Consider the following 114153-nt stretch of genomic DNA (forward strand, 5'->3'; position numbering starts at 1 on the left):
ACTTAAATGTGCTGCATATTTATTGACATATTTCCCAAAGACACTAAGAATAGAGAAAATCAATGCATCTGGTCAATAGGAGGAGAAACCAGTCAGCCAGCTATAACCCTGATAAGGTGGTGTAGCACTTATATACTTGCCTGCCAATTATGCAGCATTAGTGTTTCTCTTCTTTTTCTCTTCCTCTTTCTTACTGGGTGTGACACTCAGTTAATGATCATTATGCTTTGCCTAATTTGATTTCATTCTAACACTCCTTACAACAAAAAGAGGATTCTTACTTTTGCATTTAAAAACAAAACCCTTATGCAGGTGTTTCTAAGAATAAAGAGGTTTGAGCTCTGGGCTAAAAGGAAGCCAGGAAAAGTAGTCATGGTGCAGACATGACATACAGTAGCTCTTTGGGGAGCTATATTCAGAATCAGAATCAGAATTAGAAATGCTTTATTGATCCCAGAGGGGAAATTGCCTTCAGTTACAGATGTTCCCATTCAAAAGTCTTAAAGAAGTATTCAGGCAATTAATTTAGTTGCTTTGCTGCTGGGAAGTCCTGAAAGCACACAGGGAGAACATAACTGTTACCAGAGTACTGAAGCTCATGCTTTGGCTTCACTTTATCTTTGGGTATCCAAAAAACACTCTGATACCCTTCATTAATGTTATCAGACTCTTTTTTTACCATAACGATTGGGCAGAGAGAAAATTGTCCCACATGGTGTGTTTTTTTTTTTGTTTTTTTTTAATGTGGGAATGGTTTTTGCTAAAGTTAAGTTGGCTGGAAAGAAATGTAATATTTTCTAGATAATCCTTGTATTGTGTAAGTTTTTTTTTTTTTTTTTTTTTTTTTTTTTTTTTTGGCAGAAGAGAAATGTGCTGCTCGGAAAAGAGAACTCCTTATGTATAACCACATCTACAGCCGGAGCTTTAGACTGTATAAAATGCAGAAAAATATCAGTTCCATTTTTTTAACATTCATTTCCCAGTACTGAATGACAGTGTGGTGACAAAGTTCATGTGTGGTTATCGAACATTTGCACCAGCTGACTATTATGACATCCAGGTCCATTTATCACAGTGATGAGATAACAGATTCACTTATCACTGGTTATGATAAAGGGAAAGCATGTTCTGGCAGTGTGATGATGGCATTTAAAATGCAATTTATTAAAACAATGCATGTAACTGAGAAAAGCCTCAGAGTAATAAACCTTTATGCTTTATGGAGTAAAAGCAATTTTTCTTCACAGCCAAGCCAAAAAGAGAAATAATTGCAAGGAAATAAACCTGAAAGTATAGTTTTAAGGTGTTTTGAAATTTATTATGAGCCCACTTTTCACTTATTTTTCTTGGAGAAATATTTGGAGAGATATTTATTCAGTTCTGTGTTCAATGGGAAGATCGATACTAGTGTCAGGTCTGTACATGAAGTACAAAGGAGGTGATTAGTTTAGTGTTAAAGCTCATAAAGCTTGGAGATAAAGATAAAACATTATTACTGTTTTGTTTAATTCATCCAAAATCCACTACATTGTAGTTTTAACGGGGCATTTGTGGTGGGAATGATAAATGCTAATTGTTATCTCTTGCTTCCAGTTTGTGCTAAAGTCATATCCTACTGGTTCTAAATTCATGTTTACCATGCACACGAGTCATACTAAACTTCAAATTTCCCTTTCAGCGGAAAAATAGGGTTTGTTTCCTATACAGTAAAACAATTTTTTAACATTTCTGCATCATTCCACTTTGTCCACCTTTCAGCATTATGGTTAATCTGAGCTTAATCCAGTCATTTTAGTCCTGTTTCTGCCGTGTAAACTTGCATGAACACTCTGCTTCAAGTCCTCTTTCTAACACTTTTCTGAATAATTTTCTTCAAGCATACATCACCACATTTGTGATCAGGTTACCTAGGCAATCCTCACATTACCGGCTGAAAAGATTCAGTATGAAGTCTCAGTATGAAGCTGAGCTTTCTGCCAAGCAGAATCGTCTGATCGTCTCACACGAGCAGAGCAGTAATATCAGCTAGATCCACATCTGCATGTAGCAGGATGTCAGCCCTCATTACATTGCATTTGTGAAATTCTATTTGAAGCTGAAACAAAAAGAGGACCTAGAAAATCTGGCAGAACAGCTATTCCTAATACTAAAGCAATTCAGCTTGGTTTTTCTCCAAATATCTGGCTCTTCTCAGTGATCAGTTTTATAGTTATATATCCATAACGAGCTGCAGGCTCTTAAATTGAAGTCTTCATTTTTCTGCTGCACATTTTCTTTATAGCCATTATTTCTACTTTGATTGATACCTTCCCCCGCCTCTCTATACCACTGGAGGTCTACTTCATCACCGGAGGAAAACAATTTCATCTACTGGCTCCACCTCATTCTCCATTCGACTGTAGAGAGAGTGTGTAGGGGGGCAACAAGCTTTATATTCCTTTCTGCAGGCTGCAAGACAACAGTCTAAAAAGCATCTCTTCAATCTGTGGATAAAGGGAGGAGTTGGATTCTGGGCAGCTACTGCACAGAGAAAGAAACCACCGAAATCTGCAAGTATTGTCTGGCACTGGAGAGGGAGATGGAGTGAAAGATCTGAGCAACAGGGGTAAGCTTCAGCGGATTTTCAAAGTGATTGCCTCTGGGAATGAAGCCGTCGCTTACATCTGCAATTATCACGTCCATTTACTTATTGAAGAGGACTGATGGTTACGCTCGATGGTTTTGTTAATGGAGTGATTCGGCTGTTTGTTTGCGTTTGTTTTGTTTTTGTTTTTGTTTTTTTGTTTTGTTTTTTAGAAAGGAATCATTATGTAAATCAATTTTACCTCCTCCCTCTTCCTTTGTTTATATCTTGTGAAGCCTGAACAGTGGGACAGCTGTACATTAGGACTCCAATCGCTGCTATTTGGAATTTTCAATAAATAAATCTAGTGTTGGTCGTGGAGAAAGCCACTGAGTATTAATTGGGGAAGTCTAGACCGGGTTATTAAAGAAAAAGGAAAAAAAGCTGTATTTCTAACGTAGCACTTGTCTTTAGTCAAGTAATTATGGTTCAAGCATCCACCTCCGAATCAATTGCCCTGGGGCAACACAAACTGAATGATTCCCTTGAGACAACTCTCAAAAACACTGAATGCAGCTCACTAAGACCAACATGGAAAAAGATCACAGTGGATTTCATAATGAAGACCAAAATCCACGGTTTGAAGTTTGTCTTCTCTCCGGACAAGTCGAAACCACAACAAGTCATCTGGATCATGGCCTTCTTTATCTGCGTCAGTCTCCTCATCACCTGGTCCTTGAATCGAATTCTCTATCTGATGTCCTACCCTGCTGTGACAAAGATCTACATGGTGTGGGCTCACAACATGTCCTTCCCAGCTGTCACGATCTGCAATAAAAATGTTTTCCGCGTATCCACCCTGACCAAGGATGACCTGTATCACAGTGGCTACTGGATGGACCTCATGTATCCGAATCACACAGTGATGGAGAGGAGCCTGTCCATCCTCAAAGACAACCACAAGCAGGGTCTCCTGAGGCTGCTGGACTTCAACAACTACACCCCGCCCCCTGATTATCGCATCAACACCACTGAAATGATGGGCCGGCTCGGTCATCAGCTGGAGGACATGCTGTTGGAGTGCAGGTTTCGTGGGGAAATCTGCACCTACAAAAACTTCAGCACTGTATGTACAGAAAAAAAAAAAAAGTGTTTGTCAGGTACTGATATGAAATGCTGTTTACAAGATGTATTAATAATTCATGTGAGCATATGACAATGCTCTATCCAGCAGGCATTCTCTGAGGGTGTTTTAAGATGATGTTTTCACAGCTGTCCTGTTTTTGCCTCTCAAACATGACAGTTATCAACCTGCTTAACTCCATTTCTTCAAAATCAGGGAAACAAATGCAATATCAAGTTATACTGTAATCAATGATTTCACTGCCTGCTTTGGAGCTGAAGCTTCTTCTTCACCTGCTCTCATCCTGGCAAGTTGTTGAATTTGTCAGGTGTTTGAGCACTTTATGCCTTTATCATCTATGACAATAATATTAGGGAAGAAAAATTTGAGCATTAATAATTCAGACATCATAAATCAGTCAACGTTAAAATTTTAATTAAACATCTGGAGGGCATTTAGAGTAAATGTTCTTGCTTCAAAAATACATTAGTTTTCCATTTAAAACATCAGACAGGAGTCTATTATACTCTGACTCACTGGCGCTGATATAACTATAATCCTAATATTTCTTCCAAACATCACCGCAAACTGGCAGCTTTTAACACCATCAGATAATAGTCACAAGGCTAAATGGGTAAAACTTCTGCAGTGAGAGGTAACAAATTTATTCTCTAACTTTGAAAATAATAAATCTTGGAACACAATGGCACACTGACCCAGGGCAGGCATTTATCCGCCCTGCCTTTCCAGATACAAATCCAGTATCCAGTGCAGATCCTAATTCCAGTCATAAAATTCAAACAGGTAACTGTGACAGCTTCAGATGGACTGAGACCTTTGAAATGTAAAATCCTGCATATAACGGGAAGTCAGCTGTCTTTAGGGGGCCACTTGCAGATGCAGAGCCTCCATGCTCTTTAAAACCAGCTACCATCGGGAGATTTGCCAGGATTGGATGATATTTGCAGTTTTAGCCTTGTTTTTTAATTCTAACCTCACATCTGAATCTTAAAATGGTCACTAGTTAGCTTCTTTCTACTGACTTTGCAAACCTCATCATGTAGCCAGCAGGGGGAAGGGACCAAAGCCCTCTGTTATCTGTTTGAGCCAATGTAAATCTTTCTAATTCTGGACATGGTACACTGAATGTGATCTCCTGAGATCAGCTTTGTCCTTGGCATGTCGATTGAGTTTTTTTTTGTTTTTTTTCTCACCATTCTGGATACTGAAAGCTTACTTGAGATGGATGGATTCCTTTTACTTGTGGGCTGAAATGTTGTGGAAATGCAGTGAAAGCTCAAGAGGAGCACCAATTTTTATGGCAACACATCATCTCCGCAGCCACATTTTTATTTCTGGCTGCTATTTATGCGTTGTCACTATTTGACAAATTAATACTGTATATACGGATGACCTGAATCATTAATGTAGCAAGTGGCACAGTGAGGCAAATTAATCTTTTTTTATTTTTTATTTTTTTATCTTTTTGATATCTATGCAAGTATGGCCAAGTATGGCCACAGTAATATGAATTTTATGAGGAACTGACTCGGTCGTTCTGGAATTTATCCAATAATAAATAGGGGAATAGTAAATGGGTGCAATATCAAATGAATTAATTATTAAATTTATATTTTGATGTCTAAAGTTCAGCAATTGAAATAGATCTCAGTTTAACTGTTCTTTGATTATGAAGCTTGTAAATGTAATTTAAAAAAAGATACAGACTGGAAGTGTCATACTAACCCTAATTATTCCAATGCTTTGAACTCAGTTGTCTGGTATTAACGATGTTAACATTTCTGACTGTATCTCAGTTTGATTCAGTTGCTCCAAGATTCACATCCTTCCTTTGCTTCTGCAGTGTGGAAACCATCAATAGGTTATGTTACAATTACAAATGGTATAAAACTAATGTGCTAAATACTGCAGATTTCTGCGATGTCCTGAAATACACGAGGAATAGATATTGTAGTCGCTGCCAGCGTTGCATAGCCGATCAGTTTTACAGTCTGATAGTGTCTCATGCTGATAGACTTATCTTGAATTTACTCGACCCCTCAAGCTGTATTCACATTCTTTTTTCTTTCTTGGTCCAAACAGTTGCTCAATTTTAAATCAACAGTTTTCCAATCAAGGGGAATATACACAACTGGGAAAAAAAAAATAAAAATAAAAAAATCTGTGTCTGTGTTAACTGTAAGTGCAAAAAAGTGACTTGTATCCATTACATCAGAGATATTTGGTGTTAGGAAGCCCACTGTTGCGATTGCACATCAATTGTGAAGTGAGTTGAGCTTTGCTGGCACAGGTTTTATCTCTTAAGAAGTTTAGAATTCAAGACACATGTTTGCGACAAACCCAAATTATAGTTTGTTAGAGTGTCCAGAGAGCTGGCAACATAGATGAGTCTTATTTAATGATGGAAAAATAGTACAGTCACTCTAAATTACTCAGGGGAAATTTGGAAATAAATTGGTAAAGATTGGTAGCTGCTGCTGCTGCTGCTGCTGAGGAACGAGTCCTTCATTCCTCAAATCCGAGCAAGGTGCCAGTTTGAAGCTGGTACATCTTATGCAAATAATCACAGCTCCACTGCAATAATTACCTATCCTGCTCAATTTCATGCTGCCATGTAATACATCTTGTCTTGGTACAAGTTTGACTATATCACGATCCTTGTTGTTTTGGTTTTGTTCTGTTTTTTTTTTTTACAGATTTACACACGCTATGGAAAGTGCTACACTTTCAACTCGGGATTGGACGGCAACCCTTTGTTGACCACGTTAAAAGGTGGCACTGGGAATGGTTTGGAGATCATGTTGGACATTCAGCAGGATGAATACCTGCCTGTTTGGGGAGAAACAGGTTAGTGCACTATTTTGGCATTTCTGGTACCATTTTATCTTTTAACGGTGATGTAGAGATTTCTCTATTTTGTCAATAAGAATGATTTCTGACTTCACATACAGAGTTTTCTTGGGTCTTATCATTCTCTTATGGCTAAATCTTCTCTACTACACAGGGTTTGTGTTTATGCTGGTCTAAAATCTGACATCAAGCGTAATAAAATCACTCTGGTACCACTTAAAAGTGGACGACATCATCACTGAAAAACTAAATGGCATGCAGTGAATTGGTTAAATATCGGCAGAGCACACACATTTGTATCTCGTAAACTTCTGTCATGTGGTAAAGAAAATCTGTGTCCATGTACATCTCAGCATCACTGCTAGTGGAAGGATAAAGAGCTGTAAAGCGGGTTTCCATTTGGAAACCGTGCTGGGTTTTTTTTTTTTTTTCTTGTTACATTCTGGCGTGCTGTATTCACAGATGAGACCTCCTATGAAGCAGGCATCAAGGTTCAGATCCACAGCCAGGATGAGCCGCCCTTCATTGACCAACTGGGATTTGGTGTGGCCCCTGGTTTTCAAACTTTTGTGTCATGTCAGCAGCAACTGGTACCTAATGTTCAGCCTCCACCCCTCCAACCTCAATGTTTTTTGCTGCTTTATTTTGTCTTTGTCCCCAAATCCTCACCAGCCAATGCCCATTACATCTATGTCACCAGGCCTGGAGCAAAATCAGATCTCTGATTAACTTTGTGTGGAAAATGTGCAGTTAAAGTGTCAAATAAACAGCCAGTGAGTCTCGGTACAATTCATTAAACTGCAGAGTTGTTGCAGCCAAGAAACACTGATAGAGCAGGCCAAGTAACGATTGGATGCAATCAGATGAGCATACTGTGCTTATCAGAGCCAAAAGAACCTACACAGTACAAAAATTATCTGGCAGCTCAGAGTGTTTGTTTTACTTTTCATATTATTCATATATATGAAAATATGAATGCTGCTTCTTGAATACAGCAGCTCGTGGCACATTCAAAGAGAAGACAGAGAGAGGCTGCGAATTATGGGTCAGCAGACTAGGGATCACAATATTGCTCTGAACAAAAAATCTACCTTATTCAAAGCTCTTGAGAATTAAATATTTCTATAAAATGCATCAATTCTGAAAAAAACTGTATGAATTAACTATTAGGATACATTTACATACTGAAATGAAGGCTGAAATGAACTATATTCAGCCTGCTTTTAGCTCTTACTAAATAATTGGCCTCTGAAGAATCTCAAGACTTAATGTTCATGGAAAGATATATATATATATATAAACCTGGTGCATCTGTCATCATTAGTTTATTTTTCTAACTTGAGTCCATACTAAAATTGCTATTTTCATAGCTACGACATATTTAAAAAATACGTCATCATCCGTAGCAGCATGGTAAAATGAGGATTTTGGCACACAATATCAAGAGAAGCAGAAAGGGGTCTGTGGCAAATCAGCTCCTCGTCTGCAGCCATCTACTCACAGCTACAATGAAGGATGACAAGTAATAATGCTGTTTTATTGAGCCCAAATCGATCAGAAAACCCACGTGTGAGGTCATAGTAGTGAGCTCTTATGGATTTCCTATCCAAATCTAATGAAACTATACAGCAGCTATGCGATGTTGCCAAGGCAACAAATTCAAATTCTCTCCTCTTTGTCTTTGCTCGAATAGCACTCAAACCAAACACCAGACGCTAATTTTCAAAGGAAACAGATTAGGAAAACGTTCTCTGACAAACGAACGACAAGCCAAGGAAATGTTGGCTTTGCTTCAAAGGTTTTTAGGTGTTTGCAGTGACTACCTCTGAGATCAACTGTATTTTTTTACTGTGCTGCAGGCTCATTAATATTTCTATGACATAATCTACCATTTGTGCATTAAACCAAATTCATTATTTTAACAATTAATCAGCCCCAATTTAAATGATTTTGCTCCTTAAGTTAGTGGTTGTTGCCGGCTCATGAGCATGAGATGATAATCAGATAAAACCTCCACCCTCCTTTTTGCAGAATAACATGGGATGCTTGAGGCAGATTTCTGGTCTCCTGAAACAGACACTTGGACACCACAAATATGACAAATTTTTTATTTATTCATTTTTTTGTTTGGGGGAACAAGTTTTGAATGTATGTGTCTCTTTCTCTCTTTGCCTTTCTAAAAATATTGCACAATGTTTGAGGTGTATCATCATTCAGCCATCTCCAAGGAGCAAATTTGGACTGTTAATCACCATCGCAAAGTTCCTGCCAGAAAGAAAACGAATATGGGATGTCATTTGTAATCGTGACAGGAGCGCCCACACCAGTGACAGCTAAAAGGCATGTTTACAACCTAAAAGATGTGCTGAATTAATTAGGCTGTCATTAAAGCAGCATTAATTTCAGTCTCCTACAACTACACTGACTGCTCTCTGAGTAATAATAGACAGCTGGATGAAGCATTTATGATCGCCTTTGACTTTTTTATTTTTTTTATCTTTTGAGGCTTTAAATTTTAAATAGTAGGCTGGGACTACTACCACAAATTTGGACTAGAACTATGTACTATATTGTAACTGAACTGTGTCTTCACTCAAGGTTTTGAAATGAGACGAATGAATGACAGCCAACCTGTGCAGACAGTACCAGGGCCTGTCGTGTTGTGTTGTTATACTGACACCAGACTGACTCTGCAGAGGGGTGTACTACTTTCTGTCCCTTACCTTGCTGTTGCTCCTCCTTTATTTTAATAATGATGTGGGCTGTGTTCCCTCACCCCTCGCCCTAGATGAGACGTCCTATGAGGCCGGCATAAAGGTACAGCTTCACACTCAATCAGAGCCTCCTTTCCTCCATGAGCTCGGCTTCGGGGTCGCCCCCGGCTTCCAAACGTTCATTTCCACCCAAGAGCAGAGGGTAGCGTATCACTGTCTGGGCTTGCTGCATGCCAAATTATTCCCTTACTCCTTTAAACAATAGAACAGCTACACACCCATTGACACTTTCATCTGTTGGCCCATTCCTCTAAAGAATGGATTCATCTGTCTTCCTCCATGTGACTGAAACAAAAACATTTTATCTATCCTTGTCGTCGTCGTCTCTGTTTAATAGGTGACGGTAAAGATCAGTTAACATGTTTAATTCTACCTTTAAACCATTCATGCAAGTCTGTTGCTTTCACTGCCATGATGTGACTGTTATTTGACTGTTTTGTTTTTTTTTTTCCCTGTCTTCCTTTAATGTATTGTCGGGAAATTCCTCTGGGCTGATCTTTAATGTCATCTGGAGGGACCAGGCAGTGTGAATAATATATTTTATTACCCATGAGGACTCAGGCATCAGTTTGAAATTGAGCATTTATTACGCTAGGGTTTTATCCGCAGTGGTAACTCCAGTTATGAGAATCTGTGGGGTAGAAATGGAGGTGGCTTAATCATGTTTGCAATTTAAGTGCAGTCCAGCAGTGTCGTTTCTCTGTAAAGTTTGTCAGGAAGATGCCTTCAGCATTGATTGCTGGCTAACTTCCACAGCAATTAGCAGCTATGTGCTCAAAGGCCCAAGAAAAGCATTGCTGTGCTCTATAAATAATTGGTTCATTCATCAGGGATTCATTTCCATACACGAGCTGTAAACAAGACTTTCTAAGGGGATTTCTGGACTGTATACACTGCGGTCAGTTTCTTTAAATTGTTTCAGGGAGCTCAACACAGATTGTGCACATACATACATACATACATACTGCAGTTAGAAGAGCGCCTTGAGCCTACTTTTAACTGTGAACAGAAAGCTTAAAAGTCATTAAATATTCCTCATTAGAAGATTCATTTAGGATTCCCAGAGTTACTCATAAATGTAGTGACCTGGCTCTTTACCTTTTAATGAGAGTTTTACCTCTAATGAGACTGCAGACAGAATATACACTGTGATGAATATGAAGTGAACTGTACAGTCACAGTGAGCCCACAGTCCTATGCAGAATGGGCACTCCATGGGCAAAGAAAAGTCTAAACAGAAAATAAGCAATCGAAGCACTTTAATTTTGACTGTCCAAGTTTATTATTTTTGGCCTGTTCTCATTAAATATATCATCGTTACTATGTTACGTTCTGTATAATGTCTGTTAACCTCATTTAATTGTTCATTTAAAACTGCAAAGTGTTTATTGTTCCGAGTTTCATTCTCAGGGTTGTAAAAATTTGTCCATTGATTGTGGTGTCCTGTCTGAAACAACATATTTTACAGATTTCTCTTAAGCCTGTCTCTATTCCCATGGTACTCTGCTTCCTACCGGGGACTAGACCTGTATTAGTAATGTTCTGCATGATGTCTGCTTGCTGCTAAAAATGAGCAATAATGTTGTTTTGACAAAACATTTTGTGCAACTATTGTCTCAGTGTTTTCATTTAAATGCTCCAGTATTGTTTTTTTTTTTAAACATACATATATTTATACATATATATTTATTTTTTCAGTTTGAAATGTGTGTTGGGTTTTGTCAGCTTGTTGTCCTCTTTGTACTTCTGCTGTACTGGGCTTGCATTATGTTAATTGTTGTAATCCTGTGTGTTTATATACTGAGAGAAAACATGTGCTGTGTGCTCTTTCAGCTTCAGTACCTCCCTCCGCCTTGGGGGGATTGCAAATCTACTCCCATAGACTCTGAATACTTTTCCAAGTACAGCATCACCGCCTGCCGCATTGACTGTGAAACCCGATACCTGCTGGAAAACTGCAACTGCAGGATGGTTCACATGCCCGGTAGGAATTCAGGCTGATTGTGAACGGTGTTGCAAAGGGCAGTGTCTTTGTGTAGCATTTTTTATATTTGATATGTATTTTTGTTCACTTTTGTGTTGTTTCAAACAGGAACCTCAACTGTTTGCACACCTGAGCAGTACAAAGACTGTGCTGATCCAGCTTTAGGTGAGACCACACACTGTACAGTATAAATGTGAAATACGAGAATCATATCTTGGCATTACTATCTGAATTGACCTGAGTGCTCAGTAAAGCAGCCATGAGACTGTTCCAGTCTTTAGATAATACCACTGCAGCTTTATCTTGGAATAACTTTCATCTCAGACAGTACTGAAGCAAAATAATAAAGAAAAATGATTGTTCCATTTAGAATATTTGTGACGTGTCTACGCTTCGCTCGTATCAAATAAATCCCACAGCACTTTGCTTTTCCCTTCTGCTGTATTATAGCTTCAGTCATTATTTGCTTTCATGGAAAGTGAACGATGGCAGCGAATGTAGTATTTTTCGTTTGTGGGAAGAGATATTTTTAGCAGAAACTGAGGTTTGTTTGATTCTTCGCAGTGATCACGATATTTTGAATGACTTTGATCATCCACAGACTTTTTGGTAGAGAAAGACAACGATTACTGTGTCTGTCAGACCCCCTGCAACATGACTCGCTATGGCAAGGAGCTGTCCATGGTTAAGATCCCCAGTAAGGCATCTGCTAAATATCTGGCTAAGAAATTCAACAAAACTGAGCAATATATTGGGTAAGTATTGTCTGATAGCAGTGAGTTATTCAGATCATGGTGTCTTTTCTTCTTTCTGTTGATGTATGGATGTAGTGGAAAGCAGCATAACCTAAGTCTCCATCGTTCACCTTCAATGTAACAATAATGAAAGGTAGTAGCATAGGAAATGAGGCATATCAGTTGGTAGTGTATTATGGCTGCAAATACATTTCTGGTGTGCTCTTCTGTCATGTCTCCAGAGAAAATATATTGGTCTTGGACATCTTCTTTGAAGCTCTGAATTATGAGAAGATTGAGCAGAAGAAGGCCTATGAAATTGCAGGGCTTCTTGGTAAGATTCCCGCAGTTTCTGGCTCATCATGACAGAAAAATGTGGCTGACCTCAGTATCAGCACTCTCAGCAGGTCCCTGCTGCATATTTCAAATTTTTTTTGTCTTCACGCCTGGAGCTTTGAGGTTTCCTCTTTGAACTCATTTAAACGGGCTGAACGCATTTTTATAATCTGATGCTCTTGCAAGGGTAACAGGGTTTGGTCCGAGTCGAAGCTCAGGGTAGATGGACACTTTTGACAAGCCTGTTCTGATTATTCAGTGAGATACTGAATTAAAGGTGACAGCATGGGGGATGGTTTCACACACCGTCGTTCTGTTACAGCACTGCCATCATTTGTTCTTCTCTCGACTTCTAGGTGACATCGGAGGTCAGATGGGGTTGTTCATTGGAGCCAGTGTCTTAACAATACTGGAAATATTTGACTACCTATATGAGGTAACACTTATTATAGCCATTACAGTAATTACTGCAATAGTTTAGAAATATACATGTTATATTTCGTGCTCAGAAGTACACAAATGGTTCTATGCTGCTTGTTGAGCAGTTAATATGTAGGTAGAGCCAGCTCTCCTAGCTGAGCAGTCCATTGCATTATCAAACACATTAAATCTCACTTATTTAGTTCAAACAAAAATTATAACTAAAACTAGGTACCCTTGTCATGCAGATAGCAGTGTGTGCAATGACTCATAACCTCCTGAAATGCATTTTTTTTAGTTTTACACTTTCATTCCTATATGTAGTAAACCAGTGAAATACTGTGCTGACTTGCAGATTTAATTACCCCGACCCAGAGGCACACTAGCTGCCTTTGCTTACAGGCTTAAATCAAAGACCTGCTAACAGCTGCTGGTTTCAGCTTCATTTTAAATGCACAGACACGGAAGTAATATTATAGTAGTCTGGAAATATTCCCCAAAATATGGGAATCCTGCTCTAACAATTAATTTTACATGAACTGATATTATTCACACACAGGAATTCAAAATTAAATGCATTGCTGATATTTAATTTTAATGTCATGCATCTCATGTTTGTAATGTGTATCTGATGTTTTTGTATTTAGGTGTTTAAGGATAAGGTTTTGGGTTACTTCATACGCAAGAAACGGCCGCAACGTTGCCAGAGCGACAATCTGGTAATTTCCAGTCTCTCAGAATGGATATGACTGAATGAAATTAATGTGATATGTCTAAGATAAGCTCAGGAGCAATGGCAAAATGTCTGTTCACACTGGAAATGCTTTTAATGAACAGCACCGACACCAGAGAGAAATAAAAGCCAAACAACATTATGTCGTCATTAGCATTAATTTATCTTGCAGAAATGATGCATTGCATTGGCGAAAACAGCAATACATAAACATGGCTTTAATTACACAGAGTGAATGCATGATCAGTATAATGTACAAACCATTGCTTTGGCTCTGCAACAGTTTAGTAGCTGGAATGCAAATGAGGACCGTAAAACCAAAATCACTTTTTAAGCCTCTCTTCCTGAGCCTTTTTCTGCTTTATTAAATGTTTTGCGACTTGACTGCCCTTAAACTTTTGTGCATAGACAAGTAGAAATGTAGCACCTGACCCGCTTTCAGTTAACTTTTCTTTTTTATTATTATTATTTTTCAACTCGGAAAATGCTCTCATGGTCACAGGTTATGGCCCTAATCGTAGTTAATCCCACACACCAGCCCACTTCTCATGAATTTACATAATTTACAGTGTCTTTTGTGCGTCATCCTCAGTGATAATGAAAGCTCACTTGGAACAGGAAAATCTGTTATCGGACTTTGGTTTGCGGAGTTCATGTCTGACAGTATGATTATAGCAAACACAGAATAGATTGAGGAGAGATTGGAAATCAGATTAGGAGGTTTTAAGATTGATGTGTGAGGAGAAATCAGATTAAGAGGTTTTCCGGATATTATAAACAAGTGACGATCAACTAATTTTCAAAGCCCTCAAGGCAACGAAACCCAATTTATGTCAAAATGAAAACTGGAGTGAGACATTTCTCTCTCCCCCTAAATCACAACATTTTGTTGAACCCAGTGGTTTAACACACAGTATCTAGGGGCACATTCATATCCCTGGCAGACTTTTACATTTACGAGGATTATACAGAGTAATTAAGAGATTATTTATAAAAGCAATTTGCCCTCTTAATATCAGTAATCATTAAATGTTCTCCACAAACTGCTGAATCAAATATTCTTAGTGGGTTGCTCGGTTGATTAAAATTTTTGATTCTGATAAATGGTGTGCACTGTGTCCATAAAATTAAATAACTATCAACTATTCTTGTAACTATCTCTATGTCATTCATCTTAATTTTCTGTATGTCAAGAATGGAAAAAACTCTGTATAAATATGTTTTATGTCATTTCTCTGCCAGGAGAACTTCATTTAAATATATTAATTGCAATAACTTATACATGCATTTTTAAAACACAAGAAAAACTTTATTTTTTGCCTTGAGCCAAATAAAAGCCAAAGGCTTCTTCCCCTTCCAACACAGAAAAAGAAGGAAGGCAACCTAAAATATTTCTTTTTTTTTTCCTGGTGCTGTTTCAGTCCAAAGCATTGAAGAAGATCAGCGTTAGATGCAGACATTTGTTGTTGTTCCTGAGCATGCTGTTTGCATCCAGCTTTTCCTGTCAGAATTGCAGAAATGCAAACACTTTTTCTTTGTTATGTGACACATAATTCCAAGACTTTTTCATTAGGTGTAAAATAAAAAAAAAAATAAAATACAGCATGTAAAATAAGTTGTGCCATAAATTGGTGAAAAGGTTTTGGGTTTGTGTCACCACATTACGTTCATGCATGCTTGGTTGCTTCAGGTTCAGCAGTCGGTCGGACAACTTAGACTGTGCCTTTCTCTTTTGTAGAAGTGGATTAAGGTTTGCTTGTTTTTTCCCGTTTCTGGAGGATCAGTTATCATAAATGAAAATCTGGTCGCACACAAAGCTGATATTGTTAGGATGCTGACATAGTGTGATATTTGCTGTATTCTGCTCCATTCATGCCATATGTTCACCTGCTTACTATAAGCCATCCTCTTTACTTTATCCCATATTCAAGAAATCCATTTTCACATCTCCACTCAAACAACATGGCAAAGAAGTCATACATTTGGTTGTTTAGATGCTGTTTTAACTTCCTTAATCTCAGTGGTCATCAGCATGTCTGAATGAGAGTAGCTGCCCCTGTGCTTTCCCTGCCAAAACCCCCAAATCTTGTTTTGACCCTTCTGTGCTTTTATGATGTCACTGAGGGGAAAACTCACACCGCATCCTCTCACACTTCTGAGTAAGAGCATTTACATTGTGTTTTATTTTCATTTCAGTCACCCTCACCCATCTTTCTTTTCATCATGTCTATTCCAGGAGTTTCCAGAGAACCCAACCAGCCCTGGTGTCACGCCTAATCATGCCCCCAGGTAGCACACCCCATTGATAATAGATGCTCCCTCCCATGCTGTCCCTCTCTTTCATACATACTTGAAATCATCTCATACATCATTTCCTTAGTAGCTACACATGATTTGGTTGGCTTCAGCAGGCATACAACAACAACAACAAAATAAAAAAAAACCAACAGGGTGATTATCAAATTGCGGTGAGCATTTTAATAACTGATGTTGTGACGAACAGGTTAGTTATGGTGTGTGCGTATTCATTGGCTCAACAGAAGACATGAGTTGGTTGGATTCTCCAAGTGTAGAGAGATTTGACTTTCTGCGCCAAGCAAAAGGTGCTCCTTCTTCTGAATAATAATGCTTTCTCTCCCGAAGGATAAAGCGCACTACTTGTGTGAAAAGAGATTACATATTTATTGAATCATTGTACAAAAAGCTGCACCACATGGGATCTGTTTGTTTCCCTGCAGCACAAAGGTCCATTTCAGGCTCGTGCCAGATAACATCGCTAGATGCATTACTTTGTGATGTTATCACAGGCCTGCATGCAGTGAGTTTGTACAAAATATAAATGGCTCTTTGTCTGCTGGAATAACCATTTTGCCAGTGGGGAGTTTTGTTATCCACATATCAGCAGTTTTTTACTCAGTGAGCACACATACCGGAAAATGCAGACATCTGTGGATATTTCGGCTTCCGTAACTTAAAGAGTTGAATATAATAGTGTAAAATCAGGACTAAAAATATGCTGTTTTCTTTCTCCTCTCCCTCCTTTCACTCATCTCTCCCCACCTCCCCCTGATTTTCTTTAACGCTCTTCTCACTACCTGTGAAACATATGCAATGTGGCTGATCTTGGAACCTCCAAATCTGTTGTATTCATTTCTTCATCATTGTCCACATATGTTTCTGTCATTCATTGTCCTCCATTTTTTTTTTACTATCCTTGTGTCTGATGCCTTAATGATCAATATCATTTCAACCTTTGTTTTTGCGATTTTTTTTTTTTTTTTTTTTTTTTTCTCTCCAATATTTTCTGCATTGACCCGGTGCCTCTCATTTTACCTGTGGCTCATTTCATTTGTCCATCACCGTTGCCTCTCCCTTCATCATCCCTCCCTTAACCTCTTTGAACTCGTCTTCCGTCCCTCCCTCCCCTCTGATTTTTCCAGAGCACCTGTGACACCCTCCGGAGTCACTCGGACAGTCTCGGATTCACGCCGAACATGTTACCTCGTCACCCGACTCTAGGCAACTTCGAGGAGTTTGCTTGTTGACAACATAATGTAGGGGTTTTGGGGTGGGGTGGCACATCTGGAGACTTGACAGCAAACTGTGAAATAATTTATTTATTTAACAGAAAAAGGGTTGAGTGTATAAACTAGATAACTAGATAGACTCCAGATAAACTAAGGTTTATCATTGTCTGAATAGAAATAGAATACTATCATCAGTAAAAAAGAGACCACTTCCAAAACAGAACTCAGGTTTAACTGCCAGGTCGAGGCATCAGTGTTCATTTATTCATGTTTCATTTTGTGGATTTGTTTTTTTTTTTTTGTTTTGTTTTTTTTCTTAACTAGTCACTTCAGAGTGTACAATCACTGAAGATAAATGTGTCCAGAGAAAGGGTTCTGACCTTTGCTGAGATGCGTTGCATAGTACTGTTGTGCCACTTTTGCTGTAGATCAATCAAATTTGGAAAAAAAAAAAAAAAAGGGGGAAAGTAGATACATGTGGATTGGTGTGTGTAGCATTGCAGTTTCTTATCAGTGTTGCATCTCCAGCATGTGGCCAGTGCTGTAGTGAGTGACCTTATACCTGTCACCAGTTAGAAGAGAAGAGCCTTTTTAGAAATCTGCTCAACTTTGAAGAGCTGATTGTTGTTTAAAAGAGCTGCTCATACGTGAATCAAAACACTGAATGAGTGTTTAATGTTGCCTTTTGCTACTATGAGGCTTTGAATCGCTTCATCAATTAGACAACTGTGCTTATTCCACTTTAAAACAGAAGATGAACTTGATTATTTGTATATATACAGTATGCAAGCATTTCATTGTGATCCACGTGGAGCAGGGGACAACAGAGGCTGCTGAGTTGGATGTTTTTGTTAATTTTAATCATTTTTTACATGCATTAAGGATAAAAAAAAAAGAGAGTCAGGAGGCCAGAAAAGGCTGTTGATTGTATCTTTATATCTTTATATCGCATTGTAGTTTTCATTTCCCATTTTAATGGGGGATAGTGGTTCTGTGCAGTCTGCCACACAATCTTGCTAGCATTCAGCTTGCTGCAAAAGTTGGCCCTTGTTGCCATGGGAATTCATCAGAACAAAAAATAAATAACTATATATATATCGGGCTTTCTTCCAGCATTTTTAATGAATCATTTTTTCCCTTCTTGTGTCTTAAAGGGGTTCACCAGCACAATCCCTTCTGATTAGTATCTATTCTGTATTGAAAAAAGTAAAGTTTAAAAGGCTTGTTGGCGACATTCCTAAACTTGACTGAAATTTGTAAATAATCGTAATGAAATAATGCCATGAAGAAATTCTGTACTGCGAGACTAAATATGTTACGTTTCTGGTGATTACAACATGAGTGACACATGGATAGACTTTATTAAGATACAAGACAATTGCCTCAAAACATCAGAACCACCATGCACCTCAGTTCCATCAGTTTAGTTAATTTAGAACAGAAATGCATTGTACAATTTTGCCATTGTACCCTATTATTATTATTATTATTATTATTATTATTATTATTATTATTATTATTATTATTATTCAAGAACATGTAATAAGTCACAAATAAAAGTTTGTGATGTATTAATGATCAAGTATAATAAACTCTATATTTACCCATCTTACTCATGTACACAACTTTTCTTCTAATCCTCGTGTCTATTCCTCTCCTCTCTACCTTCACTGTGTTATTTATATATAAATCCTTGACACCACAGTTATGCACTTGTAGGTACACTTGCACATCCATCATTATAAATACTTCATTGAAATTTTTTTTTTTTATGTGAAACTTTCAAATATAATGCCAATCCAGTGAGTGGTGTTCATAATACTGTAGCTTTATTACTCTATTGTGTGTGAATTAGATGACTGTTGATGTGAAGCACAAACCCTTGGAGATCAGCCATCACTCGAAAGCCTATGACTGGACGTCTATGGTTGTGACTACCTTTTTGTGGCTCAAGTTTTAACTTCTCACACTGTTACACATGGTGTGTTCACTGCTCCAGCGTTATCAGGAATAAGAGGGCACTCCAAGAGGAGCCAGAGGCCACATTTATAAAGAGACTTTATCCAAATGGAAATTTTACCTTTCAGGAAAAAGCTAAAAGTGAATCAGTGGTGTCCTGAGCAATAAATGCACTGAATTCGATACTGTTGTTATCAAATTGACATTGAGGGAAATAAATTATTTGGGTTTTCCATTTTTGATAGCTGGAATGGTTGTAGACTAAACAGCTGTCAACTGTATATGATATAACTGTGTAATAACCATCTTCATCCAAATAAAGAGACACGAATACCAGTCCATGTTACACAATGATGCTCTTCTGAAGATGCTGCATTGCCATGATGATTTTTAATCGTTTGTGTGTGTGTGTGTGTGTGTGTTTCCTGTTGTCAGGTTGAGCAAATGAATAAAAATGACCCAGCAACTAACACGAACTGTTGGGAATACGCAAGAATTGTGAAATGTCCCAGATCTTTACCTCTCTCCCCGCCCCCTGCCTTACTACCAATCAAAGAAAAGCAGAGTGTATCTGAACTGGCAGAAACTATGACTTGTCTATGCTCATTAAATAGTCCTGAATTGACATTTACTCCGTAGTTACTGTAAGGGCAGGTAGAAGATAGTATTCTGTGCTGTTGCTGTTGTGTACAATACAGAGATTTTAAACTATTTTCTTCTTTCAGTTAATAATTTATGGCATATCAACCATTTTCTTCCTTGCATGACCATTGTGTATCCCTATTATCTTTGGTCTCTTAATGTAATATTAGCCATGCTATTCACTTTGTACTGTCCAAAGTGTATTTTTGGAGCCAGATGAATCAAACTAGTGCGCTCCACTTCCTGTGGTACAATGTGTTGGATCTTAATAAACAAAATTGTCATCAAACCAGGCTTGGGATTGTGCAATACAAAATAAGATGTTATACAAATATGGAAAACTGCTATCGCACATTTTGCACATTCAAACGTGGCTTTCAGTGAAAGAGAAATGTGCCTTTAAGACTGGTTCTTACAGGTGACATCAAGATTTTCATGTACACACACATCTGGGGAACTGGACTTGCTTCATCTGGCTCGATATACTCTGTGTGCATTTTATTGTATATATGTGATTTTAACTCTTAACTGTACATTAAATAGTCGATACACACTTAACTATGTGTAATGCACTCGTCTTAAACTCAGACCTCAGACAGGTCTCAGGGAGCATACGTTAGTGTCACACACATCCAGGTAATTAAGTGGTATTTAAATCTAAGTGTGATGAGGGTCTTTTGCTTTTTTGTCAACCAGCTGAGATCAAATCAGAGCTGCACAGCTTAGATTAAGGAGAAATTACCAAATACAGAAAATCTTCATCGAAACTTTAACTGATGCTGAATTTGGGCTTGAATTTTACCATTATAGAAAACCAACGCTGAGCTTTCAGGGTCGTTAAGCAATGTGTTCAGAGTGAAACCTGGTGTACAGGTCAAACCTTTTATCCACCATGTAAAACATAATTCCCAAAACTCAGCATTTATTTAGGTGACTATCGATATGTGAGCTGTGCAAATTATTGTGATCATGATTGTATCTTCCCATCTTCTCCAGCAGATACCACCTATAAGGGATTTGTTTGAAAGTTCCCGAGCAGCTACTAAATGGACCATGTAACGAGAGAACTACTGTTTCCAAGGTCAGGAATGAACTTCAAATACCAAAAGCAAATATATGTTTTTAGTTGACTTTACTGAGTCTTACTGGCTGAAATATACACAATAAACCAACAATATTCATCCCAAGTTCTACTAACAAAACAAATATACTAGCAAAGTGCAAAATCCAAATTAAAATTCAGGCTATACAAAGTAACTACATTTGAAATGTCCTGTCATCGTGAGATAATGAAATGAAAGCAAATGTTTTTTGTTTGTTCTTTTTCATAACTTAATCCACACAAAACCTCCAACATTTTAAATCCCTAAAAAGAGCCCACTAATTACTATAGAGCGGAGGGTTTTTTTATAATTTAAAAGGAATTTCTTTACCAAAAGCAAAAAAAAACAAAAAAAACAAAAAAACAAAAAAACTTACAAGCAAACATTCCATCAGTAATAAATACATGCATCCATTGTATCAGCTTACATCAGTAAAATAAGCACTGTCCTCTTTAGGACAGCTACTTAAAACAATTAGACAAATGTTGGTTTTCAGGGGAAGTGTAGCACTGCTGTAATCTGAAGTAAAACAACATCGCAAGCTGTTAACCATGTTAATTTTTTAAGTAACCAAGAATGGAAACAGCTAATGGTGCAAAACAATCACCAAAACGCAGACAGTCTGCATTTTTTATCTCTAACTATTAAACGTATTTCAGAAAGATGATGATAAAGGTGATGTAAAAAAAAAAAAAAGCAATGTGGAAATGGTCAACTAGGCATTAGTATTGGCCCATTTACTGATAACCAGCTAAGATCCTGGTTGTCAGTGTTCAATATATTTCATTGTATTGATAACTTAATGACTTTAAATAAAATTGTCAGTTACAAAGTGCACAAAAGACAAATGCAAAACAGTAAATAAAAAGCCTGAGTAAAGAAAGTTACTCGCTTCACATGCTATTATACAATCTTGTAATAGTTAGTGGGACAATTACACTGTTGGTGTGTGAAGCATAACTAATAGAAGTTTTTAATCTATTCTGGTCTAAAGTGGGAAAAAAATTTCAATAACACATTTCTAATTTCCTAGAATGTTTACAGGAAAGAGGAACATAATTTGGTCCTAAGTACAGGGAAATACTCCATTAACAATAATTAACAGTTTATGTAACCTTTAAAAGGATTCTTGCAAATTCTCAATGCAGATCAAAACACAGTTAAGGAAAAAATGTTTCCAGTAATAGATTAAAAAATTGTAAATATTAATTCTGTATTTATGTTGGGTGATCATTTAAACAGTATTTCCCAGTTGTTAGTACCAAATGACATAGATCTAACCAGAAAACTTCTCAGGAAATAAAACAAACCTGTACCTGCATCATACAAATAACACACAAGCCTAAAAGGGGGTAACATTGACTTTAGCTTTTATAGTAATAAAAAGAAGTCACCTCCAGAACTTGTAAATTTAATCTATATAACTTTTTCATTTCTTACATTTTTTCACATTCTGCCCCACGAATCTGTGGTCTCTTGTATAGCAGTTAGTTATGTAAACACATTAACCTAAAGATAATTCGGTACCAGTGCAAATTGCTGGGAATACGACCTTAAAAACTTCAGTCCTGAAATGAAACTCATTGGTCCAACTGTGCACACTTGAAAGCTACTTTTCAATTGTAAAATATCCCACTCAGTACACATGTAGCTTGGTCAAAATTCTTTAATAACCAAATTTTAAAAGTTCTCATAAAAATGTTCACTGCTTATGTTAGAAAAAAAAAAAGAAAAAAAGAAAAAAAAGTGATTTTTTTTTTTTTTTTTACGATTTCAATTTTAAAATTGTGATATTGTAATTAGTCTGGAAAATCCATCATCCATCAAGCTACAGTCTCTACCAATGATGTCTATTCCATTAATGGAGGCACATTTTTTAACTGCTTTATAGAACACATAACAGAAACCATCATGTTAGAAGGGCAGATTAGGTAACTGGTTTAGCACTGAATTTAACCTTCTGATCACCACAGATTCATAGGGCCTTGGTTCATCAGGGTCAACTGTTTAGAAGTCCGAAATAACCAGCACATGTTAATTTAGTTCTCTTGAACAAGAAAAGCTTTATGTTGGGAACCATTTCAACACATAGCGTACCCTCCCACATCGGTGCTAATTAACTGGGAGATGTGCATGTACCAAATTAAATTGCCTTGCAACTTACAATAAACTAAAACCTTGCACATCCACTAGGACTTTGTTCCACACCGAGGCACAGCAGAGTAAATTGCAGGGGAGTGTTTGAAAACTGGTGAGGGATTTGCCTTGTTGTAGCTTAATGAAACCACCAGAGAGACGGGTGATTGATTCTGGCGGTGAAGTTTCACTTAGAGGCTTTTAGTTTTTAGGGTGGGCAGAAATCAGCAAAGTAAGGGTGCTGCAAGGCTTCCTCTGCAGAGATCCTCTGGACAGGATTACACTTCAACAGGTTCTGGGTGAAATTAAAGGAAACATTAGTAAGTGTGCAGCAACATCAAATTTCCTGCAAGAAAAACTGCATACTGATAGCAAATAGTTTAACATACCAGCTACTACTCCTATAAAAAACACTGTATTGAAGTGTAAAAAATTTTAAATGTACACAATACCCACACAGATGCTTATCATAGTGAGCCTAACTACACCGTACACCACCATAAACACCATACATAAAAGAGAGGCAAGTTGACAGTGAATGCACCTGGAGGAGATCCCGTCCCGTATTACTTAGTTTGGGGACCACGTTCACCAGTGAGGTGGTGGCTGGATACATGGGATATGGCTACAGATAGAAAAAGACACGGTTAATGTTAATTGCCCAAAAAAAAAAAAAAAAAAAGCACAATAAGTTAATGTCAAATGAATGACACCAATCATTTACCTTGTAATCAGGGAGTTTAGTCATAGTCTGCCACTGTTCTTCAGTGGGCGTACCCAACAATGTACCAAGTGGTTAAAGAAACACTTTTTCCAGCAGAGAGGTGCAACCAGACTGGTTAGACTTAAGTGTTCATAAATCCATGAAGACACAGATCAATAGTTCTGCCTCAGCTAACCTCTGCAGTCTCACGTACTAACAGTATCAGCAGCAGTTTCAAAAAGATATCTGAAGATTCTTTTCAACTGGTCATCCACATCGTTTCCAGGGAATAAAGGCCTTCCAGCATTAGCCAGCTCTGAATGGAGCAAAATATAATACAGTAAAATTGGGATATTTTGATCATAAAACAACCACCCCAGAACACATAAAACCCCCAAATACACAAAGACAATGAAAGACACATTAAAAAAACACAAATAGTAAGCATAAAACTGAACCATGACACAAGTTGAAAAAGCTTATTTCCATGTTGGTCCTGCCCAATCTGATTAAACTGACATTTTATAATTGTACATTTTTACTTAGATTAAATACGCTCACCAATCTCTTTACCAATTTTTACAGTTTTAACTCTATCCCATTACCACAAGACAACAAAACTGCAAATATAATTGTGTCAACAACAACAAACAAACCTGCAAATATGCATCCAGCAGACCACATATCAATTGAGGTAGAATAAAGTTTAGCACCAAACAGCACATCTGGAGGCCGGTACCACAGGGTCACCACCTACGTACAAATCACCAAGCTCAGTGTAATAATCAGACCAATCAGAACCATTATCTCATACAAACCAATGTTAATACAACTGTTCAGGTATTCTTTTGTAATAACTAATATTATTTTAAACTGACACAGATTTCACAAAAAAAAAAACAAAAACAAAAACTGAGTGCTGTCACTTATACTAACTAATGGTGAACCTACATCTGTGTCTGCTTTACATTATAACTTCTTGGCATTTGTAGTATTTCAGTTATATTTCCTAGCGTTTATGAAAAAGTTAGAATTCCCTAAGAGTGTGGGTGGTTGGAAGTGCTAATATTTCAGGCTGCAAAACTCTAGTACAAATGTTAACTGTGTTACCACCTGTTACAGAACTTTTTTTTTTTACAGTCATTTAAAATCATTTTTCCAGAGTCAATTTTACAGAGAAAAGTGAATAGATGCATTTTACACTTCAAAGTAATTTGAAAATGGCCCATTGTTTTGTTAAAGAACAGAGAGAAGCCAAAATATAATTTAAAATAATATGTAGTACTGAAGCTCCTTCTTCTGACTGACTTCACATATTTTTGGACAAAAGTATCTTCCAAAGCAATTATGTTACTCTCTTGGTTTAATGCCCAATTTGTTATAGAAGAGTTTGGATTCATCTGGATTAATTGTTTTAAGGTGTAGACTTTCAAAAATAAAATGTGGCCATGGAAACCTATTTTTAAAATGCAAATGATAACATGAGTAATGCAGTTCTTACAAATTCACACCAGTGATACTGATGAAGTAAAATAATTCATATAATACATTTTCTGAACTCAAATGACCTCCCTCCAACTCTTGACGCTTCCAACTCTGTTCCCCTCTCGGTTTTTCTGCTTATTACATTTTCAAATCTGCCCTGCTTCTCTGGGGGGGGGGGGCTGCTCTGGGGGGGGGGCTGCTCTGCCCTGCTCTGCCCTGCCCCCCCCATGAGATTGGCTTCTTGCCGTAGCCCCGGGGTCAGCCAACCAAAACCACTAAACCTTTCAGAGGCTTGCCTGTCATTTTTCTGATAGCATTGACAACAACAAAAACAATCGACCAGCACCACTTAACCACAACATTCCACTCTATTCATCAAGTTAATAGCTCAACCTCAAGACCTGAAATTGAAGCATCAACTGTGCACACAAATAAGACCACAATGAGACAAGGGTATTTTAACAGCCTCAAAAAAGCATTTAGAGTCGAGAGACATCTCTAATTTCAGTCAATGTTGTTGCAGTTTGCTAAGCAGATGAAACTACTGTGTCATATTTTAAAATTACCTTTAATACTCATATAGATTTTTGTGGCAGTCAAAATGTACACAACTCAATCTCTGGCATACCTCATCTTTAGATGTTGCATGTGCCAATGCAAAAACCTATGCATGTTCCCACAGGTTACAGACTTTAGCTTAGAGCACTCAGATGTTAGCACCTGCTGTGTTAATCATGTACAGTACAACCTACCTCTGCTGAGTAACACCTCACAGGAATGCCAAAGGCCCGAGCCAACCCGAAGTCAGCCAGTTTCAGCTCCCCGTTCTGTGGACACAGACACAAGCTAGGAAAATTATAACGCGCACTGATAAAATAAAGCTTCTGCAGTGCAGCAGCTCATGTTCAGAAATTTTGACAAAATATTAGTAATGAGCTAAATTTCCAGAATGAATAATCTCTTTGCTTTCATTTAATAAAATGGAAATGGTATTCTGACAAAGCTGAATGATTTGCTCAGACAAATTTTTAACAAAACTTCAGGGCAGAGTCCAAAGACACCGAAACACTCACTCTGTTGATGAGAAGATTCTGTGGCTTCAGATCTCTATGGAGAACATTTCGACTATGACAGAAAGCAAGGCCTTTCAACAGCTGATACATGAATGACTGCAGAGGAAAAACCAAGAAATACTTCAGTCAGTATTCAGAGATTAATAAACTCTAACCAACTACACAGTCGACAGTCAGAAGTCACGGATGTTGCTATCTAACACTATCCTCTGTACTATATGCCTTTACGCTGGCATACTGATTTTGGTCAAACTCTCTTCATAAATGATCGAGGATGTTTAATAACCCACCTTGACAGTTTCTGGGTCTAGATCACCATTGCAGCTGTCAAAATATTTCTTCAAATCCTGCAATTAATAAGATACATTGATGAGACTCAGAAGAGAGTCCAGTCCCGCTGTATGTTGCAGATCATGCTGCTCACCTGATCACAATATTCAAAAACCAAAGTTAACTTCTTGTCACTGTGCAAAACATCATGTAGCCTGGAGGAGAGAGAACAACTTTTACTTGATGTTTGTTGACATTTGGGTTAAATTTGGGTTAATTGGCACCAGCCAATCCAACAATCAGTGAGCCATGATCTCCATAAAAGCAGGCGCATGAAGTTCAGGCAAACTTCTGACCTGACAATGTTTTTATGCTTGAGTTCCTTCAGAAGACAGATTTCTCTCAGAGCAGAGCTGGGCACCCCCTGGAAAATAGCATTAGCATTAGCATTAGCCTTCTGACCACTTGCTAGCATGGATATACACTGATGTGGAAAGGATTTTATTCATGGACACATACCTCATCGTCATCGTCCAGTCTCACTCTTTTTAAAGCCACAATTTCGTGGGTTTCTCTGTTTTTAGCCTTGAATACTGTCCCGTAGGTTCCTACAGAGCATAAGAAGTTGAGCTAAACCAGTCAGGCTCTTGATGAATGGCAGAGCAAGAAGTCCCATCATTAGCAAACTAAACCACTTAGCTAGCGTTTATAATAGGAAAGCTGGCAGGCAGATAACGATGGCAGAGCTGGTCACTAATGCCCCGATGGCAGTAAAAATTGCCCCGCTGTTTGTGGTTAGCTGGGTAATCAGTTATAACCGGTACAAACCTTAGGTTAGCTAGCCCTGCAACTACAGGGCTGCTATGTTAGCGAAACCTAGCTAGCTACAAAAGAAACTTAAATATCATACGAAACTTACCCTCCCCGATTTTTTCAAGCTTTTCATATTTCTGCATGTTTGAGCAGTGAAGCCAGCCTCAAACCAACTACCAAACAGCTGCCGGCGTAAAGCTCCAGACTGGGGATAAAGATGTTATGATAGCTAAGCTAGCGTTAGCTTAGGGCTCTCTGCTTGCTGCCTCTCCTCGGTCTGCAGCTGCAGCCTGACTTGTTGTTGTTGTTGGCCATCTAGAGGCCAAAAGAAGAAGTGCAGCACTGCTGAAGCCCCAAAACACCGACCATTATTCATAGGTGATCTGCTCACATCATCTCCAAACTGAGGACATGTGCGAGACTCTGGTGGTAAATATCAAAATCTGCAGCTTTGACTGACTGACTGTAGTTCAAGATACCAGCTGCGGGGGATGTGGATACTGAAAATGTACCATCTTATAAGTTTCCATTATTCACTTCAATTGATCGCTTGTAATCTAATCTCAAAATGCTGTCAGACTACATGGCGACTTCTCTCTATGTCTGTCCAGTGATGTGGACACTGTTTTAAAGAAGTGCACATCTTTACTGTTTACTTGGTCTATTTGCCCAAATGACCTCAAACACTTCTGAGGAGAAGAGATGACTTTTATTCACCTTTGTGCACATACTTTACAGATGTCCGAAGGATGGAGATAATACTAGCACATAAAAAAGGCACTAAAGTCAGGCTAAAATCATTCAGCAAGCATTCAGCTTCGGGGCTGCGAGGAGGCTGTAAAAATGTTTGTTGATTCCAGTAGCTGAGCCGCAATAAAATCAAATATACACAGCTTTAAACAACAATTCAGAGCAGCTGCATCAGGGCCTTAACATTGGGCAGCTCCTCAACAGATCTAGACAGAGTGAATGATGGTGACACTCTCCTCAAATCCTATAGTTCCTATTACTGTATATGTTCAGCTGAACATTAGTGCCCTCAACCCTGTACAACCCTGTACTTAAGTGTCCAAAAGAGGATCCAGAAAAGGAAAAAATACAACTTCTAATTATTTTCCATAATATAGTTTATCAATCTATAAAGAAGGAGACAAAAACAGAAATTAAATGTCGATTCACGGTAAAGACTGTACAGTAGTGTGATTTGTTAATCTTCACAGGCTGATCAAGTTGGTCCACTTAAACAGTGCATTTACATTCAGAAATTTGGGAGTTTGAGATAGAAGCACACAAGGTTAATTTGAATTGACAATATAGTTTATAGTATTCACCATGTTCACACAAGCCTCTCTCTGTTTATTTAAAAATAAACTATTATTTATTGTAGATTTGGGGTAAACAGTGTTCATTTCTGTCCCGCAGCTCTTTGTCTGCGAATCAGATCAGAATACAGTCCTCCTTTGCTCAACAGTTCCAAATGAGTCCCAGCCTTGGAAGAAAAGAGAAGAAGCTGTTAGATATAATGAAGCCCATATTATACAGCAAATTGAGATGAATATATATCCATATGAACTGCTGGCAAGTGAATGAAGTCAATCCTCCTAACTGCTTCTGTGAACTTACAAGGTTGTCAGACAAATTAGAGACATTTAAAATGAGATAACAACACCTCTATTTATCTGAGTACCCTACTTACTAACTCACCTCCACAATGTGGCCATTACTTATGACACAGATGAGGTCAGCTCCTTGGATGGTGCTCAGTCGGTGGGCAATGATGAGCACAGTGCGACCCCTTGTGGCCTTGTCTAGAGCCTCCTGCACCACTCGCTCTGATTCTGCATCCAGAGCGCTGGTGGCTTCATCCAGCACCAGGATGGAAGGATTCTTGATCAGGGCACGGGCGATGGCAATGCGTTGTTTCTGCCCACCAGACAATGTGACACCTCGCTCACCTGGGTTCAGAACCTAGGGCTTAGTATTTCGATGTCCCATTATTTCTTTTACAGTAGTTAAAGCGAAATGAAAGCACTTACCAACCACAGTGTTATAGCCATCTGGGAAACCTGTAATGAATCGGTGAGCATTGGATTGCTTGGCTGCATTAATGACTTCAGCATCTGTGGCCTCAGGCTTCCCAAAGCGGATGTTCTCCATGATAGATGATCCAAATAAAACTGGCTCCTGTGCAGAATATTGAGCAATACAATGAAAACCAGACAGCTACTGATGTGACTCATCTTTTTATTGGAAAGATTATTTATTTTCCAATTTAAAAAAAACAAACTAATGATAAGTGATCTTTACCTGATTGATGAAACCAATAACTTGTCCCCTGAGCCAGGATAGGTCAAGTGTTTTAATGTCAAGTCCATCCAACATGATTACTCCGCTGTTTGGGTCATAGAAACGCTCCAGCAATGATGCCACTGTGGACTTTCCTAAAATGTACCGGATTAATAATTTGTAGGCTCACTATCAGATCTGTTTGCGTATCACGCAGTGACAATATAATAAATTACCTCCTCCAGATTCTCCAACAATGGCAACAGTTTTACCCGGAGGCAATGTTAAGTTGAACTTGTTCAAAATCTCATGGCCAGGTCTTGTTGGATAACTGTGAATACAAAAAATTAATAAATAAATAAGTAAAAATGAAATCAGGACATTGTATCTTTGGATGTTTTTCTGTTTAGTTAATCTGAAATTTCAAACCTGAATGAAATATTCATGAAGTCCACTCTTCCTATCAAAGAATGGTATGGGATGCGTCCTCCCCCAGTGAGTGGGATGGTTGGCTCCAAAGTAAGGTATTCAAAAACCCTGGCCCCAGAGCTTATTCCCCTCACCACCTGTACAGAGGTTAAGACAGGGTCAGTGTTAGTAAGTAAATATTTCAGATTTCAAATAGAATTGTATGTTTTAAATGCCTTTATAAATGCTCTATATAAAAGTGAAGAATTTTTGCTCACCTGTCCAAAAAGGATGGAGATACTAGCCAATGACCTGAAAGATAATAAACAAGTTATACATACATTTTAAGTGATATATTTAACAGCAAACTTAAATAAAGAGAAATAATTGTGAAGTAAGTTTTCTGTGTTACTTCTGAACAGTCTGAGATGCAACCAGGAAAGACATCAGGTCTCCAGGGGACATTTCGCTGTTTGAAATTAAAGTCCCTCCAGCAAAAATAGTCCCCAGAACAATGCCTGTATGAACAGCACAAATTTCGAAAAACATTTTCATCACAGACACTCAGACAAAGAGCCTCGTTTTGTATTTATCTGTTACCATTTGCAACACACACTCACAATTCAGGGCGATATTGGACAGTCCTTGGAAAACCGCTATTCCAGCACCAAGATTTTCATTAACTTCACACGACTTGTCAACTTCACATGAGTATAACCTGGGGAAAGGTTATGTAAACGAAAATATTTTGCCCCAGAAATATGAGTGCATGGTAGTGTGAATACTCCCTCACTTACTGGAGTTCCTGTTCCTCCATGGCAAAAGCTTTGACTGTTCGCACATTGCCAAGTGCCTCATCTGCCACTCCTGTTGCTTTTGCCACCTTAAATTTGACAAAATGTTAAGTAAAGACACAATGAAAAATCAAAACTTCACAACATGAAGATAAGTGTGTTGAGAATGCAGGCTAAATAAAGATACAGATAGTGAAATAGAATAGATCATGTTTTTGCCCCTTGTCATAGTGTAGTAATGAAAATCAAACTGTACACAAGATACTACCCAGGCCTCATGTCAAACTATATTTGTCCTTACCTGTTCTTGTGCCCTCCGAGATAGTTTGCGGAGGAATGAACCAATGAGAGCCCCCGCTCCCACTAGACAGGGAAGGACAACCACAGTCAACCCAGTTAGTTTAGGGGAGATGATGTAGAGGGAGATGAAACACCCAACTGTCTGTGTAATACTGCGTAGACCCTACAAATATGCAGGAAGAGCAAGAAACAAGAATTAGAAGGATAAACTATTAAGTGATTTGCATTTTACTGATGCAAGATAAATTTGTACCTGAGAGATAACCAACTTAAAAGATGACTTGAACTCCTGAATGTCAGCAGTCAAACGATTCACCAGCTGCCCAGTTTTATTGGCATCAAAGAAAGCCACATCTTGTCTAAGACAAAAAGTAATGATGTTATAACAGTGCTGCAGGTGTGGTCGACCTATTATCTCAGCAGCACGACTGATGCAATACTAACTGCATGTGTCTGTGATAAGTACCTCAGTAGGGATCCAAAAAGGGTCTTTCTCATATCTGCTGCCACTCTCTCTCCCACCTTTGAAAGCAGGATAATGTAGCCAGATGTCAGCAGGCCCTGCACAAGGAAGTGATTAATGACCGGTGAAACAGCCCATTTTTCCAAAAACAACTGTGACTTTTTTTTTGTTTGTTTTTTACTTTAGGGACCAGAACATGCGTTTTATGACATGCGTCTGTAATGACAAGGAAAATTAGAACTTTGTCAGACAATAAGATCTGCAAGTGGAATATGACAGTCCATGACAGTGTGATTTTACTCAACTACTGTTGGAATACTAAGTTGTGCAACACTGACACATTTCTTGTGTACTGACCTGGATACCATACAATCCGAGCAGTTTCAGGGCAGGACCACTTATCTCGTGCACATAATTCCCAGTTTGTTCTCTCAGGTAACATGCCACAACATTCACCAGATCCCCAAGCATCAAAGGAATTTGAATATTCAAGATAGCTGCACCAAAGGCAAGCTGAAAAGAAAATGACTCAATTTAATGCATTAACATATATGTCACTACCTTCAGCATGTATCACATTATATTCCAAAATGCTGATATTACTTTTGTATGAACTGGCTTACCACAACAGCCCCAATGAGAGCAAAGAGTTGGGGTTTGACAAATTCCCACAATATATGCCATTTGAACTCAGGCTCAGGACTTTTGGCTGCAACCTCAATCTGGGTATTATTGTTCACATCTGCCTCACAGTAAGCTACATGGCAAAAAAGTTGTGCAGAGACAGTGAGTAATGCTGGGCCCAGGATGAACTTCAGAGAAACCGCTGGGAGTTTGAACGTCTCAGAGGCTGACCGGTGGACAGTTCTCTTAGTGAGGCTACAAATACGACTGACAGTATTTCCAGGCTGTTGTGTGGAGCTGTATCCATTAGATCTTGGAGAGATATACCACCTAGATATGACAAGGAATATTAATACAGTTAGACATTCAATAACCAGATCATGAAAGTTTACAAAGCCAATACCACAAAAGCAGTGCCTCTAAGCACTTTTCAGGCATTATGGCAGCTAGGTTTTTTACCTCTATCGGGGTAATTATCATTATCAGTTAACCAGAAAATATGGCTGGAACATATGAATGTCCATGATTGGGTGTTTATAAAATTTCATATATGATGCATTTTCTTTTGAAACTAACGTTTTAGAGCTAAAACAGGTTGGTGTTCTCTGAAGGTGGTGCAGTTTCAGGACCCGAAAAACTTTCCTGAACACGACTTAATCGATCAATCAGCTCGATTCTCACCTAAAGGGACGCGAATTCATTTTATAGCTCAATTCAATGGTAAAAATGTTGATCCCCTAATGGATTCATTTTGTCGTAGTCTGGAAATCAAAAACACATTATTTATATCTCACCTAGAAAATCGATATTGTACTGTCTCGTAAAGTAAGTCAATATTGTCAGCAGAGATTAATTTAATTTAAATTTGGGATACAGATCAGCTGTCACCAGCTGAACGAACAACCGATCACATTGCCCTACCGTGACAGTGTCCATATGTCTGAGGTTTTATTACATCGCGGGTGCAACAACAATGATCGCACAGGAGCCGCGATGATTGTTTTATTCCACAGTATTTGAAACATGTTTTGTCTTATTTCAAAGACACCAAACACATTAGGTCAAAGCAGTAGTTAAGCACTGCAGTAATCCAGTGACAACTCGGAGGCTGCCATGTTGATTCTGACCCAGAATGCATTTCGGTGCCTCTTACGATGGCTATGCTATAATACATACACGCTTTTTACTGCGAGTGTTGGTTTACTACAAGAGCGTTGTATTTATTTTACACCATGCACTATTTTGAGGACTTTTAAGGGATTTGTATAACATGTTTTCATAGAGCTACTTTTTGCAGGAAAACCACAGAAAACTACAACCGTTTAAAGGAAATGACAGACCAATGGCGCATTAGAAGAACTCACGTAAATTGTAACAACAAAACAACCGAGAGGCAAAAACGTTCACATGAAACTAACAAATCTGAGTTGGATATATGTGATTTTTCCGACTATAGCTCACTTTTGGTGAAATTAATTTTGGGTCTGGTATTTAAATGGATAAATACAACAGATTCAGCAAACTCTGAGTACCGTCACAAAAACAATGCAGCAATAGTAACATATGCGAAGTGTTGTTCTGAAGTATTTAAAAGCTTAACGCCTATTTTGAATACTGCGTTAAACCCTCAAAATCGGAATAATGTGTGAGTTTTCGTCTTATTATTATTATTATTATTATTATTATTATTATTATTATTATTATTCCGATTTTACCGACGTTTCATGAATGCATCCTTAACCCCGAAGTGACGTCAATGACGTTTTGTTGACATTTGTTTATCGAAGACAAAAACAGTGGACCCAACACAGGATTGTGTATTTTTGGACGCAGTGTGGCGGACGTCGGAGCTGACTGAAGTCCGTTGTGTCGCTATTGGGACCCGGCTGTGTGGACTAAACGAGCGGCGGGTCGGACTTGGCTCCGACCAAAGGACGGAGGAAGATCCCCAGCGGCAGATGGACGGACCAGGACGGGAACAAAACAAACCGTTGTCACCCTGACTACACGAGTGGCTGAATCATCCAGAGGCTAGCCAGCTATCATTTGGCTTATGTGCTTAGCTTGCACGTAGCACTTAGCGGTTACCTAACTTATATTTGTCCACCTAAACGGAACCTCTTCTCAGCATTTACGATGTCACTGCCGTAGTGTTGGGTTTCACGGCTGCCTTCTGTAAGTCTAGCAAGTTAGCGAGCTAACATTAGCCGTGCCTAACGATCCCTTTTATTGAGCTGCTCTGGCTGCCCAGTAGCTAGTTACAGATATGTAGGTGACGCTGTGACACTGCATCAGTTTCAGAAAGTGTTTACTACCAGTAGCTCGCCATTTGGGAAGTGACTCTGAGAATGTGAAGCACAATGGCCAACCTTGAAGCTTACCAGGAGTATCAGAGAATTGAGGACTTTGAGGAGGACTCGCCACCAGGAGAGGAGGACCTACTGGTGCATGTGCCCGAAGGCCTGAAAGGTAATCATGCCAGTAAGACAGAAGTACAGATGATCTTTAATGTAAGTGGCATTAAACATGTCATCGCTGACAAATAGGCAGGTTGTCTGAGTTCAATGCTCTTATCTCTATTGCAGATTCATGGCACCACATCAAGAACCTGGATAATTTCTTCACAAGAATATCCTTCAAATCACAGAAGCTTAGTAGTTGGTTTACAAAAGTGGGCTGTCATCGTGTGTGTTGGTGGCATCATGTCATGGTGACTCACTAACTTATGGAGATGATGTGAGCCGTCAGATTTAAAATATGCTGAATGTCCTGTTTACTTTTACAGTGCTGCTGTAGGAATCAGTGTGACAGATTTTTTTCCTGAAAACCTTACATTGTACGTAAACATTTGCATTAGTGTCCTCAGTGTCAAATATGAGGTGTTTTCCGTTTGTTATTTCAGACTTTCCTTAACCAGCCTTTCCACATCTATCATTTTCACCAAAAGAATGGCTTTGCCTGCATGATGTTATCAGAGTTCTTTGAACTTGTGTAAGTAAAAGGAAAGAAGAAATAATTTGTCAGATATGAGAATATGCTTTTAATTGAAATATTAGGACATTGACTTCATTCCAACCCTTAGAAAAGTAATGTTTTCAGTTCCAACTAGATGTTTGTTTTCAGTAAGGTAGAGGCGTTACTTACACCGGTAATTTTTCATGTTGTTGTGACAGCTAAATGGGCCTCAGGCATCACCATGAAAAAGTTCAAATAGATAATGTCAACAGCACCTACATACTAATCCAATCTTAGCTTTTCACTTAGCAAAATTTGCTTTGTTCTACTTATTCATTCCATCAAACCATCAGTCTCGGATAGTGTTTAATTTATGATCTTCCAGACTGAAATATCCTGCCAGTAGTCCATTGCTGTAATTTGGTCCTGGTCTGGTGTATGTCTGAGTCTGGCTACAGTGGGCTAATTTACATTCCTATTAAAACATTAGCTGTAGAAAATCTGTCCTCATAATGACAGCTCAAAACAAACCTCAGCCAGTCAATGTTTATCTATTTAGTAAGGGAGCTGAAATTGATATGTTGTAACCACACTGTTTGTATTAATCAGTTGTCATTTTGAGTGCACTGTTATTATTATTATTATTATTATTATTATTATTATTATTATTATTAATCATTAGAAATTGAATATTTGTATTAATCTCACCATACTGTATGTCCGTATTAATCCTTTGTCAAATATATGATTTTTGGATTGTCTGCCATTTTCAATGTCAAAAATGAAAGTTTAATTTCTCTTTTGTTTATTTTTCTCACCTTACAGTCAGTTTTTGTTTGTTGTCACATTCACAACGTTCCTCGTGAACTGTGTGGAATATGATGTCCTATTTGCCAATCGAGCAGTCAACCACACTGGACCAGGCCAGAACCCCTTGGACAGGAACAAAGTCACCCTCCCAGATGCCATCCTTCCTAGCCAGCAGTGCACTCAAAGGTAATGATGTTAAATAGTCTTATGGTGAACTTCAGTGAGATTTTTTTCCCATATTAAAATTAATGGACAAGCCAAGGTAAATTAATTAAAAAGGCAATGCAGCCACATAAAATGATCTCTGATGTAATTGTCTTTTCATTTCAGCTAGTTTAATGAGATACTTTGTTCTCAAACAGACATGGTCTTGGATATTATTAGAATTCATTGAGAGACAGGCCTTGAGAAGGATTTAAGTTGTCTGGCTTAATACAGTTGTAATCAGACTTTCAGACTTAATTTCCTATTCGATTGTGTTGGATGTGACTTCAGACTTCAGACTACAGTCACATTCACAGGGTAGAAAGATACAACAATAGCCTATTTAGCTATTCCCTGAAGTTTTCTAGATTTAACCTAAAAATTTATGAGAACTCTCTTTATTTGTCAAACAGTGACTGTTTTTTCTACTGCCCGCTATAGCAAGAAAAAGATCTGTAATCGAGCCGTAAGAGGTAAGCATAGTGTGCTGACCTATTTTATTTTAATAAAGTAAAATGAATAAAGATGAAATAAAATATAAAATGTATTATTTGGACTTCATCTTTGAAAAAGGGACTTATTGGTGGTAATAAAAATGCTGGGGCAACAAGCATTAATGTTCGTGACTAGAATGCTATTTTTCTGTCACCGCGTTTTTTTTTTTTTTTATCTCATGTGATGTCAACAATATGATATTTCTTTCTCAGTTTTGTTGTTTATTTTGCCCTGAGATTGATAGCTTGGAATTGCAACATGAGTTGCTTTTAGAAACAGGGCAGTGTAACGGATAGCGTCACTACAGCAAAGACACTGCCAACTTGGCTGAGGCAACAGGCTGACAACCACATGACTTCCCCCTCCATCATGTTTACATATTTTTTTCAAGCCGTAGCATTGCTGATGCTTGTTTTCCCCAGCTCTTTAATAGGCATTTCACCATCAGTGTCTCCCTCATTCTGACTGTCTCAAAAGTCAAATATCAAAGCCAATGACGTAAAACCACTTGGAATTCTAATTTGGGAACAGCGTGTCCAGCAGCTTGGAACCTCTATGTCCTTCTCACAACCCATCTCGAATTTCCCTTTTCAAGCTATTGACCAAGAACATTTTAATGTTTTGTTTATTTTGTCTGAAAATAACCCCTATATAAGATAATAGAGAAATGACTCAAAAGAATATAATTATATCAGGTGTTGGTTAATGTGTGTTTGTGAGTGCAAATTACTGATGCTCAGCATGTCAGTCATGATTTGAGCAAGTGTCATATTTTGTTCTGGAATATCTACTATACATATTTCTCCTCCAGATTTCAGAGAGGCTTCATGAATATTTTTTTCTTTATGCACATTTCTTTATTTGCTATGGTTCTTTCTCATCTGTCTCCATTAGGATTCAAGAGAACAGTTGGATTATATTCCTTCTCATCATGGCAGCCATCTTCTGGATCTATCGACTTGTTAAGGTGTTTTGCAATGTTCTGAGCTACTGGGAGATCAGGCAATTCTATATCAAAGCACTGAAAATCCAGATGGTAAGTGCTGCTTTCACTTGTATCAAAAGTGGTATAGAAAATGATCTGCTACCTTGTGATGGGTGTATTTTACTTACTGGAAGAACGGATATGATTAATATCCATGATTTGAGCTGTGATGTCATGCATGGTGAAGTTACTGTGAGCTCTGTGCGTTTTTGTCCCAGGATGAACTATGCAACTTCACATGGCAGGAAGTCCAGGACCGGCTCATCAGCTTGCAACGAGAACAGCAAATGTGCATACACAAGAAAGAGCTGACAGAACTTGATATCTATCACCGCATCTTGCGGTTCAAAAACTACATGGTGGCCATGATAAACAAATCACTGTTACCAGTGCAACTGCAGCTCCCCCTGTTGGGCAATGTGGTGTTTCTCACCCAAGGCCTCAAATACAACTTTGAGCTCATCCTTTTCTGGGGTCCTGGCTCTCTGTTTCAGAATAAGTGGAACCTGCACCCCAAGTACAAGCGAAATGGGAACCGCCTAGAACTTGCCCAGCAGCTCAGCAGAGTCATCCTGCTGATGGGTTTGGCCAATTTACTGCTATGTCCCTTCATCCTGGTGTGGCAGGTGCTGTATGCTTTCTTTAGCTATACAGAAGTGATCCGCAGAGAGCCTGGAAGTCTGGGTGCTCGGCGCTGGTCCCTGTACGGTCATCTATATCTGCGTCACTTCAATGAGCTTGACCATGAGCTACATGGACGTCTGGGTCGTGGTTACAAGCCCACTTCCAAATACATGAACTCTTTTACATCACCACTGTTGACTGTGCTTGCAAAGAACGTAGCCTTCTTCTCAGGCTCAGTTTTGGCTGTCCTCATTGCACTGACTGTCTATGATGAGGACGTTCTGACAGTGCAGCACATTCTGACTGCTATCACAGTGCTGGGGGTGGTTATTACAATCACCAGGTTTGTTTCTTTTCTTCTGACCATTTCTGGATCACTCACTGTTATTTATAGAATTTTGGTTATTGTTGCGTTTTTACTGTTATTAATCTTATAACATACAAACATGATGTGACATACTGTTTATTGAAGACAATTGATTAGTTTATTGCATCCATGTCAGAATCCTGCCATTAACACCTTGAAGCCGTTTTTACTTATGATTGCATTCATTTTGTGTATCATTCTTTCAATTCCAAATATGGAAGAGGCTTATCCTGTCAAGCAAACAGAAAGAGATTTTCAGCCAAAAGTCAAACTGTTGAGAAAATGTTCACATTTTGTACATGTCCAACAACAGGTCTTTCATCCCTGATGAGCATATGGTGTGGTGTCCAGAGCAGCTGCTGCAGTGCATGCTGGCACATATTCACTACATGCCAGACCACTGGAGGGGCAGTGCTAACAAGAGCGAGACCCGTGACGAGGTTGCACAGCTGTTTCAGTACAAAGCGGTGAGGCTGGAAGAAACTCATTTATCAACATTCTGAAATTATGGATGTATTTTACTTGTGATGATGGAAGTTTTTTTTTGCCTGGCTGTCTACAGTCAGATTGATAAATCACTTTTTTAACTATTTCCGATTGCATGATGTCTTTGTCCAAATAAGGTGTTCATCTTGGAGGAGTTGCTCAGTCCTATTGTCACACCCTTCATTCTCATCTTCCTTTTGAGGAACAAGTCTCTAGAGATCATTGACTTCTTTAGGAACTTTACGGTGGAGGTGGTTGGAGTCGGAGACATCTGTTCCTTTGCCCAGATGGACATCAGACGCCATGGAAACCCAACAGTAAGGGTTTTTCCTTATCTGATTTGGGACTGTACTTTTGTATGGGTAACCCATAGTCAGCTGATGTCAGTAAATGTTGAAATGTCTGAAAATGTTTATCGAATTCATATATATCTTTGGATGTTTCTGCAGTGGATGTCAGCTGGACAAACAGAAGCATCAGTTTACCAACAGGCTGAGAATGGCAAGACAGAATTGTCCCTGATGCATTTCACCATTAAGAATCCACGCTGGCAGCCACCACAGGAGAGCTCAGTGTTTATCAGCCAATTGAAGGAGAAGGTTCAGCATGATGCACAGAGTGGCCCATCAACCCAGCTGCTGCTTTCTGAGGCTCCTCTCTGCACCTCACTGCAATCTAATGAGTCTGCCACTGGGGTAAGAAACCCTACAGGCCATGTAGATGGCCATGTATTACAGACATTAAAGGCATAAGTCATCTTAATGAAGTAAATATCGAAAAACAAGAGACTCTGATGTTTTGTGCTAAAGAGTAATTCCCTAAATGTTCATTAACATAGGATATTTAAATACTATTTTGGATAGCCTCTTATTCATAAGCCATTCAATAATAAACTACATATTTTATCACAAAAAAGTTATCATATTCTTTCTATTCCAGTGTTGTTTACGTATAGTATTCTGTGTTGTTGTTTCCAGCCTGATAATCTGTTGGCCAGTGTCCTTGCTCATCCCATTTTAACTGCTTCTGGACTACAAGGACGAGACCACCACTTCATCCCACCAAGCACTGCTGCCTCCGCTGCTGCTAGTGTCCTTGCCTCTCTGTCTGCCTCTCAGCTTCCACATACAAGCCGCAGCCGCTTACCTTCCTCCATCCACCCTGAGAGCACCATGTATCGCAGTGATCGCACCATCATTGACAGGTTGGTACTGCATTATTTACATATGCAGCTTTATGTATGCATGTTAAAGCTGATAAGACGTCAGCACTGAACAACACGTTTCTTTAAAAGTATGTCTAACAGTGAGTCACGCAGCAGGAGCCATGCACTGTACTCAGAGTTTGCCTCCGCAGAGATGAGCCTCCATGCCATCTACATGCATGAGGTAATTTCTCAACCATCCCCAACCCCCTTTTTTCGATTGAGCGTTGGAAGTTTTGAAATAAAGTTCCGTAAAATGTCAAATTAGTGAGTCTTTTTTTAAATGAAAAATAAATGATCAAAAAGATCTTTTTTGGGTGGTAAGTGGCATTTCTGATTCTCTGTCTCTCCAGCTCCACCAGCAGAACTTCCACCCACAGAGAAGTTCAGGGCAATGGCAGAGTGCAGTGCAAATGAGAGATCTACATACAAACACTGGTAAATGGAAATATGGTATTTTCTTCAGCTACATTTAAAACTAGATGTCAGGAAATCATTTACAAGGACTATTCATTTGGGATTAAATGAGATTTTAAGTATGAGGCTTAGTCGACCCTTTCAAATCTCTAACACAGAGGCTGTCAAAATGTGGGAAAGAAAGAGTTTTTTTTTTTTTTTTTTAAAGTATGATATTGAATCAAGATTATTCCAATGTTCTTTTTAAGGCTTACAGGCACATCGTGGTCTTGGTTCCAGCATGTCCATGCCCACTGTTGTCCACCTTGGTGGCTGGGAGGAGGAGGAGGAGGAGGAGGATGAAGATGATCAGGAGATCAACAGTGGATCTACTCCAAAGCAGGGCACCAGGAGTAGTTGTTGAAGTGCCTTATGTCATAAGGTATATGCTCTATTTATGTATTTATTTCTTTAAGTCTAAAAAATTGCATCCACAATGTCTGCTCTGTGGTTCTGTATTCTGTGAAATGCTAGTTTGATTAAACAAAGATCAGCCTTCTTTCCCACCAAGGATAATTTGCCATGATAATTTCTCTTCTCTTTTTTTATAGTGTTTACATTTTACTTTTCTTCGATGAACATTGTGGCCTTAGATGATCTTCATGGAGAATTTAGCATGGACCTTTTAAAACATCGTTCATTTACTAATGGGAGGGGCTTACTGAATAACCACTTTCCCTGCACATCCACGCCTCATCCTGTCACATCAGGCAGACTATGGCATCAGGGAAACCATATGTCTTCCGTCCATTTCATCAAGATCTTGTAGCTTGTATAGACAACTGAAAAGTACACAGAGTCAATATAGTGTAATCATAGGAATAAATGTTGATGGATGTGAGCAAATGCAAAAGACTTGTAACAAATTCTCCTGACCCTCTGTGTGCACAATTTAACTCTTTTGTGCATCGCAAAGGTTTTACAGTGTGAATCTAAGATTTCATTGAATGGTGTCTTGGTCTGTGCTACAAAGACTGCAAGCTGTATCTTAGCTGCCTGAACAATTTGATCATTCAGGAAAAAAAGATTCAGTATTTGAAGTTGTGCTGTTTAACCCTGGTGATTTGTAAATATACTTTTTCATCTTACTATTTCTTTAAAAGTCCACAATTTTACTAGCAGATCTAATACTAATAAAAGATCTGAAGTATTGATATGATAAAGAGCTGACTGTACAGTACCCATACTACTGGAAAAACCACGTATGCCCAGCAAAATCCTATGGAGTTTTCTAAAACAGGTCTTCATACTAGGTATACACTTGATTTGATGCTCCTGTCTGTGTTCAGATTCTAAATGCAAATTGTATTCAGTATTATTGTTCAGTTGATCTGTCAAGACATCACTTCTCTCTTTCAATAGGAATGAAATTAGAGTACAGTACAGATGGCATCAAAATCACAATGCAAGAAGATTCCATTTTAATAATCTTAAAACTGGCCAAAAAGTCAGCTTTCTGCCTTAATACCCATATAAACATGCATTTAAATCCTCGTTTTCCATATTACCTCAGTGGTGGTGAAGAAAATCTGTTACTCCAATCAGTACCTCTTCAGTGTACTTCTGTAAATATGTTTTTTGCAGTGTTCAGATCCTTGTTTTAACTGCATTTTGATTTTATAGGCAGAAGTAAATAGACCTATTTCTTTCTTTTTCTCATCCTTTTTTTGTCCAGAATATGATATGTTTTGAGCGATCCAAGAAACAATGTGGAGATTTAAAAAAAAAACAAGACAAAAAACAACAAACAGGGTGATATTACTTTTACTTTTTTTGTATGCAAATTAAGTACACCTAACATTGTCCGTCTCCCAAAAAGCTTACATATAAATAGAAGTTCATCATACGGGTGGTTATCAGAACCTGTGTTGTTGCTTCTGTAGCTTTAGGTTTTTAAGAATTTAAGATGAGACTGTTTCTCTCAGGCTTTACACTTTCAAAGTAAGGGCATGAAGAAAGTCAGCATTCTTTGTTAGCTTTAAGAGTATTTATTACCTGCGATTCCCCAGATATTTAATTGATATATCTATATATAAGTATTATTTATTTCAACAGTAAAATTTTGATTGTTTTGCCAAATAATTAATTTTTAAAAATCGTTTCATCAATATGAGAAATGGCATATGTCACCCTAAAAGTAGGTTCAAGACAGATTTTGGATTTAAGTTCCGACTTAAAGGTTTTATTGATGTGAAATTTGAATGCCCAACTGCCTGTTGATTGTAATTTACACTTAAAATAAACTGTGACTAAATCTGCTTGTTGCCGTAGTGCATAAAATGTCACTACCAATGTCATACAAAAGTCACAATGTAAATTTCATCCTCCACTACTTCAAGACTTTAGAGTAGTTTGCATCTATGTCTTTGCCGTCTCATGCGCTAAGAAAATATTCCAGTTTTTTAGTAAGTGCTTGTGTATCTGTAGAATGAAAACATTTTGATTGCTGCTTGATTTTGCTAACACAAACTCAAAATGTTGCACTGAAAATAACAAACCATTTCCATTTTCAGAATGTTTGAGTCATATTATAGGTTACTCTTCAGGTTGGGCAGGTCTCAAAAGGGACACTGAGTCAATCTTTATTCTACAGAACCTCTCTTCATAGTTTAGATTTTATGCATATAAGCTCAGCATCCGCACATTTTAATGTAACTGTCCACAGCCTCGCATTTGGAAACACTGTGGCCAATCACATAAAGTCATTTTTACCTCTGGTTAGTAAAAGGTTTGCCCTGTATGGGATGATCTGTGTTTTTGTCACCTTTACTTATTGTAGTCACTGTTTATTTGTGATTGCATCTTACAAATGCAGCAAGTTGATCTTGCAGAGTACAGGAGCTCAGCTTTGCACACAGAGTTGACTTCTTTTGGCAGTCTCCATATTTACACCTCGCTGTAGTGTTTGTCTTTTTATTTTCAGGAGTGCCTTAGTGTTTGCTCGTTTTAGAAGCCATTCCAAGTAAACCACCAGAATTGCTTTCACAGATTTAGCAGCACATAGTATGTACAGTATTTTTGTTCAGCAAGTCATTGTGTATAGCATCAAGTATTAAGTTAAACTGTGGATGTGGCTTGAAAGGGGAGCTGCAAACTGACTTTGAGATCCTGTGTCAATCTGTTACATCTGACAGTGCACTTCATCTCAACATGGTGTCTAAACTTGTACTGTCTTGAAAATTGTAAAGAAGCAACTATGCCATGTAACTGGCATTATCATCATGGCCAACTTTATCATTACACTATGGTCTCTTGTAAACTATACACCAGTCGTATCACAGTGGCTGGAACAAGGTGCTACGTTTTCATCCTGAAATGTTAAATATGTTTTAAGACATGTCTCGATCCTTCTGGTAAATTGGTTTGTCTGTTTGTTTTGTTGTGTAAAAGAAGAAACATTAGCTGAAAATGGAAACATGCCAAAAGGACTTGTTTTCAGCACAGCTTTACACAAAATGTTTTGTTCTTTTTTGTTTTTGTTTTTTTGTGAGTGAGTAGAGAGGCAAATAAATCTTATTTTGAGTGTATTCAATCAGTTTATGTGTGGCTCGTTATTATGAAGTTTATTTGAAATGACGATGATGAATGTAAATGTTATCTTTATTCTCCTTTGTCGTTGCTAGTTTGCACAGTTAACATGTGATAGGCTGATGTCCTGTGTCCAGCAGGTGGCAGCCTGAGTCGTATTCACACAGACATGGAGTCTAATCAAAATTGCAAAAGTGGCAGGTTCGGGGCAGATTAGACAACACGTAATGAAGTCTTAACTTAAGTCACTACAAACGCTTTTCAGAATGTTTTATCTGAAAGGTTTGAGATGACACTGAGTAAATAGGAAGTCACTGTAAGAGGAGCTAATTTAAGTATGACCTGTGGAAATGGAGAGAGTATCAAAATGCCCAACTTCCTGTTTGAGTTCAGGCCCTAATGAATGTTCCCAAAGAAGTCATTTGGACTTTCTGTATCGTCTTGTTTCTGACCTTTTTGTGGTGTGTGTGCGTGTGTGTCTGTCTCTCTCTCTCAGCATGGTGAATAGTTTCCTCCCACCGTCCAAAGACATCATGTTTGGGTTAACTGGTGACTCTAAATTGTCTGTAGGTGTGAGTGGTTGTTGGTCTCTGTCTGTCTCTGTGTGTTGGTCCTGTGATGGACTGGTGACCTGTCCAGGGTGTACCTCGCCCTCGCCCAGAGTGAACTGGGATTGGAACTAGCACCCTGCTCATGTTCCAATATTTTTGTTTTTTAACAAAAAACTTTGTGCAACATTGTTGTTTTTTTGAAAGTGGTACATAAATAAAGTTTCATCGATTGAATAATTGCTACCAGAGTTGTGCAGCAGACGATAATTCACACATTTCAAATGGTCTTCACATATTTTTGATAATATTGATATTGATATTTGATTCATCAAGATGTTTACTTACTGGTACAAAAGAATTGATTGAGTGTAGGCTTGGAACTGTCCTACACCATTTAAGAGACGTCTGCATTTTTCATGCCAAGTCTCTTCCCCTGTGTAAATCTGATTTAAAGCTTTCTATTTTCCAACAATTGGCATGAAGAGAAAACATTGGTGCATTTGCTTTGACTCGCTTTTTGCTTAGACTTTTAATAAGAACCGATTGGTTGTCAAATTCATTAGCTTTAATGTCTTTGTTATGATTTGGCACTATGTAAATAAATCTGATTTGATTAATGCTTACTTTCCTAATTTTTGTCTTTTCTGCAGAGAAGGTGACTTTTGTTTACCTTTTCCTGCGGCAGCACAGCACGTTAACCCAAGGCACCGGTGTGGAAGGTATCTGCATTGTAAATAAACACCACACGTGTCTATTTTCTACACAGTATTCAGTCTCATCTATTTTTTCCTCCTGGTTGCACATCATTGTTCAAGTTGTCTTGGGCCTTTTACGGTGCACACATGTCATCTGCTGTTCACTCTTGGCTATCGGTCCTTAGTACTACGGACATTCGTCTCACTTGTCATCTGCTGTGTTAAATGTTCTTTTGAAGTAACCCATGTGTTCCAGCCGTGAATATGATATAGCCACGACCTTATTCTCGAAATGGCTCAGATGTCACTTGGAAGGCCGTGAGGTCAGACATTCAGTCCATCTATTTTATGAAAATTGGCTCATTGCTCTATTTATTTCATTGTTTTATTTAACTGGTTGCTAAAAGCACAGCCAGGTGCTGTGAGTTCTGTCTACTGCCCTCTGCTGTATTGTACTCCAGGTGCCATTATTGAGTGCTTACTGGCTGAGAGGGACTTTTGGACAATTACCAAAGACTGTGGGAACGCAGTCCCTGATCTGTGAGGCAAAGTTATTAAGTGACAGGGCATCAAGAAGCCTAGTCAAGCCTAAAGAAAGAGCAAAGGAAGCAGAGAAAACCTATTGGAGATAAGTTTAGGTTGATGCCAAATCATTATTTCATTTTCCCCAAATATTTCACAGAGGGACAAAAGGTCCATGTATTGGCTGTAACTCTGAGTGTTCCTTTAGAAGTATGGAAACCTAACACAGCAGCCAGAGAAGGATGAGGCAGTGGTGAGCAGCAACAGTGGATTACTGTCTGCTAGAGTTTCTCAGAGTTTAATTCAGGGTCCAGGCGACCTGCCGCTGTCACTCACTGCCTCTGACTGAAAGCCCATACGGCAAGGTGAAGAAAATTCCACAGTAGCAAAAGAACGGGCAAGGAAAGTGTACAACTCTCTACCCCCTTTTTATTTTTGGATGCTGCAAGCATCATTTTCTAGAAATGTTAACTGTGTCTCTAAGCTTATCATAAAGAGGATAATAATAGAACATGACACATCCTCTCCAGAAGATTTGCAATGTCATGCTGATTGCAAAGCGTTTTCGCCACTGTGATCACATCATGGCAGATAGATTAAACACATTTTTGTACATTAGGCTCGTTTGACAGTATGAAGTCATAACTGCATTATGGGCAGCTGTAAAGCAGCTGTCTCTGCGGTGGCTGCGGAGTGCAATGTGCCACAGACTGTGTGCCAGCTAATCTCAGTTGCCCCTCAGTAGCATCTACATTCAGTCACAATGCAGGATCAACACTTACTGCATGCATTCACATGATGATAATCCATAGATAGAACAAACACAAAGCAAAAGTGAAAATTGGAATTCAGAAAATGTGGTTATTTGATTTAGTGTGCACATGACATCTGTTATTTATGGCTGGTTGCTACTGAAAGCTTCCACTCATTTAGGTAGTAATATTCATCGTTAAGGGTTGTTTACGACCTCAGTGGGCCGCTGGAGGGCCGGGCAGCCTGCTGTCCCCCTCTGTCTCTTCTTATCTCCTCCTGTCTCCTGCTGTCCCCTACTGTCGCCTCCTGTCCCTTTCTGCCTCCTCCTGTCTCACCCTGTCCCCTTTTCTCCCCTTCTGTCTCCCCCTGTCTCCTCATGTCCCCTGCTGTCCCCTCCCGTCTCCTCCCGTCCCCTCCTGTCTCCCTCCTGTCCCCAGTATCTCCTCCTATCTCCACTGTAAATGACAAGTCTATTTTGGACAGGAGGCTGCGCTAAAACAAGAACGTCAGCTATTTGGCATCATGAGGTCCTGGAGAAGAAAGAAATAACAAGTCTAGTCAACCGCCCACTGCAGGAGACCAGGGGGAGGATGTTACACCATCCTGGATTTACAACCGTTACAAGGAATTTTTAAGCACAAAGAAGACATTTTCTGGAAGGAATTCCAGCACCAACAACAGGAGAAGCTTGTTGTCCGGAAATCTTGACCAACCTGGAATTTAAATCCACACGATTCAACGCCAGTGTTACCTGACTGGCTGAAGACTCAAGGTGAAAAAGTAATGCCAGGCCAAAAATAATAAATGAAGACATGAGCTTCATTTAACATCAATGCTAAACCTGAATTACAGTAGAGGAGTGTTTTAATTGGAGGCATTTCTACTGAAGTGAGGATGATCTCTCTCTGGTTAACTGTTAACTCGTAACCCCCATAACTTTGGCTGCAGCCTCCTCTGTTGTTGAAGTTCATTTAATGCTTTGTCTTTTCTAACTTCACCAATTAAAACAGCAAATATGTATTAAGTAGCTGATTCCAGTGTGATATTTTTTTTTAAAGAGATTTTAGGTGCCTTGTTTCTGATTCAGAAGTTTGAGAGCTTTATTAAACTGCTCGTGTCCCTTTTGCTTCTACAAATGGCCATGGACAGAGATGGGGCCCGACAGCTGAGGTTATTTTTGGGACAGGCAGTTCAGGCCACAGAGGTGACAAAGCTGGCATATGTCAGTCACCAAGAGGACCATATCGACTCCATTTGACCTTGTTACATGGGGATTCATTTGTCATTGTGTTATTAAACAAAATGCCTATTGAATAGTAGGGAAGGCATGAAATTGTGTCTTTGAGCTAGTTAATGTCTGCCGAGTTAAGACAATTACTGTAACTGTCAGCTGCAAGTGTGCCATTCTGAGCAGAAGGTTCATAGGCCTTTTCCTTACTGTACAAATAGCAAACTCACATTTAACTGTTTTTATTTATTTGATTTAAGAATTATATAAAAATTTTTTATTTCTGTAATGCTGCGATGAAGTCACAGGAAATCTCATCAATTGTCATTTTTTTGATTTATTATACGCCAACTAAAAATATAACTATATAAAGAATTTGATTCATGAAAAATCTGGCAGTGCTTTTAAATCCTTCCCTGGGTTTGTGTTGTCTTGTAATTTGCACCTCTTCTCTGTTTACAGGAACAAATAATGGATCCAAACCTGTTCGGAGGAGCCCCCAGGTTTCTGACTCGCCCAAAGGCGTTCGCAGTGTGTGCGGGCAAAGATGCCACACTCAGCTGCACCATTGTGGGTAGTCCAACTCCACTGATCACTTGGGAGAAGGAAAAGCTGAAGCTGAAATCTGGGGGTCGCTTCAAGACGGTGGAGGATGGAGATGTATACCGCTTGACCATCTATGACTTAACACTGGAAGACAGTGGACAGTATATGTGCAGGGCCAAAAACAATGTTGGGGAAGCTTATGCTGCTGTAACCCTTAAAGTGGCCCTGCCAACAGAGATGGCTCAGAGGGCCCCTGTTTTCATGACAAAGCCTAACTCTGCCCGAGTAGGTTTGGGAGGTGACGTTGTTTTCCACTGTAAGGTTGCAGCCTACCCTGAGGCCAACTTTGACTGGGAGAAGGATGGGCGCTACCTGGGGGAGACAAATCGCATCAAGATCATTTCTGACAGCGACAGCAGCACCTTAAAGATCCAAAGCGTACGCAACCTAGACAGTGGCACCTACACCTGCAGGGCCCAGAACACTCTGGGCCGTGCACATAGTGCAGCAGCTCTTGTTATAGACGCTCAGGACGCCCGTCATCTGGCTGCAGATAAGAACACCTCCCTCCTCTCTCACTTACAAAAACGTAAAGAGGAAATGAAGAAGGACATCTCCATCTATCGCGCTGAAGAAAGCTCCTCAATCTCATCTTCAACCAAAGCAAGCATCACAGACAGTCTCGCTTCTCTGAGTCTGGAACATGAGCTGAGAGCATCTGTGCTCGCAAAGTTGCCCAAAGGTGTGTTCACCCGTACCTGCACAGTGACTGAGGGCAAGCATGCTAAACTCAGCTGCTTTGTGACGGGTCACCCAAAACCCCACATCATTTGGAGAAAGGATGGATCGAACATCAGCGAGGGTCGTAGACATGTCATTTATGAGGACCAGGCTGAGAACTTCATCCTCAAGATTCTGTTCTGCAAGCAGGGCGATAATGGACTCTACACCTGCAATGCAACTAATATGGCTGGCCAGACCTATAGTGCTGTGTTGGTGACAGTCAAAGGTAAGCCTTCTCAGTGGTGAAGAGGTTGACGCTGCTTATTTTCGAGTCATCGATTCCCACCAAAAGCCTGAAATCAACATACTCTCAGTCTGTGGCTCTGAGGCCAAAGACTTAAAGCTCATTCACTCTCACTTAAGTCTTAGTGCTATACATACAGGTCACAAATGTGTACCAACGGGATTGTAGTTTTTACCAATGTTACTCAAACAGGGGATAATGGTCATATGTGGCCGGCTATTGTGAGACACAGATTAACACAAATTTTGTGTTTGTTTCCTCAGGATATAAATTCATTGTTCATCCCAAGAAACATGCCGCCTAGTGTAATGGTATAGCCCATTTGTGTCTTTTTAATAGCAATATGATTTGAGGTATATTGCAGAGAGGAGCAGTCTAAACTATTAAACCACCGTCCTAAAGCCTCATTAGAACTTCTCAAAATGTATTTAGCTCATCACAACAAGTTTGAATTCCGGCTGATCCTCTGAGGGAAGGTGTTGTGTTGCATCTATTTTCTGCTGGTGATGAGTAGTTCACAGTTACTAAGATGGTCTCTAACTCAATCGGGTACACTGATACTGCTGCTACTGTGACCTCCGATGGGAAAGTATAGTCCCAGGGGATGTTGTGCTGTTGATGTACCAGAATTATGCCTTGTAGATTGTTAGTTTGCTGGAAAGAAATGTTGTTTGTGGTTTGTGAAAGGCATGAGTATTTTGATCTGTTGGTGTTTGGGTGGCCATTTCTCATCTAGTAATGAATACACAAAATATAGAATGGAATAAAAAGAAATATATCATAAAAAGTAACCAGCTACACCAGTTAAACCACAATCAATGTAGGTGGAAATGAGGATTAACCATTTTCAACAAAGTACACAAAGACCTATTCTTTAACAGCTTTACATAATTATATTATTATTATATGCAGGAGAATAGGAATACCAATGATGATGATTGTAAATGCCCAGTCTACTTTGACAGTATAAGGTCATTTTCTTTTTTTGTGCAAACTGATATTCTCAAAGGAAAAATGATAAACTCGATGTTGAAAACAGAATACTTAACCTCTGAAGGTCAACTACTGGAAGGGTTAAGGGTGGTTAACATCCTAATGTAAATATCATATTTGGTTTATGTAGATGCTTTGAGTGTTTTACTGAACACACAGGACCTCTCCCATAACTCAAAGGGGAGTTCCACATGTTTGAACCGCACACTGTTCAGATTGTTGGCTTAGATCCAAAGTATGAACAGGAATGGAGTTTCAGACTTCATTTGTGGTGCAGAGCGCGGGAGGGAAAACTGAGAGGCCAAAGTTTCTTTAAACACGGTAAAATATTACACGATCATAAAGTGTATACTTCATAAATGGACTGTTAAGACACTATCAAAATGGTTGTATAATCTGAAATTTTTGTGACATTCATTGTGTTCAGAGCCGAAGGTGCCGTTTAGGAGAAAGCTTCAGGACGTGGAGGTGCAAGAGAAAACTTCGGCCACACTGATGTGTGAGGTGCCGCTCAGCGCCACCCAGGCCAACTGGTTCATGGAGGAAACAAGGCTGGAGCAAAATACCAAATATCGCATGGAGGAGCAGGGCACCCTGCGTCGTCTCACCATTCACAACGTAACCACCAACGATGATGGTGTTTATATCTGTGAGATGAAGGAGGGCAGTCGCACCGTGGCTGAGCTCACTGTCCTGGGTATAACTGAGAATGTCTTCTAATTCTTGTTGATTAAATATTTAGGATCAATATCATACATTTGGTATGAAGTGCCATTCATGTCATTTTGGTGCTAAGGGACAATCTAATCCATAGCATACCTGTTTCCTTTCGCATTTGCAAGTCTACTTTGCTTCAAAGAAATGTTTGGATTATTTAAATCTACCAATTCTCAATTTCCAGGCAATATTACTAAGAAGCTTCCACGGAGGACTGTAGTTCCCGTCAGTGACACTGTCATCTTCTGTGTGGAGCTGGAGCACCCATGCCCAGATGCCTATTGGACCCGAAATGGGGAGAAGCTGAAAGAAGATTCCCGTATTTCCATTGCCTTTGCGCTTACACAGTACACACTCACCATTAGAGATTGCCAGGCAGATGACTCGGGGGAAGTGGCCTTTGTGGCTGGAGACTGCAAGACCTCCACTCGTTTCTCTGTCACTGGTGAGTCTGTGTTAAAACCTTCTTACAAAATTCAATGTTTTAAATTGTAGTATAGAAAATTACATTAAATGTACAAAAATCAGCACTTGGATAGATGAAATTTCAACGTGGATATTGTGAAGTTATGAAAACATATTTTTCCAAAAAAACCAGTGAATTAGTCAAAAAAAAAAAAAAAAGCTTTGGTCTCTCCAGGATGAGCCCGGAAAATATTCATGTTTTGAAATTGATGTATGTTCCAATACCAGCTTTTTAACTTTTACTGTATGATTTGGTGGTGCATTAATTCATAGGCCTTAAATTATTGAAAAGCAAATGTGCCTGCAGGTGTTTGAAAATGATCATTAAACTTAGCTTTAATTAAAAAAAATATAAATATAAATGTCATTATTCTTTTGATCCATTGCTGTCACTCAAAACTCATTAGATAAAGATCGTGACCCTCCCTCTTTCTACTCCAGCTGCAAGAAAGCATCCTCCCGATCCCCCAGCTGATGCTGTGGTGCAGAGTAAGACTGACTCATCCATCACCATCCAGTGGTCTCCTCCTGATAGCGATCGCCCTGTGCCCATCAAGGGTTACCTTGTGGAGAGGAGGAAGGTTGGCACTCAGACGTGGCAGAGGTGCAATGCTGGAGAAATCATTGTTAGAACTGAGCTCACCATCTGCAACTTCACTGAAGAAGCCAGCTACCAATTCCGCATCTCTGCTATAAATGACTTTGGCCAGAGTCCCTATCTGGAGGTGCCTGGAACCTTCTACCTTGGTAAAGTTGATGTCTCTGACATCTCTTTTGTCTCTTTTGCTGTATACATTCAGGTGTTCTTTCCTAATGTGCGATTCATGTTTTGCATCTAGAACCCACAGCAGAAATCAGGAAAGGCCTGGTGAACAGCAGCGCAATCTGTGGCGAGGAGTTCTCCATCTCCGTGGAGCTGTCTGCTGTTTGTTCTGGCTTCTGGTCTTTGAATGGACGCCTGCTTCGCAGTGGAGGTGACTACCTCATCACCAGGTCCAAGAACGTGCACACTCTACTTGTCCGTGTTGTGACCCTCGAAATGAACGGAGCTGAAGTCAAGTTTGTGGGTGGGGGCTCACAAAGCAGTTGCATCCTATCTGTGAAGGGTATGTACCAAGGAATCTGTAGATACTGACTCTTCAACTGTTTTTTTTTTTTTTTTTGTTTTTTGAGAAGCAACTCAGTGATGCCTTCTTACTTAACAACTGTATTTTTAGCTCCTGTTGTTAGGTTCACTAACAAGTCAAATCAAATGGAGGTGGTGGCCTGTAGTGCCCAAGAGACTGCCCGGCTGACCGCTGAGGTGTCGGATTATGATGCAAAGGTTTGTAATGGACTGACATATCATTTTCATGTTTTACTTTTTTGCTTCTATAACATCATATTATTGTATTCCAAATCCTAGAATTTATGTCACTTACTCCCACACTTAAATGCCTTTTTAGTTTCCTTTAAAAGTGCCTGGAGGATATCAGAATGCTGTTCTATTAAACCTGTGTTGCTCTTGCTAAAGCTCACTGACTACAGGTTACTGCTGCTCAGAATAGTCTGCAAAAGAATGAATTTTGTATTGAGTACTTAAATAGAGAATGTATAAATGAATTTTAACCCTCTTTTTCATTTGATTACGTCTGTAGTGCCAATTTGTTCTGTATTTGGTCTTCAGGTGGTTTGGATGAAGAACGGACGGGAGGTAAAAACAGGCAAGAAGTATGAATATGTCACCACTGACCGCAAGAGGATCTTGGTTGTAAACAATGTCACAGAGGAAGATGTGGGCATCTATGAGTGCGTTTTAGCTGATGACAGGATGTCTATGCAACTCGCTCTTAAAGGTACACATCCAGTTTTTCCACTTTCCAGTTTTACTCTTTCCCAGAGAAACTATCTGTCCTGCATGGTGCAAAGCTGATTACACAAAAGGAACAAGGCTGAGTGTGTGTAACAAAGCACTGCATCTAGCCTCCAAGCAGACCATATGATACACTACAGTGTGATCTACTCTGATGGCTACTAGAATCCAGATAACAGCAATCAGCTGGCATGGAGTCCACTCTGGAGGGGCTGTGCCATACAAGTTCATGTTCTAAACGTATATGTGTTCAAAGAGAGTTCAATAAATGCCACAAAATTTTAGCGTGTGCTACTCTATTAGCCAACAAAAATATTTGTTTGTATAACTTAACTTCCATCTTTTTCTTCTAAGATGAACCTGCCAAGTTCCTGAACAAGGCCAGAGGTACCATGGGACTCTCATCATCTCTTAAAGGAGATCTTGAACTAAGCTGTGAGGTATCTCTAGCTAGTGCAGCTGTTGTGTGGAGGAAAGATCAGATGGAGATCGTTGAGGACCAAAGAACTAGCATCATCTCCAAAGGAACTCAAAGGAAACTCATCATCAAGGCTGCCAAGAAAAGCGACGAAGGACACTACTCTTGTGAGATGGCAGCAGATAAAGTCACATTCCACGTCAAGATTAAAGGCAAGATGTGATGCTTCTTTAGTACTATTGAAAGCATTAGAGCTGACCACACATATTAATGCACCTACTTTATTTTTCATCTCAGAAACTCAAGCTGTAGCTGCCTTCTCCAACAAGGAGTCAGTCCAGCGGGAGGTAAAAGCCTTTCTCTCTGAGAAAGCAATGCTTAGTTGCAATGTGTCGGATAGCAAGACAGAGGTGAAATGGTATAAAGATGGCAAGCTGCTGACATCCAGCAGGACCATATACTCAGAAGCCAAAGGCAGTTCTCGCCAGTTGGTGATTGAAAAGGTAGAGAAGAGTGATGCTGGAGAATATACCTGTGAAGCTGGAGGAGACAAGCTGATATTCAAAATATCTGTGTCAGGTAGGACAACTAATTGATTAATTGAAAAATTACAATTCAACACCTTCTGTTAATTTTTGTCATTTAGAATCACCATCTGTTTACAGACTAGACTAACAGTATTCTTAGTCACTGGCAGTCAAACATCACAAGTCTGGCATAATAACATTGCATATTATCACTGATGTTACCCTTAGAGGCCCAGTCAGCCCTTGTCAGCAAGGAGCCAGTCCAGAAAAGGGTGACAGCCGTTCTCGCCAAGAAAGCCATTTTAAGCTGTGAGGTAGCTGATACAAAGACAGAGGTGAAATGGTTCAAGGATGGCAAGCTGCTGACTTCCACAAAGACAATTCATGCAGAGTCCAAGGGTAAGAGTCGCCAGCTGGTGATAGAAAGTGTGGAGAAGAAGGATGCTGGAGAGTACGTATGTGAGGCTGGGGCTGAGAGGTTCGGCTTTAAGATGCAGGTGGAAGGTAAGGGAACGGTATCAGAATAACTGCGTAACTGAGTGGATTCTTATTTGCGAGGTCTGAATGAATAGACTGATATTTTCTTTATGTGATCCCATCAGAGCCCCAGTCAGCCTTCTTAAACAAAGAATCAATTCAAAAGGAGGTGAAAGCAGTTCTCTCTCAGAAGGCCACGCTCACTTGTGAGGTTTCCGATTCGAAGACGGAGGTGAAATGGTACAAGGATGGAAAGCTGCTGACTGGCAGGAAGACGATTCGTATGGAGACAAAGGGCAAAAGCCGTCACCTGGTGATAGACAGTGTTGAGAAGAAGGATGCTGGAGAGTACATCTGTGAGGCTGGGACTGAGAAGTTGGTCTTCAAAATCAAGTTGGCAGGTAGGGCCAGGGAGAGAACTGGATTATAGTTTTTCTCATGATTGATGTGCTCAACGGGAATTGCAGATGTTAACGTAGCTGTACAGGGAAAAAGCTTTTGTCACCGATATTCATGGTCTCCTCCACAGACACACAGGTGCAGTCTGCATTCTTCAACAAGGAGTCTGTCCAGAAGGATGTGAAAGCCACTTTCTCCCAGAAAGCTACTCTGAGCTGTGAGGTAGCTGATACAAAGACGGAGGTGAAATGGTTCAAGGATGGCAAGCTGTTGACTTCCAGTAAGACAATTCATGCAGAGTCTAAGGGCAAGAGTCGCCAGCTGGTGATAGACAGTGTCGAGAAGAAGGATGCTGGAGAGTACGTATGTGAGGCTGGGGCAGAGAAGTTGGCCTTTAAAGTACATGTGGAAGGTAAGAGGAAACATTATATTTCCTACCAAATATAGATTAAGATTAAGATTAAATATATTATTAATTACATTTTGGCACATATACAAGCCATGCAAAATAGTTAAAAAATAAAATTGTGACAGTATTTCATCACCACGAGAACCACCAAAAACGACACAGAAAGGTTCAAGCTGCTCATGCTGATGCATAACACAGAGCAGCATTTTGCTTTTAAATGGTGACCAAGTTATGTGCTGTCTTGTTTTCTAGAGAAATAAGAGAACCACATAGATTCTGGTCTATTTTTAACTGTTTTTAATGTGTTAAGAATTTGAGCTTTTTTGGCTGCCTTGTTGGTTTGTTGTTTTGGCTAATTATTCAACATGCCTCAAATATCCATCATTAGTGAGCGATTCTTGAAATGGTCATAATATCTTGGATTTCGTTGCTGTGTTTTGTGTGATCATGGGATTTATTTGCTGGCCATGCTCTGCTCTTTGTCCGGTCCTGTGTAGTATTTTGTGCGTCAGAATGAATTATTTTTGGCGTTCAATTGTTCCCCTTTGCGGCCCTGGGTTTTTTCATCAGTGATGTTTGCTTACATTTGCTAAATCCATCCAGAGCAACATTTGTGTTTATACTCAAGTCTGTTTTCATACTGGCAATAATTTGCAGTCACTTCTACAGTAATCCTGGCTAAATTCCCTTTCATCAATAAAGACTGTCCAGAAGGACATAAATGATAACGAGACAGAGGTGAGACAGAGGTGAAATGGTGCAAAGACGGCAAGCTTGTCTTAGAAACAACTGGCAAGACTTGTCAACTTGTGATGGAGTGTTGAGAAGAAAGATGCAGGGGAGTACGCCTGTGAAGTAGGGGCACAGAAATTGGCATTTAAAGTGAAAATAACAGGTATGAGAAAATCTCAGAGAAATGTGACTTGTAACGGTGAAACTGGGATGCCTGTCCGAATAATTCCGTTAAATCAGAACAAAATTGAAAAAAGTTTTGAAGGATTAGAATTTTTAGTGAGGTATAGCTGTTGTTTTTGATTAAATATATAAGAATTACTGTTATTGCACATATTTTTTGGAGGACGGTTTTATTAGGATGATGCAACAATATTGTCTATAATCAACTTTTCAGAGATTCAAGCCAAGTCTGCCTTCTGTAACAAGGAGTCTATTCAAAAGGAAGTCAAAGCCATCGTTTCCCAGAAAGCCATTTTAAGCTGTGAGGTAGCCGATACCAAGACAGAGGTGAAATGGTACAAAGATGGCAAATTGTTAACCTCCAGTAAGACAGTCCATACAGACTGCAAAGGCAAGAGTCGCCAGCTGGTGATCGACAGTGTGGAGAAAAGGGATGCTGGAGAGTACATCTGTGAGGCGGGGACAGAGAAGTTGGCCTTCAGGATACAGGTGACAGGTAGGAGGAATAAAATCTTTCTAGAATTTCTGTGGATTTAATTCTATTGAGTTATTTCTGTTGGATTTTTACAATTAATCATTAAGTCTTGAGTCTTTTTTTTTTTTTTTTAACTGCAGAGGCTGCAGCTGGTTTCTCGAACAGGGAATCAGTGCAGAAGGAGGTCAAAGCCACTCTCTCCCAGAAAGCCACTTTGAGTTGCGAGGTTTCCGATTCTAAGACAGAGGTGAAGTGGTACAAGGATGGCCAGCTGCTGACTTCCAGCAAAGCAGTTCACATGGAATCAAAGGGCAAGAGTCGTGAGCTGGTGATTGAGAAAATGGAGAAAAAAGATGCTGGAGAATACACCTGTGAGGCTGGATCAGAGAAGTTGGTGTTTAAGCTGCAGATGAAAGGTAAAAATATGTTTTAAATACAAATTTCCCACAAGATTAACAAGAAAACAACAGAATTTATTTCTCTCTATTTCTCTGTAGAAGCAGCTGTCAAGTTCCAGAAGTCCGTTAAGGACACGTTTACTGTTCAAACAAGTGAAAACATTATTCTGACCACTGAGTTGACCGCAGAGAGTGGAAGTGTGAAGTGGTTTAGAGACGGTGTGGAGATCAAGGAGGGCCGGAAGTATGAAATGAAAACAGATGGCCATTCACGTACTCTGATAGTTAAATCCACTGAAGCCAAAGACAGCGGCACATACTCCTGTCAAACTGCAAATGATAAACTGGAGTTCAAAGTTCAGGTTAAAGGTAGGTCTCAGAAAAGTTTTTAACGAGAACTGCTACATACCCTTTTGCAAATGCCAGATTTTGCTTTAATATCTCACTCACCTGTTTTCATTTCAAAATTAGCTTTGAAGTTTGCTGTTCCCCTGAAATCTGTTGATGTGGAGTTGGGAGGCACAATTAGCCTGATGTGTGAACTAAATCAAGCCTCAGGAGATGTTATCTGGTACCATAAGGGCCGTGAAATTAAACCTGGAGGAAGGTACTCTGTCAGGACAGATGGTGCTAAGCGGGTTCTCACTGTGACAAGCATGTCTAAGGAAGATGAAGGAGAATACAGCTGTGAGTGCAAAGATGACAAGACTTCTGCTAAAGTCTCCTCCAAAGGTAATTCATCAATCAGGTAAAATTTCAATTCATGGCTAAATAAAAACTTCACAGTTTGATGAAACTTTTTACTTCCTTTCAAGAACCCAGACTTGTGAGGCTGACCACCAAACTCAACAATGTAGTTGCAATGGAGGGAAAAGAAGCCATTTTCAAGTGTGTCACTACCCCAGCAGATGTCAACATAAAGTGGTTCCACAAAGACATACCCATCACTGCTGGACCTAAGTATAAGATTGAGCATGGGGGCAACACTCACTTACTCACCATCACCTCTGTCACCCAAAAAGATGCTGGAGAGATTAGTGTTGATGCAGAAGGCAAAAGCTGCAAAGCTACCTTACAAGTGCAACGTGAGATGTGCATGTATTGTTGAAGAATCTATTGACATATACACACACACACACACAAACATCCTCAATAATCTCAACATTTTTGTTCCAATCAGATGAGCCTGTGACATTTAAGAAAAAGCTAGAGAACCTGACAGTGGAGGAGCAGAGTCAAGTGAAGCTGGAGGTGGAGCTCAGTAAGGCGTCAGATGAAGTCAGGTGGATGAAGAACAGTGTAGTGCTGCAGCCTGCAGGAAACCTGGAGGTGCGAGTAGATGGCACCAAGCAGACGCTGGTCCTAAAGAGTGTCACTTATGCTGATCGTGGAATCTACTCTTGCGAAACTCTGGATGACAAGACCCAGGCCAAACTAAGTGTTGAGAGTAAGATTTATCCACATTCATGTCTTTCCTTCTAGTGATGCTTTAATATAAATTCTAAATACTTTTCTCTGCACGTTTACACCCCATCATTTCCTCTTTCCTCCTTCAGTGAAGAAGATTCAGGTGATAAAGGGCCTGACAGAAACAAAGGCACATGAGACAGAGACAGCAACATTTGAGGTGGAGCTCAGCCAGGCTGATGTTGATGGCTACTGGACCAGGGATGGGGCCAAATTATTGCCAGGGGCGAGCTGTCGTATCACAGTTCTGGGAAAAAAACATGCCCTTACATTGTCCAATCTTAAAAGGGAAGATGCAGGAACTATTGCATTCAAGGCAGATGGTATCCATACTTCTGGCAAATTGATTGTCACAGGTGAGAGCTACTTCTTGTTAGCCTTTCTGGTCCTCTGTTGGTATGGTCTCGACTGACTACTCTTATTTTCTTGTATAGTAACAATTCCAACTCACGAAACATTTCATGCCGAAGTCCATTTAGTATACATAGTCATTTTTGTGCAATTGTTGTAATTTTACAGAACCGCCTGCTATGATCTCTAAGCCCATTATGGATATCAGTGTCCCTGAGAAGGAGAAGGTTACTTTTGAATGTGAAGTGTCCAGAACAAATGCAGATGTTAAATGGCTCAAGGTGAGAAATTACTGTTTGAATTGTTCTGTGCAGTGAAAAATAGTAAAACGGAAAAGGTTCAGGCCATGTGTAACCTTTTGAAAAATGAATAACCTTCAGGATGACACGGAATTGAAACCAGGGAAAAACTTTGGCATCCATTCCTTGGGCCGAAAGCGCACTTTGGTCATTAGCAAATGTACCCCTGAAGATGCAGGCACTTATATCTGTCGCACTACTGATGATAACACCTCTGCCAAGCTCACTGTTCGTGGTAAATATTACTCCTGCCATGAAGCCCACAAATCAGTCAAATCAGGCACCATTATTCCAAGTGCAGAATAACCATTTCCTGTATATATAACATAACATTTTCCTGCAGCCAGAGATATCAAGATAGTTAAGAAACTGCAGGATGTGGAGGTGATGGAGAAAGAGAGTGCTTCATTTGTATGTGAAATTTCACATGATGAAGTGGAGTGTCAGTGGTACAAAGGAAGTACTAAACTCAAAGCTGGTGACAACATCAAGATGAGACAAGAGGGTAAGTTTGCAAACGATTGGAAGTAGCACAACGCTGAATTTATCTGACTAATAATTGTAACTGATAAAGCCAGTTTATAACACTATGCTGCCATGTTTCTAATTCCAGGCCAAAGGTATGTACTGCTGTTTAAGTCTGTTTCCCCAGAAGATATGGGTGAGATTAAATTTACAGCTGAGAAGGCCTCTTCAACTGCAAAACTGAAAGTGAAAGGTAAAGAAATGAATGTGTTATGCCCTGAAATAACACAACAGCTTATACTTGTATATATGGTATTCTGCATTGCTGCATGGAGTAGTTAAACATTCTGCTACAATGTTCAGATGTGGCTGCAAATGGATTCCTTATTCATGTCTTTTATGAAATACTCCGGCTATAAATTGATTATCACTGATATTAAGGCAAGATTACGTCTCAGTGAAAAGTGAAAAATATCCTGGCAGATTTTGGAAACTGATCTCAGCATTTCAGTTGTGAACCAGAGATTACGCTAAAGTTTCATGAAATGTTGTCTTGCTAAAAGAGTTAATGCAATGCATCATTCTGACAGTATTTTGTCCGCTGACAATTCAAACAATTCATTTGCAACATGCATTTACATTGTTATGCCTCAGTGAGGCCTGATGGCAAGCAGAGCACGGCTTTAATGTCTTTGGTGTGTGTGTGTCAATCTTGAGTTTAGGATTGTTTCTCAGGGGTTTCGTCATCACTGGTACTCTTCAGTGGATGTAGCTTAGCATATCTCTGATGATTTATACAGGCGATGTCAATGGTCCAGTGATTGTGGGCATTCTTTCATTCAATGACTGGACATTTCTAGCTATATCTAATCAGCAACCAATATAAAAACAAGAATGACTGGCACACAGTGATTTTTATTAAAGTGGTGTGTCACTATCTGCTTTATCTTTTGCAAAATCATGTTGGAACTGATAACGAATTAAAAGCATTAATGAACTGATACGTTTTTAGCTCAGTATAGTCCAGACTATTCCATAGAGTGCTTAGGCAAGGGCTTTTGCAAGGCTTTACCATTCAGGGCATTCAATGTTCCCTTTGAAGGATAAATGAATTGATTCAGTGCCATGTTTACTGTAGAACTGCCTGTCAAGTTTGTGAAGAAACTCAGGGATAAGATTGCAATGTATAAGCATCGTGGTCATCTTGAATGCCAAGTGTCACGAGCCAATGCAAAAGTGAAGTGGTACAAGAGCAAGACAGAACTCAAAACCAGCAAGAAGTACGAAATCAAAAGTGAGGATGTGTACCGAAAACTCACCATCAACGATGTCGACTCTGGGGACGAAGACACGTATACCTGCGACGCCACTGATGATAAGACATCCTGTAAACTTCTTGTAGAAGGTAACACGATGGAAGATGATTGTGAATTTAGATCAGATCAGATTTAGCAATTGTATTGTTTATGCCTATGACTGAGTAATTATGCAAAACAAGCCATCAGACTCACAGCCCAAGGGGCATCTGTTTGTTTTTCTACAGATCTTAAACTAAAAACTACCGTACTAATCAAAAATATGGGAACATTACGCTGATTAATTTTGCAACAAGTGTGACTTACTAAATTAATTAACATGGAAATCTAAATGTCAACTAAAAAAATAGCCAGTGAAGTAATCCAAGCAGGTGTTTTAAATTATTCTGAAGGTATTGCTCAGGATAAACCTTTATCAGGGAAAATGTGAGGTCTTTACAGTTTTATGTGCAGACGTTTTGATATGTCACTATAAGAAGCACAGGTGTACTGATGTAGTGCATGCTGTCATAGTTACGCCTTACTAAGACACTTGAATTTTAATGAATCATCACTAAAGTCATTGATACCATCTGTGCTATTCCTTCTTTGACAAGTTAGAAGTCACATCAGCCAAAATGCTGGTGAAAACATCTGTGTGATTGTAACAGAACTTCCCAGTGACCCTAAAATAGAACAAACCTTTATGATTCATTGTTTTTGCTTATGTTAAGTGAGCAATACATTTTATGATAGTGGATCATCATAAGAAAAACAAGATGAATAATAAAGTATGACTCATAGTTTAAACACATTTCATTTGCGTTTTAAGGCAACACCAGCCAGGATGAGATTTGGGAACATGGTTAAATTTTTTGGTAGTGTATATTAAAATTCGATTTATTTTTTTAGAAGGGCTGTTATTTCAATGTATTTTTTATTATTAGGGTCTGAATCTATCCTGAATGGGACCCTATTGTTTTTTTTCTGGTTGTTTGGTCAATTCGCAGTCAATTTAAGTATCTGAAACTTATTCTGAATGTTTTATCGAAATCTAGTTTTACGACCAAAAAAAATTTAAACAAAAAAAAAAAAAACAAACAAATCAGATCATGAATGTGAAAATGTTAATACATTCCTAGATATACTTGGGTGAAATTTAAATTAATAACAGTGTAAAATCAGTTAGAAATAATTTCACTTTCACTGCTACCTAAGCCATTTACTTCTCATGACGCCTCCAGAGCAGTCCATCAGCATTGTGCGGGAGTTAAGCTCAGTGGAAGTGACGGAGCCGTTTGCAGCTGTTTTTGAAGTTGAAATCAGCATGGAACTGGTGAAGCCTCCTATCTGGACACTGAATGGAGTTCCTGTTAAGGAGAGTGCTGATGCTGAAATGGAAAAAGAGGGCACTATGCATCGTCTGACTTTAAAAAAGACCAAAACGTCGATGACAGGACCAGTGCAGTTTACAGCTGGGAAGAGCAAATCTATCGCCCAGCTAACAGTCAAAGGTAAATATGTTCAACCACATGCCGATACAGTATATTTTCAATCAGCAAAATTCTGTTGAATCTAATCAGATATCACTCCTCTCATGTAGAGCGTCCGCTTGAGATTGCAGAGCCCATCAAAGATGTGAAGGCTAAGGAAAAAAGCTCAGCCATACTCACATGCAAATTCTCTGCACCACCCAAAGACGTTCATTGGTTTAAAGGTCAGCAACGTCTGGTAGCCTCAGACAAGCATAACATAAAGCAGGACGCAACAAGAGCTCAACTTACCATTCACAGTTTAACTGGGGAAGACAGTGGAGAGTACCGCTGTCAGTCTGGACCTGCTGAGACCAAAGGCCTACTTACTGTTGAAGGTACAGTGTGGGTCATTTAATACAACAGACAATAAAATAACTGCTTTTACCTTTGAACTAAAATCAGTGTTTTGTTTTATCTGTGTAGTGCGTGAAATTAAAGTCACCAAGCACTTGACGAACATAGAGGTTGATGAAGACAGCGATGCAGTGTTCACATGTGAGATAAACTATGAAGATGAAGAGGCAAAATGGCTGCTGAATGACAAAGTGCTCTTCACTAATGAAGTCAACACCATCACTCATGAGGGGAAAGTTCACAAGCTTAAACTGAAGAATTTGGCACCCCAAGATGGGGGTACTGTCACATTTCAAGTGCGTAAGGTGAAAGAGTCTGCTACTCTTAAGGTTAAAGGTAAGAACTGTCACTCAGTAGCATACCAAATAAATCTTCTCACTGACCTTGTTAAAAGGAAACCAAGTGCCTGAGTTATGCTAACATTTAATAAAATCAATTTACTGCTATAAGTCAGGAGTTAGCATATTATGAAACGTACCATAAAAAAGTGCCAATCATTACAGGCAGCCCAAAAGGTGATAGCATAAAATACTCAAAGCTCAATCTTTACTGTCTTAATGGCCTTGCAGAGAAGCGCGCTGTGTTCCTGAAATCTTTAGATGACGTCACTGGAGAGGAGAAAGGCATGATCACTCTGGCGTGTGAGGCATCCAAGCCAAGGGTTTCTCCCACATGGAGAAAAGAAGGTAAAGTCTTGAAGGCTGGACCAAAGTATGAGCTCCTTCACACAGGCAAATCTTTGGGACTGATTATCAAGGATGTGACCAAAGATGATGCTGGAGAGTACACTTGTGATCTCGGAACTGAGGTTTCAAAAGCAAAAGTGACAGTAAGAGGTTGGTGCTTTTATTTGAGATTTAAAGTTTTATATTTTTACAATCTATTGGGTTTTGTTTGCCATCTTCTCCTCTTAAATGTTCTCTGTTTAGAGATTGGCATTGGAATTACCAAATGGCTGAAATCAGCTGAGGTGAATGAAGGAGGGACATGCAGTTTTGAATGCATCCTGTCCCGTGAGAGCACAGATGAATGCTCTTGGACTGTGAATGGCCGAACCGTTTCAAAAGGTGGCCGTTTTGATGTCACCAGCAAAGGCCGCAAGTACATCCTAACCATTAAGGATGTCACCCCTGGTGATGCCGGTGAGGTAGTCTTCAACATCAAAGACATAAACTCTAAAGCAACATTAACAGTTGAAGGTAAGCTCCATTCTTTTGTTGAAAAGGCTTAGAGAAAGATTCAAAAAGATTAAGGCGTTGAAATAAACATCTGATGACCCCTTGGTGCAGGCAAAGCTTCATCTGTGTCTAAAGGACTACAGCATGTTAGTGCTGTCCAGGGGGAGGATGCTGTATTTACCTGTGTGGTGACACAATCTAGTTCCACTGTAAAGTGGGCTAAAGGAGACAAAGCCATCAGAAAGAGCCAGAAGTATGACATCAGTCAGGAAAACAAAGTCATGAAGCTCATAATCCACAATGTATCTGTGCAAGACTCTGGAGAGTACAGTTGTGAAGTTGTTGGAGGTGCAACCACTAGGGCCCAACTTGAAATCAAGGGTAAGACTGAATGCCAACATAATTGTAAAACCATTTAAGGGACTTGCATAACACTAAAATTGTCATAGAGCTTCATCAATTAATTTAATGCTGTATCCTAAATTAAGAGGCACTTCAGAGTTAACTGCTTTTTCTGGCATTGTCAATAATTTAACCTACACCTGCAAATGAGGTTGTTCTCTTTTTACAGAGCCACTCCATAAATTCACGACAGCACTGAAGGACAGCCAAGCAGATGAGATGAACTCTGTGACCTTGCAGTGTGAGACAGCTCAAACTGCTTCCACTGTCACATGGTTGAAGGGCCACACAGAGCTCAAGGCTGGAGGCCGATACGAGATGTCCCAGAAAGAGAGGGTCTTAACTCTCACCATCAAACACTTGGAGGAGAAAGACACTGATATCTACACTTGTGACGTGGGCACGGCTAAGACCATGGCAAAGGTGACTGTTAAAGGTAAGAGCTTTAGTGTCAATTTATCCAAGTTTGGGGTAAGTTTTTTCTTTCTTTTTTTTTCCATAGCCGATTAGCTTTAGGAACCTCAAGAGTCAGCTGAATATGTATATTTTGAATGTCTCATCCTTGGGTGATATTAATAACTTGGATTGTGCTAGTTTGACAGAATTCTTTTTAAAGAATTAATCTGAGACATTTACATGTTAGGTGCAGCTATTGAAGGCTGTCAGAATCTCTACATCTGTACTTATGATAACGTTGTGCCTGTCACAGAAGTTGATTGAATGCTGCATGATATATCTCATAGCTTGGTTTGGTTTTACTTCAGTGGCCACTCTGTGGTCTGCTGTGTTGAAAGCCCACAGGATGCTAATTTTTTCGAAGGGCGATTGCTACATTTGTTGTTGTTGTCTGCTGTTTCAGTGTTATATCTAATGATCGACAGTGCTTAGGTCCCAAGTCTTCGGAGCCAAACATCCTGAGTGATATTCAGGTTCCAAAGGGGGGTATCCATTCTCTTAATGGAAAAGAGGGGATTCCTGGGCATTCAATTGAATCCTTTGGTGTTCTTGGTAAAAACTAGCATTCCCAAATGCCTACAAACCAACTGCAAAAGTGGATTGGTCAAAAATTATGTAGTACATCTTTTATATTTTCCTGTGCAAATTGGTTTTCATTACCTTGCTTTGTGAGTGCATGTATGAAGAATCTGGTTTTCATTTGTATTATCCTTGTATTGGAATTTATGTGAGAAACACACATATGCAATATCATTTAGTATGGGGAATTATGACGTTTTCCTGAATCTACTGAATTGCTCACTGCAGAAATGAACGAGTCTTATGTCTGTAAACCTTTGTGCATTCTAAAAGTGATTGTATTGTAAAGACAGCATTTGTTCATCAAAAGGACCACCAGCCCAGGCTGCCCTCATCCAACATCTTCAACTTGCCATCCTTTTGAATCCCAACAACATGCAACATGAGCATTTTGTGTAATCACCAATGTTTTTCGTTTCCTTGATTTTAGCGCACCCTGTCAGTTTTAAAGAAAATCTCAAGAATCAGGATAAAAAAGAAGGGGAGAGTGTGTCACTTTCTTGCAAGTTATCAAAAACTGTAACAGATGTTCACTGGAGGAAAGGCTCTGAAATTCTTAAAGCTGGAGAGAAGTATGAGATGAAGCAGAAGGACACCTGTTTGGAACTTCAAATTAAGGATCTGAAGGCTGAAGATAGTGGAGAATATTCTTGTGTCAGTGGAGACCAGAAGACATCTGCAACTGTGAAAGTTCATGGTATGGGATCATCAGGTCTTTCTCTGCAAGATTTTAGGAAAATGTGATTGATGAGAAACCAATGTTGTATTTCCCAAAAGAGTTCCACTTGTGTTGCCTTGTACAGCGTTACCACCAAACTTCATACAGAAGCTCAAGAGCCAGCAGGCTGAAGAAGGCGCCAGCGTCACTCTGCAGTGTGAGCTCTCTAAACCCGGAGTCCCTGTGGAGTGGAAGAAGGGAACACAGGTCCTGAAGTCCGGAGAAAAGTACCAGATGAAGCAGAAAGCCTCTGTGAGTGAGCTCGTCATCAACAAAGTGATGCCAGAAGACAGTGGAGACTACAGCTGTGTATGTGGAGACCAGAAGACCACAGCCAGCCTCAACGTAAAGGGTAGGAAGAGGATTTTCCAAAAGTCAGTTTGAGTAACATTTTTAGGAACTGTTTTTTACCCACACATTAAGACATGTTGGGTTGGGTGTCTTCAGGTATTCAGGTGGGCAAATTGTTAGTGTTTTTATTTTCTGTCTAAGGTTTTGTTTTTTATTTTTTATTTACTAAATTTTGTGGTGCCATGTCTCTATAAAACGGTACCTGATAACCCGCTGTAAATGCTCAGCCCAACCAGTGACCTTCAAACAGATGCTGGACAGTCAGGAAGCTGAAGAAGGAGCCAGTGTCACCCTGAAGTGTGAGCTCTCTAAAGCCGGAGTCCCTGTGGAGTGGAAGAAGGGAACACAGGTCCTGAAGTCCGGAGAAAAGTACCAGATGAAGCAGAAAGCCTCTGTGAGTGAGCTCGTCATCAACAAAGTGGTGCCAGAAGACAGTGGAGACTACAGCTGTGTGTGTGGAGACCAGAAGACCACAGCCAGCCTCAACGTAAAGGGTAGGAAGAGGATTTTCCAAAAGTCAGTTTGAGTAACATTTTTAGGAACTGTTTTTTACCCACACATTAAGACGTGTTGGGTTGGGTGTCTTCAAGTATGAGGGTGTGCAAATTGTTAGTGTTTTTCTTTTCTGTCAAATGTTTTGTTTTTCATTTACAAAATTTTTTGGTGCCATGTCTGTATGAAACAGTACCTGATAACCCGCTGTAAATGCTCAGCCCAACCAGTGACCTTCAAGCAGAAGTTGGAGAGTCAAGAAGCTGAAGAAGGAGCCAGCATCACTCTGCAGTGTGAGCTCTCAAAACCCGGAGTCCCTGTGGAGTGGAAGAAGGGAACACAGGTCCTGAAGTCCGGAGAAAAGTACCAGATGAAGCAGAAAGCATCTCTGAATGAGCTCATCATCAACAAAGTGGTGCCAGAAGACAGTGGAGACTACAGCTGTGTGTGCGGAGACCAGAAGACCACAGCCAACCTCAAGATCAAGGGTAGGAAGAGGATTATTCAAGAGTTGGCCCATGGAATGATTTGGAAAACCTTATGCAAGAGTTTTTTATTGCTTATTCAAGTCAATTTTATTGATGTTTCTAGCTAAAATTGTGGAATTCACCTTGATCATGTTTGTCTTTGTGTTCTGTGTCTGATTGTTCTTTATAATAATCAGTATTTGTGACTGACTGCTCCAGTGACAAGAGTTTTTGGATCATTGTTCCACCTTTGGTCAAGCAAATATCATGTGATTAGGGGAGTGTTCACAGCCAGCAGTATTGCTAATTGAGCACAGGTTTCAACCAAGTGCTCAATTTTGCACACTGACCACATGCAGTCCAGCTGCTCACAAGGAATGACCCAGTTTTGTTTTTGTTATATATTTTTTACAAAAATGTATGTTGAGACATAACTGACCATTAACTGACTAAAATGCTCAGCCCAACCAGTGACCTTCAAGCAGAAGCTGGAGAGTCAGGAAGGTGAAGAAGGAGCCAACATCACTCTGAAGTGTGAGCTCTCAAAACCTGGAGTCCCTGTGGAGTGGAAGAAGGGAACAAAGGTCCTGAAGTCCGGAGAAAAGTACCAGATGAAGCAGAAAGCCTCTGTGAGTGAGCTCATCATCAACAAAGTGGTGCCAGAAGACAGTGGAGACTACAGCTGTGTGTGCGGAGACCAGAAGACCACAGCCAACCTCAAGATCAAGGGTAGGAAGAGGATTTTCCAAGAGTTAAGCAGGAGTCTTTTGTTACATATTTTAAGTCCATCTTTTTGTGATCTCTTGATAAGATTGTAGATTGCACCTTGCTTGTGTTTGCCTTGTGTTACGTTGTGTGTTTCTTTATGGCTGGACCACAACAGCAGGACCAGCTCTATTGGTGTATGTTTCTGACTGACTGACTGAGTGATAGAGCTGTGGGCACATTGTTCCACCATTGATCAAGCAAATACCATGTGACTGAGGCAGTGTTCCCAGCCTGTTGTTGCTAACTGAGTGCATTTGTGGCTAGATTTACAACATCTAGTCACAAATCTAGGGACTTAATGGGCATACCATGGCCACTCAGCAGTTGCTATTTCATACTTGACATGACCACAAAACAGAAAGCCATTTCAAACTCCAAAGGAAAGTAAGCCTTTTGAAGGAGAGAAGCAAAAAGGTAAAAGTCCAGACCATCTAAAAAGAGGGAGAATGCAAATAGTTATGCCTTGAAGTCAGCTGTTGATAGTACTTCTACTGCACTGTTCTCAGTTTCCTAATTGACTGTATGCAGTTCAGCTATATACAAAATTTTGACCACATAGCTTTGTTTTATTATATATTTTTAAAAGTAGTTTATGTTGTGACATGACTGACCATTAACCAACTAAAAATACTCAGCCCAACCAGTGACCTTCCAACAGAAGTTGGAAAGTCAGGAAGCTGAAGAAGGAGCCAGCATCACTCTGCAGTGTGAGCTCTCTAAACCCGGAGTCCCTGTGGAGTGGAAGAAGGGAACACAGGTCCTGAAGTCCGGAGAAAAGTACCAGATGAAGCAGAAAGCATCTGTGAATGAGCTCATCATCAACAAAGTGGTGCCAGAAGACAGTGGAGACTACAGCTGTGTGTGTGGAGACCAGAAGACCACAGCCAACCTCAACGTAAAGGGTAGGAAGAGGATTTTACTTTTTAGGATCAGCGATTTGAACCTCTACTATGCATTAAAATGTACAGTTGGTTCAATGTGTAATAACAGAAAAATAAAACATTGACAATACAAAATGGAATGGAAAAAAATTATGAATCTTTGCTCCTGTAGGCAGTGTATTATTCAGATTTAGTCATGGATCGTTTCATGCTGAAAATATTTGTATTATATTTTGATCATTTGAGCTTTGAGCACTTGTATTGGAAAGACTGCCATAACTTATTCATTTTTGTTGATGTCTCACTTCTGTTTGCAGGTTTATAATATACAATTTTTGAATATCTAATGTCAGTCATCAGATCTTTCAGGGATATTGTATATTGTGAATCATCAGTTTTGTTTTGTTTTTTTGTAATATTCTTTTCAAAGTATTTTGTCACTTACTTGAATCATTCTTTTCTTTCTCTGCTTCTGAGAAACCAAACCCAACATGGATGCAGACAGAAACTTTCTGTCTACTTTTCAGACTACACTTTTTTGTGTGTGACTAAACAGGAGAGAGGGACTCTCCAAGAATTATGTGGGTTACAGCGGCAAGGTGTATGGTTTGGTGTTCCCGTTAAAGAACACGAAAGATGCAGATGTTCCCTTCAATTCACTGCGGTCTGTAATCACAATACAAACAAACCCATCAGCAAAATACCATATGCACAAACAGAAATAATAAATTATAATAGAGGTAATAAAGGACTGTATCAATAAGAAATTTATTATATTAATCACAAATAAACAACTCCTCACAGGAGGCTCATGTACATTAGCATTAGCTTAATTTAACACAACAGCATAAACTAGCATCAGTCCACGCTCAGATTAATAATTCGAGTTGACATAATAGCAGCATTTAACTATGACAGTAAACCCTAATTAAACTCACCTGCTGTCATTTACACACTGAAATAAACCACAGAAAACCAGGTGAATGGGATGAAAGGCGGAAACTCCACCAGCCTCTGCAGCACCGAGAGGGAGAAGCAGCTTCCAAAATAAAATGTGTGTGGTGCGTTCAGGAGCGTAGGACAGATGATAACTTACCCATAAACGCCATAACTGAACGGAATTATTGCTGTAAACAAGTCAAATACACAGAAACAACATGGGCTTTCTAACAGTGACCATCAAGTCTTACTTTTTGTTGGAATGTAGTTATCAGCTGTGTTTTGTAGTGTTTGCTGATGCCTTGGTTTAAAAAAATAATAATAATTCAAAGCCGTTTTGTAAGGCAATATTTAGGTTTTGGTCATTATGGTTAAATACCATATGATCTAGTATGTTAAAATTCTAATTCAAATAATTTCTGTTAGCTGTAAAGCTGTCTGCTTGTCCTAAAGCTGCTGTGTTTATATCTCGAAGTCCAAAAATCGAGAGGACAATGGAAGGTATTGTTGGAAGGCAACAATATGTTGGTTTGTCTTATAGCTTTATATGCTCTGTCCATCTTGATAATGGCCTTTGTGTTGCCGTGTACAGCCTGCACACCTTATGGCTTATAGACCAAACCCAGTCACACACTGAACTGAAAGTGTCCTTGTGGCAATATTTTCCTGTAGTTAACCAGATAGTCTTCATTTGTGTTTTTGATGGCAGATGTTGCTTCTGTCTAATTATTGAACTCACTTTGGATTTTCATGTCAGCTGGTTTTCATCTGTAAAACCAGTGAATGGAAAAAATGTTTGCATTTGTACTGGTAGCATGTTGATAGTCTGAGAACGTTGTCAACTGGGTCTCTAGAAGTCAATACGTGCACAATTTGTGCGTTTCTTGTTGTTTACGTTACTTATATATGTGGGGTGAGAATTTCTACACTGAACCTGCGCAGCAGCCATGAGACAAGGGAATGAGAGACTCAGAACCCGAAGATCCGTACTTTTGAGTCATGAACGAACCAGTCGTGCCTACAAATGCCTATGAATGACACAGCACTAATGGCCGCCAGTGTATGGAGTCAGAACAGTCTCATAATTAATAAACTCGCATATGCTTTGCTTCGTAGTTCTATTTCAGACTCACAAATGTAATTTTGAGGCGCATTTGTAATATAAATTCACAGAGCGTACGAATTGCTGAATGTGTTTTTAGGAAATCTGTACGTTGGATTTTGAGACTTCCCTGAGAGTTTGCTGTTACATTCACTTGCGAGTGTTTGAGTTGTTGTATTCTGGATTCTCGTTGGATAATATTGTAGAGCTGTGATGGCAGATTTATTTTGAACAGGAGCAGGGATAATTGGCAGTGTGGAAGTGCTGTATGTATGGGTGTTTATACACATTAGAACAGGCATACATTTTCTTGTTTTGTTTTCCATTTTAGCTTTACTTTAAAAAGCTAAAATAAATTTGTCAGGTGAGTTAAAAATGAACGTGCTTTATCCACAGCATACTGGCCTCCAAGGTGAAAGCCTGCAGATTACAGCAGCTACACATCAATACATTGTCTTTGTATTCAATCCACAGTTCTCCCAGTCACAGTCATTCAAGACCTAGAGAACCAGGAAGCTGAGGAGGGAGACTGTGCTACTCTGCATTGTGAGCTTTCGAAACCTGGACTCTCTGTTGAATGGAAGAAGGGATCTCAGGTCCTGAGCTTTGGAGAAAAGTATCAGATGAGACATACAGGCTTCAGTTATGAACTCCAAATCTGCGATTTAAGACCTGGAGACACAGGAAGCTACTCATGCTGTTCAGAGGACACCATAAGTTCAGCCTCTCTAGCAGTAAAGGGTAGGGTGGAAGACACATTCTCATCTTGCATTCCTGTCTTGAAGTCTGTCTTTTCATTTGTTGATTCCTTCCTTTTTACGCTACAATATTTATTCATCATCATCCTTGACCTTGCACCATAGAGGAAAATCAGCTTATTTCCTTTTTCACCAGCTGCCCCAGTCATATTTACAAAAGAGCTGGAGGGCCTGACAGTGGATGAAGGGAACAGTGCCACCCTTCACTGTGAGCTCTCTAAACCCGGTGTTCCTCTGGAGTGGAGAAAAGGACAACTCGGTCTTTGTCCTTGTGCCAAATATGAAATTAAAGAGACAGGAAAACTTGCCACGCTAATAATCCATAATGTAGAAGCAGAGGATTCTGGGAGTTACACATGCGACACTGGTGACCATCAAAGCACTGCACAGTTAACTGTGAATGGTAGGCCTGCTGGAAACAGTTGTTTGCAGTGGAGATACCTGAGTAGCTTGTTTAAAAGACTTGCTGTGGGTCTTTGCACATTAGTTTTAAGGCACTTAATTAAAAATATGAAGCTTTAATTTAACAATATTTACTGTTTGTTGACATATGATAGGTAGCATCATCGTGCAAATAAAACTGAGAATGCAGAGGAAGTAGTATCCAGTACTTTATAAATGCTGAAGATATCATTGCCCCTTATTAATTGTGATGCAAATTTGGCATTTGAATCAACTTTAGGACTTGAGAGTAATGAGAGTTGGATACTCATCTCCCCCTTAGCGTTTTCATTTGGACTTGACACAGTAGTTTTGCGTGGCTTATAAATTTTACCAGCTTTATCTTTCCTGTCCTAATTTTTATTTTATTTTTTTCATTTCCCTAATTCCTTGCCCTGCAGCCAAGCCTGTCCTTTTCAAAACTCAGCTGCAGAACCTTGAAAAACAGGCGGGGGAGATGGTTATCCTTTGCTGCGAGACCACAAAACCAGGAGCCAGTGTGGTCTGGAGGTGTGGTGACACTGTACTGAAATCCAGCAGCAAGTATCACCTGAGACAGGAAGGGACTGTAGTTGAGCTTGTCATCTATAAACTGCAGGCAGCTGACTCAGGAGAATACTCCTGTGATACAGGCAGCCAGAGAAGCTCAGCTGTCCTCGCCGTGCAGGGTACGATCTGCCTATCAAACACTGTCTTCCTCATGCACCCTTTGGAGACACTTCTTTCTGTGTGGTCATCATTGCTCAGTCTTGTTGATTGTCTTCTCACAAATCAACACTACAGCGTGAAGTACATCATCCTTTGACTTGCAGATCCCATTTAGATCTACCTGACTGAATTTAAATGTTGAAGCATTACTTCTCATCCCATGCAAGTTCTTGTTTTGCTCTTCACTGTTTTCCAAAACAGTTATTCACACAAATTTACTGTCCAACTTGAGCACTGATCTCACATCGTTTTTCCACTTGTACTCATTTCTATTCTTTCTTCACAAAAATTAATGCACCCTATTCTGTTTCTCTTCACTTGGTACTACTCACAATAACAGCTTGACAGAAATATTTATGAATTTAATCCTACTTTGATCACAATCTTCACAACTTGAACTGTCTTTCTCAATCACATTCTTTTCATATAAGTAACTACTCTGCTAAAATTTGTTTGCCAAACAGAGGTCGAGGTTAAGATACTGAAATTTTTGGAGAGCTGTGTTGTCACTGAGGGTGAAGATGTCCACTTTGAGTGTCTTGTCTCTCATGAGGACACACCTCTGGCCCAGTGGAAACTCCAGGATGTCCCACTACTGAATAATGAAATGAATCTAATCAAGGCTGAGGGCCGAGTGCACAGCCTCACGCTCAGAGGTATCACCACAGCAGACTCCGGGACAGTCACTTTCATAGTGGGAAACCATACCTCAACAGCTTCTCTGACAGTCAGAGGTGAGCCAAATACTCAGCCCTTTGCTTCTTAAGACAAGAATCTTCTGCTTCTACAGTAACATTTTGACTTCTTGTGTTCATTTGTTCTCTGTCATCTTTTCTCTTCTCTCTCTTCAAAACATCCCTACGAAGCATCGCAGAACTTGGATGCTTGTGATTTCCTTATCGGTTCCTTTCTACTGACTTGTTCAACCCGTCATCTCACTTTCTTGTTCATTCAAACTGTACACAACAGTAGATGCATGTTGACTCCTTCTCTTCTACTTCTATTGAAACTAAACACATTTCCCCTCTCCTTTTAAAACTTGTGATTGGATGATATATTAGTTGTGCTGAATAATATGTTTGCCTTTTAATACTTGTATTCTTCACTGTACACTTACTGTTGAAATGTACATTAGTTTCTTTCTTTCAATATTTTTATTACACCATGATAAACCAAATGTGCTTTTAATAACTTTCAGTGTGAATTGTGTATTTACATTTTAGTACACCATTCTTAAAGTGGTAAACTTTCATAATTTCTAGGTTTGCCTTTGACAAAGCCTGTTTAAAAATTCATTCTATGGGTCAAGTGTTGGTCATTGGCCTCTGAATGTGATGAGTCTTTTAGTGGCCATGCTTATCTCAGAAAAACAACTGTGATAATTCACCCTAATTAATAATGGTTTGTCTGGCAGCTGCACCAGTGTTATTCAAGAAACAGCTGGAAAGTCAAGAGGCCACCGAAGGGGGCAAAGCCACCCTGTCCTGTGAGACATCCAGCCCTGACTGCAAAGTGACCTGGAGGAAAGGCTCAACGGTGCTTACCCAGGGGGAGAAGTACACTATGGAGCAGAGAGCTGCCACCCATACCCTGGTTATACACAAACTGAAGTTGGAGGACGGTGGAGAATATAGCAGCATTGTAGGCGACAATAGAAGCACTGCTACCCTGAGTGTTAAAGGTAACAGGCCATACGTGCCATCCCTCTCTGTAGTCTCATCTTGTCTTCTTCCTTCCTGAAGTCGATTTTACGTTCATCCATTCCCAAATGCTGACTCTTGTCCTCCCCTCATATTTTTATTCTTTTGGATTCCACAGCTCTAAGGCTGGAGTGATTTTCACTAAGTGAAAGTCTCTCTTGACTTTTAAATTATATTGACTGAAATTTCTTACACTGTGATGAGGTGGGAGTCAATAAATTTTAACCTGTTTTTTTTTTTTTTTTTCGTTTAATTTTAGATATTCTAATTTAGTAATCTACTCAATTATCTAATGATACTGAAATCCAATGTGGAACCATTAGATCCTGAGAGGATTAAAATATTATTGAAAGATTAAACTCATCTTAATGATGGATACACCTTCATAGTGATGCTTTCTTGAGGTTTTGCTGAGGTCTGGTCACTGATCATCATCCAATTCACCCTCAGAGCGAGTGCGCATCATCCGAGAGCTCTGCGATGTTACTGTGACAACTGGGCAGGATGCTGTCTTTGAGGTTGAGCTGTCGCACTCGGGTGTGGTAAACGGGGAATGGTGGCTTGCAGACAATCTACTCCAGAATAATGATCTGAATCAAATGAGCAGTCAGGGCAAAGTGCACCGTTTGGTCCTGAAGATGGTGACCACTGATGAATCAGGAGATGTTGCCTTTGTATTGGGAGAAGAGAAGAGTGTGGCCTGTCTGCTGGTGGAAGAAAAACCCAAAGGTAATGGGGAAACCATGGTCATCTCACCCTTTCCTCCTCATAACCTTCTCCATCAGCTACTAAACAGCTTTGTTTTGGCAATAGAAATCTGCTGGCACCATCATCTACAACAGCTTAACTTTCACACAGGCTTTCTATTCTTTGCCTTCATTTTTTACGGTTTGCTATAAAAAGAAATGCTAACACATTAATGATAATAGATCAATTATTGCAATATTCAGATGATAATTTGTTATGCTGCAAAATGTTTTGACAGCATATATTAGTTAGTGCATGCAATTATTTATTAATGCACATAGTTAAAGTAAATAATGCAAGCTCTGTAAACAAAGGTAAAAGACTGCATTGTAATGTTTCTGTTATTAAATCTAGTTTTGGGTTTCCCATATTTACAGTGCTTATATTAGAGAGGCCACAAAACACTGTGGCATTAGAGGATCAAACTGTCACTCTGGCCTGCACCATTTCCGACCCCAAAGCTACTGTCACCTGGATCAGAGACCGCAAAGCCATCCAAGCAGGTCTGAAGTATGGCATAAGGAAGAACGGAGCTCTCCATGAGCTTCGTATCTACAATGTCGTGCCTGAGGACTCAGGAACATACACCTGTGACACTGGAGATGCACAGTGTGATGTCAGCTTGACCGTGGAAGGTAAAGAATGATGCCGTGTCTTTCCTGTTTATCACGACTATGGACCAAAATAGGACTGAAATGAACAGCTGAAATTTTCTTGAATTGGTGCTTCAATCAACCACTCACCCAGTCATGGCATCACTATCTGTTGGCAGATGTCATCTCATGTCATCTCAACTGTCTGATGCCAAACTTCTCTCAGCATCTGATGAAACATTTTCCCATTTTAAATTCTCGCCAGGTGCTCCAGTGTTCTTCCAGAAAGAGCTTAAGAACCAGGATGCAATAGAGGGTGATGATATCACTCTGCGCTGTGAGTTGTCTAAGCCAAGCGTTCGCGTTGAGTGGCGAAAAGGAGGCATTGTCCTCCAACCCGGTATGAAATATGAGATGAGGCAGGAAAGGTGCATTCAAGAACTCTGTATTCGAAATCTGGAGCCTGAAGACAGTGGCTACTATACCTGTGACGCAGGAGAGCAGCTCACAACGGCGTCTGTGGCAGTGCAAGGTAGTTTCCATTAAATAACGTTGCTTTTGCCCTTGAATGTATATATTCTCTCTTTTGTTCTGATATTGTTTTGTCAATTTAATGCGTAATGCCAACACTGATTCAATTTTAGACTCGGTGTATGCATATTTTGTATTTTTCACTCAACAGTGAAAGAAGTCGTCGTCGTGTCTGGTCTTAAGACCACCGACGTCTTTGTTGGGGAATGGGCAACCTTCTCCTGCCAGCTGTCTGGAAGGGCATCTGGCAAGGTGCAGTGGTGGCTGGACGGCACTTTGTTGGAGAACAGCCCCTTTAGTGAAATAGGATTAAGCCAGGGCAACATCTACACACTCACCTTAAAGAACCTGGCCACAGATGACTCTGGCACAGTTACGTTCAAGGCTGGAAGTTTAACATCAACCGCCAAGCTGTTAGTCAAAGGTATCATGTTACAGATAACCGCTGGCTGTGATAAGCAGTATCTCAATCTTATTTTAGACCCTGCAGCATTTAGAGTCTACAATTTGATTCATTCAAACACAGTGTTGACTAATTTTTCTAATTTGTCCATTTTACAGAAATCTACTAAATATACAGTTAATCATGAATATGGCCTGCAGAGTTGTGTAAAAAGTTCATAAAGATGATGAATATTTGACATCTTGATGCTTTATGATGCATGAGCAGCATTGTCTCTAACTTCATTAATAATAATAATCATGGCGGTAGCAGTACAGAGTTCATGCCTTTGGCTTTATTGCAACAGAATTGTTGAAATGGGTGCAGCACCGTAAAACAGTTTTGTTACAATTGAGCAGATTATAATCTGAACCAAAACACCTCCAACTTTTTGCCTTGATGTACAGAAACAAAAAATAGCACCACTGTGCTATTTGTAAGTTTTGCAATAGCTCTATATTGAGAAATGTGTTATCCAGACTTATTTTTTGGGATTCTCTTGGAGTCCTGGTAATCTGCTGGATTTTGGGCTGCTCAAATGGTATGATAATCACGATTATGTTTCTCCCCTTTAGATAAAAATGTCTGCAGTTGAATCCTTGCTTCAGTTGTACATTTTCTTTCAGTAGCGTGACAGCAGAATTAGTTTTCATAAAAAACTAATCTGATCAATACAAATGCAGCCTTAAACTATTCAATATACATCACCCACTTTACAATTCACTCTTACCCTTTTCATCCATGTATTGTCAGCAATTCTACCAACCATTTGAAAACATGTTAGGTTATATAAACCACAGTAGCAAGCGAACAGTAAAAGATGTCATGTGTCTGTTGGTGGTTTCTTTTTATTAGTTCTGTTCATCAGGTAGAACTCACTGTAATTCAACTGGTTTATGGTAAAACTCTACCGTAACGTATCGTAACTGACACAAGTTGCCTGATGAGCACTGTTGATTTGGTCTAGTCTTCTTTTTTTTTTTTTCCCAGCAGCAGTTTCATGATCAACGTCGTGACTTTTTGTTCTTCAGGTTACTGTTGAAATCAGTGCCTGACTCACATGTTGTTTTTGGTCCAATGATGTTATGTCTCATATTGCTGCCCAGACATCTTGGTGCCTGAATGCCTGAATTATTCTTTGTTGTCTACAGTGAATACTACTCAGTGTTCTGACTACCATTGAACCTGTGGCCAAATAATTATATATATATATATATATAATATTCTTGTCTGCAGAGAACCATCATCAGAAGCAGAGATGAGTCAATTGGAGAGTGCTGGAAACTAGGATTTGCAATTCAGAATTCCTTGATTTGTTCCTCTGAGCTGAACATAAGCCAATGACATCATCATGATTATTATATTCCTTGCAGCCCGAACTGAATCCCTTCCAGTATACATAAGGAAACAATAGGCGTGGTTTTGGAAATGTTAAGATTTGATCTAAGTTATATTGTACAGAATAAGTGAAATAAGAAGTGGGGACAACAGAGTGGTTTGTGTTAGTGAAGTGCTGCTCCACCCATCCAAGCAGGCCTGCTGCCGTTCCACGTCCCACCAAGCCCCACCCCTAACCTCCAAGCACTAAAGCTCTAACAAGCGTACATTTGACATTTCTATACACCTGTCATACTTTTCTCTCCCATTACCTGCTGGCTCTCCTTGTGACCATTACCCTGAACCTTGACTATTGGGCTTTTTGACCCCCTTGATGCTGACATAGGGCAATTAGTGTTAAAACACTGTACCATAGTACATAGAATTTCTTCTAGACCATAAAAATATATCACCGACATACGGATATTATCTCGATAGCTTTTGGGGGTTAAAAGCCCATATGTCATTCGGCATGTCCTGCGCATATCCCAATATCTCATGGCCAAGGCCTGACCCTATGACCCCTGACCCCATCCTCAGATCCCACAGTTGAAGTGGTGAGCGAGATGGAGGACCTTCGGGTGGTTGAAAACCAACCGGCTGAGTTCATCTGCCAGTACTCAAGGCCAGTCAAGGCTCAGTGGAAGAAAGATGGGCAGCCATTGCAGCCCGATGGCAAAAGGGTGGTGGTGGAGCAGGACTGGAATGTGGCTCGCTTGTACATTAGCTGTGTGTCCACTGAGGACAGGGGCACATACTCCTGTGAGGCACAGGGGACCTGTGTGGTTGCTTCACTTCATGTGGAAGGTGAGCTTCCCTCCACATGGAAAGACCACCAAACTTTAGGGAATTTCCTGTCCTCCCACAAGCTAGCAGTTGTTAGGCCAAAATAAAAAGATCTTATTGCTTATCATAAAGTTGGTTCTCTTTGTTTTAAAATACTCCCAGTCTTCTTAAAATCTTATTTGGGTGTGCCCCCTTTTTTCCCCCTTCATTTTCATTCTGTATTCTACAGGCAAACCTATTAACATTATCCAGGGCCTGGAGAATGTGGAAACATTTGACGGAGGTGAAGCTCTGTTTGAGTGCGCCCTCTCTCGTCCTGAGAACAAAGATTTCCGCTGGCTTCTTGATGGAAAGTCTGTGAAGGAATCTCCCAACACTGAGATTGTGCTGTTTGAGAGTGGTCTTCGTCACCTGCTCCTGCTGAAAGACCTGCATGTAAAGGACAGTTGCACTGTGACCTTCAAAGCTGGCACAGCGTCCTCATCTGCCCAGCTCTCTGTCAAGGGTAAGTCATCCACATGAACGCTTTCAGACTTTTTTGAATTTGTATTTACGCTAACAGGTTGTCCGCATTGTATTCATGAATTTTGCACTTAATTCTGTGAATATGTCTCGTAAGGTTGGCAGCTGGACATTGTGAAGGGTTTAGAAGACAAAGTGGCCGCAGTGGGAGAGAAGGTTGAGTTTTGTGTTGAGCTGACCGAGCCTGTCCCTGTGACAGAAATAGTTTGGTATGCTAATGGAGTTGAGCTCAAGCCCAGCGATCTGTGGGCTATGAGGGCTGATGGCTGCTCTTATCGCCTTGTCCTGAGACAGGCACCACTTCTACCGCAGCAGGAAATCACGTTTGCTGCCAGAGATGCCCTCTCTCTGGCCAAGCTCTCAATCATCAGTAAGTATGATGAACAACTTTGTTCAGAAACGCAACGTTATGGTGAACAAATTGTTTGAAGACTTTTGTGATATTTCCTTGTTACAGTAGTTTTAATCTTTTAATATTGAGTGAGAGTAAGAGTGGGACTATGTTAAAATTAAATTGTGATTATATTGGGAATGTTTGAGGCCCTTTTCTGACTTAATGTTCACAGATTTTAACCTTGCTTGTATCTGAGTTTTTCCATTCTATTTATAAAAGCTGCTTTCTTTCTAACAGCGGTGCCTGATCCCCCAGAAGACCCAGAGGTCCTTAGCACGACCAAACAGTCCGTTGCCCTCTCTTGGTTCACTCCATTACATGATGGAGGGAGTCCCATACTGGGCTACAGGGTGGAGATGCGGCTGGTAGACAGTGCTCTCTGGCTTCCGTGCCATCACGAACCCGTGTGCAACACTGAGTTTGTGGTTGAAAATCTAATGCCAGGAAGTGGCTACAGGTTTAGAGTGGCAGCCATCAGCAGAGCTGGAACTGGAGAGCCTGTTGAGCTGCCTCAAACTGTTCAGCTTGGTGAGTGGATGGCGGATCAGGGAGCTTTAATGGATATTTTGCCTATTAACTCTCAGTTAACTGAGATAATGGCAGAAAAAAAAACAACAACTTGTCATCACTTGCTTGCTATTGTAATACATTTTTCCATTATTTTATCTTTGACTATAGCATTTATTTTGGTGTGGCACAAACTGTAGCATTTACAGTATTCCACTAATTATTATTATGCTATATAAAGTGCATTATGGTGAAAGTCTAAGTTTAATATCATGTGTGTTTGCTCTCTCTGTTATGCAGAGGCACCTGTGCAGACACTCATTTACCCAGGTAAGACAAGTTTTTGTTTATAGCCTACAAATTCCATTAAACTTAAACATCTCCACAGACTTAAGCTTCTAATGCCTGCAAAAATAAATCATGCTAAGAAGAGGTCTAGCCACCAGTTGGTGTTGTACTGTGTGAATAACACTGTACCATTAGAAAATGTTTATCAAAGTAACAATGAAAACTGCTTTATTGTTGTCCAGATACAGAGGCAAAGCAGGCAGAGACAGAGGCACTGGGACAGCCAAGTCTGCCTCCAGAAGCTGTTGATGAGGGTGATGTCCACGAACTCTGGGAAGCTTCAGCTAAGAAACGGCGGATGAGTCGAGAGCCCACTTTGGACTCCATCTCCGAACAACCTGAGGAGGACGGGAAAGGTGGTCAAAAGAAATCGGGGGAGAAGGAGCAGGCCGTTGTGTCAAAGACACAGACAGGGTCCAACTTGTGCACTAGCTCTGAGGATGAATCTGTTTATGGGGGTCAATCACTTGTCTCCTACCTCAAGAAGAGCAGTAAAGCTGCTGTCACCGTGGAAAGTGAAACAGAGACACTGGCTACTGAGAGATTCTTTGCGCATTTCCAGATGTCAGACCAAAAAACTGTGCAGCAGACAGAAGTGAAAGCGACCACAATTCATCAGACAGAGAAAACACAAGTGTCTACAGAGGAGACTAACATAGTGGAGGTCAATAAAGAAGATGAACCTGAGCTGAGAGAGGCAGCCATTAAGATTCAAGCTGCCTTTAAGGGTTACAAGGCCCGCAAGGACATGCGCCCTGTCTTCAAAGATGTCTTTAAAGATCAGACCAAAGAGCCTTCTGGCACCATACACCTGGAATGTCTGGCAGAAGGTAAGCCTGATAAGGTGCGTTGGCTAAAGGATGGTGAACCACTGACAGATGGCAAGCACCACCACATCGACATCTACAATGATGGCACTTGCTCACTGGTCATCACTGCCATAACCACAAAGGATACTGGAGTTTACACTTGTGAGGTCACTAACAAGTTTGGAGTTACCTCTCACAGCGGTAAAGTGACAGTAGGAACTGTGAGGGAATCATCGGGGCGACGACCACTCACAGTGGGCTACAGTGCCGACAGCGAGGCTGAGAGCTCCTCGGGTAGTGAGATGGATGAGTCACTGAGGCAGGCTAGCAGACGTCTGCGACGCCTGTTGCGAACACGCCTCCCACCAGATGTTGAAGAAGAACCATTCGTCAGCGCAGATGAGGGAGACCTGTGTCCCCCGGATCCTCAATCTTACCGTGAGGATGACAATTACATCTACATTCGCTTTGGGACACGCACAGAAGCTGAAGTTGCCTCTAAGAGGTTCCAGGAGATGTTTACAATCCATGGGGTTCCTCTAGAGACCACCATACTGGAGGCAGGGCCTCTCAAATTGGAGCTGCGAATTAAAAAGATGGGCTACGTGCAAGATGGCACACAGACCCCAACACAAGATAGACAGCCTCCTGCGTTTATGACTGGAGCCCCAGGTAAGAAACACATCGGAGTGGTTGTGATCCCCATGTAATTCTTCTAAATCATCTGTATATAAACAGCATCATTGACATTTCTGCCCTGTTTCATCAATCTTCAGTGTTTAGAGTGTTTTTACTTGATTGTATTTATAGTTTAGTGCTGATTGCTTGTTTGGGTGCCCTGTTTTAAAATTTTCTTAAAATTTCCTTTGTTGCCAAGCTGCACCGGTCTTCCTGACACAGCTTCAAAGTCAGGATGTTCCAGATGGATATCCAGTCAGCTTTGACTGTGTGGTGATTGGCAAGCCACCTCCAGCTGTTCGCTGGTATAAGGATGGCAAATTGTTGGAGGAGAATGACCATTACATGATCAATGAAGACCAGGAGGGCTGCCATCAACTAATCATTACCACTGTGCTCCCCACCGACATGGGTGTCTATCGCTGTACAGCTGAAAACAGCAGTGGCATAGCAGCCACTAAAGCCGAACTGAGGGTTGACAGTAAGTGAACATGCATTATGTGTGTGAGTTGAATAATCACTCAACTGTATTTTCTCTGAGTGGGTTTTTCTGACTGGTGCACTTTGGTCTGTTTTGTAGAAAATTGGTAAAGGGATACATCATATTTTTCTTCAGCTGGACTACAACAACTCCCAGTTCTGTAATTGAAAATGTCTGGTTAGCAGTCAGTTAAATACCATATGACTGAGTTAGAGTTGTAAGACACCATTGTGGTTATGAAATTAGAGTTTTAGCAGTGCCGAACAGCAGCTTGGAAATATCTTTGAATGCCTTTAACACCTGGTCTTACTTGGCATTTAAGTCACTGCTTCATTCTTCTTCCATTGTGCAACAGTTTAAAAAGAGAAACATGGAAATGTGGACAGCTTTATTGTGGATCTGGCTGTTTTAAATACTATCTATGTGAGCACAGAGAGCAGGAGAGTGCAGAGCTGAAGGTGGAAAATCCAACAAATGCAGCTTTTTCTCATCAGGTTGTGTGTTAGAATCCGACAGAATCCGACAGCTGATTCCCCCCTATTATTATATAGGAAGTGGAGTGTCTCAACTAAAACTTAAACTGGCTCTCTGGTGGATAACAAAATTGCATATGCACAGTGGAACATGTCTTATCTTGTCCCAAATTTTTTTGATCTGTGTATAATATTATACATCCACCTTTCCATCAGTGTCTTGCAGCTCAGATTATGACACTGCTGCTGATGCCACTGAGACATCTTCCTATGTCAGCGCCAAGGGCTACATGTCCAGGTGAATATACTATAAACTCTGCAAATAAATGCATGTTTAATGGTATTTTATAAAATTCGTGGCATACTGAATTGTTGAGCTTAAATATCCTGCTGCTCACCGGCAGGGAAACGGAGACATTTGAGTCTGTAACTGAGGACGATCAGCTACCACAGGTTGTGGAGGAGCTCCATGATGTTCATGTTAGTCCAGGTGCACCGATTGCTAAAATGGAACTCAAAGTAAAGGGTGAGTTTTTAAACATATGTAAATAGTCAATTAATCTAAGGCAAACAATAACAGCTGATTATAATAGTCAATTCACACAAAATTTCTTATGAGTTAAGAGTAATATTTCTGTTGTCTACCAGGCTTCCCAAAACCCAGAGTATACTGGTTCAGAGATGGCCACCCTCTGCGGTCTTCAGAAAGGATCCAGTTACTGACAGAGGGAGATGTTCACAGTTTGGAGATTCTGGAGGTGAAGAAAGAGGATATGGGGGAGTATTCTGCTTACATCAGCAATGCAGCTGGTTCTGCTTACTCCTCTGCCCGACTGATAGTTCTCCGTATGTATGCAAATACCTGAAAATATTCTCTCATGCAGAAAGGGCATGAAAGCAAATTTGTTGGAGCCATGTTTACAGACGGTAACAATTGTGTTTTGCAACAGGACCTGGAGAAATTTTGCCAAAAGATAAGAGAGGTAATTTAACATTGATCCTTCGTAGTTGTTACAGTCACTTTATTACTATATAAAACTATGTTATGTAGGATGTGATGATGGTGATGAGGCTTTTGTTGTACACTTGTTTACAGACCCCAAGGAACACCTGGTGCCACCACGCTTCCTTGAAAGGTTCAGCAACAGGAAGGTGAAACAGGGAGCGAGCATCACTCTGTCAGTTAAAGTAGAAGGTGTGTTCCTTTCACTGTTTCAGTCTAACCTTCATGAGATTTTCATGCGTTTTCAGGATTTTTGTACTCCAGCATGTATTTAAAGTTCACTACACCCACTTTTATTTTTTTTCAGGGTCTCCCACTCCTCTGGTCTCCTGGCTGAAGGAAGAGTCAGTGGAGGATGTCCTGTGGATCAAGCCTGATACCAAGGGATACAAAATAGCGAGCTCTGGACGCCAGCACAGCCTGATCCTGATGGACGTGGGCACACAGTACTCTGGTGCCTACACCTGTATTGCTACAAATAGAGCAGGACAGTCTATCTGCACTGCCCACCTTGAGGTGGATGAGGGTGAGGAAAACTGAGGAAATTATATTGACCGTGGCAATGTCCTCAAACCAGAAGATCCTTCGAGTTTGAGCGTTTGCCCACGGGGTGTGACTGAAATCTGAAATCACGTGTGGTTCCCTTTCTTTTCCCCAGTACCCCAACCAAAGAAAGAGACCAAACCCTCAGAGTAAGTTTTTCTTTGAGATGCCATGCATATAGAGTATGATGCAAATAATGATAATTTCCGGAAGTAAAATGAACTTAATTCTCCTCAGAGTTCTTGGGATTACAGTTAGCCCTCCAGAAGAGGAGCCTACCACTGGAAAAGGTTTGATTTATAGTAATATGAATTGTACTCCTAAATTCTCCAGCATTCATTATTTTCTCTTCTCTTTTTGTCTTCGTGCCCTTTATTCTCTGCCTTTAGAGAGTAAAATGCCCTATCTAGGTGAAGTGGGTACAGAGGAATTCCTCATGAAACTCACTTCACAGATCACTGAAATGGTATCAGCAAAGATCAGCCAAGGTAAGTCTCACTCAACCTCCTTGCCTGTTGACTAGTGGTCTAAAAAGGGGGTGAAATGGAATTAAAAAGATTTATTTAGTGTGAAATCATCAATTCTTTTGTCATCATACATGCAGCAAGCTAACAGATTTTCAATTTAACAATACATTCATCCAGAGGGAGAGGTCCGAATCACTTGGTTTTTGAATAAAAACCGTCAGGTCGTTTGTGAAATTGTGTGTCATATGCTACCATGAATGGCTTTGCCAATGCAAAAGATGTAGAGTAAATGATCTATATATTCATTTAGTTTTTTTATATGTGTCAGTCATGTTTGGTTCAATTCAGCTGATTCATTCCATATATATAAAAAAATGTGAAAACTTTTAAATCAGACTGTTTTAGTTTCTCAATTCTTGAATTCGAGTTCACTTCCCAGTAGATTTATTGTTGGCACCAAACTTGACAGACACATTTTACTGCCTTTCTAGTGCTTGGTTTCCAGCTTGATTTGCTTTATTGTGTCCTCATGACTTAAAAACGCTCATTGGTTCGTACAGACATCATTCCTTAATAACTTTTCCATCCATCAGTTTACCAGTCCAACCAATTAAATGTTCATTCAATCATGGATTTGTTATTCAGACAGCGAACAGAATCACGAAGTGCTCCAGTGGATGAAAACTTGGCCCAAAACTACCAGTATGTATCCTTCATAATTTAAATTACTACACATGTTTCTACAAGGAAGAGGAATCAAGTAAAACTGGGTCAAAAACGATAACTTTTTAAAAAATACATTTCTAGGAACACATATGTCACAAATTCAGTTCAGTTTTCCAAAAGTTCCGTTTCCATTTCGTGCTCTCTACACGTTTACACTTCCTCATGCATCATCACTATTCTTCTTGTCTTTTCAAACGGACTTGAAGCTTGAATACATGTTTACATGTATGGAGAAGGCTCAGATAATCATTTTTTATCTGCCCTGTATTTTTGTTTTGTTCTATGTTTGCACAAAACTAACACAGTTGATAGTAATTAGTGATCTGTAACATTTTTAATGACTTGTTATGGTGGTATTTTCGCACTACCGTTTTTTCACCAACCATGCTTATTGATTCACTTCTATTTATTAAAATTGGACGGAACATCAGCACAGTGATTAGCGGCAGCAAGAAGGTCATGGGTCTGATTCCTGGGCCTGGGGCTTTACTGTGCAGTGTGTGTAGAGTCTCCCTGCTTCAGCCCACAGTCCAAAGACATGCATGTGGTGACCCCAAATTGTCCATAGGCGTAATTGTGTGTGTGTGTGAAGGGTTTTTCGTCTCTGTATGTCTTTATATGCTTCCCTGCAATGGACTGGCATCCTGTCCAGTTTGTAGCCCGACCTTGCCCAAGATGACATCTTGGGATTGGCTCCAGCACCCCCTGTGACCCTGGTGGATAAGCGGTTCAAAATGAAATGAAAAATTAAATGTATTAATATCTAGTTATATATTTATTTTGCACCAATATTAACAAATATAGCAATTATGTTATTGGTCCTGTGTTGCGCCTAACCTTTGACAAAATGAGTGGTGTTGGTACTAATGCCTTAAACATAAATTGATGGCAAATCAAGTTTCAAAACATAGAAAACAATATTAACTATACATGCAGAACTTCTTTGCACGCATTGCATGTATCTCTGACTGCGCCTGTCCATCCTTGCTGCCCTAGCTTCATTACGCGTACCTGGTGTTGACAGTGATGATGAGACCAAGACTCCTTCTCCATCACCCCATCATGGTCGGTCCCGTCCTCCGTCCCTCATTGCTGACTCCTCCTCAGAGTCAGACGAGGGTGATGCCCGAGGAGAGGTGAGATATGGAAATCAAAGTGGATAAAAACTTGCTTACACTGTATGAGAAATACAAGATCTGCATTAATAAACTGCTTAGTCACTGACTGGATTTAAATAATGTTATCATTTAGTGAAATCTCTTCATTGTCAAACATACATGTTTACAGATGTTTGACATCTATGTGGCAACAGCTGACTACAACCCAACTGTATCAAGCAAAGAATCAATCTCTCTGAAGGAGGGTCAGTATGTTGAGGTTTTAGACTCAGCTCATCCACTCAAATGGTTAGTTCGGACTAAGCCAACCAAAACCACCCCATCCCGGCAAGGCTGGGTCTCACCTGCCTACTTGGACAAGAAACTCAAAGTACGTCTCAAGACTGTAGCCACTGATCAACAACGAGATTTTGAAAATCTTTTCATGCATGTATTGTTGAGAGGCCTTAACACAGTTAAATGGTTTCAAAAATGTGTATTTCAGCTCTCAGCTGAAACAAGTGACCTTCCAGAAACATGTACAGAGGAGGTGTCAGAGGGTGAATACAAGAAGAAATTGTTGTACGTACCTATATCCACACCTATGAAGCAAATACTGGAATCAAAGGAGACATCATAACCACTCTCTTTTTTTTTCCATTTCATTTTAGCCAAATGTTACAAGAGCTGATTAATGGGGAATCAGAGTACGTACGGGAGATGGGCTTCTTCACCTCCCATCACCTGAAGCATGCAGACACTTCTGATGCACCGCCTGATGTCAGCAGCCAAAAGGAAACCATTTTCAGGAACATTGATGACATCAAATCTTTCCATAGCAAGTAAGCTCACCTCTTCGTTGCTAGTCCTTTTGGTCAGCTATTTTAAAGGTTAGGTAAAGAACAGGCACATTTCACAGACTACTCGTTCTCTTTTCTGGAAAATGTACTCAAAGACAAAAAGATTATGTCATCACTGCATTCACTTTATAACAAATTTGATTCCAGGGCATTCCTCCCAAAGCTGAATGACTGTGACACAGATGATGATGTAGCTATGTGCTTCTTGAAGAACAAGGAGGGCTTTGAAAAGTACCTGCAGTACCTTGTTGGTCAGAGTGAGGCAGAAGCTGCTGTCAGTGACAAGACTGTTCATCACTTCTTCAAGGTAGCACAACTCTGCTCAGAGCTATCACATGCAATGTTTCCAAATTTAAACTCATTGCTTTTTTCACCTCTAAATTTACCAAATCAAACATATTTTTGACCAATTCAGATTACTGGTCGCGCCGGCCTTCATATTATTTACTTTATCGTAATGAACGTTTGAATTCAAAAGCCTTCCTTTCATCACATCGTAGGAGTACTCAGAGAAAGCCCAGGCTAGTGCAGACCCTGCAGATCCCCCTGTACGCAGCATCAATGCCTACCTCCACCAACCACTGGAGAGGATTCAGAAGTACAAGGCTTTCCTCAAGGTGACATGTTCAGTCAGCTCGTTGGGATGTGTAACCTGCATGAAAGACATTTACCGTTCAAACCTGTCACCTCATTTAAGTTCAATTTTCTGCTCTGCTGTCTTCAGGAACTCATTCGAAACAAGGCAAGAAATGGTCAGAACTGCTGCCTCCTGGAAGAAGCTTATGCAATGGTGTCTGCACTCCCCCAGCGCTCTGAGAACACCCACCATGTCTCCATGATCGAAAATTATCCCGCCACGCTGGAAGTGCTTGGAGAGCCAATTAGACAGGTGGGACAATAGGCTTGATTTAGTGTTTTACACTTAATGTATAACTAAGTCCAAATTCTGAGACCACATCACTATATCTTTTTTTGCTTTTTGCATCAGGGTCCCTTCCAAGTGTGGGAGGGAGCGCCTGGAATCAGGACGTCCTCTAGAGGTCACCATCGCCACGTTTTCCTCTTTAGGAACTACTGTATAATCTGCAAACCTAAGAGAGACAGCAACACTGATACACAAGCATATGTCTTTAAGAACATGATGAAGGTAAGACTTTTAATATAATCATGCATCTTTTCGTTTTAAAAAGATGGCATTCTTTCAAAGTATGTCATTTTCCCTAATCAGCGGCCTAAATGATTCTCTTGGTGTTCTCCATCTTGTTGCAGCTTAATAACATTGATGTGAACGAGACTGTGGAGGGTGATGACCGTGCTTTTGAAATCTGGCATGAACGCGAGGACTCTGTAAGAAAATACACCTTACAGGCCCGAACCATCACAATCAAGAACTCATGGCTGAGAGACTTCAGAGAGCTGCAGCAGCGATACAGCATGCCAGCATGGAGTGAGTGGAACACACACACACACACACACAAGTCAAACTTTTTCTGTATCTTGTTTTCTTGTTTATCACATTGGAAAATTCAAACATGCCCTTTTTTTTTGTTTGTTTGTTTGCTTGTTTTATAGGCCCCCCTGACTTTGATGAAATTCTGGCAAACTGCACAGCAGAGCTGGGTCAGACTGTTAAACTGGCTTGCAAAGTCACTGGAGTACCCAAACCAGCGGTCACGTGGTATAAAGGTATGAAATTTACACCATGTTTTTTTTTTTTTTTTGGTCATTTGCTCTAATGGATCATATAGAGTAGTGTAGACCAAATGTGTCATTAATACAACGGTTTACATGTTTACACAGATGGACGCACAGTGGAAGCAGATCCTCATCACATTATCATTGAGGATCCTGATGGCTCCTGCACTCTGATCCTGGACAACATGACAGCTGAAGATTCTGGCCAGTACATGTGCTTTGCCACAAGCTCTGCAGGCAATGCCAGCACTCTTGGAAAGATCACAGTTCAGGGTAAGTGGCATAAATTATGGTTGTCCTTAAAAAGTATGAGTCCAAAAAAAAAAAAAAAAAACTCTGATGTTTTTGTTCATAGCTATAATTTACCACAGGAAACAGCTGTAGCATGTTAAAGCAGCAGTTAGACCAAAAAGACTTGGTGCTTAGTGACCAAATATTTTTGTCTTTTTTGGCTGCTTCAGAGAAACTTGCTTCAACACAATCTTTTCAAGTGTTAAAGGAAGTAATATATTTTTGTGTGTTTGTCGCAGTGCCTCCTCGTTTTGTAAATAAAATGAGGAATGCTGTCTTTGTTGCTGGTGAGGATGCACAATTCACCTGTGTCATACAGAGTGCCCCCACCCCCAAGATCAGGTATGGACATTTACTACTTTGAATTTGGCAAAAAAAAAAAAATAAATAAAATGATAATGTTATCATAACTTTCTGCACAAACCTGTTAAAGGTGGTTCAAAGAAGGCAGGCTGCTGACTGACCAGGAAAAGTATCAGACCTACAGTGAGCTCCGGAGTGGTGTTCTGGTCCTGGTAATAAAAAACCTGACAGAGAGAGACCTGGGACACTACGAGTGTGAGGTTGGTTGGTTAATAATGCTAATACTAAATGATGTGAAGATTTTTTTTACTTAAAGGCTCTAAGGCTGTTCATCAATTGGCAACAATGCATCATCTTAAAGCGTCTGTAATGCGTCCCTGCTGCTTTCAGCTGTCCAACCGTTTGGGAACTGCTAAGTCTGCTGCTGATTTAGTCCTACCCTCTGCTGGGGCTCGGACCGGCGAACAGGCCATCACTATTGAGGGTAGGACCAATTGTTTTGGATAGAATAATTCTGTATATTCTCAAAAACTGGAAAAGCTATCCTTACAGTTTATTTTAATGTAGGTTAGCTAAGACCAGCTAATCTTACTTATTTCTTTCCTTTCCTCCTTAGTTACCGAGCAGGAAACAAAAATACCGAGGAAAACCATCATTATGTGAGTGCAATTGGACTAAATTGACCCTTGTGCTTCTTTGACACACGTTATTTTTGGCTTTACTGTGTAGGCATTGCTTGCTTAAACAGAATTAGGCCTCAGAGGAGATTTTGAGAACTAAAGCAGTGTGTGGTCGCCTCTTTGGCCCCATGCATGCATCTCTGTGTTGTATTTAAAGCCTGAGTGCAAAGGACTGTTATAATGATGATGAAAGGATGTGATCTTTTCACCAGGGTGCTGTCTTCTTTAACTGGTAACTTTATTATTGCAGTTCCTTATACGGCATTTATGTTACCTTCAAGTCACTTTTATTTATATGGTTTCATATTGCAAATCATAAATTTGCCTCAAGAGTGCTGAGCTGCATAGATGAAATGATGCTTTCAAAATAGACATGACTAATTATATAAATAGCTTGATTACTGTTTAGAAAAAAGTTAATTCTGCTGTGCTTACATCCTTTTAACCACAGTAATCAGTACAGAATGCTGCGGGACGTACATGCCAAGTGTTTCATTAATATCAGACAGCCCAGTTTTTGGGGAGTCACATTTTCCTAATTAGTTGCATAGCTCCATGTCACTTGTATGACTTATGACTTAAACCGAGCAGCTGATTTATTGGTGTGAAAACTCCATCCAGCCAGGCAATTAGTATATATTCATCTGTAGTACTGACAGAGCCTGTGATCTTTTTAATGCAGTGAGGAGACGATAACCACTGTGGTGAAAAACCCACGAATGCGGAGGCACAGATCGCCCGGCTTGACTGTTGCTGGAGCCCACCGCTCTGAGACTTCCACCCCAGAGCCGGCTGCTTCAAGGCTGAGAAGGGTGCCCACTCCAAGAAAGACCACCATCCCAACCCTTTATGTCACTCAGCCGGAAGGTGCTGAGGCCAAGGTCATGGAAAGCAAACCCAGGTGGGTTGAGGTAGAGGAGGTCATCGAGTACAAGGTCAATAAATCTCCGAGGCTACCCAGGAGGAGAGGTGTCTCACCTGCAGCGTCTGATCGTGCAGCCACTCCTTCCAGACCTAAGCGGTCTCCTCCAGAAAACCCAAACGCTAACAACTCCAACAACAAGCTGGTGGAGCAGGCTCAGGCTGAACTGTCTGGAGATGTGAACAGCCAGCCACTCTCTTGGGAAGAGGAGGAGGAGGGTAACGCGCCCTCTGGCTCTGCCTATGGGGAGCCACAGGAGGTCCTAACCGTCCTCACTCCAGCAGGAGAGGACAGCGATGACCTGGATGATCAACAAACTGTCATCTTTGAGCCTGATGATGAATGTAATGACCATGATCTGCTGAGGAAGCAGGAGCCTAAAATCCTGAAAAAAGGAGATCGTGTTTTGACCCTTGAGGACTTGGAGGATTATGTTCCGGAAGAAGGAGAGACCTACGGCTCCTCCAATGTAGTCACTGAAAAGCCCTGTGAGATCTCTGTGCTGCAGAGGGAAATTGGCGGGTCCACAGTGGGACAGCCAGTGCTCCTGAACGTGGGGCGGCCTGTTGTGGTGCCGAGGCAGAGGAGCAGCTTCTTCAGTCGCTTCAAGGAGCACCTCTCCAGCAGTCTTTTCTCATCGCCTGTCCCTCCAGCCAGCGGAACGCGATCAAGGACGGAGAGGCAAGTCCCCATCCAAGTAAGCCACGCAAAGCTGGAGGTGAAGCCTTCATACTGCTCAGAGGTGCAAAGAGGTGAGGGTAAGCAGCAGAGCTTTAAAACTAAGGTGTCAACTCAGACCTATGGCTACACCTCAGTGGGAAACCCAGTCACTCTTCAGATTAGCGATAATCAGAACCAGTAGAAGCAAACATTTTTAATTTGGTACCACAAACCCTCTGAGTCTTAAACAGGGACATTTCTGCTTACATATTGAAAAAACAAACAAACAAACAAACATATCCTAACCTCAAGAATCTTTTCTGCATTTGACGGACCATTCCATTTTGAAGCTTCCCATCAGAAATAAGACTCACCTGGAGTCTTTTTTTTTTAATCAAATGGTCTCTAGACTAGGTGAGTTGGAATGTCACTGTAAGCATGTTTCAGTCCAATGTCATTCGGTTACAACGGCTATATGTCATGTATGAGTTGTACAATGCAGCCGATGGACAGAAGCTAAAAAACTAAGACTGACATTTATTGGCAATTTCATTGTCTGTTGTTGAGCTGAATTTGTTTAATCACATTTCACTCATATATACTTTTACAAATCGATGATCCCTGACCTTCATTATTATCAACTTCCCAGGGATTATCTGTAGTGATGGCTCTTCTCGTATTCATAATCAGATAGCTATGTAGTTACACAGATATACATATTTTTCAGTTTTACTTTTGTACCCTACAAGAAAAGATAGCTTTTGCACTTTTGCTGGACCTGGGATTCCTGGATCAGCAAATGTTGGAGTTCATATTGATTTAATCAGTTCACTTTCTTTTCAGTATTGCTTTAAGTAAACTTACACGTGCAGTGCTGATTATGTAAAACTAACCACAGAATTACTGAGACTGTTGCAGCTCAAGGGCTGTTGTCCAAGTCTGAACATAAGTGTACGATCAAATTCTAGTGAGTTCGGTCAAATCAGTCGTACCATTGTTTTTGAATGATTACTTCGTGCCAAGCTTTTACAAATGTGACATTTCTACAAGCTAATCGTTTGGTAGGTGAACGGTTTTACATCAGATCTCTAGCTGTTTAAGTGCATCTGTTTGTAGATGTTTACAATTCATTGTGAATCAAACATTTTACTCTTTGATTTTATCTCTCAATGCAGCCCAATGACCTGTGACCTCACAGGATATTCATATTTATTGTTATTTAGAAGAGTGACTGCATGTATTTGCTTTTCCAGAGCATATGTGTTAATCCAAAGTAATCTGACCCATCATGTCATATTTGATCACACACACACACACACACACACACACACACACACACACACACACACACAATGTACTTGAGCTCAGAATTTACTTCCTTTTCAATGAAAATCTTGATTAGAAAATCTGCCTCCTTAGAGATGTGTGTTGCTGGTGTTGTTGAAAGGTGTTTTAAATAGGAGCGAGAATCATGTAATGTAATAATTACGGCACTAACAGATTATAATTGCTTGTATTGTACATGTGTAGTTTTTGGAAACGTGAGATACTGTGTTAAATCTGAATTAAATAAACTGCAAATACGTTTATTTCAGAAGCCTTACTTGCATTACGCATACAAATATTACACTAGGATCATGTTTTGCAATTTATTGGAGTTTCAACATGCAATATAGTCTTACTGCTGGATCCATAGATACACTGATAATTTTATATAGAAAGCTTAATGTTGTGACGGGTGGTTAAGATTGGCGGGAAAATCAGGACTACGTACATCTCAAACCATTTTATGTGACATTTGCACAGTTATTCAGACAGATGAAAAATGAACATAAAGGAATACCGGAAAACGACTTGTCAGTTTACAATACAAAGGCTTACAAATGTGTTCTTAGCTGTCAAGCAAAACTTTCATTGTGCTAAATTCTGAATGGTAGAGGAAAAAAAAGAGAAACGTGCCATTCAGTTTGTCTTAAAAGCTTTCATTTTCGTAGGAATCAAAATAGTCCATCAAATGTTATTTTCTCTACAGCTGTGGCTGCAAAGTGACTGTAACACAATATAAAAGTTCTTATAACTTTACAACTGTAACAAACAGTTCAATTGACTGGTCAGCCATCTCCCAAAAATTTTTTGTAAGCCACATTTTTTCATCTGTCAAAGGATTTAATCCTATTATAACACTATTCCTATGGTGTTAGCACACTATGTGGCCATTTACATAAGTCTTTTTAGTAAAAGCTAAAAAAACCAACATTGGAATAGTTTTATTATTTAAACAGTACAGTTAACTTGCATGTATCTCTTGTGACTAAACTATTGACATGATTTCCATGTTTTCACTGTGTCCATCACGAGTACATTTTGACAGTTATTTCATCAACACAATTGCACAAAATAACTTTTTACACATTAAGAGTACCATAACTCCGGCCACTGACTAACATAATGAAATACATAACTTCAAAAACCAGTTTATCCGCAAAATGGAATGAGTGATGTCACACTGTGCTTTCATTACGGTGAGACGGCCAAGCACAGTAACTGTTTATTATCTTCAGTGAATCCTGCTGTGCCACTCATGTCACATAAGGACTATTGGAGTATCCTTTTTTTCCCATATAAAAGAAAATAAAAATATAAAAAGTACTTTTGTCTGTTACAAAAAAAAAAAAAAGAAGAAATTTTCACTTTACAGTATGCTATTGTTCACCTCTAAACTATGTAAATTCTACACAGACCACCATCTGTGGGAATGTACACAACTGGAATGGAGGTCTGTGGTGTTATAAGGAGTGGCTGGGTGGAGCCAGGATTGCTGCAGTTTCTTACGAAGACATGTTGATTTTCTTAACCAAATTGATTTCCTAAAAAAAGAAAAATATACAAATTTCACATTAGTCCAAACGGATTTTTTGCATGAAATAAATCAGACAGCCTAAGAAAATGTTTGCTGAAATACAGGTAATGGAATCATTACATTTGCCTTAATTTTCCCTGAAAAGTTACTTTAAAAGTGTTTACAACAACATGCAATGCAGCCTTTGCACAAAGCGTCTACACTTGGATGCACACATACTTCACTTACTTTTATTAATTTTACAGTTAATGGCTGACAGAGGCAGGCTTCTCATTTTTATTGGATAACCTTTGCCTTCACTGACTGAGATAACTTTCACTGGTAAATTTAGATCAGCTGCAGCTTGCTAACATAATCTATACTTAATTATTCGGGAAATCTGCCTGCAGCTGGCTACAGCTGTGCAAACCATTATCCAAAGATAGATGGGACCTGCTGCATCTGATAATGGTAAGTTTTCATTGCTTAAATAAAATGTGTGATTTCAAAATATTTTTTGGGATGTGTAACTCAAATTAAAACTATGATGAAGTGTCATGTAAATGTGTATTCACAGTAACTCACCTCAACAAGAGCCTCTCTTAATTTTCCATAAGCATCCTCCAATTTGTCATTGACAATGACAACATCAAACACACCTGGCTCTTTACCTGAAGGAAGGAGGAGTTTTTCTCACTTATTTCTCATTATTTAAACACCTATGTGGTTTCAAAGTGTTTCTGAGCAAGCTGTTAATACTTACTAAACTCCATCTCCACCCTTGCTGCATTTAAACGCCTGCAAAGGCTCTCCTCTGACTCTGTATTTCTGTCTCTTAAACGTTTTTCCTGCAACAGAAGACGTTTAGAAGTGTAAAGAAACAGCTTTGTACCCACAGGAGTGTTCTAAATGTGAACACGGCTTTTAGAAAGAGAATTTTGTTTTGTTGTGCTCGTGTTCTCACCAGGAGTGCCATGGACGGTGGCTGGATGGAGATGTAGATTGGATTGAGGTCAGTGCATTTGATGTTCTTCACACCCTGCATGTCGATGTCAAGTATACAGATGAGGTTCTTGGCCTGGACGTCTTGCACGGCGGCTTTACTCGTCCCATACAGGTTCCCGGAAAACTCTGCATTCTCAATGAAGTCGCCATTGTCGATGCTTGCCTGCATGACCTCCCGCGTGACATAATGGTAGTCTGAAACCCCAGAATAAGAACATGTGCAGAAGAAAATATTACAAAACTGTTGCGGAAATGTATAAATGAGTTTTTAAAATCGTCACAAAAAAGGAAGAACGCCACCTTTGCCATCCTCCTCTCCGGGTCGAGGATTTCTCGTTGTATCTGGAGAATGATGAAATGATGACATTTAGGTGAAAGACTTTAATTGGATTTGAACCTACAGCTAAAAGTTAAATTGCATGGTTAGTGTGATACCTCAATAGTTACCAATTTTGTAAAAAATTTGTAAACCGTTAAGACCATTTTTTTTAAACAAAATTAAAACAAAATATGTGGCTCCAGCTACTTAAATCAATTGTTTACTTGTTTTTGTTTCATATCATTGTCCTTTAAATATCTTTCGGTTCTTTCGAGATACAAGGAAATTAAAAAAAAAAAAGAAAAAAAAGAAAATCGTTTTACAGACTGATGAATCTCTGGAAAATAACTGGTATGTAAGCCAATCATCACAGTGCAGCTCTGGTTTACGTTTTAGAAAGTTTTGTTTTTTTTTTTTTTGCTTGATTGGCACTGCCACAATAGCCACTCATCTGGAGCTACAGGTTTGATGATGCCAACTGAAAGGAATCCTTATTGTCTTCCTGCTGACTCACTTACGAGAAACGCTGAAGCCAAAGACGTTGTCATATTCCTTCATGAGCTTCTTCAGCAGAGTGCTCTTTCCTGCCCCAGAGGGGCCACTCAGCACCACAGGCCTGGGTCCAGCCATTGCTGAAAGAGGCAGAAAAATGAGCGTTCAGCATGAGCAAAAAGATGTTGATGGGGAAGGACGATACATCCCAACATCTGGAAATCAAACAAAGCATGAGCCATGATAGCACCATTTGTGACGCACAAACATGTCTTAAGGCTTTACAATATTACAGCAGCAGTTAACTTGTTTAGACAGACCTTGCCCTGGTAAGAAGGAAGAAGATGATACAATGATAACGGCAGAGCAAATTTTGGCAGTAACTCTCCCACAGGAACAACAGCAATCAACATGTTAGAAAGCTGTGGGGTTGCCATGGTTGGAATAATCCCTCCCTAATTTGAGAGCCTGCTGCACACAATGATAGCAATAACCGAGGACTAAGCACAAAACTGCCTCTAGTACAGATACAGCCTCATATTCAAGTAAGTGTAAAACGTGACCATTTAAAATGAGATTTATCAATGTGACTACATCACAGGCGACCTGGCTAACAAGTGGGATAAAGCAGTTGAGTTGAATTACAGTTCATAAAGCCTGTAAACTTTAATATAGTACCTACAACCATATCTCTACACGGACAAGACTGTCTGTTACATCAAACTCAAGAACCCTGCTGACATTAAGTACTGCTTCAAAACTCAACCTTGAACCTTTTTACTGTGATGTCAAAAGCAACTTTTTTCAATTCATTAGCAGTAATAGTTACATAATTAATTCTGCTCAAGTAAATAATAAACTAAGTCCCATAGTGTGCCTCCTTACCTTTGCACATACAGTGCAGGTAGACATTCAAGTGAGCAGGGCAGGTGTGAATGCGTGTGGGTTGAAGGTATACAAGAGAAAAAGAACAAGAGGGCAGGGCCATGTTTACACACATGACAAGTCTCTGTCGTCAAGGGCATTGTTTATTTATGTACCTAAAAATGAGGTAGTCAATATGACTAATAATAATAAAAAGTAAATTATGCCTAAAACCAAAAGCACATTTCTTTATACTTTGGCATGCTCTGTGGTCTTGTAGTAAAACAGTATGAAATGAAAACATGAGGAGCCTTGTTTCCAGGCAGACCAGATGCAGTAAGGTTTTGTTTGCAGGTGCAAATGACAAGAGACATTCTCCATTGCCTCTTGAATGCTTTCCAAGGACAGCAACTCAGACAATTAAAGCTGCAGGTGTCCCTTTTTCAGAGCTCAGTGAAGAGTAAAGAAGCTCAACATTTTCATTCTTATTTTAGAATATGTTAGACCCACCCAACCCTGACCAAATACCCAATCCCCCATTTCCATATTTAAAGCTTTCCACAATTCTATTGAAGCAATTTACCACAACTAAGTTGGAGCACAGAGCTAACCTCTTATGTGACCTCTTCTACTTGGATTAGTGCTGCGTGAAGGAAAATGGGAGACACGAGTTTAAAATCAATGTGGACTGACACTTATTGGAAGCTGGGCTGTGCCTAACTTAAACTCTGAAATGAATCACATGTGACTGGTATCTTCTTGTCGCCTAAGGCAAAGTCATGTGAGAGCTCTTCAACCTGAGAGCTCTGCACATTCACTTGGAGAGCTGAAAAAATATATACAAAAAGACACTCTAGTGCTGATTGGCCTGATTTTTCGAGACAATTTATTGTATTTTAATAACTAAATAATCATATTGTAACTGCTCTAGGTAAGCAAACCTGGGCCTTTAGGTTTGCTGGTTGACTTTACAGTTATGGGGGTACATTATTTAACACTTGTTTTGTTCCACTCGCGTCAGAAAGCTGTCAACAATAAAACTGAAGCATTAGCCGTGATCTGGCAAAATTAGGGTTAAACTACGTGCAATATTGCATAATGGGAACTGAATCCAGCTCAGTAAACAACCATCTCAACCTTCAGCATCAGTGAAGAAAAAGAGTCAGTCAGTCACCCCAAAATGAAAGACTGGGGCTGATGCTAGGGACAATTCAAAACATGGGGACATAAAAAAAAACAACAACAACAACAACAGACAAGTGAATAAACAAACAAATATCCTCCTTCTTACCTGAAGATAGCCTGGAAAAATATCTCGCGTACATCGGAAGTTACGTTAGTCTAAGATTGTGAGCCTTTGTCCGGAGGGTTTCTCTCCCTCCTCCGCTGCGAGAGCCATTAGGGAAACAGGGGCTGCCTACGTCATCACTGCGGGTCACAACATTATATGTCACGACGAGTGCGACACAAAACAAGATAAACGTCAAGTTTTTCTAACATTGGCCAAAGAGAAGCACCGTGCTGGAGACGAAGGTGTTTTGGGTGTATAAAAGCTACGTTCCTCCTTTGAGACGAAGACTAGCATCCTATCGGTGACTGTTATCGCTGTGATTTTGTTTTCAGGGCGGAGTGACGTGTGCATGATAGCTTGAAGGCTGTTTGACTCAACTATTCCTCGTTTGGGATGGTTGGGGTTGTTGGAAATACGAACACAAGCAGGATTTGTTGCTCCGCTGGTTTAAGTGCTCGGAATAAAAATCTCCGCCAGGAAGCACGCTGTTCCGACCTATAGGGAAGGTTTAACCCGGCGCTAAGTTTCCCGGATGAGCGGACGCTGAAGGCCTCGCCAGTCGCATCGTGGCTAAACAGTTAGCCGGCTGAAGCGGCGGCCTGCAGTTCTTCATCCAAAAAAAAGGGGAGACTGACTAAACATGTTCGGTTCTTCAAGATCCGGAGGGGTGCGAGGAGGCCAGGACCAGTTCAACTGGGATGACGTGAAAGTCGATAAACACAGAGAAAACTATCTCGGTAAGTCGAAAACGCCATCTCGGCTATCGGCGCAAATGTTGCTAATAGCCACCTGCTAACTTTCAACTGCCAGACCAAGACACGTGAACAACACACAACAGCTCCTAATGCTTCACACGCAGCTTTGGCGTACCTTTTGTTGTAAAGTCCTTCATTCGACAGTGTGTGGGAGTGTGTCGTAGTTCCCGTTTTCCTCCCTACAAGCTGCAGGTCTCAGCAGTCATTACTGCCCTCTCCCTCAATGAGCGGACACACGCAGCCTGTTTGCTGTGTGAGCACACACGGCTGGCAACTGCAGCTGTGACAGAAAACAGGACAACCCTCTCCGTTTGTGTGCGGGTTAAACAAACACACTAAAAGATATGAATGCACTTAAAAAGAAAAAAGAAAACAACTTATCCTCACGGTTACTACTCCACCATCGGCAGAGGCTTTCTGACTTAGTGAAGGGTGTAAAGGATCACAATGTGTGGATACACTTTTGTTCTTCAGCCATAAACGTTCACCGAAACCAGCATTCTTTTAATAGTCATCACAAATGAACAACCGGGTATCCCCTCAGACTCACAACCGGAAAGTCTGGTCCATCGCCAAGCAGGCTTTCAGCGTGGGGGCAGTTTTGTGTGTTTGGGTATTTGATGTGTTACAGTACAGAACAAATAATTAGTCACTGCATCTGGGAGGGGTTCATATAATTACCATTATCATAATTAATTAATAACATTACTTTGGAAGGGTTAGGGTGACCTCTGTTGACATTGAACACTGAATGAAACTGCCAGTGATCTTAAATAATTTCATTTGTTATGATTTTCTGTTATTGTAATAGAAATTCTGCACCGGTATTCACTCCATATTGGGCAAATCCACATTTTTACCACTCACTGTTGTTTCCAGGGAACTCTTTGATGGCACCGGTAGGAAGATGGCAAAAGGGTAAAGACCTGACGTGGTATGCAAGAGACAAAAAAGGCAAGGCAGGTTCTTCCAGAGAGGATGAGCTTGCTGCCGTCAAAGCTGCAGAGCATGAGGCACTGATGGCTGCCCTGTATGTATAACTTCCTAAAAATTATTTGAAAAAGAAATTTAGGCATAGTGATGAATAGAATTAATTTTCCCTTTCTGTTCTAAATTCAGAGGGCACAAGAATATAAAAAGACAGCCAACTGGCCTCACCAAAGAAGTACGTTACTGTGTAAACTTCTGCATTTAAGTTTGTGACAAAATATGCTCTAATATTTTAATCTTATGAATTTTATCCAATTTTGATAATAGGACCTTGCAGATGTTTGCAGGAGGGAAGAGGTTGATGGTGAGGAAAGAAACGTGGACCGTGTCTCAGGCTTGGGGAGCTCTAGGTGATTTTTTGTTTGTTTGTTTGTTTTTTCTCCTCTCAGTAAGAAAACGTGTTTCTATTTTTGTAGACTGACAATTTTCCTATTGACATTCAAGTGGTGCTGAGAGAGCTACTTGTCTGTGGTTGTGATTGTGATTGTAAAGTGCTTTTTATTTACAAGTGCTTTTCTATTTACAGTGCAGGGTCAAGGAAGATGTTGCTGTCACAAAAAGAAAAGGAGGCTGCAAAGATAGGTTTACCAGTTTTTACTGTAAGTGTTTTTCCTTTCCACAACCTTTTAAACATCAGTAAACAGAGAGGGGGGGTGGGATTCTTAATATATTGATATTGATCATGTTAATGTGTGATGGACACAGGGGACATGTAGTTTGATAATATAACAGCTAAGAAGTTTATTTAATACAGTCTGCATGAAAGAAATTGTGTCTTTACAGCACTATAAGACTGAGGGTCGTCCTGAAACCCCAACAACAAGAACAGCAGAGAGTGTAGCGAAAGAGGAGATAGAAGAACGGTATGTATGCATATTTTTACTTGCCATTCAGTTCATACTCCAGGCTCAAAAAACCTTGAATATTTAATTCTACTCAGGCAAATGTGGGGCTCTATTGGGTTTTTTATGTTTATTGAATGAGAACTATCTTCACTGCTCTTTTTTTTTTTTTTTTACCATAGGCAGGAGAGCAAAAAGAGGAAGAAAGAAAAGAAGAGCAAAAAGGAGAAAAAGAAGAAGGAAAAGAAGAAGAAAAGACAAAGAAGAGTCTCGTCCTCAGACTCAGATGACAACAGAAAGAGGTCAGTTCATCTCTCAGAATTTTTCCGTTGTTAGCACTAGAGGGCACCAAGACACTGTCCTAAATACAGCAGCTTGAATCTTTGTTTCCCTTTAACCAAGAAAATAGATAAATTAGTTAGCTCATGTCTGTAAATCATGAGGGATATGAATAATGCAATTTATGTACTTCAGTAATTTGTGCTCATGAAGCAGTATTTGATGGTGGAGTGCAGATTTCATTTTAAGTAACTGGCTGTTCTGTGTTCAGTTCCAGCTGTCATTTAGTATTTTCTGTGGATGTCACCTCAAAGCTCATCAGCTACTTCTCTCTCAGCGCCACATCTTAGACCATCCCCAATGCAATGTTAGTCATTGATTGTTTCCCTTTACTCTTCAGACACAGAAAGGACCACCATCATCATAATCCATCATACCATAGTCAGAGTGGAGCCAGACTCCATGACAGCGACTCAAGGGGGGTAGCAAAGGCTGAGCGACAGCCCTCCCACCCATATCATCGACAGCAGCGGCATGACACAGACTCATCTGGTGGGGGGTCCCCTGTCTCCCGTAACCCCGCCAGCCATAAGATGACCCCTGCTGGCGCAGCAGAAAGCCACAGGCGGCGCCATGACACAGACTCAGACAACTAATGTTCCCCTCCCTGAATTTTTAAAGATCTATAATGCAAGAGAACGCTCCACAGCAGCGCGACTGGCCCTAAAACTCTCATTCACCCTGAGCAAGCCAATAGACTGATGATGGAGACGGGTTAATGTGTCCTGCCTCGTGTTTTAACCTCTGACCCAGCAAGTCCATCAGTTGGTCGTGGGACAGTGTTTTTTTGTCATTTTTGGTTGTGTTCAACAGGTTAGTAGTATAACAAATTCTGCATGACAACACCAATACTTTGATGTCCTGGGCTGTTTTAGTTTTCATTTTTCTCAGATTAAAGCCATGCAAGACACAACAGAGTGTGAATGGCAAATGAATCATTTATTCCACTGTGTTGCCTTTATGGCTGTAATTGCTCAGGAAATTTATAAATAATTTTTTGTTGCTGCACAAACGTGTATTGTGAGCCAGAAGATATTCATGTATAGTCAATCTAAATATAAATATTTCAAGTTTTTTCTATAGCGAAAGTAAATGATTTTCAAAAATTGTTAGATTTGATCATAATCTTTTTGTATCATAGAGATTAAACTATAAACATGATATTACAGAATCAATGATTTTATGATGTGCTTTTAACCAAAGTGGAGTTTTTGATGGTTGCAGCAAGTTATCGCCAGCACAGAGCATCATAAAACAATAGTCACACAATGAAAATACTCAGAATGGGGCTTTGTGGCTGCCTCTTCCAAAATTAAGACTACATTTAAAAATTAATTGGGTATGTTTCTTCTAGTGTTTTTTTGTTGTTTTTTTTTTTTTTCCCAAACTCAAGGATGCTCCTTGATGCCTGCCTCCTTGGACACCTCCATCCCACTGCGCTTCTTGCACTACTCAGCAGCTATGGTCTTTCTTTTTCTCAGTCAAGCCAGCACTCCTTAATCCTTCACCGTTCTAGGGTGAGCTCCCTGACTGGTGCGATACCATTGGAATGCTCTCCACTGGTCATAATAGAGTGTAGTGTTTGCATTTGTCCTGAATTGGTCTGAAAGAGGGTATTCTGCTGGCTGGCACCTGGGGGGTGCACTAAAAAAGAGCAAGGCATTCATAAAGAAGAGTGCAAAAAACCAGGCTGGTCTTTTTATATGGCCGAGTACCGTTAGACCGCCACACACAAACCAAGCTGATGGAGCAGCAGGAGAGGAGGCCAGACAAAGCCACCCCATGAGGGACCCGAGACTCGAACTCCCTCTCCTTCCACTGCCACCATACTCTCCTGCCATGTTTTATAGGCTTGGCTGCATTAACCACGGCAGCCTAATCAACCTGCAAGAATGCTGTCCTAAATTGCCACCCTGACACAATGTGAAGCGGGGTATGTGCTCCGCATTAATTCTTTAACTCAAATGTTGGGTGGTTTCCACCACCTTGGGACATCACCTTTCATCCTGGGTCAAAAGGTGATCACACCAACAGTTCACTCTGACATCAGTATCAGGTATTCTGTGATATCACAACATTGTTTCCTGAAGTATAGTAAGATACTGTTAGTTGTATCTAACCTAAACCATCAAAAAATTCCCATCACTCTACTTCAAAGATAAAAATATTAGTTGCTCAGTTTTTTGCAAACATTGAGAGAAGCTACATCATCCAACTTAAGTATATTTCAGTATATTTATTGCATAGCGTGAAACAATCAGCTTGAGACATTTTTCTCCAGTCGCTTTAATTACAGTGCTTTTTTTCCCCTCACAAAACAAAACTTTACAAAAAAAAAAAAACATGAACAAACTTAAGATTAATATAGTCTTCAACCATTTAGACAATTATAATTCAAAAAATGTTTAATGCAACCCAGAGAATCTTAAGAGCAATAAAGTAACACCCACACCTTTAAGAATTGAAGGGGCAAAGTGTATTGGTTAACAAGGCAAATGTAGGATTTTCTGTTTACTCCAAAGACATTGTGCTGCAAAGGAAGTGATAATGGCACCGAAGTACAAATGTCACAGAAACGGATTTTTCCATCAAAACAATTTCCCAGAATATCATTAGTTTAAGAAAGGCATGACTTTCTAGAGTCATTACTGACTCTAGGATGTTGTAGTGTGCAACTCCTTTAGTGACTACTACCTCACACAGTTTACACATGTATTCAGTGGGGTAACAGCTCCTGTTCAGACTAATGATGTAAACACCCAGTAAATATGCATGCCCTTCAAGAACAGAACACATCATGCAGTTTTGCTAACAAGTATATTAAAAAGGCAGCACATGATCAACCTGAGACTCAGAAATACAAAACCCAACACTGACACAACAAACTGCCTTTCAAACCTCTGCAGAGAAGGTAGATAGGAGATCATTGCATTTTTCAGTTCAAGCCAACACACTGTATACCAACAGCTGGCAAGTGTTCACAGACAAGGAGTTCTCAATTTGGTAAAGTCAGTATAAATAATATACCAGTGTTTGCTAAATGGTAGTTTAGGGACAGGTACATGTAGTCACTGGTTAAAGTAACTAAAGATCAGTGTATAATTCAGTTTTTATTTATTTATTTTTTTAATTAAAAGGCCCTTGTGGATCCCTCTACAGTACATGTGACAAGAGAATAAGTTATCAGATTGCATTGAGGTCCTGGAGCCAACATGTGCTGGTAAATTCTTACTCATTTCCTCCCTTTTCTTTTTCATGGCTGCCACTCAGAGAGAAAATATTGCCATGGTAGGATCGATGAGCTGCCCCATTACTAATATCTATTTACAATTACATAAAATAAAAAACTGTTTTACAAGAATATATTAACCCCACCACTGGCCTGTGTGTTTGTGGTAATAACAGCTGAAGATATGGCAGCTTCCAGTAGGTTTTTTTTTTTTTTTTTGGGAGGGGGGGGGGGGGAAGTGTAGCTCAGTTTTACAACACCTTGAGAATAGCAATGTCGGATTGGGTGGAGTAGGACAGCTCTGATTATTAATGGTTCTTCAGCTGATTCGACAACCAATCCAGCCCTTCATAGAGACCATCCCCGGTGGTGGCACAGGTTGCCTGGATGTACCAGTGTCTGTTGCGGAGGGAATGAAGATCCATCTTGTCTGTGAGTTCTGCAGCATTCATAGCATTTGGAAGGTCCTACAAGTGATAAACGAACATTAAAAGCACCACCCCGTGATTACAAGAAGAAAAAAAAAACTAAACAACAAAACTAATAATAATGAAATAAATGAATAAAATGTGGATGTGATATATCTGTCTTCATGAGATTAAAGTACTTACTTGTTTGTTGGCAAACACTAATAACACAGCATCACGCAACTCATCCTCTGCCAACATTCTCACAAGCTCTTCACGAGCTTCTGTACATCTCTCTCTGTCATTGCTGTCAACAACAAAGATTAGACCTGAAACAAGAGCAAAAGGGTAACAAGTTATTGTGTGGGTGGATCTTTTCAAATAGAAGAGTGGAATTTTTGCTGAATATTTATGCATATTAAAAAAATATATACAATGAGATTGCTTTTCAGAAAACAAATGTCAGACAATAAGTTCTTCATATATTTAAACTTACCCTGTGTATTCTGGAAGTAATGACGCCACAGTGGACGAATTTTGTCTTGACCGCCAACATCCCATACTGTGAAACTGATGTTCTTGTACTCTACTGTCTCTACATTAAAACCTGAGAGGACAAAGAATTATCACATTGATAACAAATTGAATACTAATAAGGTATACTTGTCCACAAGAAAAGTATTGTTCTGTGTGGTGTCAAACGCAACACGGTCCATATAAAAGCAAATTATCTCATAGCGTTTGACTTACCTATTGTGGGAATGGTAGTCACAATCTCTCCAAGTTTTAGCTTGTACAATATAGTTGTCTTTCCAGCAGCATCTAGACCGACCATGAGGATCCTCATCTCTTTTTTCCCAAACATTTTAAATAATCCTGCAAACATATTCCCCATGGTTGCTGGTGGTTGGAAGCTACTTTGACCAAAATAAACCTGTGGAGGAACAGATTCACAGATCATTTGTTGAAACGAGGGAGTTCTGTAACAGACAAGAGGTTATTAACAAAGGAGTTCAAACTTGCTTCAAATTTTTTGGATAAAAGTTTTGTTCATTTGTCAATTAACAGAAATACAGAAGTTCCTGTTTTCTTAATAAGTCTTATGTCACTCCAGCTTCGCAATTATCAGGGTTAGTTACTTATCTTTGACTCATGGGATAAACAGCTGAGTTTGAGCATTAAGTAAAAACCTGTAACCATCAAGTTCTATTTTATCCCCAAATTCTGTTATTGTATACGAATGACATTTGTGTCACAAAACATCGCTTATTCTCAGGGGGACTTTTAAAAAGACAAACCAATTTTAAAATAATATAACCCAATTTCTTTCTCTAATAACCTGGACTGAACACAGACAAAGAGCCTTTAGCCATTTCTTTAAACAGATAAAGATGGCATAAGTGGCATCAATGTGTCCATGCAGGCCAACAATAGTTGATATTTTGTTCAAATGCGGCTCGTGTTTTCAGACATGTCAGTTCCAGCATGATTACAACTTGAGAAACTGACTGAAAGTCTTGTGCTCTCTTCAGTGTCTTTTTCTTGTACCCAGTTTGAACAGTCTTTGATAACACAGGAGCAGCCATGGATCACATACACACAGCTGATCATGTGACTAAAGTAGTGACCATATAACACCTTACTCTTTCAATTTAGGGTGGGTGGCTGTTTTGAGCCAATGCTTGTTTTAAGTTGAACTGCCATAAATACACTTTGTCATTGTCGACAAACACACAACTCGAAAGGATGGAGCTGATCATGTTGTCGCTGTTTCTGTGACCTGCTGAGAGCTGAGACGAGCCGCCCTCCCCCTCCCCGGTACAGGAGAACTAACAGCTACCCTGCTCCAAGATGTTTTCATGAACCAGCTTGCTGTTCGCACGTTAAACTCGATACCACGACTTTCGCAATGCCACAATGCCAGCTCATGAGGGTACCGTTTACTCACCGAGCTGCCCGAGGACGTAAACAAACGACAGCGTTAGCTTAGCAATGCTAACACGCGCCCGTTTTCATCCTTTCTAATTAATTACCTCTCAAGACAAGCTTAGAGATCCTTTGTATGCTGACACGACGCAGACATTGGTATTGACTTTGACAATGAGCGAGAATGTGAGCAAACACAAACAACCGTCAGCCTGAGGCGAGCCGGCTAGCTGTCGTTGGTCGGTAAAGTTAGCTCGTAGCTGAAAGTCGATGTGTCTCCTGACGTGGAAACGGTCAGCCGGACACTTTAACTTTCGAGCGCGTAGCTTTTTTTTGTACGAGTGAAAATGGGCAGCAATTCGGCTTTGTTAGAGTCTTTCTCTTTGCACTTACACGGTTTGTATATCTCCTTCCTTCTTCAAGGCGTTTCCTTCCTCAGGAAAATGGCGACAGTCTGACACGTCAGAGGTTCCGCTCGTGCTAAATTTCCGTGAACGTCATCAGTGCGGGACATTATCGCCCCCTGTGACCGAGAGGGGAACTACACCCCAATGGGACGGCTCAGTGTTCAACATTTCCAAGTTGGTCATTGGTTAACTAACTTCTAACACCCCTTTTTTGCTTTTATAAATATCTAATAAACGTTTTTTTTTTTTTATCAAGAATTGTATCTACTTGTCAACAAGTATAGTTCTGATTATTCTCAATAACACACACAATCACTTAAGGATATATATATATATATATATATATATATATATATATATATACAACTACACAAATTAATAAAGCATTACAGGATTTGCAAACCAATCACACAAGTAAAGCTTTTTTCACTATATTAATACCAGAAAACTGTATTTTCCTGTCATGTGTCATGTGTATACTTGAAAATAAAGTTGTACAAAATGTGTAAATGCTCAACCTGAAGGGTAATTTTAATAGTTTCACAAAATCTAATAGACACACACACATATATTCATTTTAAATCATTCATAACCAATCTATCTAGATAGATAGATATAGATATAAATGAACATATACAGCAAAATAGTTAAAATGTTGAATGCAATACAATAATTATATGATGTCAACAAATGTTGTGAGGCATATCTAATAACAAAAAAGAGATTTCTGCACAAACTAATGTGATATATATGTGTATCTAGTCTAATGTTGATCTACTGAAACACATGGAAACTTTCTGTATGTTTCCTTGATAAAACCTGTAAAGTGCCGATCTATAGCCGGTCAAACTGTACAGTCCAAACCAACTTAAATCTGCGCTTTTTGTGTTTGAAATCACTTGAAATAGCAATTTCCACTTCTTTCAGGTCCACTACCAGGCCATTAAGAAAACATCCAACTGCGTTGTTGTTGGGCAGTTAAATTTTAACCAGGGTCAATTATGCCTGTTCACCCAGTAGAGAAGAGTGGGAGAGAACAGCAGGAGGAAAGATGGGTCTATGGCTGGTGATGGACCACACAGTGAAGGCTCATAATACTGTCTCATTCTGCAACCATAATTTGTGGTTATGCCCTGCCAAATGCCTGAGAGATTGCTTTCAGCATATTCTCACAGCAACTGCTGTCTTCTTATGTGTTTAGAAGGTGTTTACTGAGGTGTTTAGATTCTTCTACAGTGACACGTTCGACAAAGTCAGACAGCAAAATTGTACCGTCTTGTATTGTCAATTTTCAATCAGCAACTGTTGCATATCTAAATTTGCTGTTGTTAAATACTGAAATATTTCAAATCTGGTTTCATTGGCACAAAATCATCAACACAGCACACTGGTATCAAAAATAATACCCCAAAATATTATTAAAACCAGACAACTTTTTTTTTAAAACAATCAAGGAAGCAGATATGAGAGAATAAGATATATTTGAAATAACATAAAAGCTTGCTGCTGTGAATAAAATCTGTAAACCATAGTCTTTGTCAAACTTTTTAATTAACTTGTGGGTGGGAGAGTTTAGCAAATCTGAGGTTCAGATATAAATGCGAGTTGTACCAACAAGTTAAACGAATAAAGTCGCACATACCTAACAAAGCGTTTCACTCTACCCTGTGTACGATAAGCACGTAAATCTGAACTATAATTATTTTCTGAAATGATGTCTTACACCACACAGGATACTGCTGTTGCTCATCAACTACTGAGCATCCTCACCATAAGCTGGGTTATGTTCTAGTAGCATCAGTGTGGCTAAACTCACAACCACCAAGTCAGCACCGTATTCACAAAGGACAGTTTGACAAAAAAGAGAAGAAATTTATAGCTCTAAATTGTATGTTTGGTTTAGTTATCCACCATTCAACATGACCAAAGCCAAACCCACAATCTTCCCTTTGCACTGGCAGAGCACAGGTGCAGGTGCAGAGGTGTGACAACACAAATCAGGGCAAACACATCCAATGAAACCTACTAAAATGATATTTATCATTGCTGTGTCTTCTGATGCACTTTTAGCCAAATCACATAGCTATTTTCTTAGATAGTCCCATTGCTGGAAAAGGATAACCTGCAGGCTGTTGTCTTATAAAATGAACATTTTAAGTTTCATTGAGGCAGACACTCTGCTAAATAATCTCATAATGTAAGAATCTCTCCTTTTGAACAACCTCTCATTTGTTTTCACAGCTATGCAATTTTGAAAAAAAGCATGTTTTATTGGGCTTGTATTAATATAATATGGGTTTGCAACATACCATGTCTGAGCCGAAGTTACAGTAGAGATCCCTGATGTGCTAAATCCAACTTTTCATGTTCAACAGGTAAACATAGCAATAATATCCATTTGAAGGGATCCTCTCCTTCATCCGTCTTCCTTTCGGCTTCATATCTCGCTAGATACTGACAGTTGTGATGTGTGGACAGAGGACTAGAAATAGTAGACAGTAGGGGGTGTTTATATCACACACACACACACACACACACCCTCCAAGCTCACACACAAACACACAAACAAATTCTAATGGCCACACACACGGTACACTCCTTAAACTTTCTTTGTCGCTTGCGCAAATGCGTGCGTATAGACATTCAATTGCACTTTTCTATTTTTTTCTTTCTTTTTTTTTTTTTTTTTCTTTCCAAATGTGTCCTCAAACCACCTTTTCCCACCTGGGGGCCATCGCCCCAGTAGGGACAGCTACAGCAGAAATGTAGTGATTTTCAAAGATGTAATCGCCAAAGAGAAATATACTTTTGGTGAATTTTTGGGAAACATACTCAAACTCCACCATCACCTGAGAGGCTGCATCACTCATGCCCAAATCAAAGTGAATTTGAAGCTGATGTGCAAGGCTTCTCTGCAGTTTGTGAATGGATGAGGGCTGACAAGGGGCCAAACAGGCTTTGCAGTAGGAAGTGGGTAAGGATCTCAGTAGGGGCCTTGCTCCCCTCTGAGACGAGGCCTAGCAAGGATAAAAACTCTCAGTAAGGGGCTTGGGAATGCTGATCTGATGTGTGTGTGTGTATGTGAGTGAGACAGAGGCAGGCAGTGAGAATGTGTGTGTACTCATAAGTGTGTCTGTATAATAGAAAGCGTTATCTACGTTTTCATGAACCGTCACATTATGTTAAACAACTTTGGATTTGGAGTTTGAGTATAGCAAAGGTTTAAAACAATCATAATAATCATGATAATAGACACACATTATGAAATGGCCCTTGGGCAACCAATAGATTGCTGTGTGAGTCATACAAAGGAGCCAGTCTGGTCTAAGCAGTGCTGGAACTCAGATGGACAGGCATGGGACGCCTCCCTCTGCGTCTCATGTACTGGATTATAGGTCGGGCAAAATCCCAAAGGAGGTGTGAAGCAGGAAACAAACCAAACATTATTACAACGACCTGCGTCGTTGCCATGAGAGGATCCATGCTGGCTTCGTCCTTTGGCAACGAGTACCACTGGGCACCCTACCCCACGCCTCTCACAGTAGGGGGCGCTACAGAGGGAGACAGGCCGGGGCAAAAGGATAAATGTGCACCAGTGTCGCCTGCCAATCACCTTTGTATGGTGATTGTCGGCAGCCTGAAAAGGTCGTTAAGGGGATTTACATAGCATTTTGCACTCCGCCCCGGGTGCACACGGAAATGTTTGATTCCATATTGAGTCATTACTGCATGAAGACAGTTCTTATATATTTTGACAGCACAGTTTCTGGAACCAAAGCTAGTAAGGTGATCTGTGTGCATGAGATACAGACAGTGGAAAAGGTTTGTCCAGCGAGAGTATTAAAGACGGTAAAATTTACAGGACTCCTTCTTTTAGGGGGGCTTTTCCCAAAAACAACCTTGGGCCATACAAAGTTCTCCATCTTTGGGGCTTCAACAGTTTTGTTTGTTTTTTTTTATTAAATTTGAAGACATAACACACAACATAATACAAATATTTGCTTTTGTTGTGATTCCTTCATTGTTCCAATCAAAACCGGTCCAGCATATGTGGGACAGCCATCGGTGTAGATGCAAGATGTTCTGGGACATCCGTGACAGATGGTTGAGACAAGCTCTTCAACGATGCACTTCCTCAGAAAGGACATGGGGGCCTCTGGCGTGAGATGGGGGTGGGGGGTGGGGTGTATTAAGAATGGGACTTGCTGGCTTGCAGGATGTGGGTATACTGGCAAGGTGTAAGGGTACACATGGAACACAACGTTCATGCCAGAGAACTGGATTTCCTGGTAAAGGATGACTTAGTTGGACGTGACGTTACCATGGTCTGTTTCTTCAAACTCTCACAACCTTTTAAATGACCTGCATTTAATAGGACATGCTGTCACCTTCTATGCATTTAAAATACATTTTGGTGTAATATTTTATGTCTGCTGCTCTCTTTGATACTCGTTTCAAGCATTCACATGGACTATGACGAGCAATTGCAAGATGAAACAATAGTGAGGATAAAGGTATTTCTTTGAAAGACTATTTTGTTTCTCTCAGGGGGTTGGTTTGAAGTTGATTCATGTTTGCTGTGTATACAGGTTTTTAAGGGTTGTCCCACCCCTGCTCCCTGTTTTAAATCCAGCTATATCCCATTGGAGGAGGCATCAAAGATTAAAGTGTGAACCTGTTGTACCTTGGGGTAGATAATTGGTTGGAATGCACAGCATGTCGAAGCAGGGCCTTGGGGACAACCAGCACCAACCAAACCCAAGGCATCAGAACCAGGTAGATGTCCAGATTTGGCAATTGGAATTTTTCACTTGTCATGTTAATGCAAAATGATTTGTAACATGGTCTCATCTTATTTTCAAAATTTCAGGCATCCGTGACATTGACAGGTTGAATGTAAGTGGCCCTTTGGGCCCTTTTACAGAGGCCTCATGATGACAGGCCTAACACGCTCCCAAGGTGGTCCGGGTAGGGTGGTTTTCAATGCGGATAAGTGCTCTTTCTCGCTTATGTAAGTTTCTCAGAGGTAATACTTACGGGACTGAATAATGAATTTAGCCATATTTTGAATATTGCATGTAAGCACAAGCAGAAAATACAACTCACATTTATGACTTTTGGCTGATTGTTCTTCTTCAATGTTTTGGCGATTTGCTTGTAATTGCTTTGATCGTGAACTTTTTTGTGTGTTCCTGGATGTGT

The 114153-nt window shown here is 39.9% G+C and overlaps 8 protein-coding genes across 11 annotated transcripts; 4 read left to right on the top strand and 4 right to left on the bottom strand.

Moving 5' to 3' along the window:
• The first annotated feature begins 2838 nt into the window (after nucleotides 1-2838).
• Nucleotides 2839-17555, top strand: asic1c (acid-sensing (proton-gated) ion channel 1c). The gene is made up of 11 exons (XM_029524515.1): nucleotides 2839-3689; nucleotides 6404-6554; nucleotides 7020-7147; nucleotides 11165-11315; nucleotides 11424-11480; nucleotides 11917-12070; nucleotides 12292-12383; nucleotides 12742-12821; nucleotides 13453-13524; nucleotides 15775-15827; nucleotides 16979-17555. Exons 1-11 carry the CDS (start codon nucleotides 3048-3050, stop codon nucleotides 17055-17057), a joined length of 1659 nt encoding a protein of 552 aa, XP_029380375.1. The 5' UTR covers nucleotides 2839-3047; the 3' UTR covers nucleotides 17058-17555.
• Nucleotides 17556-20791: 3236 nt separating this feature from the next.
• On the bottom strand, nucleotides 20792-27528 carry cdk5 (cyclin dependent kinase 5). Of its 2 annotated transcripts, XM_029524154.1 has the most exons (12): nucleotides 27356-27528; nucleotides 26956-27044; nucleotides 26793-26860; nucleotides 26591-26651; nucleotides 26457-26513; nucleotides 26167-26262; nucleotides 25846-25920; nucleotides 24265-24361; nucleotides 23855-23924; nucleotides 23630-23690; nucleotides 23450-23530; nucleotides 20792-23200 (listed from the first exon to the last, which is right to left on the bottom strand). In XM_029524154.1, the coding sequence occupies exons 1-12, from the start codon at nucleotides 27390-27392 to the stop codon at nucleotides 23114-23116; spliced, it is 879 nt and encodes a 292-aa protein (XP_029380014.1). In that variant the 5' UTR covers nucleotides 27393-27528; the 3' UTR covers nucleotides 20792-23113. The 2 variants fall into 2 exon arrangements, with proteins under 2 accessions (XP_029380014.1, XP_029380015.1); XM_029524155.1 differs by lacking the exon at nucleotides 26167-26262.
• Nucleotides 27529-27952: 424 nt separating this feature from the next.
• abcb8 (ATP-binding cassette, sub-family B (MDR/TAP), member 8) lies at nucleotides 27953-33231 on the bottom strand. Its single transcript, XM_029524153.1, has 16 exons — nucleotides 33046-33231; nucleotides 32124-32454; nucleotides 31858-32013; nucleotides 31504-31598; nucleotides 31291-31396; nucleotides 31039-31200; nucleotides 30741-30826; nucleotides 30564-30661; nucleotides 30356-30461; nucleotides 30222-30255; nucleotides 29965-30101; nucleotides 29772-29866; nucleotides 29557-29690; nucleotides 29286-29433; nucleotides 28954-29204; nucleotides 27953-28738 (listed from the first exon to the last, which is right to left on the bottom strand). The coding sequence occupies exons 1-16, from the start codon at nucleotides 33147-33149 to the stop codon at nucleotides 28655-28657; spliced, it is 2127 nt and encodes a 708-aa protein (XP_029380013.1). The 5' UTR covers nucleotides 33150-33231; the 3' UTR covers nucleotides 27953-28654.
• Nucleotides 33232-33871: 640 nt separating this feature from the next.
• On the top strand, nucleotides 33872-42968 carry atg9b (autophagy related 9B). Of its 2 annotated transcripts, XM_029525382.1 has the most exons (15): nucleotides 33872-34299; nucleotides 34420-34593; nucleotides 34710-34753; nucleotides 35051-35115; nucleotides 35905-36075; nucleotides 37483-37624; nucleotides 37792-38540; nucleotides 38878-39031; nucleotides 39188-39367; nucleotides 39500-39745; nucleotides 40028-40254; nucleotides 40345-40438; nucleotides 40608-40692; nucleotides 40920-41092; nucleotides 41262-42968. In XM_029525382.1, the coding sequence occupies exons 2-14, from the start codon at nucleotides 34485-34487 to the stop codon at nucleotides 41072-41074; spliced, it is 2421 nt and encodes an 806-aa protein (XP_029381242.1). In that variant the 5' UTR covers nucleotides 33872-34299; nucleotides 34420-34484; the 3' UTR covers nucleotides 41075-41092; nucleotides 41262-42968. The 2 variants fall into 2 exon arrangements, with proteins under 2 accessions (XP_029381242.1, XP_029381241.1); XM_029525381.1 differs by having other exon boundaries at nucleotides 33872-34593.
• Nucleotides 42969-47351: 4383 nt separating this feature from the next.
• On the top strand, nucleotides 47352-94829 carry obscnb (obscurin, cytoskeletal calmodulin and titin-interacting RhoGEF b). 2 transcript variants are annotated; one of them, XM_029525649.1, is made up of 81 exons: nucleotides 47352-47531; nucleotides 48450-49134; nucleotides 49243-49542; nucleotides 50981-51250; nucleotides 51455-51715; nucleotides 52177-52482; nucleotides 52575-52841; nucleotides 52953-53059; nucleotides 53402-53570; nucleotides 53942-54217; nucleotides 54303-54584; nucleotides 54761-55036; nucleotides 55135-55410; nucleotides 55539-55820; nucleotides 56947-57228; nucleotides 57348-57623; nucleotides 57678-57974; nucleotides 58077-58337; nucleotides 58421-58690; nucleotides 58786-59052; nucleotides 59162-59428; nucleotides 59592-59704; nucleotides 59804-59957; nucleotides 60066-60227; nucleotides 60336-60440; nucleotides 61326-61592; nucleotides 62727-62996; nucleotides 63086-63352; nucleotides 63441-63707; nucleotides 63941-64207; nucleotides 64301-64570; nucleotides 64661-64930; nucleotides 65121-65387; nucleotides 66417-66683; nucleotides 66790-67056; nucleotides 67283-67549; nucleotides 67769-68035; nucleotides 68477-68743; nucleotides 69418-69684; nucleotides 72179-72445; nucleotides 72599-72865; nucleotides 73305-73571; nucleotides 74076-74345; nucleotides 75026-75292; nucleotides 75762-76040; nucleotides 76436-76693; nucleotides 76917-77183; nucleotides 77334-77606; nucleotides 79542-79808; nucleotides 80017-80292; nucleotides 80407-80679; nucleotides 80941-81231; nucleotides 81511-81540; nucleotides 81741-83039; nucleotides 83245-83526; nucleotides 84216-84297; nucleotides 84404-84525; nucleotides 84648-84845; nucleotides 84950-84982; nucleotides 85096-85194; nucleotides 85310-85528; nucleotides 85661-85694; nucleotides 85783-85835; nucleotides 85935-86033; nucleotides 86658-86714; nucleotides 87735-87874; nucleotides 88026-88226; nucleotides 88341-88417; nucleotides 88507-88677; nucleotides 88843-89002; nucleotides 89196-89312; nucleotides 89420-89584; nucleotides 89684-89842; nucleotides 89965-90142; nucleotides 90268-90381; nucleotides 90496-90663; nucleotides 90921-91023; nucleotides 91115-91244; nucleotides 91375-91468; nucleotides 91601-91643; nucleotides 92347-94829. In XM_029525649.1, the coding sequence occupies exons 2-81, from the start codon at nucleotides 48459-48461 to the stop codon at nucleotides 93446-93448; spliced, it is 19200 nt and encodes a 6399-aa protein (XP_029381509.1). In that variant the 5' UTR covers nucleotides 47352-47531; nucleotides 48450-48458; the 3' UTR covers nucleotides 93449-94829. The 2 variants fall into 2 exon arrangements, with proteins under 2 accessions (XP_029381509.1, XP_029381508.1); XM_029525648.1 differs by having other exon boundaries at nucleotides 48450-49542; nucleotides 57705-57974.
• Nucleotides 94830-95497: 668 nt separating this feature from the next.
• Nucleotides 95498-101299, bottom strand: guk1a (guanylate kinase 1a). Its single transcript, XM_029525652.1, has 9 exons — nucleotides 101199-101299; nucleotides 100927-101091; nucleotides 100057-100193; nucleotides 97928-98041; nucleotides 97391-97432; nucleotides 97050-97285; nucleotides 96849-96933; nucleotides 96671-96756; nucleotides 95498-96113 (listed from the first exon to the last, which is right to left on the bottom strand). The coding sequence occupies exons 3-9, from the start codon at nucleotides 100088-100090 to the stop codon at nucleotides 96075-96077; spliced, it is 636 nt and encodes a 211-aa protein (XP_029381512.1). The 5' UTR covers nucleotides 100091-100193; nucleotides 100927-101091; nucleotides 101199-101299; the 3' UTR covers nucleotides 95498-96074.
• c17h1orf35 (chromosome 17 C1orf35 homolog) lies at nucleotides 100200-103895 on the top strand. Its single transcript, XM_029525650.1, has 8 exons — nucleotides 100200-100793; nucleotides 101691-101841; nucleotides 101931-101976; nucleotides 102069-102151; nucleotides 102328-102400; nucleotides 102585-102664; nucleotides 102826-102945; nucleotides 103323-103895. Exons 1-8 carry the CDS (start codon nucleotides 100697-100699, stop codon nucleotides 103576-103578), a joined length of 906 nt encoding a protein of 301 aa, XP_029381510.1. The 5' UTR covers nucleotides 100200-100696; the 3' UTR covers nucleotides 103579-103895.
• A 2517-nt stretch (nucleotides 103896-106412) lies between these two features.
• On the bottom strand, nucleotides 106413-108962 carry arf1 (ADP-ribosylation factor 1). Its single transcript, XM_029524497.1, has 5 exons — nucleotides 108940-108962; nucleotides 107369-107552; nucleotides 107115-107225; nucleotides 106823-106947; nucleotides 106413-106678 (listed from the first exon to the last, which is right to left on the bottom strand). The coding sequence occupies exons 2-5, from the start codon at nucleotides 107511-107513 to the stop codon at nucleotides 106520-106522; spliced, it is 540 nt and encodes a 179-aa protein (XP_029380357.1). The 5' UTR covers nucleotides 107514-107552; nucleotides 108940-108962; the 3' UTR covers nucleotides 106413-106519.
• Between the last annotated feature and the right edge of the window lie 5191 nt (nucleotides 108963-114153).

Source organism: Echeneis naucrates, chromosome 17, assembly GCF_900963305.1.
Source record: "Echeneis naucrates chromosome 17, fEcheNa1.1, whole genome shotgun sequence".
NCBI classification, from domain to species: domain Eukaryota; kingdom Metazoa; phylum Chordata; class Actinopteri; order Carangiformes; family Echeneidae; genus Echeneis; species Echeneis naucrates.

What these genes read in the sequence shown, in the direction of transcription:
- obscnb (XM_029525648.1), top strand. Translation starts at nt 48,459, where the DNA reads ATGGATCCAAACCTGTTCGGAGGAGCCCCCAGGTTTCTGACTCGCCCA. An exon ending in CGCCCAGCTAACAGTCAAAG is followed by an intron (nt 62,997 to 63,085) that starts GTAAATATGTTC and finishes CCTCTCATGTAG; the next exon opens with AGCGTCCGCTTGAGATTGCA. An exon ending in ACTTGGACAAGAAACTCAAA is followed by an intron (nt 88,227 to 88,340) that starts GTACGTCTCAAG and finishes TGTGTATTTCAG; the next exon opens with CTCTCAGCTGAAACAAGTGA.
- abcb8 (XM_029524153.1), bottom strand. Translation starts at nt 33,149, where the DNA reads ATGTTTCAAATACTGTGGAATAAAACAATCATCGCGGCTCCTGTGCGA. An exon ending in TTATTGGTTTCATCAATCAG is followed by an intron (nt 29,434 to 29,556) that starts GTAAAGATCACT and finishes TATTCTGCACAG; the next exon opens with GAGCCAGTTTTATTTGGATC. An exon ending in GTAATGGCCACATTGTGGAG is followed by an intron (nt 28,739 to 28,953) that starts GTGAGTTAGTAA and finishes TTTTCTTCCAAG; the next exon opens with GCTGGGACTCATTTGGAACT.
- asic1c (XM_029524515.1), top strand. Translation starts at nt 3,048, where the DNA reads ATGGTTCAAGCATCCACCTCCGAATCAATTGCCCTGGGGCAACACAAA. An exon ending in TGTCATGTCAGCAGCAACTG is followed by an intron (nt 7,148 to 11,164) that starts GTACCTAATGTT and finishes GTGCTCTTTCAG; the next exon opens with CTTCAGTACCTCCCTCCGCC. An exon ending in ACGCCTAATCATGCCCCCAG is followed by an intron (nt 15,828 to 16,978) that starts GTAGCACACCCC and finishes TGATTTTTCCAG; the next exon opens with AGCACCTGTGACACCCTCCG.
- atg9b (XM_029525381.1), top strand. Translation starts at nt 34,485, where the DNA reads ATGGCCAACCTTGAAGCTTACCAGGAGTATCAGAGAATTGAGGACTTT. An exon ending in TGGATAATTTCTTCACAAGA is followed by an intron (nt 34,754 to 35,050) that starts ATATCCTTCAAA and finishes CAGCCTTTCCAC; the next exon opens with ATCTATCATTTTCACCAAAA. An exon ending in AAGCACTGAAAATCCAGATG is followed by an intron (nt 37,625 to 37,791) that starts GTAAGTGCTGCT and finishes TTTTTGTCCCAG; the next exon opens with GATGAACTATGCAACTTCAC.
- cdk5 (XM_029524154.1), bottom strand. Translation starts at nt 27,392, where the DNA reads ATGCAGAAATATGAAAAGCTTGAAAAAATCGGGGAGG. An exon ending in GACTGGACGATGACGATGAG is followed by an intron (nt 26,861 to 26,955) that starts GTATGTGTCCAT and finishes GCTATTTTCCAG; the next exon opens with GGGGTGCCCAGCTCTGCTCT. An exon ending in AGAATCTTCTCATCAACAGA is followed by an intron (nt 25,921 to 26,166) that starts GTGAGTGTTTCG and finishes CTGTGTCCACAG; the next exon opens with AACGGGGAGCTGAAACTGGC.
- guk1a (XM_029525652.1), bottom strand. Translation starts at nt 100,090, where the DNA reads ATGTACGCGAGATATTTTTCCAGGCTATCTTCAG. An exon ending in CACCGTCCATGGCACTCCTG is followed by an intron (nt 96,934 to 97,049) that starts GTGAGAACACGA and finishes CTTCTGTTGCAG; the next exon opens with GAAAAACGTTTAAGAGACAG. An exon ending in TAAGAGAGGCTCTTGTTGAG is followed by an intron (nt 96,114 to 96,670) that starts GTGAGTTACTGT and finishes TTCTTTTTTTAG; the next exon opens with GAAATCAATTTGGTTAAGAA.
- arf1 (XM_029524497.1), bottom strand. Translation starts at nt 107,513, where the DNA reads ATGGGGAATATGTTTGCAGGATTATTTAAAATGTTTGGGAAAAAAGAG. An exon ending in TTACTTCCAGAATACACAGG is followed by an intron (nt 106,948 to 107,114) that starts GTAAGTTTAAAT and finishes CTCTTGTTTCAG; the next exon opens with GTCTAATCTTTGTTGTTGAC. An exon ending in TAGTGTTTGCCAACAAACAA is followed by an intron (nt 106,679 to 106,822) that starts GTAAGTACTTTA and finishes TATCACTTGTAG; the next exon opens with GACCTTCCAAATGCTATGAA.
- c17h1orf35 (XM_029525650.1), top strand. Translation starts at nt 100,697, where the DNA reads ATGTTCGGTTCTTCAAGATCCGGAGGGGTGCGAGGAGGCCAGGACCAG. An exon ending in GAGGCACTGATGGCTGCCCT is followed by an intron (nt 101,842 to 101,930) that starts GTATGTATAACT and finishes TTCTAAATTCAG; the next exon opens with AGGGCACAAGAATATAAAAA. An exon ending in TCAGGCTTGGGGAGCTCTAG is followed by an intron (nt 102,152 to 102,327) that starts GTGATTTTTTGT and finishes TTCTATTTACAG; the next exon opens with TGCAGGGTCAAGGAAGATGT.